This window comes from Glandiceps talaboti, chromosome 11 (assembly GCF_964340395.1).
Source record: "Glandiceps talaboti chromosome 11, keGlaTala1.1, whole genome shotgun sequence".
NCBI lineage: Eukaryota > Metazoa > Hemichordata > Enteropneusta > Spengelidae > Glandiceps > Glandiceps talaboti.
Genome location: NC_135559.1, coordinates 7,006,129 through 7,150,307, shown reverse-complemented (window position 1 = coordinate 7,150,307; position 144,179 = coordinate 7,006,129). Strand labels below are relative to the sequence as shown.

Here is a 144,179-nt window from a genome sequence, read left to right as displayed (position 1 = left end):
TGAAATCTAGGCTGTCGAAACTACTCGCAAACTGATCAAGAAAACATGATTACATACAAGTAATTTAATCGCCTGCTCAGGTCTGCAGTGTATCCGTGTAAGATTACTGTGCAGTTGTAGGCATATTCACTATTTGTAAGAGGTTGTACCATGTGCATTACCCGTGTAAAGTCCTATGCTCGAAGCGGAGTATTATAGCAAGTAAATAAAATAAACCTTGTTTACCGTCAGCATACACTTTCACCTCACATACATGTAAATAGGCTGCTTTGTCAGCTTCATTCTTTAACGAGACGTATCTGCCAGTGATTGGAATAATACAATCTCGCTCTATAACCGTGTTATTATAGTCACGCCAGTTAATCTGCTGTCCACATTGGGCATTGCTTGTGAAATCTTCCACTTCATAGCCAACTCGCACTATCACCCCATCTAGTCGGGAACCTGAATTTGTTCGTATAAGGGATAGGAAAATAGCATAAAAGTAAGGTCGTTGCTGTATACTGAATTACCTGTAGTTGGGGGCTTCATTCTCGACAAAAGTCAGACTGTACGATGCATGTATATATTAATAATCACTAAACAGGTAAAATCAAAGCTTAGAAGATAGCTAGATAATGTGAGACAAATGTGAATAAATATTTCATTACTGTGATGGTACCGATCTAAGACTGCCTATTATTGAGTTTTAGCAGAGAAAACATATAAATACAAGATACTTACGACAACAATCACCACGATTGATTATTACTATCTTAAGAACATGGTAAATCGTCAGGAGATCCACGCGCCACCAAGCACCCTTCTCATGTGCACTATGGATGCAGCTTAGACCTTGTTCTAAGTTAGTATTTTCATTACCGTCAACAGCTCTGGATGCAACATATGTGTAGTATGTACTACTCATAGTTGCAGGCTTTCCTCTTGCAACATTTTGCAAGTCGTCACTAATAACTAGAACATAAATGAAATACATGTATGTGTTTTGATAACATAATGCATTTGGAAAAGGACTGAAACTGCAGTTAGTATACTGTAACCTGATTTGACCTGAATGACTGTGCCATCGGACAGAGCACCACTAACTGTTTCATTTTACATGAACCTGGTTAACGTGATGAGTATGGCTTAGCGTTGTTTATATCAATTAGGCTAAGTACCCTGTACGAATCTCGCCAAAATGCTTACCTGTACTATCGATTACCCTTAATACATGTTTTCCAATTTTCGTTTGAATTTAGTTTGCTGCTTTGGGAAAATGGTCATGACACAGAGACAGGTAGAGACTGACAAATATACAGACACTCTGACAGCATACCCCATGTGGTACCATGGGGAGGGGAGGCTTTAAAAAGGCATGTAGAAGGATGAAAATTGTATATAGATGCAAAGAGTCATGTTTTGTGATACGACAGAAAAACATGAAGAGACATATTCTTATAATTATTCAAATCACGTGCGACAGACTCGCACATGAATGTCACTTGTTTATATATTACGAGTTGGTAACGTCATGCTGTATAGAATTGACAACGAACGTTGTACAAAATAAACATTTTAAATTTTAAGATATCGTTAAACACGTATTGATTACCTCCACCGTTTACTTCAACTTCGCAAAGGTGAAGAAAGTCAGTTTTGTTTACTAACTGCACAGAGATGTAACGACCGGTGGTATAGCATGAAAACCCTGTTGTTGTTCTGTTAATAAAATCTACTGCTGTTAGTTGATGTCCACACACTGGATTTTCATCGATGGTCTCGTTAGTTCCTACACGGACGATAGCACCTAATAGACGATCACCTAAATAGGGAAGGAAAAACAGCAGCTTCAGCAGAAATAATTTATGCCTTTTTTGGTATTTGTCCCTCTCTGTTACAGTATTTGTATCCATGATCATATTTTGTCATTGCCTAATGTTTCTTTCAACGGTGTTTGAATCAGTTAACAAATTCTGATATCATTTTTGACTCATATTAAAAAATTGTCTTCATTGAAATTTGAAAGAGAAGAGTTGCTTTTCTTGAACAAATTAACAGAAAAGATTACGATTTCGAATTCCGAGGTATATACATGCACGACGTTATGTGACAGACAGATACATGGAAAATGATAAATTGTGCAGTCATGAACACATGCAAATGTATAAACAAAATGAATTGTTTGCTACGCACCGCAACAATCTGCTCGGTTAGTTATAACTACCGACATGATTTCATATTCGTCACCGAGGTCAACCTTCCACCAAGGTTCATATTCTAATTCAGTATGTGTGCAGCTACGATCAGCGTAGTCTGTACTTTTGTCACCGTCAATAGCTCTAATTGCACTGCCATCACCATGGTGACTGCTTTGGGTAGCCTGCTTGCCTATTGCTAAGTTCCGTGATAACGAGTCTATAGGTAAACATGAAATTAAGATGGGAATTATTTTACATTTCACTACGTTCTATAACGTGCAATATGTTTATCGACATAATACAGGGACAAAATTCGATAACAATATGGCAAGTTCTTGAACTGTGATGTATTTCAGTGTTGTAACTTTTATATTGCGAATAACCCAAAGCTGTTAGATAGCTGCTGACATGTTATCGCCTCTTCGCGTTTCATTCTTTTTTCGCCAAGTAGATTGCTCAATCAGCTTCGAGAGCATATCATACACAACATGAAAGAAGACGTGTATGATAGTACATTATGTATTTACGCTACAGACCGTTTCACCAGAAGGATCATCAGGCGTGAACTTAGGTCTAAGCTTCATTTAAATGTTATACATAATTTTGTCACCTTGGCTTCACATAATTTACTGATGTGCAACTTCAAGTTTTGTATGAACTGTTCTTAAAATTTCTAACTGGTGCTTAAATTATTAACAAACTAAGAATAGGGTGAACCGTTTAGTACACAATAGATGTTAACAAATTAAGACGTAGCTTACTACTGACGTAGTCTACAGTACATAGGTGTGTTTTCATTGACGGCTGTGTGTACACAAACTTGTATGTAAACAAGGTTACGAATTATTGAGTAAGAACTTGTTACCTTGTCGGCTTTTGCTGATTAACTCAGGTCTGCTGTTTAAGGTGGATGATTTATCGGCGGTTGTAATAAAATATATTTCCAAGAGACATAAGGTTGACATCGTTTGGTAACATTTGAGTATGAAGAGGCCTGCTTGAGAACTGACCATTGTATATCGTAATTGGTTTTGCTGTCTTTTAGCTGCCAAATGTATTTACTGAGCGCAGTGCCTTTCTTCCTGTGATCAAGTTTAAATGAAGACTTGTGGTTGTTCCACCTGCTTTTGAATTCTGTGTCACTAACATCTGTGTATGATTTGCGGTCATGGTTAGTGGTGACTATTGCTTTGTAATGTTATTTAAGAGGCATTTTCCTGTGACGGGACATTCCTTTTGTTTCCTGCAGTTACAGGTATTTTGCTGTGTTTGCTGAACTTTAGAAAGTATAGCTTTGTTGTGACCGTTAATTATTTTACACATGCTATCCATGCAGCTATAGCTCACTTTAATAGTATTGCGGTCGAAGATTTTATGAAGTACACTGGATGTGAAACACGGTCTTTTGTCTTGTGTCTGTCCAGCCCATGCAGCCTGCAGAGCCATGAGGAAACACAAAAATAACCCTCCCTACGTACTTCAGCGAAGACAACAGCAAAGCCAATCATGAACAAGCAAATGAGAACTGTCCCACATTCACACTTGCTCTAGAAGTTCTAAATAAAAAGAACAGTAACTGTCATAAATAGTAGATTGAGTGAGACGTTTGTTGAGAATTTAAACAAATCGCGACTTTGGACAATTTTAGACAAACTGTCCTGACCTGACTAGAAACACTTCTTTCTTTTTTGGCCTTATATGGATGGTACACTGTTAGGTCACAAACCATTGAGTACGCGATGGATTGTAACTTTCATTATTGGCAAAGACAACAGTATAATAAGTCATTTATCATTATTAGACTAATAAATACCCATTACCAATTGCAGTGCAACGACACAGATGAGTCCCAGTGTCAGTAAGAGATGATTAATGCAAAAGGGTTGTTTATATATATACTTAGTAAATGGTCATCTATGCTAATAACCTTAACGTTCTTTCGGAGATATAAAACAATTTTGCTAATTTCCCCTGGGTAAGGGAATAAATCAAATGCCCTCATCATATAATCATAATAATACCAGGTTCAGGTAAGTTTATGATGATAATTAATATAACTTATTAAACATCTATTGTGTACTAAACGGTTCACCCTATTCTTAGTTTTTAAATAATTTAAGCACTTAGAAATTTTAAGAACTGTTCATGCAAAACTTGAAGTTGCACATCAATAAATTGTGTGAAGCCAAGGTGACAAAATTATGTATAACCTTTAAATGAAGCTTAGACCTAAAAATAATTGTTTGGTTCCAGTTACCCAACCCCACCTAGTTTTTCACTGCCCTAAACAGTTTTTACTCGTTTTCGAGAAGAAATAATAAAATCGCTAAAATTGTGAAGTCTCACGAGAAATAGCGGATGCGGAAACTGCCATCAACTTAAAAAGATAACATAAAATTGTTCTTCCAATCTGTAATGGCTGTATATCTGATGGAAAGAAAACAATAACACAATAACATAGAGACCATGTGGAAAAGAATTATAAAATTGAGAGTAATCGGAACTACAATTTTGTTTAGACCTTTAGACCTTAGATGTAAACTAATAAATATAACATTGGTCTGAAAATTAACGCTTTCTTTTCTAAACTTACCGACAGCCATAACTTCGACCTCGCACAACCGCATGTCTTCTTCTTTGTCAAGGACTTGGATACTAACATATCTTCCAGCTATCGGTGCATTAGTACATTGTATGATGAATGATTCAGCCTGTGTCCTGTGTTCTTCGACACCCTCGGCACATGGTGGATTATCGCTAATATACACAAACTTCATACCTACACGAATGTCAGACCCGCTAAGACGAGCTACAAAATAATTGGTTACAATAAGCTTTGGATAGCTCCTGGAGTTATAATATATATATATATATATATATATATATATATATATATCTGATGATCGCAATATGCGTGAAACTCCGAGTTACACCCAAGAAAGAGTTCCAGTACTACCAAAACTATATATATATATATATATATATATATATATATATATATATATATATATATATATATATATATATATATATATATATATATATATATATATATATTTATATATATATATATTAAGTGATTCACTTACAATTATAAACTGTTCGTCGCCAAAATGATATATTCTTCCTGCTAATATATCCTTTAGATTGAGGATAAGCCATAGCTTAACACGATCGTAATAGCTAGATTTCAAGGACTGAAATAGCATTTAAATTCTTCCTAATATACTAACATATTCTTAGTTTATTCTACAACACCTGCAATAAATCCCTTTCATCTATTTAAGGCAACCTTGTACACACCACTTTGTCACCCTTGTCCCTATATATCTGTATTCTTCAGCAATGTGTAACTGGCTTAGTTGCAGTTGTTCCAAAAGATATGCGGTCATTGTAAATGGTGGTGTCCCCAGCTAGTAGCCATCATTATTGACTTAGTTAAGTAAAAAGGTTATATATTAAAAAGTTTAACTTGTAACCTTGATAAAATTGCTTAAACACATAAACGGGGAGGCAAGTGAATTAAATGTCTGTCTGGAGGTTAGTTAGTTAGTTAGTCAGTCAGTTAGTTAGTTAGTTAGTTAGTTAGTTAGTTAGTTAGTTAGTTAGACTTAATAGTTTGTTTTTCTATGTATGTACCGTATGTACGTACGTATGTACGTACGTATGTATGTATGTATGTATGTATGTATGTATGTATGTATGTATGTATGTATGTGGGTAGGTATGTAGGTATGTCTGCTTGCTTGCTTGCGTGTTTGTTTGTTTGTTTGTTTGTTTGTTTGTAATACTTACGATAATAAGTTGGTTTGTGTGTTATGATGACAGCATAAACCAGGTATACTTTTCCGAGATCACACATCCATTTAGGATCTGACACTTTCGGTGTATGGGCACAAGTTCCTGGGTCTAAATCTACAGCATTTGATGCAGCACCCGAAGCACTCACATGGCCTGATTGAATTGCAGATTTCCATTTAGCAACATTAGTCAGTCTTGGTTCTGTTAAAAGAGTGTTGTCAATCAAGTACATAATATAATTGATATATTTGTGGTCTCGCATTTTGCAAGATGTCGGGGAACAGTTGAAATCTGGATAACAAGTACTTCAAGAAAAAGGTCATCATATCAGAGTGCGAAGACCATTAGTAATATAAATTTGTAATACACAAGTAATTATCTTCGCATGTACGTGAAAGCGTAGCAAATAATGGGAGGTTTCTTGTACTCACATCATATGGCAATGACTCATTTTCGCAGAGTGATTAACTACATTAGACAATTTCAATTACAGTGCTTCTATTCCTATAAATAATCGGTGATGTGAAATTCCATTTAATAGGGTATCTAATAGAAGCTATTTCAGGAAAAGTACAAATGTTACGGTCGGAAGGGGTTTGTTTGCAGCCCCCTCCCAACTGAAGGGCTCACAAAAGATATGAGAACCCTTAAATGACTTCAAACACGTTCGTAGCCCAGGCCCCCCCCCCCCCAAAAAAAAAGAATGAAAGACGAGAGTAGAAAGAAGAGTAAAAGAATATTTGAATATGGTCTTCAATACCTCAGTTAGATCAAGTTTACATTCGGTACAAGTTATTTGAACACATTCTCTTGCCTATCGCCTGTATGATTATTTAATATATAGTAACTAAATGAAGTCGAAAATATTGAAGCGAAGTTGAACGAAATTGTGTATATTTACAAGGTAAACAATTGCTCCTGTGGTTAAATATGATTCAAAGGGTCACAAATCAAGGGCAAAATATTACAAGACCCGCTTTCAGAACTTCGGCATTTTCAACCCCCCTCCTTGCACCCCAAAATTTGTTCGTACAACCAACATATTTTTAGCCCCTCACCCTGGCCCTCCACCCATTCTGCTTGTTGTCATAGAAATAAACATAGCTTCCAAATACTGTGACGAAGTCTGGGGATTTTAAGCTTTTAATCTGGTCCTTGAGGCGTATTCAACTTTGACCTACCACATGAACTTTCGTCGCTTCCATCTCTACAATCGTATATACCATCGCATACTTTAACACTCTTGAGGCATTCAGACGATATAACACATCGAAACTCGTTCTCTGAACATTCTGTTGGTAATAAAATATTGTATCATCCTTCAAAATCTACTTTATCTATTCGTGTGATAATTGATTTTGAAAAAAACAAACATTTCTTTGCAAAAATGTTTACGTATTGCTCTTTACTTGTTCAGTACTTATTCCAAAGTATTATGAACAAAGTTCGCTTTACTAATCAGAATGTAAATCAGCAAATATCGTAAATGCACGTGATTTCGTGTATTGAATGATCGCGCGCTCATTTGCATATACAGTGACAACTATTGCCCGCGCGCAACAGTGGAAGTAACCACTGTTTATAAATGCAACTGTTTGTTCACGTGAATTCGTCTATATTGAATGATCCAGAGTTCATTTATACAATGATGTTTTTGGTATTGCAAGCGCGCATTAGTGGAAGCAATCACTAGTACATATGTAACAATTACCACATTCGTCTTCATCTTCACCGCCATAACAATCTGACATCCTATCACATAGCAGGTGACCATTAATACAAATACCAAGTTCACTGCCAGACTCGCATCGGAATTGGTCATGACCACATCCAGCTGTGTAATAAAGAGGATATAATAGTTATAGAAGGGGTGAGGCATGTTATTGACAAGACTATACCATACAGTAATGAATATGAAAATCAATATAATACTGTTCACTTGATAAAAAAATATTACAGCAATGATAAAGCAGCAGCTATTCTCCATCGGGTAAATTATTGTTTCATTTATAATTATCTATTGCTTTGAACAATTCCATAAGAAAAAGGTCAGCGTAATAACCGTTTACTGGTATGACGGAATCTAGTCAATTGAAAATAATTCTAAGAAAACCAGCGCTGTTGCTATCCCAAGCGATACAAACTAACACCATATAAACACCCTGTCCATAACATTACCTATACCGTTTCTACGAATATATACTGTTAGGCTCGTCCAGCTATTGCTATGACAACTTTAACTAAGACTGGTACTACTTGAAAGTATAATTATTAAGTCACTTACGATAATGACAATCCTGTTCATCACTCATATCACCACAATGGTTGACTCCATCACAGACAAGATACGATTTGATGCAGTGTATATCATTACCACAGACGAAATCTCCCGCTAAACATGGAACTGAAATTCAGAAGAAATAAAAACAAGGAACTTAGTCTGACGTTTTCGTCAACTTGCGCATATACCAAACAGGAACAGTTCTGTTATACTTCGTTGTCTAGAATATGTGGGTACAGTGTTAAATCTTGGTACACCGTGAATGGTAAATTAGCAATAGGTGTAAATGCGAATGGGGTTGTTACCAAATGTTTAACTAGTATCCCTCCGTTATATTAGTCATTCATCCACGTTTGTCTTGTCACACTTCATGATATACAATATAGTTCGATGGAGTAATATTACTTTACCGTAATACGGAGATACAAGATTATTTTCGACGAGTAGTAATTCGCTATGCCTGGAATTCCTTATGGCAGACCGTCTGAATTTGTTGGTGTTACATACGGTAATCGATGGAAACTGAAGTTGTTTTTGGGACACCATGGCAACCTGAAAGATAATATGGGTCGAATTTCAGCATTCATCCTATGTGTTTTGTATTGTGAGTAGTTCTGGAACAAGTAGCTTACATAATCAATCCAAGAATTGAGGGTTTTTCAGCCATAAACAAAACATTTTGACTCATCGATGTGTACGCCCGCGTGTTGCCTCTATATGTATGTATGTATGTATGTATGTATGTATGTATGTATGTGTATGTGTGTGTGTGTGTGTGTGTTATGCAAGTTTATGTGCTTGCAAATTATATTGACATTGTAGGTTTATTTTTGACAGTTACTTACCTTGACATTGATGCCGAATTCCAAGTATTGTTGAAACAATAAACCAACTTGAGCCAGTAAAGCGACACACCCACAAATAACCAAAACGCACCATGCCAATCTTTCTGATGTTGTATGAGCGTCTACTATGTGAGCCAGTCCATGAGCAGTGGTAACATTTGCGAATTTTTTGAACAGACTACCAACTCCGATTTTTTCCCCAGAAGGCCTTTTTGTCCTTGGGGTATCTTCTTTTTCCTCATCTTTCGCATTCCAAGCGGTAACGCGATTAGACATAACTCGAGATATTCCCGTAGGATTGTAGAATAAGTAAGCTTTATGTGATAGAATTAGAAAGATAGATTACTCACAGAACTGCGAAGACCTGAATTGCATTAACATATTATTTGCATACATCCATATATGGTAAATAAATGATGTTGTTAAATTTACGATCAACATATCAGAACATATTTCTTCCTGTATTCATAATGAACATTAAAAATGGATGTAATTGATATGAATATTTTATACATCCAAATGAGAAAGGAAACGAAGTTAGATGAACCATGCCCATGAGGACAATATATAATTAAACCGATTAACAAATTATTTGCATCAATATCAACAAAATGTTCATATAGATAGAGTAGTTATCTTGAAAAATTGAATAGATTTCTTCCCACCATTTCATTCCAATTTTATACGGCGTTAAATATCTAAATGAGAAAATGAATACAATTTAAAATAGATTCATGCACCCCTGGATAATATGTAATTATTATCGTTCTCAAGCATTCCCTTGAGGGACTTTATTTTTAGAACTTATGACGGAGGTTGAAAGCTTTTTGGCCTTGACCGTTCAACAAAGGGTAATGTGATACATTTTCATGACTAAGAAGCGATCAGTGTACATTTTATAAGATGAATGTTTTAAAATTATTATTGAATTCTTAAAGCTGACCCGATAATAATTCGGGACAGACAATATTCATTTTCCTTTGTATTCAAAATATTGGTAGTGCAAGGATTAACTTATGTATTTACTTTACAGAAGTGTTTGTGTTTTTTGACGTCCTGTCGCGATCTCCAAGCAAGCTCATACCCATTCTATGTACAAACGACCACGTTGATTTCATTTATTTGTATATATGAGTTAAGAGTTCAGATGGGAGAACGTATTTCGTAAATTGATACAAATATCTGGTCAGAAACAAGGTTTTGTTTGAGCGACCATGTTAATACGTAGTTGACTCTCTCTCTCTCTCTCTCTCTCTATCTATCTATCTATCTATCTATCTATCTATCTATCTATCTATCTATCTATCTATCTATCTATCTATCTATCTATCTATCTGTCTGTCTGTCTGTCTGTCTGTCTGTCTGTCTGTCTGTCTGTCTATCTATCTATCTATATATATATCTATATATCTATCTATTTGTCTGTCTGTCTGTCTGTCTTATTGTGAGTGTCTGTCTTTCATTGTCACTATGTATTTATTTATTTATTTTTATTTATTTATTTATTTATTTATTTATTTATTTATTTATCGGATGACCAACGGAAGCTAGTCTCATTTATAGGCTCATTTGGTTCAGTGTTAGTGCAGGAGGAAATCGGAGTACTCGTGGAAAACCTGCGTTGTACGGTAGAGTCAAACTGAACGACACGTTACCTACTTACAGTGTGGTAAATTTAATCAAACCCAGCCAAAACTACGTTTTCAAATTGTGAGACCTCGAATCAGACACATCAATGTTCCTCTTATTGACCATTGATAATGTGTCACGGCTAATATTACGTCATTATAATTATATAAACGGTTGAGCTCAGAGTAATGAAAACTTTATTCATTTTAAGCATAATATTGACAGTCAAACAAACTTCACTTGGCAAAGGTCAAATCGACTATATCAACACAACACATGTGTGTAAATACAATTTAGTATCAGTACAATTTCCAATTTTGGCCTAAATTAGAAAATCCAGCATCAACCGTCCAACCGTCCATGCTAGTATATAAAGGATTGGTCAAGGTGATATTATATATACCGCAAGGTTTACGCTTGGACTGGACAAGGGCAAGTGTAGATGGATGTGACAGCCTCTTTGGAAAGAGACAATATGATTATATTATTCTTTCCATGCATGTACCTCCCTAAACACTGTCTGTGTCTGCGTATGTGTGTGTGTGTGTGTGTGTGTGTGTGTGTGTGCTTGTGAAATGCCTTGGTAAAATCTAATATTGCAAGGTCTGTCTGTATTTTTTTATGGAAAGTTGATATAATATCATGCATGGTGGTTACTAATTGACTTTCACATGAGTGGCCACTACGGAAACCGTGTTACAAGGGTGAGATAATTCATTGGAGCTCTAGATAATCTAGTATGTGTCGACAGATGATGTGTTCAAGTAATTTGCAACATACACATGTCAGCGAGATAGGTCTGTAATTACTTGCAATGTGTCTGTTTCCCTTTTTAAAGACAGGGGAGATGTTCGCATTTCTCCAATCCACTGGCAATGTCCCGGTATCAAGGCTGAACTGGAATATTTCAGTGATGGCTGGTGCTAATTCTGAAGCACAGGTTTTAAGAATGAAGTTTGGTATATTGTCTGGGCCAGATGCTTTGCCGATGTTTACATTTCTTAGTAGCTTCTCTACACCTTCTACACTATATTGATGTCAGTGATAGATGGGTAGTTTTGTGGCATAGTTGGCATTGGCTCGTCTGGGTTTTCCTTGGTGAAGACTGATTTAAACTGTTTATTTATTAAGTTGGCTTTTACTTTGATGTCCTAATGTAAAATCCCTCGTTCCTTGATGCCAGCTATCCCGATGTTATCCTTCCTTTTAGATTTGATGTACTTCCAAAAGCATCAACCTTATGTATAAAGATGAATTGTTGATGTAAGATAGCACTGTCTTTAAAAGCTGTGAAATGATTACCTTAAAGTCTGTGAACAGCATAAAAATTACATTGAAATACTCTCAGAGTAGAGAAACGCCTGTACCAATGACAAAACAATCAGTTGCGATGACCTCATACTGTGAGGATGTCATTTTTACCTCCCGTAAGGGTACGGGAGGTATTAAAATACAAATGTCTGTCTGCCTGTCTGTCTGTCTGTGTGTCTGTCTGTCTGTGTGTGTGTGTCTGTGTCATCATTTTCTAAAATTCGGCTGTCTCAATTGTAATGAAATTTGGAATATATAATCTTTAGGGTAATAGCTAGATCTGATTAGGTTTTGAGCCAGATCGGTTCATGTTTAATTAGAGAAATTTGCATATTAATGAAATCAAATAATTAAGCAATATCTTAAGACTCCATACTTCAATTTCAATAACAAATTAGTATATTCATCAAACATAAGAAAATACGTTTGTTCATGTACTTTAAACTGTTAAGACAATATGAATTAATATAATTACGCTATATTAATTTGAGTAAACTCGGAAGGCTGCCCTCAGCGGCCGGTCGCTGTCAATGGTTTTATGATATTGCGTCTAGTCTGTCGAGTATAAAGTTGGCGTCAGATTCAGATTCAGATTCAGCTAGCGTCATATTGAGCGTCATATTCAGCATCAGATGCTTAATATGACACTCAATATGACGCAATCTGAATCTGACGCCAACTTTAAACTCGTTCTAGTCTGCCCAAATTAGCGGGTCGAGCAGACCAAATCCGAAACGTTTGGTGAGTATACAAATACTATATAGATCTTCCCTTTGGCTCTAGTGTCTACATTTCAATTGAGTTATACCTTTACGAAGTTCAATTCCGTAAGAGAAAGCAATGAAGACAAATGCGTATGTATATATGGCAAGATGGCGTCCATGATTCGAACATGTCGACTGTATTATATTGTAGGCATCTGAATTGCAAAGTTGAGTGGGTTTTCAGCTAAATTACGCCTTACTTGTCAAATTTGAATATAACACATCGTATGCAAAACGTTTCACCACTTTCATGTGCCGTCTTGGAGAGTTTAGAAACTACGAAATATTATCATTACTTATACACGTCATTGGTTACTTATTAATAGAATTGATTACAAAAGGTCTCCATCAATAGCACGGCCATTCTGGTGAAGCATCTTCCTTCACGGCCGAAGCGATAAATAAATACACCACATCGCTGGACCCATGTCACCATTTCATCTCACTCAAACTGAAACCTTTTTTTTCAGCTTCGTTACCGGATCGAACACATTACGTGAACTTACAGTTCACTTCATGCTCTTCGAAGATTCATTTGAGGTTAACCATGGTTCACACGTATACATGGTTCAGAAATAAAAATTATCATGGTGTATACCAAGTTCATAGTTCTCCTCAGCAACACAAATTTGTTTATACCAGGGTTTTTTAGTTTAATTTTAATAATTGGTGGTTCCCTTATGGAAGGTGCTCAGTTTACATCTGGTACATTTTATGACATTTCTACCCTGTGTATAAAGAGTAGATACTGGCACATGATGGCGCTGTCTTATTAAGCTGGGTAATGATTGCTCAAAATAATCTAAATAGCCGAAACATTGCCTTTAAGAGTAGAAAAGACCTAGAGCTTCTATGAGGAGATCCCCTGGCAACCCCATGAGAGGTGGACACATCTCGGCCTCAAACCCCCATTTCCCCCCCCCCCCACCCTCTACCTTTCATTATAAAATTGATATAAAGCTGTTTTTGAATAGTTCAGCCAAATATTATAGAGAGTAGTTTCTCTAATGCATGATGGTACTGTAGGAATAGCCTAAAATTGGTTTTAACAATCCAAAAACCATCCAGACCCCGAATTCTAAGGTGAGACATCCCTCTCTCCCTCTCTCTCTCTCTCTCTCTCTGTCTGTCTGTCTGTCTCTCTCTCTCTCTCTCTCTCTCTCCCCCACACACACACAACACTGTTATTACCCTCCCATACTCAGATTGACATCAAGGCCATTAGCTTAATTGCCCCTTCATACATTTTTTCCACTCGTTCACTTTCGTGCAAATCATTCAATTACTTTATTAGTTTTATCTGCCCCAGTTTCAATATTATTTTGTTATCGATAAGAAACTAAACCATGCATGACTTCATCTTTCCAATTAAAATGACAATTCGAGACATAAAACATTTCAAAGGGCGATTTTTATTATTAATAACAATATTATACAAGTATACACATTAACTATTCATCTGCATAACAATCCGATGGCTTAAAATATTCATTAGATTCAAGTAGTAGTACCGGTTACTTCCACATTGTATGTATGTATGTATGTATGTATGTATGTATGTATGTATGTATGTATGTATGTATGTGCGTACGTACGTAACATACATACATACATACATACATACATACATACATACATACATACATACATACATACATACATACATACATACATACATACATACATACATACATGCATTGATGGATTATGTATGCATCGTGTCATGTCATGTACAGCCAACAAAATGCTGATTTCAACCATCGATTCTGTTCCCAATGTCATGGTGCCAATATCACTAAGTGATGTAATAAATTAAGTCAGGCGATTACACAGGCATAATGTGGCGTTGTTATTAGATCTTGGAGACACCTAAGAGATAAAACAGAAAAACATCAGTAAAGCGTCACAAAGTAAAGCGTTATACATGGAGATATAAACCTATAATATCATTTTATCAGGATATACATTGTAAATTACAGCTGTGTGTACGCGATGCGATCCCCAACTCCAATGTATCATATATTGCTATACACACAAAGACTGTAAATTACACGCCTGCTTAAGATGTTAAATTGCCACCCACTACAAATGTTGCAGTGTTATCAGCAAGTTAATATGACATTTTTCAATCTCATTGTGAAGTTATTGAAAAACATAGCTCCAATGACGTTGTAGCACAACTCTACACTTCTCTTCAAAATGTTTATCCACATACTGATCCATGCTAGGTATACACTGTGTGTTGATGTTCATTTTTTCTAGTTACCTATCCAGCCCTCGTGTTTACCTTTAAATTTACCATATAAATCGCCATATGGCTGTTGCTATTGGCCTGGTCTCGTTTCTAGGCATATTTGCATAAATGTGTTGAATGTTTTTTCACTTGTCTGTGATTCTGTTCTTTCACACACATACACATACGTACACACACACACACACACACACACACACACACACACACACCCACAGACAGACAGACAGACAGACAGACAGACAGACACACACACACACACATCCACACACAGACATTTCGTCATGGTTATAGTACTACTGAACCTAAGTTCAGTTGTGCTAAAATTAGAACATAGTTGCGCTCTTGCTATGTTCATTCTTCGATGTAAACCGTGAAATATCGTATAAAACCAATATTAGTTACAACATTAATCTGTTTGTGTATCCAGTCATGTATATGTATTTATGTCATCTTACCCGGCATACATCTTGTCTCCATCGTCCTTCATCATCACTCCAATAGTCACATCTGTGCTGAGCCATACCCACTGTAAAGTTGGTCTGAATACCTGCAGTGGTAAAATATTGCTCGTTATTTGTCAAATAGATTGATTTGCAAATTGAATAACTGGCTTAGGGGTGGTAGGTTGTTTAGTGAAATAATGTTTCAATATTCCTCCCTTTATTATGACTTAGCGATTGCTTCAAGAACATTAACATGAACATTAGCGCTAGAATATTTTAATTAATTCCTGTTTGCGTAGATATTTGAACAAAATAACAATTCTCTCCCTCTTTGTGACGTCACTTACCTGCAGGCAAGTCAAAATTGAATGTATAATTTCCAGTGTACCAAATTTCATGTTCTGGGACGAATACATCGAACGCTGTACCATTTATTGTGACGGCTGCCGTGTATATCCACTCACTGATGTTTCTATGTGGGTTCTCGTAGTACATTTTAACGGTTGTGTTTGCCAGAATGGGTGTTGGACCAACAATAGTTAGTTGCAGGGCAGCAAATAGTGTGGAAACCTGAAATATTGTATACTATAAGCAAACACTCTATTAAAGGAGAATGAAGACGAGGGTCAGATTTTATCTTAGTGGTATTTCTGTTGTGGTTAAGGATCGGGAAAAATAATTTTTACTTATCTGGCATAGCATGTCTTAATAATAGAGCTATAAAGATAGGCTAGCTGAGAATTAAATGTTCTCCTGTACACTCAGGTGAGGCAATAAAGTATGGGCCTTCACACCTCTTAAACCCTTGGCCATGATGAGACAAGAGCTATGAAATTCCCCATTTTGTTTGTGTCTCAGAATGTCTAGCCTCGATATACAGGTGAGCCCTTTCTTTGTAGGATTACGGCATAAACGGAGTTGCTTTGGTAGTTGCATTCATAGTTCATAACTTTAAATGACAAAAGTTAAATATTAGACCAGTAATTTTCACAATAATGAATTAGTCAGATACGTTGGCCAGACACGTTCTCACTCTAGGATCATAGAATACAGGTTGCATATGTTTTGTTCATATATATTATGCTATTCAGATATCTTTCCCAAATATTTGTAATCATTCAGACCAGGTAAATACAGGTGACACAGCAGGCTTTTTGTCAGTGCGAGTCTAAAGACAAGCGGTGACTAAACAATGAAATCACAAGTATTTTCTTGTTTAAGGAAGAAATACATTTGAAAATAATATCAATATAGCATCAAAAATATCATTTATGAAAGATGAGCAAAATGGTGGCAGCTTTGTATTCTTTTACTCATGAGCACCACAGATCTAGAAGCAATAACACTTTCATGATACATGTATATAGAACGACCAGGGTATACATTCTATACTGTTTTCAGATTGGTTTGTGTGAGGTGTACATTCATATAGGGACTTCATATGTACAGATGAATGATTAAATTGATATCTTGTCAACATTATAAATGTCATGATTGAGAATGAGATACCAACTGATAGTGTACTGTATCACAATATTTTGATATTTACCTGTCCACTCCAGGTGTAATTCTTCCAATCGTCAGAGACGGTAACCATCACATTTTCACCATGGTAACTTCTAGATGACTGTCTGCCTAACCAAACACCAATATCTTCCTTTGTGTCAGTTACTGTGAAGGCAAACCGCGAATCTGTCGTAAATTCCTTGTAATGTTTCAGGTTGTATGCATAACAGGGACTCAGTCCAAATGCTTACAAATTTTCTATGGCGTATCATGATAACATGTGGCTAAGCTAGCCCAAGAAAGAATAAGTTATAACTTAGTGATTTATAATCATGAAATGATCCGCCAGGAGCCAGTGTTGATGAAAATGCTTTTATTTCCTGGAGTGGCAATCTCATTTCATATGAAAACAAGTAACTGACCAACTTATCATTAGCCAACCTTTGACTATACAAATTATTCAATAGGCCCACGCAAAACTGCAAACATTTCATTTATAGTTTTAAAACACAGTGTATGAATGGTTACCAGTTATCTTAGTCCCATTGGTAAAGGTGAACGTCAAACCGAGTACGTCATAGATAAACTCCTGTCCTCTTCCACTGAATGGATTGCCAGTAATTCTGTAAGACTGCAATGTAAATCAATAACTGTTTTGTGTACGTCGACAGACAAAAATAGTTTATAATCATTTGCAATTTGGTTGCAGACAAGGAAAATAAAAGTGTTAAAATAGGAGTTAGATGACAAGTAGATTCAAACTCCTTACGTCCCAAGTACCTCTGGCTGAATAAACAAAACTATTCGGGAATAACATAACTATACCTCTGGAAGTATAGTTTATGAAAAATTAGGAATAATAATACTGGCAATATATAATGTTTTGTCTCATATATTCAGTACCACACAACCAATAACTTAGATGAGTGGCATAAAACGACCAGGGTATAAATCCGAAGATTTAGTTTGAACATGTTCGACTTGAAAATTGGCTTGCTTAATGTTATACAATGTGTCCACTATTTACTTTTTTTCTGTTTGAAAATATCCAAATTATTTGTGGTAATTACCTTCGCATATACAGAACTATTGGCTTCTAGCATTGGGAATAATGTCGCTGCAGATGGAACTGCAAAGCCGCTATTATGACCCAGGTCAACTGTCTTGTTTCCCACGCCTTCTACCGACCCGGACTCCATATGAAGCATTACACTTGAAGTGTTGATGAGTACAGGGTGGTTATCAGGTTCCATCTTGGTCAAAACAAAATCAGCTGTCTTGTCCAAAATATTCATGGTTTTCTCAGTTAAATCTCTGGCATTCACAGGACTCAGAGTGTCATTATCAGGTGATGACTTCATATTGGATAAGGTGCTCTCCATCACATTATCAATAACCGACACCAGAGCTGTGAAATATTACAACAAGTGTATTAACTTTTTTTTTACTTTTAACAAATGTTGTATTCAGGTTAAATTATTGCCATATATTTTAAAATAATTTAAACCATCTTTTTTTTTCTTTTTTTTTAAAAACGTTTTAGCATGTCTGAATATGTTAAAGTAAGATTTATTTTTCTAATTGTAATTAAAAAATCTTAACTATCATGCAAACAACTGTCAAGAGGTACATAATTTTAATACTGTTGACAAATCCTGCATGATGCAATTAAATATATAAACTACTGAGACTAAACATAGTCACAAGAAATGAATGTAGACATGGTTAGTTCCGATTAATAGGGGACGTGCAATCCAGACTGAGCATGCTCCGACTTTGGGATGATCTGTGGTTATCGTAACACCTAATCAGGAGCTACCGATACAATAAACCTCCCACAATGGTCAGGGTAACTATGAATTGATTATTTGTGGTTACAAACAATGTATCAACATTGTTTACAATACTAATTGATTAGTATTTATTATCACATTTCCCATGATGCAAAATTCAAAATGGCGGGTTTGCAAGTTCCCTATTAGGAAGGGGTAAAGAATTTCACTCTTTATGAAACCATGAATAATCTGAACCAATAATATGATTTCGTATTAAGGTAGGTGACTATTTTTAAATTATTCATTTCACTGTTTTATTTTAATTTCTCTATGTAACAGTTCCATGATAATATATTACTAGTATTTGCGATGGCACAAATGCACTATCGTAGGATGATAAAGCAATTAAATCTGTACTATTAAGCGACCTGACAAAACGAAATGTGATATGCATTTATTTAAACATATTTTATTATTGTTGTTAGAGAAAGACATATTTGCAAACTAAAATAGGAAGTTTCTGCTTAAGAAAATGTTTCCCTTCGACTCGCACCTTGAGCCATCTCTTTGCTTTCTTCCAAATTTACATCGAATCCGTGGAGATTCTCTGTGATATTGTACAAGTTATCCATTTTCTCAACCAGCTGAAAATGACAAAATAACATATTTAAGCATGATTATGTCTTCTACATGCTATATACATATTTCCTTTCATCCATTTCATATATATCATTGTTAATCGTTTACTTAACAAGATAACGTTACGGTGTATACACTTTTAACTTCCAATAAGGGGGGGGGGGGGTATTTTTCGGTGCCATTCCCTTCCCCCTTGCTAAATAAAAGAATAAATTACCTAGCCCCCTAAGATTTCTTAATTTTGGTGACTTCAAATACTTGTTCTATGCACACGAGACGTGTAGTAAAATATGTAGTATGAATGATGTCACTATGGAAACCATATCAGATTAAGATTGACTTCATACCTGTTCATCCGAGACAACGGTAGTAGAATTGTCTGGTACTAATGCAACCAGTTCTGAAATCAGTTCTCTCGTTGCATTTTGCTTCATTTCTGTTATGGATTGTAAAGTGACATATATTTTAATACAATTATAGCTATATATACAACAATATCGAGTAAAATAGGTCCTAACTCTATAGAGCTCACTGAATGTACATTTTATAATTCTAATATGTTGCAAACATAGATCCATACCATGTAATCACATGAATTTCTGAAAATAAATATCTTTATAAGCAGTACAAATAAATCTAAAATATTAAAATGTATTCCTTATTATGTGCTTTGACTGCTATTGGTCAACACGTCAAAGACCTATTCCTATCACAAACATCATAATTATACACATTAAACACTATATCGTCATCATCACTCTCTCTCTCTCTCTCTCTCTCTCTCTCTCTCTCTCTCTCTCTCTCTCTCTCTCTCTCTCTCTCTCTCTCTCTCTCTCTCTCTCTCTCTCTCTCTCTCTCTCTCCCTCCCTCTCTCTCCCCCTCCCCAATAAATGAATGTGTACGTATGTGTGTTTCAATATTCTTTATTATTTCTCCACTGCTTGTGGTCCCCCACCCCATCCTGTACTTCATAGAAAATCGGCTTCCATAACATATGGCCTAAGAAATAGTGATGCACCATTTGACTGATAAGTCGATGTTTGATGTTTGGGTAAATTGCATTTTGTTGTTTCTACTTACCAATGTCTATATGTTTAGGTACCATGACCTGAACTTCACATATGTTCAGTTGATCCTGTCGATCTACTAGTTGAACACTGACATAGCGACCACTGACAAGTCCATCGCATTGAAAAGTTAACGTTTCTTCATTGACTCTGTCTAATCCAACCATTTCGCCACAACGGGTATTTTCACCGATATTCTCACTGTTCCCCACCTTCACCTCGGCATTTAGTAGCCGTTCACCTGCAGACAGGATAACCCGGTGTTATATATATAATGCTATGAGAGGTATTGATATACATGTGTGTGTGTGTGTGTGTGTATTAATATAAATAGCTAAGGATATAGGTACTTGCAGTATCGGAGATATAAAATTCTATCCTTCATGTAAGAAATTTTGAACTATAATAATTTAGAAGTACATATCTATCCTTTCATGTGTAATTTTCCTGACACGCCGCTGTTGTAGAGAATGATATAAGTCTCGGCAGTATATTGTTTTGAAAGATTCCTTATACTAGAAGGCTGTTGGTGCTGATCTAAAAGTTAAACAGGAATACAGTTACTTAACTTACTACAGCAGTCCTGACGATTAGTTACAATGATCTCATATACAGCATACGACTTTCCTATGTCAACTTTCCACCAAGCATCTTGATCGTTTTGCGTATGGGAGCAGCTCTCTAACTCATAGTGACTTTGAGTATTATCATCATTCGATCTGCTTGCATGTGCTGTATAATGGGTGCTACTTTGAGAAGCGGTCCCCGCCAAAGCAACATTTATAAGGTCAAGATATTCTGTGTACGGAAATATAAACATATATGAACTGAAGAACGGATGCAAAAACTGAATACTAACTTTTTGGTTGGACTTGTTCTATTGCAGCACGGTGTCCTTTGGTTGATTACAACAGCCATGTTTATACGTGTATTAGTAGAAGTAGTATCCCGTTATCAGAAATAGAGACTTGTGTGGAATTAAGGTAACGAGAAGCGCTTGCAGTGTATCAAAACAAAGAAATAAGTATTCATGGGAAAAGGTACGGGTAGCTTCAAACTATTAATCATTCTATTTGGTAGAACTGCACATTACAGAATATATTTCATAATAAAATTAACAAACAACGAAACTAAACAACATTATTTAGAATATGTTACCATAATCCCAAGAAGAAGATAGCGTTACAACAGTAGATCAAGAATTGTTCACCACAATAAATGTTTGTTAACTTGACCCATGACCTTCAGCTCATGTGCCTAGCAAAGTGTTATACATGCACCACTATATCCTGAGTTCATTGCAATTCACCTCACGCGTGGTATCATTTCTCAAAAAAAATCTGCTTTAATAACAACAAACGTATTGGTCATAAGAATTCAAAATTTTGTTTTAGAGTTTACAAACTAAACATACCCACGTTATCTTAGTCGAGTTTCATCTTAGAACTTGACCCTTGGCATTAACATTGACTTGTATCTTCAAAGTATCTGTATGCAGTCACAATTATCACGGTTGCATTAATTTATCACTTTAAGTATTACTGCTTCTGTTTATCGAAATAGTGAACAAATATTCAAACATCTCTAGGTACTATATTCCATCTTTAATGTCGTTTTACTCGTAATTGATAATTTTTAGCTCCGCTGTCAGCGAAAGCTGAAAGCATAGCTTTAGGTATAGGTGGGTATAAAAGGTATAGAGTAGAGTGAATCATAGGTGTCCATCAACTTTTTATATTTTCAACATCTCCGAAAGTGAGTCAGAATTCTTCGATATTTGGTGTGCATGTTCCCGGGGGGGGGGCTATTCAGATTTGTTCATACCAAGTTGATCTGTGCCATTTTCAATTTTTTATGATTTTTTTTCAAAAAATGATATTTTCATCATCTCCTCAAATACGTCTTGTCAGATTGCTTTGATATCTGGTGTGTTGATGCGCAGGGGGTAGCTTACTCAGATTTGTTAATTTCAAGTCAGCACATCTTCTTTTCTATTTTTTATGATTTTTTTTATAATTTAAAGAAAAAATGAATATGTTAATGAGCATTATGGCCGACGCCATATTGGAAATCAGTCCACGAGACTTTAAGTAAACTGCCACTTTTCAAAAGACACTATTGACGTCAAACAAGCAATGTAATATGTGCTATAGTCATAATTCTACGCATTGTGCGCCCAAATGACAAGTGTTTGTTCAAAACAGGGTTGTAAACTTCAAATCCAAATTTTGCACCCCTTCTACATAATCAGCCAGTCCGCAACAATCCACATTTGCATACAATCTATCCTCATATGCTCCAGATAGCGACACTTCGAATGGCTGCTCACAGGCCTTATTTTTTGGTATTTTCAACTCGCCATAACTTTCACTAGAGTTCCCCATTTTAGATACTGAAAAAGCCTAAACCTCAACTGATATCTCTTCTTTCGTGCCAGCAAAATAAATTTTGGCATTACATTTAGGAATACCGATTTTCCGACAAATTCGGGACGTATACTTGAGGCCCTGAAATTTCGACCCAGTTTTTCGCTCATAGCATGGAAGTATAACCCTCGATTTTCCACAGCAACAACACGGGAGTTCTTGGCACTCACTAAAATCACACTTCAGACCCACTATAAAAGTTTGATGTTTTCAGATAAACTGTATCTTGTGATTACTTCTATATTGTCGTGCAATTTGGAGTGACAGTGAACCAGAATGAAGACAACTCACGTAAGGAAGGCATGCCTTGGCATGCGGTTGAAGTTATGCAAGAGCAGTCTCACTGCTGACTGTGAATCGACCAAACTTTGTTTATTGGCCGACAGTTTACATGTAAAGTTAAACGACATGAACGTGTCTTGCCATTTCCAAAATGCAAATATTTGGCAGGTAAAAATAATTAAAATAATTACAACTTTAATTTGGCTTCAGACTTTGCATTATGTTTTTCGTATCTTTCCCCGTTTTTCATGTAAATCGGAAAAGGTTCTCTCTGGTCATGCCAGTGGTTAGCCCTGCTTACATACGACAGGCGATGCACAAGTCTATATTGCTGACTTGACTCTAAACAAATAGTAGGGACAATTGTCAGATTCGAGTCCCGGATTACTCCGTATGCAAGCACGACTCGTCAGTGATCATACCGGGACTGCTTTGAGTACGAGCGAGGTAAGGCATGTTGAGGTAATTTGTTGAGAATTAGAAATATTGCGAAATGTCAAGTACAAGGTATACAATGTCATACAATGGAATGATGAAAAAAAATGGCCGAGTCTGCTGACAGGCGCCGGTCACAAGAAAATCCGTAAATTAAAATATCAGACGATGTTATGTCTACTACAATTAGTACAAGTTGAATGTTGTTGACTTGGTAAATTTGTTAGAAAATTGAAATTCGAATTGCCTCAAAATTAATGTAGATTCCTAGTTTATTTCATTCATCATTAAATTTTTCCAGGGTTAAAGCTGTAAGACACTGGAATTATTTATAGCCAACCTCAAAATCCTCTTTTTTTTCTTTTTCTTGTGTGCATTTCCCAGTCATTATTTTTCTGAGATATTGTGTAATTTTTCATAACAGTAGATTTTTTAAATAAAATGGTGACTATGGTATAAAAGTACAATACATTACCAACTTTCTGTGTAAAATGTGTTTTATAGTGAGACATCATATGAAACCACTAACCACTTTATTACATCGCTAAAACAAAACTGCATAGTGAAGAGCTGAAGAACTGAACCACTTGTACATGTTACCAAAATAAAAAATTAAATTAAAAACAACAGCGGAGCTATTCTGACCGATAGGTCGCTTGTTTTATTAGAATGCGTTCTTTTATTACATCAATATTTACTCATTAATGCAACTTATATGTCCTTGGGAAGAGCCCGGCGACGCGTGAAACTAGGCTAACATTAAAATCATCATAAGTACTCATTTACTGCTAATCTGACTTCAACAGAGACACTTTACTTCTTTCAAGAAAGTTTTTGTAAATGGAAATAGGCCAAAAAAGGAATTGCCTCTGGTCAGGAGAGTCTGTTTAAAATGGTGGGACGACGCGGATGTTTTTACTTTTTACGGCAGTTACTGTTCTTTCTATTTAACTACTTTAGAGCCTGTGTCCATATGGGGGCTGGTGTCATTTATTTGTTCATGATTGGCTATGCAGTTGTCTTCACTGAAGTAGGGGGGGGGGTTATTTTTGTGTTTCCCCACAAATCCGCAGACAGTGACTGCATGGGCTGGAAAAACATGACACAGAAGACCGATGCGAGGGTATTTAAGTGATGCACGCGCTGACCAGAAACAATTCTTTTTTTTGGCCATATACACCAAAACATTGATATTATAATAATTGATCAATTATTTCGATTGATATAAACCTACCTGAATCTGGAGGAATTGTCGGAGTGCATATAACAACTAATACACCAAAGAAAACGGAAAGAGTAAAATCGACACAAATAAGGAACTTCCAAGTTGTCAGGTCCATTGCTGATGTCTGAGTGACGCTTTCGTCGGTGAAACCGTAATTCTCTTGTGTAATTGTAGTGTTAATTATTTAATGTAGCAATTTAACCACAAAGCATACAGTCAGTCATGCAAGCACAACACTGTTAATTAGCTAATGGCTTCAATAGTAAATGTAGAAAAACAACTATCACCGTTGACATTGCTATGGAAACAATTCATGTAGGCTTGTTTGACTTATCCCCGACCCTTTAGTACTATAGAAATAATTGTATATACAATACACTGTTCGATGGATGTATGAAAAGCACCCGACTATATATTATTGAATATGTTGGTGATAACAAAGTTATTTGTATGACGGCAGTCATACAAAGGCTACAATCGATGCTACGCTGATGAGGGTCAATGATTTTTATACAAGGTCTTTGACCTTACACTATGTCTATGGCGTGACGTTTTTATACCTTTAAATGAATTCCTACGTATCATTATTTTCCACCCTATCCAAATCAACAGGCCAACATTCGAAAAAGCATACCCAAGGCAAGGGTGGCACGTCCCTATAACGTATGTTGTACTGACATCCATCCCCACCCCAAAAACTATAGCTAAACTATATAGTTAATGATAATGCAAACTGACTTTACATGATTATATAGACTGTATAGGAACTTCAAGTAAGAGATTGGACACAAATTACCTGGGGAGAGTCGGTGTCTTCAGAAGTGCAGTGCATGAAGGTGAATGATCCTTCACTTTCTAAGACCTTGAAAATATTACCGACCCTCCCCTTATCTGTCTTTGGAATATTTATGACCAAAAATTTCATTTGTTCAATATATATTGACCCCCCCCCCCCTAATTCTCGCTTTCTGCAATACAATTCTATGCATCGCTAAGGAGTCAAATGGAACGCAGTCTCGCGACCGCACTTGCATTTGTCGACACCTACACTTCTGGTCGGCTATGTCAATACACGTGAATGTTTCTTCCAAACAGTTTAATTTGTGACAAATAAGATAAACGCAAGTTTTAAGCTCATATAATTATGGAGGTGGGAAATTTAAATATTCTTTCCAGAGCAAAATTACAAGAGATGTCTAGAACTGAAAATGGGAAAGAAACATTCCTGTGTATTAGCATAGCCGACCGGAAGTGTAGTTGTCGACATTAGAACGCGTTGTCGCGCGACCTCGTTCCATTTGACTCCACAGTGATGTGTAGAATTGTATTGCAGGTAGCGAGAATAGCGGACCCCTCCACCTGCAATTTGTATCTGCTCCCTCATATTTGTCGGCCTTCGGTATGTTTTATTGCTAAAATATCATCGCCGCCAAAAACGATATCAGATTGATATACCCCACGTCGACGGGTGTTGTCTGGTGTAAGATTACGTCGACGTGGCCTCATTGCATTCTCGATCTATAACATCAAGATGGCTTGATATTAGTCATCATGATAATCAATATACATTTAGAATATTCCATCATTTTGTACTTTTAGAAGAATCGACACAACGGAAGCCAGTTTAAGCAAAACACTATTGCTTTATCCCTCGACATGATAAAGTAAACATTGATACAATGTATACAGTCTGGCGACGAACTGATAAGATTATCGGAGTTTACGCAAAGAAAATGTAGCAATGTTGGTAGTATTGTTGTTATACCAGACAATGACAAGTAGTCGAATTAGCAACAAAGAGATTAACTTCAAATTTGACCAAATTTATCTACAGTCGTACAGTGTGCAATTGAAATTTCAACAATATAACGTCAATGAATGAAGAGTAATTCAACTTCCACTCCTGCTATAATTACCAAACTACACAGTTTTGCTCAGGTCATAATATTATAAACAAGGGAATAAATCAACCGATTCGCCTGCGCAAATTTAAATACACTCGCAATTTGAAGCCACAGAATTCCAACCATGCAGAAATATTTGTATGCTCTTTATTATGTCTGTCTAATGTTGTATTGTCGTTTTTTTGTTTATTGTTATTTATATTTTTTTAAGTTTTGTTTTTCATAGAGCGGAAGACATTAATATGTCATTTTTGGTTTAATTATGTTTGAGTGTTTTGCACTATACGACAGGGGCATCCGAGGTTTCAGCTAATGAGATAGACACTGACTAATAAAATTGTTGTCCGAAGTGGTAGATTACACAAGTGGATGATAACAATGCCTTTGTTGTGTGAACCTAATTACCTTGTGATCAAGATCGTGCAACACTTGAAGTCCCCCAAAATATACACTGCGAGATCATGGAAGTTATAAGAAAAGCCACCCTACTGTGAGTACAATAATACCAATGTCTATCAATAACTTGTATCAATATTTCGCAACTGCCGTTTTAGTTTGTGTCCATCTCAATAAGCCGAAACCTCAATTGCCGCTGTAGTATGTTTTATCTTTAGTTGCTATTGGATCTGAGTCATCACACGTGCCGATTTTGTGATTTCATGTTGTTAAAATGTTGTGAGAAAATCTTGATATGAATGTTTTAATTAGATGTCGCAAGGTCGACACTATAAATCAGTCGTTAAAAGAAATATTTACTTTTATTTTTTTTTATATTAAAATATGGATTTAATGTTAGACTCCCGCGATGTATTAATTTGCTTCCCCTAAGCATGTGTAGCAAAACGTCAACCCTGTTGTGATTCACAGCATATGGATCAAATATAGTCCGGACTAGATCTTCAGACAAGGGAAAGGTTCTGCCAATGCTATGTTGTTTCTCGCTTACCTTAAATTTGGCTTTGTATTCATTTACTGACATCCAATTGTTTTTCACATTATATGGGGAATTGCAGACCGACCTTGTATATACGACATTACAAACTTACAACAGAAACTGGGTTGGTGTCTCACAGCGATGAGACAGTGTGATTTACATAAAGTTACATACATTTCAACTCCTGACTAACAACAACAACAACAACAACAACAACAACAACGGAGACAACACACTCAAAACAACAGCGGAAACCGACCTATCAGCCAACCACAATGGCGATAAACTAAATGTTTTGCTGCGACATGTTGATATAAGCTAAGCCAATGTTGTTTATTTGTACGGACAATAGGGTGGTGTTTCTAATAGCTTCCATAATCTTCCCATGTACATGTACATTTCTGGGGACTACCAATGTTTTGCACTATCTGTGATTGTATCCACACAATAAAGGCACTGCTATCATCCACACGTGTGATTTACCACATTGAAAAACAATGACATATAGTTTGTGTCTAGCTTTGTAAAATGACTGTTTCCACAGTAGTACCTTGATTTCTGTACGATGATTCGATGTGACAGCAATACGAAATTGAGTACAAGCCTTAGTATAGGGACTATGTTGGAGATGGCAGAATAGTGGCAACTAAATCTCTCAACATCAACAGAATAAAGAATGGAATGTGATACCGTTACAGATATTTGTATGTAGTAATCTGTAATAACAAGTCTATGACTGCTAAACCTGCGACAGAGACATTTCTTTCATCAAGTAACCGAACATGTATATTTGTATTCACTAAAGATTGGTCAATTACTTACAAAAATAGACACTGTATCTGTTGATTAGTGGTCAATGTTATCCATAGGTCACTTTTTACAAATCGGCTCTTCGGGGAGGGCCATATATATATATATATATATATATATATATATATATATATATATATATATATATATATATATATATATATATATATATATATATATATTGATACTCGGTGAGTATCAATCTGCTAAGACAGTGCTCTATACCGCAGTGGCAGAGCGTAATAGTTATATATATATATATATATATATATATATATATATATATATATATATATATATATATATATATATATATATATATATATATATATTATATGGCCATAGAGAGAGAGAGAGAAAGAGAGAGCACTGTCTGCGGTATAGAGCACTGTCTTAGCAGATTGATACTCACCGAGTTATATATATATATATATATATATATATATATATATATATATATATATATTATATATATATATATATATATATATATATATATATATATATATATATATATATATATATATATATATATATATATATATATATATATATATATATAGTAACTCCGAGTTTCACGCTCAATGCGTTCATCAGACAACTGATGTCTGATGAACGCATTGAGCGTGAAACTCGGAGTTACAACTAAGCACCTCAAGTTCCAGCCAACTTACTTTGATTATATATATATATATATATATATATATATATATATATATATATATATATATATATATATATATATATATATATATATATATATATAGTTTTGGTAGTACTGGAACTCTTTCTTGGGTGTAACTCGGAGTTTCACGCATATTGCGATCATCAGACACTATATATATGAATATATATACATATATATATGTATATATGTATATATATATAATATGTATATATGTTACATATATATATATATATATATATATATATATATATATATATATATATATATATATATATATATAATGGGATTAGGGGGAGGGTCACTTGTTACTTTGACGTATATTGCCTAACATTTCATTATTTCTGATTTTGTCATCCCATCCCTGCGATCGGTTCCAAATTTCATTGCTGCCATTCGGGCTAGGGTTACGGTTAGGTACCATGATATCTGCCTATATCAAATTGCTGCTGACAACAATGTAATGAATTGATAGTCAAATGTGGTGTGAGAAGAGGAGTGGTCTGTCTGGTGTAAAACAGGAGCAGTTGAGTGAGATACTAGCGATAATGACATCCACATAGCGGTAGTAGTGGGAAATTATCCAATGCCTTTAAAACTTTCAACATTGATGCCAGCGGTGGGATGAAGTCCTTGACATTGATTCTGGGACGCATATCCTTTTACATATCTGACAGCATTTAACTCATGTTTTGAATAGGAGGACGGTCATGTAAAGTTGAGGGAGGACTTTTTTAGCATGATGGAGTTAGGGGAGGGTCACATTTTACATAACAGTCTGAGGCTAATTTCCCCCTTGTAATTACTGAAGGCTCCCTTAACACCACTTCAATGGTTTCAGCAAAACATTTACAGGCAATTTTGTCTTATCTTGCAAATGCTAATAAATGATGTATCAAGATCAGTGAGACTGACCATCAGATTTCATGTTGAGATAGACCCCTAATACAAACACATCCCTTACACAGTGTCTGCTCTATGTTTTTTTTTACATTTGCATTTGTTTTGTTATCAATAACACAATATATTGCAGACACTGTGTAAGTGATGTTTGTTTGTTATCTTTATTATGTCTATTACAACGTGTGATCAGTCTCACCACAGACAAGGAACACAGACAAGTTCTTCCAGTGTCTATTGTCTCAATGATCTTGATACATCGTTGAAAAATCACGTAAAACTAAGACGAAATCTCCTGTACTACCTCCGACCTCTCATATAGATTATAAATACCATCACACTACTCTTCTGTAATTCCAGAGAAAAATCAGAACGTGAGAACTCAGAATGCTTTCTAGTCGACTAAAAGGTTAATATATTGGTATCACTTATTGCAAATTACGTTGATTATTTTTAAAGATGCATTGGTTACAAAAGGTTCAGCAGGTTAGCATGTGATCGTGCAACACAACATCCTAACTGTCTGTCAAGCAGACCAACGTAGTACGATATCAAATGTCACTTCCTTATAACGGGAGATTCTTATTTTGGTTATGTGGCTTTGCTATACGTGTCAAACCCATTAGTCATGTGAAGGCCATATCTCCCATTCGGTATCTGTGTGACCACACTGTGTACACGGATATATAGCATTGGAAACCTCGTTCGTCAGTCAGTCACGACTTGTGGTGAGCATCCTTCGAGGCTGGATTGCAGATTGTTTCGGTAAGTTTATAATTATTTATCAATTTGGTGATAAATAAATTACTTCTAACAACATATTTTAATATTAGCAATAAAGTTTGCTTTTGATAAAATCTAGAGAAGCGTAACTTTGACTTTGACTTTATATAAGTTCATTGTTCTAACTGTACGTTAATACTTATTGTATCAGATATCTCATCAAGCCACCCGCAACATTTTTTCTGAATATATGACTGATCAGTATTAACTCAATATACACAACATGCGTTATGTTAAATCTTTAACGTTTTGTTGCATACACAACGACGGATCGTTGATTCTTTTACTTATTTGAAATTTATTGGGACCCGGTTATTCATGATTGACAGGACCCACAATAATGTTGGCAAAATATTAACAGTTAGTCTTGATACTCAAACCACTTGAATAATCCTAGCCGTCAACCTGAACAGTCCTCAGGTCTTCTTTGGGGACTTTGTGAGGAAGACCTGATGACTCTGGTTGAAAGTTAGAATTTACCCAAGTATTTTGCTTCATTATAAAGTTTTTAATTTATTTGTAACTATCAATCTACACATATGAGTCTTAATTATAAGGATTAATCTTTGGGTCTTTATGGGATGTCTTTTTACGTTCCCGTATATTCCATAATTATGTATTTATAGCTCTTTTAGGAGATTTCTTCACTCCACTGGTAACATCTAAGGGTTTATTGCATTATTAGGGAACTATAAGAGTTAATTGAATATTGGCACAGTTGTTGAGGTACGTTTTGGGTTCTTGCATTCGTGTATAAATTATTTCTTTATCATCAGTTTATTAGTGATGGAAAATACAGACTGACTTTCAAAGATGTTTTCTCCTTATCACACCATCAAACTAACATAAATTCACCTACCAACACACTTGACCACAGCACACAGTTGGAAGCAATATAAATACACACTAAGCACACAATATCCAAGTTTTTACTGTTAAACAGATAGCTTGTAGAACTTTCTTAACTTTTCTTCTTGATTGCATCCTCCCGTGTGCTATGGTTAAGTGTATATGTAAGAGAACTATATATGTGATAGGGAGAAGACTTCTCGACACTTTCCAATCCATTTTCAATTGTCTACCACTGACAAAACGATATTCTGATCACAAATAATACTGATAGTGGTTGACACTGTCTTGTACAATATGTCTACACTTAAATACATCAACGATTTTTACATTTGCATCAATTACAATAAATGCATGAATATATTAAATTTTCCAGTATACCCGACCAGTAGCCATGAAAATTCTGCTTCTTGTTTGAACAAATTTGTGGTTGACATTTACAAAATAATGTAAAAAAGGTTATCGAGAAGAGATTGTGGTGCTAACACTTTAATGTCACAATTCAATATAACACAGCCAACTGTAAGATGTCAAATTATACCAGACTTTGTTTTTCATTTGTCTTTTAACATTGTGGTACAACCATTTGAGTGCCCCCCCCCCCCCATGGCCTTGAAACCCGCATCCCTCCCACCCCACGATGGAATCTGAAGTTGGTATAGTTGAGAGATTGAATCAGAGCTTGTGGAGTTCGATCACCCTGCCCATTAACGCGTACAGTCATATTGGAACCGAAAATGAACCCGTATGGTATACTTACGAGTGGGTATGTTATTAGTCACACTGTGAAACGAAAGCATTTTTCTATACTTTTGGTTTTGGAAAGGAATTACATGATTTTATTTCCTGGTTCTAGCCAGTCTTCGAATTTATGTTGGTAGAATAGCATGCAAGTAAAGTCAATTAATATGCATAGATTTCCCTCAAAATCTAACAAGTTCTAGCCATTAGTAGGGTTTATTTTGTTCGCATAACATGCAAATAAGGTTAATCAATATGCACCGATTTCCCTTTAACCAGTTCTAGCCAGTCCTAGAGTTTATCATGACTGAATAACACAAACATCATAACTTACTATGTATAGATTTCCCTCAAACCTAACCAGGTCTTGCCAGTCCTAGACTTTGTGATGATTGATTGACATGCAAATAAGGTCAATTAATATGCACAGATTTCATTCAAACTCTAACTAGCACTAGATATCCAGTGCTGATGCATGATGTCTATTTCCTTCACATAATACAACCATGGACATGTATATTCTGTTTTGTGAATATCTGCTGAATCCTATACTGAGACACTAAGTTACATGACGAGGGCCTTACCTCCACTGAATAATGAATGAGATACAATTTTCAACTTGGTGTTTATCAGCAATCAAGTGTAATGTATGTAATACAAAACCGTGAAGTGGCTTTGTAGAACTCAAAGTTTACGAAAATGTCGTTATTTCCTTCTTAAAGTCCACGGTTTCAATTCTAGGTTCTCGCATTATTGTCACCTTATCAGTTATGTAGGACCACCCCGTTGTTCTGAACTAATGTTTTTTTTTGCATAACTGTGCCTGACAACTGTTTTCACAATTAAATGTTAAGCCTTATTCGAGTAGGCCTATAAGTTTGAAAATGTGACGATGTCTGAGGATATACTTTCCGTGCTTGCGCGATGTAAAACATTACTCGTCCAGGAATGTAGTGCCACGTGCCACAGTGCAATTAGGTCGTACCAACGGTTAAATCTGGGACAATAACATAATATCATATGTACGATCTCGTATATCAAATAACTTAATCAATGTTTTTCTCGTTAAAAGACCCCTTTCCCGTCCTTGTCCTAATGAATTACGGAGATGAGGGACCGGTTTGAAATCTGTAGGTCGCAAGTTTGAGCCTCGCCGCAACCGCTTCTTTCTGTCAGAACGGGCAAGATTTGAATCACGGTTATGGCTCAGTCAACCATAGAACCATGTAGGTTGCAGTGTGCATGATTTAATCCTAACTGTGCGCTTACCGAGGTTACAATGGGTTGTATGCTCCTTAGAGAGCACTTCTAGTACCATTACCAACCCGAAGTACCGTAATAAGAATCGTAAATAGCCAAAGCAGTATAGGAAATCTTACAATGATATCAAAGTTACCACAAAGCAACTGTTGTAGAGTTGATTTGCTCGTTTCCCATGAAACGTACCATGTGGGTGGAGGGTCTATGCCATAATAGACCTTTATCTCGCCGTTATAGATTAGTTCACAGTTACATAATCTAAATAAAGAAACCCGTGGGCTTAAGCAAAAAAATCTGGTTTCCTACCAAGAATTATCACCAAAATCCTCTGATCAGAGTTAAAATCTCCCTGGTTACTGTTTACTAATCACATGTTGATAAAATTATCTATATGACCATTAATAGCCTCTGTCACGTGTTCTTAAAATTACTTACTTCATTTTCATTCATTTCCCCTACAAAAGATCATCTTTGATAAACCTATATATTACAATGGGAGCCAGTTCATTTGAAATGAAAGTCACCTGTTCGACCAACTGTATCTCTTAGTCTGTCTCAAGCTGTGCTAAAACTACCTACTAACAGCAAGCTTCTCTATTGATCACAGTGTAATTTTTCACTCCGCAATGTTTAATTGAAACAAATTGTTGATAAGACCATGATTAGCTAGTCACTACACATAAATATGGCACATATACACTCGCCCACTCCACTCAGACAGTAAACAAACAAACAAAACAAACAAACAACACCATTTGATGTTAAATTAGCAACTTGAACACAATACAACATTGTAATTTTGTTTATTACACCTGATTAAATACCCCAGTGTCCTTATCCTGAAGACTCAGCTTAAAACTAAAAGGTGAAATGTACACTAATTAAACATCAGGGAGTGAAAGATTACACTGTGATCAATGTAGAGAAAATTGCTGTTAGAAGGTAGTTTTAACACAGCTTCAGACAGGCTAAGAGATACAGCTGGTCATGGCATGACAAAGAATGGAGAACAGTTTCTATATTTTCAACTTGAGACAGGCTAAGAGATACAGTTGGTCGAGCATTGTTGTATCGAACTTTTTGTCAAACCAGCTTTAATGAGTAACGTCTACGTTTATTCACCAATGTCGTCTGGTAATGACCCATTTGATTGTTGTTAGACTTGATGATGGATCTATGACACGAGTGAAACATGTTTGGATTCTGCACCTGATACGTCTCCTTCAATTACAAACCAAACATTAGCAGATGTCATAAGCCCACATATAGATCACGAGTGCCGTTTTTCAATTCATCATTTTGACGTTGTATTAAGTTGAAAGTTAAGACCAAATAATGTTGTTTGGGTCCGGTAACCCGAATCAACCTAGGTTTTTACTGCCATCCTAAATTTGTTTTTAGATAATTCGAAAAAAAATATCGAAATATCGAGAGAAAAATTGCAAAGTTGCGCGAGAAATAGCGAGATTTCTGATGACGTCATTTGAATCAAAACAACATTGTGGAAAATAGTGAACCTCACGAGGTCTTCAGCGTATCGTCCAGAAAGTGTGATTACATCGATGAGAAGTCTCTGTTGACCTCTGTAAATATGAAGACAACATATGAACAGATCTTCGAAGATAAAAAAACTCCTACCTACCCACCCTGTTTTGAAATTGCCAATTGGGCGTTATCGGAACCACGCATTTTTTTTATTTTTTGACGTGAGGAGATTCATTTTTTGTAAACTATCGTGTTGAAGAGAATATCATGTGTATTTTGTTGATCTCTGACATAAATAACACAAATTTGACGACTTTCCTTTTTTTTAAATGAGATTGTTACATAAAATTGTTACTGTGACGTAAAATGTTTTGAGTTGATACTCAAATTAAATTAGTCAAGTAAATTCATTGAGAATGTTTGGGTTGTTTCTTATCAAAAAATTAAACAAAATCAGCCACCCGCATACTGATAAGAAAGACTTTCTAGATCTACTCACTACTTTGAGCGGAAACAAACACTTAATGAACTTAAAGACGTGCATTTCTACCCAAATGTTTCGTGGCAGGAAAGTGGCAAGTGGGGTCAAAATCGAAACAAATCGTCGTGAAAGATTAACTTTCCTCTTTACTGGTGATTACGAGGTTTGACAAAATCTATTTGTTATTCTTTGGGTTGGGTTGGTTGTGTTTGTTTGCTTTTGCTTAGAATATGAGGCTTTCAAAATACGCTGTACCCATCGTAAAGTGAAATGTAACATATCCCATATCCTCGTGGGAAACGACTTATGATAGTCTTTCAGTGGTATATAATCGTCTACTGAGATGACGTCAGGGAACTACTTAGAACTAATGCATTATTTGGTGTGAAAAACGGTTGTCCGGGAGAGAGCTCGAGGTACTGATGAGTTGGTTTCGAACAAAAAATGGTCGTAATTAAACCCCTGATACGAAAGTACAAGACAGTGTAAGAAGTGGACATTGAATCATGGGAATTTAAGGGTTGTTTTTAACCTAAGCGATGATTTTAAATTTCATCACGATTCTCTGTTTGCCATATGATTCCAAAAGAAATGGCGCCAACAAGACACAGTCCGATTATTATCGTATGTATGAATACGTCCATATTGTCGGTACATTGTCGTGTGTTTGTTGTTGTTGTTGTTGTTGTTGTTGTTGTTATTGTTGTTGTTGTTTTGGTTCTTAGAGTGATATCCTTTAAACTATCAAGCAAATACAAGTGAACAAAGGCAATCAAGCTCTCTTCCTACACCAGATTCATATTGCACTTAGACGATCCACGTATGAGACATTTAGTAGATTTGTTGTCGAACAGAAAGACGTCATTCCGAATGATGTACGTAGACTGAAACTAATCGATAAATCAATCAATAAGTTGGGGTTAAAATATGGATGAAATGATACTGGCGATGCGTTCTAAAAGTAAGAGTCGGCTAAGTTTGAAAAGAGTATAAGCATACTTACTTTTCTGTCAAATTTATGACAAAGATAAGGAATATGTTTGAACGTTGTATTGTAATATGTTTTTACTTGTTGAGTTCTCCAAAGTATGTTGGCATATAAGATGATTATACTAATGAGAGAATTCACGATGCGTACTTTGCATGCTCAGATGCAAAGGACTTTGGCATTATTATATACAAACGATGGTATCTAATATGGGTTGATTCAAGGGTCAAGGTAACATGACTAGATCTCGTTTAGGTGTGGTTACAAACAACGTGACATGTTGTTAACAGCATTAACTGATTCATTTGTATCCATTAGAATAATGTTCCAACATTTGACATAAACGAAAAGAGAGTTTAGTGCGATGAAAGTAGAGTTTCATCATTTTCTCTTATAGGAAACCGATATGACTTATTTGTTTATGCGATAAATATGTAATTGTACAACTAAGTCCAAAGTTAAGAGTTTTATGTCAGAATATCCCGATATGTTTCTTGAACTGCAAAACGAATCACACACAACTCAGAGTTACACTCATAAGGTACATGTAGAATCAAACTCATATTACGACCTTTACAACTATATTGAATAGAACTTGTGATCAGAGCATCGTTGTCGGTTATGGCAATTAAAACTGACTTTGAAGGTCACGAAAAACCTTCTCCCATATAGATTTGAATTACCTCACACTTGACCACAACACACGACAGGTTACAATTAGTATTAAAATAAAAAATTCTTCAAGCCAACCAACCGTACAGACTTGAATATCTAGTATGTAGTATATGTATTTGTATTAAATTTAAATTGTACAGTTCAGTAATAATTGTAATCTAAACCTTAATTAAGTGGCATTACAGTTGGTCCATGGGCCAGAGGGGGTCACCGTGCACCACCCCACCCCACCCCCCCACCCCCACACACACACACACAAACCTCCAACATAGGTATTTTTTTGTTCATTGGAGTCTACTGAATGAGAAACAAAATGTTAACAGTGAACATTTTGGGATGCACTACCTGTTTGGCCTCGATTTCAAATTACATATGCGTCACGGGATGGCGTTAAACACACTTGATTGTTGTTCTGTTATTCGCAAATGTTTACAACAATCTTCACAAATTAACACATGATTTCATTTTTCTTCCATGTTCTCACTTTACTGAATGACAATAGCTCTGTCTATTCCAACAGTTGAATATGAAGTTGCTTCATACGATCGTCCTGTATTGTCTATTTCAACAAGGTCAGTACAAGATTAATTATAATTCAGAACTTTTATATTTTAAACCTGCACTGGCTGCAATGGGACTATTTTATGAAACTGTTTTATTAGATATAATGACTAGTAATATCGTATACCATGAACAGTTACTGTATTGAATCACCTATGGGCAAACGCATTTCTGTAACTGAACTCATGATATGGTACAATAAATCCCATGAAATTGATTTTTCAGTCCGTACTCAAAAATGAGCCTCCCAATGAGAGCATATCTTCAATCAGTTAATGTATTACTTCTGGATACAATTAATCCCTTATTAACATGTGGGGTGTCTACTTAATAGTATTTTCTACAATATTCAGTGGATGTTTTATTAGTTGTCTAATCGTAAAAATCATTCTCCAGTTACAGCTACCCCTTTAATCATTAAATGGTTTACAGATATCCTAGGATTTATTGCACCTTAAGATATCTGTTTAGTCTCCATTGAAAACTTTTTTAAATGATTTGCATAGATCTATAGACCGACAAGCGGACGGACGGACAGACAGACAGACAGACAGACAGACAGACAGACAGACAGACAGACAGACAGGCTATAATTTGTGTTTCAACCTGGTTAGATTTTGAGCCAGATCTGTTATTGTTTAATTAAGGAAATTTGCATATCAATGAAATCAATATATATATATTCCTGGGGTCATTCTTTTTCAATTATTTTGCCTTTATAAATAATATGTCCCATGTAAACATACTTTTTTGTATCTTCAAGTGCAACTTATCTGACGCGAGCGAGGAGTACAGTAAATTGTTGAGACATTATTACTCTTTGACATACTTTCTCTCAATATAGCTAGTTTCCAATTACTGTCCGGAAATGGTTGGTCACCCCGCAATCGGTGTGGCGGTTCCTTTGATCTGTTTACTGGGGGTACCATTGAAATCAGTTCCCCTAACTATCCAGCCGATTACCCCAGACGGAGTGCCTGTAAATGGACAATTTATGCCTCGTCATCGTCGCGAATGCTCCAAATATCATGGGTAGATTTCTGCACCGAGACAGGTTTTGATTACATCTCCATTGGCAATGGTGACGCTATTGGTGAAAATACAATGATTGGGCGGCATTCTGGCTGCCAAATACCGCAGGATTTTACTTCGAATAGTGACAGTATATGGCTGGTGTTTGAGACAGACCATAGCAGTCACCATAGAGGTTTCCGTCTTATTGTGAACGATATCCTTGGTAAGATAAAAGTTCATTTAATTCTACGATTACTAAATCAATGTGGCATATCCAAATATACGGGGGCCCATAAGTGACACGGCAAACTTTGGTCACGTGAACGAAACTTGGTAAATACAAGTAATTATTTGTAATCACAAGGATACACAAGTTATCAAGATGTTCATGGGTGGTAACGTTTCGATATATATGGAAAAAGGACAGATGCAGTGCATACTGTGCGTGATGTAGTGATTACTTGTATTTATCAGGAGATTATTTACAATAACAAACCTTTTTACACATTTTATGGGGATGCAATTATTTAGTTATACATAGTGATTAGCTCTATGTTGTTTCATATCATTTTACCATGTGGAAAGACAAAATACCTTCACGTAACTTGAGTTGTTTCAATCGGCCATATTGGATTCTAAAATGGCTTAATTTATATTTCCATTTTTTACCTCAATTTTACATTTTTTTCAAAATATTCCTGTTTTCTTGGACAAAGTGACAAGATAAGTTAAAGAAATTTATTACGAAGCACATACTTAGCTAAACAAGTATAATGTGCATACCGATATGTGTTATTGTGTTCTAGCAACATGCCAGGTTCAACCATGCCATGGTAATGCAACATGTGTTGAAAACTTCTCCGGTGTTGCATGTATTTGTCCAAATGGATTCTACGGTTCTAGATGTGAATACGGTAAGTATATTTCACTTATCAAGTGCAGCTAACGAAGCTGTTCGTGTAAACAGCTGTTCGTACACGATTTTTCAGTGGGCAGGGATTTTTTTGTTCTGATCAGTGTGAGGGGGAAATGAGCCAGTATTTGAGTGGGGGGAAACTTATATTTAACTGACTGTGTGGGCAAGGGGAGAAGCTTAAGATAAAGCAAGCCAATGGTGATGGTAGGGGGGAGTATTTCAATATGGGTAAAGAGGAAAAGGATATTTTTGGAAGTGGGTATTTTTGGAAGTGGGTATGTTGCTCCAGCGAGGCATTATATGAAATGTTGCAATTGGAAAGCTTTCCCCTATGTAGTCAGAATCAAGATGACAATACTGCTGAGTGTTTATACTACATCATTTAGGTGTTTCTGAAAATAATTTGGATAACCGTTACCATGGTTATATGTAACTGAGTTCTTTTTCTGTCTCATTAAAACCTTTCCCTACCACTATAACAACGTGATTGCTAATTAACTAACCTTCCAAAACTGATTTGTGTATTACTTCGTCAAAGTGTAATAAGAACATTGACATAATTTATGTTTGCTTATGTTCCTATCTTTCCAGAAATTTGTGGAAAACAAACATGTCATGGTAAAGCAACATGTTTAAATTATTCAAGAGGTTTCATGTGTATTTGCCCATGGGGCTTCACAGGAGAACGATGTGGCACGGGTAAGCATGTTATTATATATAAGTGTAGTCTGTAGGGTGCGCCGTGACGGGGCGCCCTCATACAACAGTCAACCATTACACATCTTGATTGCTAGCTGATAGATGTGGCATGACACGTCACTTCACGTTATATATATATACAATGTATGTATGTATGTATGTATGTATGTATGTATGTATGTATGTATGTATGTATGTATGTATGTATGTATCATGTAGATAGGTAGGTAGCCGGATAGACATATATTTCTGGCGAAGACGTCCATCTCGGTCTAGACGTTTCGCTGAGGTGATATCACTGCATAACATCATTTCCAGCTACATTGGGTCATGTGACTGTTATGGATTTGACTGCGTCTGTGGCACCTGAGATAGGCCTGGGTGAATTGCCTTAGTAAGAAATACTTTTCTGATAAACAAAATGAAACTGTAAATACTACGCCTGTGTTGATTGGTCTCTTGCCAATCTGATGACTGCCCTCTATGTAATAACAATCTACATATCAACTCATTGACTTCAATTCCACTAGTTTCATGGAGTCATATGAGAATATATATATTTATGACGATTCAGATAATGGCACGTTGTTATCCTTAATTTTCATTTCACAGAAACTTGTCTTAATAATCCCTGTCACGAGGGTGCTACGTGTGATGACAGCTCTGAAGGTTTCTTTTGCCATTGTCCTCAAGATTACATCGGACATAGATGTGAAATATGTAAGTTTGTGTATTAATTTAATCTTTAGTGATTATGATGCTTACAAAGACGATGTATGCCTGACATACATACATACACATACATACATACATACATACATACATACATACATACATACATACATACATACATACATACATACATACATACATTTTTCATTACACCTAGTTCTCCTGAAATATGTCGTTTGCACAATGCCGAATCATCATTCAGTCGTAATGAAGTACTTAGCACTTGACAAGTGTTCCACTTTTGGGGACAATTCCTGCATGGGTTTATGGGATAACAACTTGCGATGACATCGCATAATTACCCTAACCGTTTTGTCTTTGCATTCGTCAAGACAAAGAGGTGGTGTTAAATGTAAAGTCCAGATGTTTTCCCACAAACCCTTGCAGGAAATATCCACAATGGCGCGCGAACACAAGTGAAATGTAGTAGGATTTCTTGACAAGATATCAAAGTTGGATAAGTTACCGAGGCTCGGTGTTAGGCAAGTTGATAGCAGTCTAGTAGTAATCTATACACCTGTACTAAGTAAAATTAGGCCTGACTGGACACTCCTGTAGGACTTTTAGTCTTGGTCACAATTCAAAATATTGGTATCATTTAAAAGGCCACAACAATTACTATTATTTTGTGGAGTGTGATACAAACAAAGAATCTCATTTTCCATCAAGAAATACTGATTTGAAATGAAACTACTTTTTTCTGGAACTCTTGCATAGGGAACGTTTGTGAGGATACTTTTAACATGGCGCAAGGGGGCAACATTACGATAACCTCTCCAAAATACCCGGGGGATTATCCAAACAGTCGATCGTGCCGCTGGATTATCTATGCATCGAAGAAATGGAGAAATATCCATGTGTCGTGGGATACCTTTTGCACCGAGGGGTATTTTGACTTCGTATCTATTGGCAACGGTGACGTCACTGGGAAAAACGTGTTGCTGGAGGAGTATTCCGGATGCGCTGGTCTGCCGAAGGATTTTTATTCTGAAAGTGATAGTTTATGGATGACGTTTACTTCTGATTTTAATATCGTGCAAAGTGGATTCCGTGTTGTTATGTCCGAAACTCTAGGTAAGATACGTAATAATGTATTCAAACAACTTGAAGTATTTCAACTTTCTAAATAAAGGCAAATATATGTACTTCTAGCTATAGCTTTCGAAAAAATTTCGTCGAATTGTACTTTCAAATATGCACCAAATTCTCTCGGTACAGTCTAGCTACAATATCGCTTGGCGTTTACCTTCTTCCATTTGCAAAGTTTTGGGAGATTTTAACTTGACTTTGATTTTCGGGGAAGATAATCCCAAAGGCGCAACCTGTAGACAATTGTTCACCTTATACTGAAATATTGGTTTTAATTATAGTTCGTGTGAATTGGTGACAATTTCGTGCGAATTTGTAATTATTTTGTTGTTAATTACAGAAACGTGTCAGGCTGACCCTTGTGATAACAATGCTACGTGTGCTGATAACTCTAGAGGTTTCTCTTGCATTTGTCCTGTCGGTTATTCAGGATTGAGATGTGAAACAGGTATTGATAAGTATTACTATAAGCAAGAATATTTCATTTCATTTTCATGACATACCACTAAGCCTCCTTCCTCTCTCTCTCTCTCTCTCTCTCTCTCTCTCTCTCTCTCTCTCTCTCTCTCTCTCTCTCTCTCTCTCTCTCTCTCTCTCTCTCTCTCTCTCTCTCTCTCTCTCTCTCTCTCTCTCTCTCTCTCTCTCTCTCTCTCTCTCTCTCTCTCTCTCTCTCTCTCTCTCTCTCCATAATTGTTCATAAATCGTGTTTGCTTACAGAAAATCACACAACTTTCAAGTACTTGCGATTTGTTTATGATTACAGAGGTATGTCAACCAAACTCCTGTCATGGTAATGCCACGTGTGTTGATCATGCTTCTGGATTTTACTGTGTATGTAAGTCTGGTTTCACAGGAATCCGATGTGAACGCGGTAAGTGTGATTTAAATTGTCTCTCCTGATTGGTCATGTAACACAGTTTAGTATGTCATACAGATATGAATTCGTTCTCATCATTGGTTATACAGTCAACAGGTCTGAATTGTCTCTTCTGATCGGTCATATATAAATGTGATACAAATGAAAACTGTGCGGTCTAACCATAAATTAACTTGACGGGTTTCCTAAAGTTTTGACAACATTTCTCCTCCTTTCAGAGCATCTTTAGGTCAGTAAATGAGAAATTTTGTGTCTTCCATAGAGCCTGTTCCTCCATGTAAGAGGACATATCATCTTGATGGTGATGGCAGTATGAATATCCTTTCTCCTAACTATCCAGACATCTATAGACTCTACGAACAATGTGAATGGATAATCCATGCTTCAGCACCTTCTCGAATCATATATTTATCATGGGAAGATATGTGTACCGAGGATGGGTATGACTTCGTCTCCCTTGGTAGCGGTGACGTCATCGGCGAAAACACGTTAATTGACCAGTATTCTGGATGCACGCCACCAGAAGATGTTTATTCTGAAAGCGATATCGTTTGGATGACGTTTACATCAGATTACAGCGAAAACGAGAGAGGTTTCAGTGTCATGTTGTTTGATACTAAAGGTAATAATACTTCCTCTTCTGCATCATCATTGTAAAGAACGCCACCAATGTTGAGAGCGTGGATATATATGCAATTATGCTAATTCAATTGCATAGATAGCTCCACAACAATTCTAGCCATTAACCACATACTTGAACTGTGTGTACCGTTGGGGCAGTCGTTTTTAAGTAAAGGATGACATAGACACAACATAAGTAATAACCGCTACCAAGCCCACCCCCACACATTTATAACTTGAATACTTCTTTATCAAGCAGATAATTAAAACTAAAAAGCACTTCATAGGTGTACGTAAATCGTTCATTTTTTAGAAAAAAAATGAAATTTCATTGCAAAAATGTTGTATAAAGACGATAGTGGTGATTATTCCCGTTAATTTCAGAAACCTGCCTTGCCCAACCTTGCAATGGAGATGCTACATGTATCGATGGGGATCTGAGCTTTACCTGTATATGTCCCATTGGGTTCTCTGGACGAAGATGTGAATTTGGTAAGATTTACTAGTACTCTGAATAATACATACCATACGTACGTACGTACAACACACACACACACACACACACACACACACACACACACACACACACACACACACATACATACATACATACATACATACATACATACATACATACATACATACATACATACATACATTTTTCATTACAGTCATATACTTACACGAGTCCAATTTCTTTTTTTATTCCAGTGACATGTGAAGCAAGTCCATGTTATGCATATGGAACTGCTACCTGTGTTGACAGCTCAACTGGATTCTCCTGCAATTGTTCAGATGGCTATTTTGGATCTGAATGTCAATATGGTAAGAATTCAAAAGTGTTTTGGAATACCCTACAATCATAGACCCTACACCAACTAGGTCTATGCTACAATGTAGTACTAGTACTGCCTCTTTATATATATATATATATATATATATATATATATATATATATATATATATATATATATATATATATATATATATATATATATATATATAACTCGGTGAGTATCAATCTGCTAAGACAGTGCTCTATACCGCAGTGGCAGTGCGTATTAATAGTTTTAAAAAATATATATATATATATATATATATATATATATATATATATATATATATATATATATATATATATATATATATATATATATATATATATATATATATATGTATATATATATATGCGCACTAATTACACCTACATTAATTTTCATTTCAGAAAATTGTCGACCAGACTCTTGTCAGAGTAATGCAACGTGTGTAGATGATTTGTACGGATTTCGATGTATTTGCCCACCTCGTTTCACTGGACTCAGATGCACAACTGGTAAGCATAAACTCGTCACTACACTTATTTTAATTTGGGGTTCAGATCATACATCGTAACAGTTCATTATGCATATCTGGTTTCCTTTTTATGGCCCGGGAAAGAAATACTGAATAATCGACAGAAACATAATTAACTTTAATAATTCGATTTAATAGTTATGATGAAAATGACGTAATTGCCCTTTCTTTCCTCAGTTTATCCGACTTTTAATATGTACATAACATGCTATGAGTGACAATCACCAAGATAACCCCCGCCGCCGTATTCTAGTTGTATATAATGCTTTGCATTGCGTTGCATTGATAAAATGTGAAATATAGTCTGCTGTTAACGTTAACCACACTCAGAATAAAATGCTAAAATTAATGCGGATTTCTTTATAGCCCTTTTCCACTCGGCGTTCAAATTGATTTACAATTATTACCCCTGGCACGGATCTATAGTGGCACAACATCCCTTTACTTCCTCAACTCCCTGGGGAGCATACACTCCATTGCAATCTCTATAAGCGCATGGGATTAAAGTATTCACATTGCAACCTCTATCCTACCAGGTCCCCAATTATACAGCTGGGTTGACTGGGGCACAACCATGGTTCAAATCTTGCCCAGGAACTTTAGCCATTCAGAAACACACATCAGTGATGAAGCGCGAACCAGATTCAAAGCCGGCCACTCTAACCATTCCAATATCATAACTCCACCAATGGATGACACGTATCAATATAACCTCATCACGTCTTCAAATTTGCATATGTTTTCTCAGTTGACAAATAGCAAATATTGTTTCATAATATAGCATAATTATTTTCACTGTAAAAACCAAAAACATGATTTAGTGTTTTATGCTAAATCTTAATTGAAAATAACTTCGATTTGTTAGACGAAAAAAAAAACGATTTTTGTAGATAATTTTGAATGAAAACATCGTTATGGTATCAGAGATAATGATTTGAGTTTCAGTCATTAACAAAAATATCATTTTAAAATTTGAGCAATGAGTCAACCTTAACACATTTCCCTGATGAATACCAATATAGAGCACACAGGCAAAACGTGCTTTTAATAAATACCACAGTCCTGTATATGATCACCTTTTTTCACAAAATTTTAGTTTACGTTATTTCTATACTCCATTCTTGCTATGCAGAATTATCTCCTCCATGTAATAAAACATATCATCTCGTTACCGGAGGCAATGTGACGATCACCTCTCCAAATTATCCTGACGTTTACCCGGATGAAGAAGAATGTTATTGGATATTTTACGCCTCATCTTCTTCGCGAATTCTATTTTTATCATGGGAAGAATTCTGTACAGAATCCGACTTTGATTTTGTATCTATTGGTAATGGAGAAGTTCTTGGACAAGATGTCTTGTATGATTCACTTACTGGATGCACCCTGCCACAGGACATTTACTCGCCTGGTGATATTTTATGGATGGAGTTTTCTACTGACTGGTCTGTTAACGCAGCAGGCTTCCATGTCTTCGTGTCTGATTTTATTGGTAAGGCCATGTCACCAAAACCAACACACTGCTCATATCATGTTACTGTACATTGGTTTTGCGTGATATACTGCCAATTTCATGATAGTGTTCATTGGTTCTGTTTGATATATGAATTGCTACATTGTACATTGAGGCTAACTCTCGAAAAAAACCAGAAATGGGTGTCGGGGGTGAGGGCGGGTAGCGCATTTACACAATAGATGTGTGACTTATTCGTCTCCTTTAATTTTTCCCCATAAAACGAACGAATTTTTTGAGAAAGTAGTTGTAGTAACTCTATTCATCATAAATACCCCTAGTCAGTTCAAAGGTCAAATTGTATAATGGAACCGGTCAGATTCATCGGCCTGGGAGGGGTCAGTGCATTGGTAAGGAATTAAATAGTATACTCTGTATGGCAGGATTATTTACCCGGGATGTGTTGGGCGGGGAGGGGGGGGTCATAAAATGAGTGATAGGGGTATATAATGTTTGGGTTTTTGTTGTATCGATGAATGAATCCAAGGACGAACCCCCTCTGAAGAAACAGAACGGTCCCTTAATATATGAATGATTTCTCATTAATTACAGAAAACTGTCAAACACATCCGTGTCAAGGAGATGCGACATGTATCGGTGATTCCTCAAGTTTTTCTTGTCTTTGTCCACTTGGTAGGTCAGGAGATCGATGTGAAATAGGTAAGCTTCTAACAACCCCCTCCCTTCTTTCCAAAAATGTGATGGGAGGGTATGTGGACTTGTATTTACAGCGAATATAATTAATCTTACATGAATTCGGCAATATGAAGTCAGCCATCGAGTCTATTACGCGTATACGACGAATGACACAAAATTGCATATTTATTTACATTTACATATACAGCTACATGTATATGAGGAGAACATAGTACAATTAATGTAGTCCTGAGTAAATTTTACACACTCAACTTATTATATGTGTATGTGTTTGCGCGTGAGTGCATGTATGCATGTATGTATGTATGTATGTATGTGTGTGTATGTATGTATGTATGTATGTATGTATGTATGTAAGTATGTGTGTATGTATGTATGTATGTATGTATGTATGTATGTATGTATGTATGTGTGTATGTATGTATGTATGTATGTATGTATGTATGTGTGTGTGCGTGCGTGCGTGCTTGTGTGTGTGTGTGTGTGTGTGTGTGTGTGTGTGTGTGTGTGTGTGTGTGTACATGTATATATATATTTCTGAAACCAAGGAAGGGTTTTGTTTGCATGATAGTACTCTTAGGGCGAAGTGTTGCCTAGTTAGACGATGATAAGATGATAAAAGGCAGACGTACACTTGAATATTAAGGTGATGGAAGGTGTAAAAACACATTAAATAAAAGTGAATAGGGTGAAAGGTCATGGCGTCACCCACCCAAATGAAGACAAGTTGATAGATATGCTCGGAGTTTTATTTATTGCATAATTCTCGGGCTGCACATTCGAGCTATTTCTCTTTGTAAAATCAAAGGCAACAAGAAATTGAGAAGCATGCGATCTCCTTGAAAACAACTCACTTAGATGGCGAACACCAAATTTCCTTTATTATTTCAAGGACCAGGGGCAACCCTAGTCTTTTATATGTGAAAGTTTGAAAATAACGTTAAGAACTTTGATTTCTTTATCCTGATGCCTTCTTGTGATATAAACCAAACGATGCAAAACTTGTATATAGGAGTACGAGTAGGAACACAGGTTTATTCTATAAGCTTACTACGTGCTATCAAAGCTGTTTATTCATTTATTTGATACAAAAATCTAAATGTTAGCGACCACTTTTATGTTACAATTAGATGACGGAGAAAATGTGTGTAAGTACTTTTCCACCTTAAAAGGGAACATCACTCCAGAAATTAACTTAAATTTATTTTTATAAACTTCTGGTTTATGGGGAGTCAATTCATGAATTAGCATCACTTGCTTTATGGATTGCTGGGAAACTTAGAGATGAAACTTGTTTCTATATTCATGATTGTTTTATACTTAGTAGTCATAAGTATTCATATTCTGCTATTACATACGCCTGCCTACTAACTCCCATGAGACATTGTCTGTGTCAATAGCAAGGACTTGAATGAGGACCAAGTTTCAATATTGTGTTTCTCGGTAATCATACATACTGTGTGTGATGGAAAAATCATGAAATCATTCTCCATACAGAATTTATACTTTCACAGAGTGCCTTTATTCCTTGGAGTGGTGCTCCCCGTTAATGTACCGATAAGTAGACATTACTTGCATGGACATTAGACGTTATGTATGTTACACATCTTAATAAAACTAATAAAAAGATATTTACTAAAATAAGAAGTATGGTTATACCAAATGAGAAAGGTTTGTGATGAAGGGGATTGTGTCACCTAATAAAACATATTCATGACATGTTATGGTACATGGGTTATTTTCACTAACAGGTTATATATATATATATATATATATATATATATATATATATATATATATATATATATATATATATATATATATATATATATATATATATATATATATATATATATATATATATATATATAATATATATATATATATATATAATCCTACTAGCAATTCTTATAACAATTATATCAGTGACATGGATACATCACTCGGTAAAAACTACTAATCATCACATAGAGATATTGTTTGCAAACTGGTTAATATTCTGACTGCATCTAAACTACAAAAGTGGACTTACTGGTACAGTATTGTTAGTCTGGAAAACACGTGGCACTGCATGAATTAAAAAAATAATATTCACAACGATCTTCTAATTCTGTACGTACGTAATTTCAGAAACTTGTCAAGCTGAGCCTTGCCATGGAAACGCAACATGTATTGATAATTCCCTCGGTTTCTCTTGCATTTGCCAACTTGGCTTTTTCGGAGTTAAATGTGAAAACGGTAAGACATAAAGGGATGATCCTCCAAAAGATGTATTTGGTATCTGCAATGGGTAGCGTATTGGAGCTCATTTGTGGTTTCAACAGTTTATGAATTTATACATGTAAATCAAACACAGTGTCGAGACAAAGATTTTGTGGTACACGTGATAATATCACCAGCGATTTTTCCTATAAACCAATACACGAAATACCAAAATATTATAGCCAAATACGCGTCAAGTGCAGTAGGGCTTCTTTATAAGATTTCAACGTTGAGTACGTTACCAAGGAACGGTGCTATTTTATATGGCCAAATTATGTAAGTTGATAGCAGTAATGAATACAAAAGTACTACGACAGAAATAAGCCTCACTAGGTGATCTTTACATCTCATTTTTTTGTTTTTCATACCGTGATTACTAGAGACACAGTTTACACACATGTTGTACATGATGGAGTTTCTCAAACAGACGTATTCTTGAACCGCATTTCTCCGACTTGGTTAATCGAAGTACAATGTCTGCATATTCGAAAATGAAATTACTGTTTCTAATTTTTCAGAGACTTGTCTAACCAATCCCTGTTATGGCAGTGCAACTTGTGTGGATGAGTTGTCTGGATTTTCTTGTTCATGTCCACCTGGTTTGTCTGGCTCTAAGTGTGAATTTGGTAAGCAATATACATTATGCCGGTTCAACGAAAAACAAAATAATGCATAGTTTTGCCCGTATGATGGCGCTGTTTGGAGGAAATGATAAAAATATAAGCCCATCTGTGATGCTCACAGTTTCGGCTAGTCTGTAAGGTACGCCGTGACAGGGTGCCCTCACACATCGGTTACCCCTGTGAGGGCGAAACGGCACGACGTATCTTAAAGTCTACATTTCGGCGATATTTGATTTAAAAAAATGACTTAGATTGAATTTGGATGTGGACAAAGTATTACTGTTTCAAACCAAAGAAACTGGTCCATTAGTTACAACAACAACCGATAGTTTCTAGTTAACATTTAAAGGTACGATTATAACTGTAAACCTGTCTTTCAATGTAGAGTTACCTCCACCCTGTACATTTACGCATTATCTGGATGCCGGCGACAATCTTACGATCACATCTCCGAATTATCCCAACTTTTACCCGAACGGAGAGGAATGTGAATGGATAATCTATGCATCATCACCTTCGCATGTCATTCACTTGTTGTGGTCTGACTTCTGTACCGAGCATGGATACGACTTTGTATCTGTTGGCAACGGTGACGTCATTGGCGAAGACATATTGATGGACTGGTATACCGGATGTATTGCAGTCCTTCCCTTTTACTCTGATAGTGGTAGTATTTGGATGACTTTTACTTCGGATTCATCAGAGGCAGAGAGAGGATTCATGGTCACCATGCAAGCTACTAAAGGTGAGGCAAATAGTATCATATGGGCAGACAGGCAGGCAGGCATGCAGACAGACAGACAGACAGACAGACAGACAGACAGACAGACAGGCGGGTAGGCAGGCAGGCAGGCAGACGTCGACAGACAGACCTAAGAGTTATCCAACAAAATTGGGAGCGACGTTTAGAAAGCTGTGTAAAAGTTACCTGTTTTCCCAATAGCTGTTATCAAGGTTCACGAAGCTGTTCTCAAGTTAGAAATGCCCATGTTAGCCACACAACTACTAACCGTCAACACTTTTGTGGAAATGCAGGTCTTCCATGTGAAAACACTCACTACCTTGGTATCGGTGGCAACATTGCGATCACATCCCCGAATTATCCAGACTCCTATGCGGACCGAAAAGACTGTACCTGGATCATCCATGCTTCGTCATCCACAAGTAACATTCACCTTATATGGGATGATTTCTGTACCGAGAATGTATATGATTACATAACTGTTGGAAATGGTGACGTCATAGGAGAACACGTGGTCATCAATCATCACTCTGGTTGCGACAAACCAACAAACCTCTCCTCCAATGGAAACAGTTTGTGGATAACATTTCATTCTGATCGTTCAATCAACGATAAAGGTTTCCGGGTTCTACTCCGTGATGTTACAGGTAATTATGAAAACTTAAAATTATGTCTTTCAGATCTCTGCAACAGTGACTTGATCTAATAATATTCAGAAAATTGAAAACCCCTATTTTAATATTCCTTGAAGGAGATGTTTCATTGACGGCATAGGTATTTACTACAGTTTCAATCAGTTTCAATATCACATACTATGATATAAATCCATTAGCCATTCATCAGACACACAGCAGTGATGAGGCGCGAACCAGATTCGAAGCCGGCCACCCTAAGTCTCTCTGGATCAAATACGTTAAAATTAACTAGAGGTCTATTTTACTATCTAAAATGTCCATCGAACACCGTGTTCACTCTTTAAAAAATGTCGGTGTCCTTGAAAACAAAATGAAGATTTCTTTACTAAAAGGACCGGGAACAAGCTTTCATATTTTGACACATTGTAATTACTGTGATTTACACAGAAATTGGCCACCTAGGCGCACTCTACCATACTAGTAAGCAGGAATCACGTGTAATATTTTCGAATGTCTTCAGTTCCACCATGCCATAATCGAAGACTTGTATATTGTCTATATACTGACATGTGAAACATTTCTTTACATCAAATACAGGTGACTAGAAGATGTCCTCGCCGCTCCTAGGTGGATTATAATGTAATAGGTAGTCCTGATATAATCTTCCACGTACAGTTCGTCTTCTCCTGTTTTGGTGGAACCACAGACGTCGTTACCAGTATCACCCGCCACAAAAGTCCGATGAACTCTAGCTGCGTCACGTTCATTTCGATTTATGATTGATTAATGTTTTAGGTAGTTTTCTTATTTTGTTTCACCTTGTTTATCCAATTAATTTTCTTTATGAACGTTTAACTTGGGGCCAATCATTCCAAGAATTCAAACTAAGTTTTTTTTTACAAGCCGTCAATTGCCGTTATATGATATAATCAAGTAATCATCACCTGTGTTCAAGTTTGAAGTCACCAATATTGTATTGACGGACTGAAGGACAGTAAATTATATTAGAAAAGGTCTCGCTCGGTGTATTTTAGAGATGAACCTCAAGTGCTCCTTCTATCGCTCCAATAATGTGAATTTACAATATACAACTTAGTATGTAACCCAGACGATAAAGATAGCCAAAAAAACTGTATGTAAGGCATAGCAAGGTTCTTCCTTATTAGTCTGAACGAATCCGATACAGGATGAATGTACAGTTAATATATACATTGTACTTTGTACGCATTCATTATAGAACTTTCACAAACAGAACAAACAACATAGTGCATGTGGGTGATTTGGGTTGGTTGGTTGGTTGACGGTTGGTTGGTTAGTTGGGAATTGGTCGGTCGGTCGGCCGAGCGATTGATTGATTGATTGATTGATTGATTGATTGATTGATTGATTGATTGATTGATTGATTGATTGATTGATTGATTGATTGATTGATTGATTGATTGATTGATTGATTGATTGATTGATTGATTGATTGATTGATTGATTGATTGATTGATTGATTGATTGATTGATTGATTGATTGATTGATTGATTGATTGATTGATTGATTGATTGATTGATTGATTGATTGATTGATTGATTGATTGATTGATTGATTGATTGATTGATTGATTGATTGATCGGTCGGTCGGTCGGTCGGTCGGTCGGTCGATTGGTTGGTTGGTTGGTTGGTTGGTTGGTTGGTTGATAGAGGCTAGCAGAAGATAGAAGCTAGCAGACAATCATTCCATCCGTCAGTTAACTCTTTATCCATAACGACGTTTCCGCCAACATTGTGTGAACAATTAATGTGCTTTTTTCTGTACCCTTTAATCAAATATTTGATTTTCGTGTATATTGTACTGACTTGGGTAATTAATTCTACCACTTAAATTGACTTATATACTTGTTTATTGGAATCATAGCACTGTAAATAAAAATAGACCATAATGTGATAAATCGCCAAAATGTGCAATGATGTCTTCACCTGTCTTGTTTTATTTGCTTAGTCACATGATGAATAACATATTAGTTACTGTCTGTCTGTCGGTCGGTCTGTCTATGTGTGTCTGTCTCTTCGTCTGCCTATCTGTGTCTTTGGGCGTCTGCGACTGTATCTGTCTGTGTCTACCTATGTATCTCTTTGCTCAACTGATGAAGAATGCGTCATGATTTAGGAAACTTTTGTGTTTAGATTTCAATTTGTTGAGAGCAAGGTTTAAGTTTTTGCCAATTATGCTCTGTTACTTGACTATAATAAAAAAAAATGCGTAGTATTTGTTAGATTGTTCGTGTTTTCTTTACATGCTCAAAATGTAATAACGTTGTGACTTGTATCAAAAAATTGCATTTAAGAAAAAACAGCATTTGTAGCAGAAATCGTGTGATGTTTTCCTCAAGCCATCTAGGCAATACATGTCCCGAACATGTGGCCATCGTGATCTTTGTAAACCCCCCCCCCCCAAAAAAAAAAAAAAAAAAAAAATCGACAGAATACGGATATGATCGTTTATTTCATTGTCAGACATTCGCATTCACCTTGACGGTGGGTAATGGGTACATATGTACCCTGGTAGACAAAAATTACAACCACAAACTCTACAACTTGAAAATTCAAAAACTTGTAGGGGTCAAAAGTCTACATTTTAGCCAGAAACAGGGGTCAAATGATACACTTTTACGTGACACGTGCATGCTTCACTCATCTGGCTAGTTCATTGGCTGCCCGGGGGCGGGGGAGGGGCGCCTTCTTCCGATAGAGATGACTGAAAACAACCCGTGCAAACAACCTTTTTCAAAATATGGGGTCAAAAGTTGTACGTGCATTCAAAGAGGTGGGTCAAACCTCAAATGCTTTAAAAATCAAGACTCAAAAGTCTACATGAGTCCGAATAAACCGCGATACATACGTATATACCCTTTCTATGGGAATACCCCCCCCCTCCCCATTTGAAAGCTGTGTAAAGGGTAAAATACTTCGCGTTTCATCCCCGGGGGTTTTATCCTGTTTTGGGCTCACTTTTGTTGTCATGTGGTCAACTAATTATCGCCCGCTTGTGATAATAAAACGAAAGTTTCGTATATAACTTATATCTGCCGTAGGTGGCAGTCTTCATCCGCGTTGACTTATTGAATTTGAACACATATGTCGATGATCCAGGAACGATATGATACAAGACAGTGTATGGTGGATGCGGTGGGTCTAGTTCCTGAAGACCTTGTTCCTCTTTACACTAATACAACTTTCTTTGATTCATGAACATTTATATAAAAAACAACGGTTGTCATTAAAAGAAAAAAAATAGACTCAGCTTTCCGAATTGAAAGCTAAGTAGATAATATATTGTACATATGATTCTGAAATACTAGTAACTCTCTCGTATTATATTTTCGTCGCGAAGGCATTCAGAAAAATCATACCGCTAGCAGCGAGCTAGCGAGCTGCTGCGACCGAGGACGAACTACAGGTGCTTGTAAGTCCCCAGACTGTCGCCCCCGCGATAATATTGACGAATGTGAAAGGGAGAGAAGAGCATACTGGCAGGTTTCTAAAACCTAGATGTTTTTCAGATTATTTTATATGCTATTGGCTAAATATGGCAATATTGTCAATAATTGATTGTCATTGTTAAACATGTCAAAGATTACAAGTGTCTGTGATAGAAACAAACGCCACCACAGCGCTAATATATACTGCGCCCTCTAACACAACCCGAAAGTGAGCATGGGAAACCCCGTTTACTGACACCCTATATAAAGGCAACTGGACCATCGTCATTTAGAGCGCTGGTAAAGCGCTGACCTTTCATAAAAGCTTCAGGAAGCAAGGAAGGCGAAGTGCATGTGTATGCGTGTAGTTCCTAACTTCCAGCAGCTGACATAAAGTCAGCTGGTTTTACCATATTCTACGTTTCCAGCTGACGTTATTGACCCAAATTTAGAGACAACACGTGAAGACGAGCAAAGATTTCCGCAAAAGAAAATCGTTCGGATATCAAGTCGGAAATACGTTTAGTCTCGTCAAACAAAGATGGCGTACCTCACCAATGATTCGAAGGCACCTCTGCGGGATGTGAAGAGAGTCCAGTTCAGCATACTCAGTCCAGATGAAATAGTACGTCATCGTAATTTATCATTGCTTTGAATGGTAACGTGCATGTGTGGCTCTGGCATAACGTCTGTCCGTATTAATATACTGTTCGCAAGCCGTATAGTAATACATGTAATCTGTTATTACCTCAATACATACGTTATACATACATACATGCATGATGTACATTTGGGATCAATTCCATGAGCTAAACAATACAAGAATACTAGTTAAGTATGTTGCAACAAAAAAGTCGAAATGATGCAAATAAGGGTTTGTTAGCTTTGTGCATGATGCCTAATTACACCAAAAATGATGATACAGCACATCTTGTCATTGTCTGCGCTATAAATTAATTTTCTCACCACGGACAAATAAAAACAAGCAAAACATGTGTGATGTACATGTGAGGAGGGCTTGAATCAGTTCAAATCATAGACGGGGTCTCATTCTTTGTTAATGGTGCCAATTACATCAAATTGCTTGAAATTTATCCAGAAATCAAGGTCCCTGTCATTTAGTTTCAAACTTTGATGCATGTACTTGTGTATCTACATGTACAGACTTACCCATCGACCCCAAGACTTTACCTTCTCGAGGTGAATTTTCATTAAATTGTGTCTAGTTTGAATTTTTGTAATGATCTACTGAATGTCACAGTTCAATGGACATTGCCAGATCCTTCCAGTGCTATGCATGTCAGATGCCAGAATGAAATCAAACTCAGGCACAGAACTTTGTTTATTATTAATTATTCCAGTATATTTTATCATATCATTTCAGCTAGTCATATCTCATTGACAAAAAAAAACAAGCAAATTGTACATAAGGCCTGACAATGTGTCAGATATTATTCTCATTACTAAAAATCTGAAAAGGGGAAAAAATGCTGATGAAACCAAATAAGAAGTAGAGTTTAAAGTTATGCAATGCCAGCAGTTTTAAGCATTTGAGAACACATTTTTGGCTGTCATGGCCTTTCGAGTAATGATAATGTATAGATATATTCAATAAAACATGGTCCAACAGTTTTTAAATAAATTTGACAAATTTTGTTCTAATGGGTGGGGGGGGGGGGGGGGTGGTGTTACTACATAAATGTGATGTATAAGACCCATGCTTACAAAACATAGGTAGCTTTAGAAATGAGAGTTTGTGTGTTCTAGATATTTACCAGGTAGTGCCAATCTCATAAAACAAAGGGATATGTATTAGGATAAAATGAGTTTCCTTATGAATCATCATAATATGCATTGGCATACCTGCATTTTCATTTGACACGCCGAATTTTGGTTTTCCCTGATTCATTACTATGAGATGACTCACAAGCAAAGCAAGTATAGTAGAAGTTTTTATTTTTTTACAGTGTGCATGTACATGGCTAAAATGTATCCAAATACCCCCCCCCCCCCTTAACCTGTCATCAGTTAGTGGAATATAATAGTTTAATTGATCGTGTGGACTTGCATCAAGTTGCATGTGTGGTTTCAAAAAGTCACCAATTACAGAAATTGTGAATTTTGATACATCATTTTTCTTCTTCTTTTAGAAACGCATGTCTGTGACAGAAGGTGGAATCAAATATTCTGAGACGCAGGAAGGCGGTCGTCCTAAGGTCGGTGGCCTGATGGACCCTCGGCAAGGTGTAATTGACAGAAATTCACGTTGCCAGACCTGTGCTGGAACACAGCATGAATGTCCTGGCCACTTTGGTCACATTGAACTTGCTAAACCTGTATTTCATCCTGGATTTATAGCCAAGAAGACTGTCAAGATACTGAGATGTGTCTGCTTTTATTGCTCCAAGTTACTTGTGGATTCAGTAAGTACTGTTGTTTTTCCAGGTTAAGTGAACTGAAAATGCAAAGAATAAGTTATCAGAAAGATAAATATCTGTGAATGAAATCTTTCTTTGTAGAGAAAATGGAACGTAAAGCTCTTTTCAACAGGTGTTTCACCCAATGAAGTTTTAACTTGTTTACATGATAAAAAGGCTGTAATATACCAGATTACATAAAATACAAGGTTTGCATTTAGCAGTGGTCTTAGATCCAGTGAGCACTGGATATTTATATAGAATCACCAAATTCAGTATTTTTAGTGACATTATTTCATAGTGTGAATGAATTGAGCTGGAGTAAAAAAAAGTATTAAGTTTGATTACTTCATGATCACAACTATGTGTACAGTATTCATTGATTATGTGTACATTAATTGGATTCATTAGATTCTATATTGCACAGAATTCTAGAAGCAGGAAATATGTAAACTAACAAACCTTAAATATATCTGTAGAAATAATACACGTGAAGGCAAATACTATAGAACCACAGATAAAATTATTGTAATGTTGATAATGATTGAGCGAGTAGTGATGATTATGTGAATTTTAAAAGTAGCTAGTTAAATATGTCAAGTGAGTGGTAATATCTTGGAACAAGACAGTAATGCTGCACAGGAATGCATATATATTGGATAAACCAACAAATGATTAATCAAATGATGGAAAAAGTAGCCAAGAAAGCATGCCATTACAAGGTAACATATTGTGTTTACAGGCTACGGGCCAATATCTACACCCCTGCTTACTAAAATATTGACCACCAACATCGTGCTATCGACCACTAAAATCTAAAGCAGTTTTCATCCTTTGTTTGGTATACCAATGATTTGCAATATATGTGGTTTTATTTTTTAGAATCATCCAAAAATCAAAGAAATATTAAACAAATCCAAAGGACAGCCAAGGAAGAGACTTGGTCACGTGTACGACTTATGTAAAACTAAAAAAGTGTGTGAAGGCGGTGAAGAAATGGACCACAAATTTGATGCTGAGCTTGCACAGCGAGATGATGAAACAGAAGAACCACCCAAAGCTAAGGTAAGACTAAAGTATTACTACGGAAAACATGCTATCAACTAACTGAGATTCTAAAGTTTGTGGCGAGCGTGTTTCCGTAAAGCTAGATTTAAACTAAAACTATTACTGTGGAAAATAGGCTAACGACTAACTGAGATTCTAAAGTTTGTGGCGAGCGTGTTTCCGTAAAGCTAGATTCAAACTAAAACTATGACTGTGGAAAACATGCTTCTTGACAAACTGATATTCGTAGCATGTTTCCATCAAGACCCTAACTAAAGTTATTTGTTTCATGTACATTGTTTGTAAGTTGTGACAAAACCTTCAGGGTATGAGTATTTGCTGGTTGAATAATGAAAATATTGGGGAATAACGAAATTATGCCTCCTCAAGAATAATTGAACATTGACTCATATTTGGAACATCGCTGAAACAATATTGTAGATGCGAGTTCTCCTGACAGAGAAACCCATGGTACAAATGCCCATATTTCTGTTCAAACATGTTATGTTGAACCAACACACTGCTGACAAGGGGATCTGATATCAACTGTTGAATACTGCTGTGTATAACAATTCAATGTGCTCCTGTGCCTGCGTCAAACTGGCAGCCTCACTTTAGTAGTCTTGATTCAGTAAATCTTCAGAACATGTCATACTTTCAAAATCTACTGTATACAACAGTATTGTAGCTAATGTGAATCATGTTGTGTACAGTTTCACCATATAATTTTAGTGTACATTGGTGCAAGTAAACTGGGATCTCCTCAAGACATTACAGAGTAGGGAACTCCACTGTACACCTTCTGGAAGACAATACAGGGGTGAACAAATCACTTTGTGAATTGGTGGTCCCGGACCAGTGCCTTAAAAAATCCAGTGGTCCTGCTGAAAGAATTAGTGGTCCCAGGTCCCACTAATGTGAAATATTAAATCGTACCTATGAATCTGTATATTCAGGCGACTTTTTAACATAGTTATTAACAGTAAGGTACTGGTCTAACGGATCAGACAAATTAAAATTTGTGTTGTCTGCCCAAAAAAATCGCTAGTCCCGGACCCAGGACCAGTGGATTTGTTCACCCCTGCAATAGGAATGGATTTCCCTAACAATATATTCTTTAAAGTTATGCAATGCGTGACTAGTCAAATTTTAAATAAAAATAGTGATTTAATATTTCCTTAACAGTGTATTCTATAAATGAAGCAAAATTTTGCTTCATGATCCAAATTTCCTGTGAAGGACACTGGCTTGATATTACACTGTTTTTTTTTTATTCCACAGGGACATGGAGGTTGTGGTCGATATCAACCTGGTATTAGAAGAAACGGATTAGAACTATCTGCTGAATGGAAACATGTGAATGAGGACTCTCAGGAAAAGAAGATTGCGCTGTCTGCCGAACGTGTCATAGAGATCTTTAAACGGATTTCAGATGAAGAATGCAACATACTTGGCATGGATCCAAGGTTTGCCCGACCTGATTGGATGATTGTTACAGTGTTGCCAGTTCCGCCATTGGCTGTCAGACCAGCGGTGGTCATGTTTGGAACTGCACGTAATCAGGTGTGTGTCATGTTATTTAGCATTCTTCATGAACCGAAAAAAGTTACGATTAAAAATTTCAAACTGGTCTTATGATGACATCATTTTTAAGATGATTCGTCGTGATTTGTAATTTGTCACTCTAATTTTTTACTGAAGACCAGATAGTAATTGTTTTGAAATTGTTATTTGGAGCTAAAACTGAAGTCGAGAATGATTACATATTTAGTTTAGGTGTCAGTTGTACTTCCTGGAACATCAAATCAGTAAATACATCCCAAAAATGTGTTAATTGAAAACAGAAGTGTTTGTCCAAAAAAGTCAATTGCAGTACATCCGTATAAATGTAAAGGAAGTGAAACCTTTGCTTATACAACTCGCAAAAAAAAACTGATGCTTTTTGCTTGAATGAAGTGAGCTAAGAGAAGACTTCACACAAAGACAAATTAGGTGAAAACAGCAAGATAACCAGTGTGCCTCTAATGATAGCTAAATTTTGTTGTTGTGAGTCAAAATGAGATTTCTTGTGACTCACCACATAGTAAGAGATAGGGGACACCAAATTTTTGTGTGTCACTAGAAATTGTGTTCGTCAGTGGCACGTCACATTGGATTAGAGGGCACACTGATTAGACAACTGATACAAAAATAACAGTAGGTGTCTATGATGTTGGTTGACACAATGCTTTATCATGTGTAGTATTCTGATCTGTTGGGATCTGGGATCCCATGGTATTTATCCTTCAAAATGAGAAGTTACTGACACTAAGTGCATTTTAGGTCTTTGAATGAATTTTGTCTCATTCTCGATCATCATGAGTAAACAAATGTATCGATTTTATTTTCGGGTTGTATTGTAAGATTTGTGTATGTAAAAGATTCAAATTAAGTTATGTTTGAAAAATGAGACTTTCTGAAAACTGTTTCAGTTATTATCAAATGTTATGATCCACAGGATGACATCACACACAAATTGGCAGACATTGTCAAAGCCAATAATCAACTACGAAAAAATGAACAGAATGGTGCTGCAGCTCACATTATTGCTGAGGATACTCGGATGTTACAGTTCCACGTGGCCACACTGTCTGACAATGAGTTGCCAGGATTGCCAAGGGTGAGTATAAACATGGAAACAGAAAATACTATCACAAAACCGTCTTAACGTGTAAGCATAAGTGTGGCAGCAGCAGTGTCAGGGTTCTCCACAATTTAGAAAAATACAGGGGCGCCCTAATTTGCATATTTATTTGCATATCATTAGCATATTTCCAGATCATAATATTAGGAAGTGAAAAAAGTTTCCAAAATCAAAAACTCCTATTTTATTCATTCAGCAAACTAAAATGTACTGAAATGTATTGTAATCACCAATTTCCAAACCTTTCACATAATTCACAATGTAAAAATTTCAGGAAGGAGGTTGACAGTTACACAAACGATGTTATAGTAATGTTGGCAAGCATGTTTTACACACAGGAGTGACAACACATGGCATTGTTGATGTACATGTATGCACCTCTAGGCTAGCTATCACTTAGTTTTGAGTTGTTGGTTTCACCTTGTAAATGTGCATGTCATTCATAAAAATTAATTGAAAACAATTCATTTTCCTTTATTTCTCTAAAATTTGATATCCTTTTAATTTTCATGAATGGAAAATGATTTTTCATCCAAATTTGCCGGAAATACGTACATTTTTAATGTGACGAATTTGGGCTAAGAATAACCGAATACGTTCAGTGCAAATGTACAGTAACAAACATGGCTGCCACTTCGGAGCTACCTCGTGGTACTACGATCGCGATTCACATCCAAACGTGATCATTTAGGACATAAATTTTACCATGGAACCGTACCGGAGTAGTTATTTCTAAAGAACATGTATAAATTTTAGGATTTTGTTCGTATTTATCGATACAATACGAAAATTGCCGTGACATCGTACATCGTATGCGTACTGTATTACGTATACGGGAAGGCTTGGAAATTACCGGCTTGATATACCCGGCCATAGAAACTACCAACGTACCGTCTTCTACTTTACGACGGTACTACATTTACTGTTTTTGTTTCGGCTACCATTGTTATAATCAAGGCGATAAATAAGTTCATAAATGATGATAGACGCAGTGTCGCTGTTTACTTCCTTCATTAACGGCATTGAATAGAATCTCTTGAAGACGTTCACACCAAAACAAAGGGGCGCTGAACGCAAACAGAGGGGCGGTCCATGAAAACAGAGGGGCGGTGCGCCCCTCAAAAACCCCTCGTGGAGAACACTGAGTGTGGCATGTACTTGGTCAAGTACTGTCACAGAACCCCTTCAATGTGTACGTGCCAGTGTGACATACTCTCTCAAAATATTTGAACAGAATGCCATGACGTGTATGTATAATTGTAGCGTACACACTTAAAATACTTCAATAAAGTCCCTTGACATGTGAATGCAAGTGCAGCGGTGTAGTTAGGTACTTGCTCAAGTGCATGCTTTAATATCTGTGGCTGTATGCATGATTGAAGCAAGTGAAAGTGCAGCAGAAAATTGTGCAAACTCAGGTGCAATACTTTTAGACCATCACATATAATATATCATGTCCGATTTTGATATACACTATACTTTAAAATGCGTTGCTTTATACTCGTAACTGAATAATATCATCTTTGTAGGACAATATACTATTACAATAAGAACCAATCTGTTATGTAGATATTCTGGTCTAGTGATGACAAATCACTTTTGACATGATTTACTGTGATTAATTCAATATATATCACTCTAATTTTTTACTGAAGACCAGATCAAAACTCTTATCTAGGTACATTCAACTTGTTAAATTTCAAACGACGTGAACGCTAACTGAGAGATACACATGTTTTCAGGCGATGCAAAAGTCTGGCAGGCCACTAAAATCTATAAAGATGAGACTCAAAGGAAAAGAAGGAAGAATTCGAGGAAACCTTATGGGAAAACGTGTGGATTTTTCAGCCCGTGCTGTCATCACACCAGATCCTAACTTATCCATCGATCAAGTTGGTGTACCTCGTACTATTGCACAGAACTTGACGTTTCCAGAGCTAGTGACACCATTCAACATAGATAGGTAAGTGGCATGATGAAACAACAAAACCTAGTGGGTTGTTAGAAATTTATTACAGCGAAAAATGGGCATTCGCAAAAGCCTGTGCGTAACGTGTGTGATCAAAACTGATAATTTGAAATTGTTGTTTTACTTGCTAGATAAAAACACTTCTATGACTGAACACAACAGGGTTGTAATTTAGGGGAGTTCCAATACTTGAATTAATGTAAATAAAATTTCAACCCTACACCGACATTTGTGTATATAATGACATTTCTTCGCCTCCTCCCCTCTCTCCCCCTTTCCATTAATCACACAGAAATGAAGTATGGGGAGGAACTGTCTTGCCAAATCAGCCATGGATAGTTAATTTTGATGTTAGATTTAACATTTGGCCTTGCAGTGTCGTTATATAAATTTGATAGTGTATATAAATCATTCTAATGGAACGTATCTTTAATGTCATAGAATGCATGAATTGGTGAGACGTGGTCAAAACCAATACCCAGGTGCCAAGTATATTATACGTGATAATGGAGACAGAATTGATCTACGCTATCATCCCAAAGCAAGTGATTTACATTTACAGTGTGGTTACAAGGTGAGTTTATGATGTAGATTTTAACAAGTTTGGGCATTGAGCTACCCTGATGGTAAGGTAGGACTGGTGGTGTAGGCAGGCATTAGCCCTTCTAGTTACTAATACATGCTTGTGACGTGTTAGTGCCAGCCAAGTGTTAGCATTGAGCTAGCCTGGTGCTTGCCCTACCAGGTGCATACTATCAGCACATACCATATCGTATTGGTAGTGAGGCGTTAGTTCCAGCTTCGTGTTTGCACTTAGAGAACCTGGTGTTAATGAAGGGGTGGGACAGGCAGTCACGCTTCCAGTTTGCAGTGTATGCCATATGGGTGTTATACCAGCCAAGTGTTAGCACTGAGGAAGGTGTTGGAATTCATTGGAATATGTAGGAAAAGGTGTTGTAAATTTTGTTGTCCACATGGAATTGTGAAGTGTTGTTATATGTAACATTATTGTCAAATACATTTACATGTCTTCTCTATACTTACAGGTGGAGAGACACATCAGAGACAATGACTTTGTTGTCTTTAACAGACAGCCTACATTACATAAAATGTCTATGATGGGGCATCGTATTAAAATCCTACCATGGTCAACATTTCGACTCAATCTCAGGTATGTTTTCATTTACACTCAAAAGATATCTTCGATAGTGTTTATGTTGTAATATAAACATCATATGAAATAGTAACTGTTGGCGAGTTTATTTTGCAGTTTGACCACACCATACGTAAATTTTCTGTGCAACATTTAACTCTTTCGCATGTTAATTTTGTAGTGTGACCACGCCATACAATGCTGATTTTGATGGTGATGAGATGAATCTGCATGTACCGCAGTCACTAGAAACCAAGGCTGAGATTGGTGAAATCATGATGGTACCTCGACAGATTGTTACACCACAGTCCAACAAACCAGTCATGGGTATCGTACAGGATTCCTTGGCTGCTGTCAGAAAGTTCACAAAGAGAGATGTCTTTCTGGAAAAGGTGTGCATTGTGTTTTATATCATGTTGTTCAGTAAAATGTCTTCTACTTTGATTAGTCAATTCTATATTTTGAAGATTCTTGTCAGCGTTCAAAGTTTTATGACAAATCACATGCCTATATTTTGATTGATTGTTAAATGGGAATATTCATGAATGTTTGGACAAGTTGTCAAACAACCATTGATGTTGTGATTGTTTGTTAACAACAATCCACTGATGTGATTGGTTATGTAATAGCAAGTCACTGTTGTGATTGGTTGGTAATGAAAAGCCACTGTTGCGATTGGTTGTTAAGAAAAATCTCTCTGTTGTGATTGGTTCTTGACCAACTTGTCAATTTCAATGTTTTTTTTCAGCATGATGTGATGAATTTACTGATGTGGCTGCCGTCATGGGATGGTAAAATGCCACAACCAGCTATTCTAAAACCCAAACCATTGTGGACTGGTAAACAGATGATGTCGTTGATTGTACCTGGTAATGTCAACTTGATCCGTACACACAGTACACATCCAGATGAAGAGGACTCCGGTCCTTACAAATGGATATCACCTGGAGATACAAAGGTATCGTCTCTTTTCCTCAGTCTCTGTTGTAGTTTATGTAGCATCTTTTATGGAAGGCAGTAATATCTTGAATTCACAAATCACTAATAGCAACACATACAGCAATATTTTGCGATAGATAGCCAGTAGTTGATTATCCATCGTTGTAGCACAGTTACATGAAAAGACCAGCTGATATCTGTTGTCTATTTCTTATTAGGTGCTCATTGAAAATGGAGAAGTTGTGATGGGAATTCTGTGTAAGAAGACGCTAGGTACGTCCAGTGGATCGCTTGGTCACGTCGTCTTCTTAGAGATGGGACACGAGATAGCCAAAGAGTTCTATGGTAACATCCAGACTGTGGTCAATAATTATCTACTTATAGAAGGTCACACCATAGGTATTGGTGACTGTATTGCTGATGCACAGACTTATGACGATATCCAGAATACTATCCGTAAAGCCAAACAAGACGTGATAGAAGTCATTGAAAAGGCGCATAATGACGAGTTAGAACCAACACCTGGTAATACCTTGAGACAGACCTTTGAAAACCAGGCAAGTAAAATTTAGGAATTTTTCCAAATTTTCTCTACCCTGTTCAATTGAGACAGCGTTTACCTCTAGAGGTGTTTGATGTATCACAATCATATTAAAAGTCAGTGAAAAGTACAAATTCAGTTTTGTAGACACATAACACTGTTCAATAACTACAGCTTAACTTCAGTCTTGTCGTCGATTGCTCTTAGGTGAATCGTATCCTGAACGACGCCCGTGACAAAACTGGTGGCTCAGCGCAGAAGAGTTTATCTGAATTCAATAACTTCAAAGCTATGGTGGTAGCTGGATCCAAAGGATCAAAAATTAACATATCTCAGGTAGGGTTCAATGACTGTCTATTTTTTGTCTTTGATTGTCATGTTTTAGTTTTATGGGAATGGGTATCTTACATGAATAGTGATGGTCAGATGGTTTAGAGTGAGACGACCTTGGAATCTGCAAGATTCAAGCCTTGTTGCTACCATCTGCAAGATTCAAGCCTTGTCGCTACCATTTGTTTCTAAACAGCTAAGTCCTTGGACAAGTTTGAACCACGATTGCATCACAGTCAACCCAGCTGTATAATTGGGGACCTGGTAGTGTAACATTATGTTTTCTTTGTATTTCTGTATCATTTAGGGATACTTTTCTGTCTGATCTATACATTATTGCTTGTATGGGAAAGCAAAATGTTGGAAATATCAGTTCATAGAGTTGCTGTTAACATTGATGTACGCTTCTTTTTAATCCGTAGGTCATCGCTTGTGTGGGACAACAAAACGTTGAAGGTAAACGTATTCCATTCGGTTTCCGTCATCGTACATTGCCACATTTCATCAAAGATGATTATGGTCCCGAGAGTAGAGGCTTTGTAGAGAACTCCTACCTTGCTGGTTTGACGCCAACTGAGTTCTTCTTTCACGCCATGGGTGGACGTGAAGGTCTTATTGATACAGCTGTCAAGACTGCTGAAACAGGTGAGTTTATTTCAGGGTAGTATTCGCTGTGAGTGACTCCACTTAGGTCTGAGCCGGCAGAGAGCTTAGGATCCCTGTCTTGATAATATGAAAATCGTATTTCATCAAACATCTGTTACGATGTCAAGATGCTATGAAAAAAGAGGTATTGGGGTTCATAGCCAAATCTCAACGCCCTGAATTGTGTCTCTTAAATTTGAACCCGATGTACTTGACAAGTCCCAACATAGATATCAACTTGTTTCAACTAACTATGGTGAGACTAACATGTGTTTTATTCACAAATGAAATACAGCTTGGATAATAAAGGCTTTAGTTTACTAAGGTTCCTCTGCTGTGGGAATCTAATCACCCTGTGATCAAGATAGTGTAAACATCAAAATCTCAACAAAAAAAGTGCTCTGTAAGTTCATGGAACTCTTGTCAACTCTGTGTCCAGGTTATATCCAGCGTCGTTTGATCAAAGCCATGGAGAGTGTAATGGTGCGATACGACGGAACTGTACGAAATAGCAACGACGCACTGATCCAGCTTAGATACGGTGAAGATGGTCTGGACGGCGCTCATGTAGAACATCAGTCTATGCCATCAATGAAACCATCTCACAAGGCCTTTGAATCCAAATTTAGATTTGATTATACCAGCGAAAGGTATGTATATTCTTTCACTACACCTCAGATTGAAGTGGACTGTCTTATCAGTTTACTATTTTTATGGACAGACACACAAAAATTGTCGACGAGATTACATCAAAATTAAAAGCGAGATCGTCGATCTACTTATTGTATCTGCACTTGTGAATGATGACAGTTGTAATGTTAAATTGTATCACTCCCAAGCAACTAATTAGTTCCAGAGCGTCCTCTACAGGGCGTTCTCGAACTGTAGAAGTCTCTCAAATTCTTGGTTTCTATACTATCTTGGCTACATTCTATAGAGCCTCCCCCACATGGGGTAAAATGTCATTACCCAGAATGCACTGCGGTCATGATGACCCACTTGTTGCATTATATATTAGATATACATTCCATTTCCATATACTGCTGAGATTTCATGACTTTCTTTGTAATGAATAAAACATTAATTAAGTGGACTTCTGTATTCATTATAGGGTGCTAAGACGATTCCTGGCCGAAGAAGTTGTCAAAGACATCATGGGAAGTGCACATGTCCAAGCAGCACTGGAAGAAGAGTTTGAAAAACTCAGAGAAGACAGAGAAACGTTGAGAAGTATTACTCCAACTGGAGAGAGCAAGGTACATCTGATCATGTCAAAATACTAACTTTAAAAAAAAAAAAATTTTACAGAGAAGGACACATGGCGGAAATCAGTGCAGTAGTAATGTGTGTAATATGTTAGGTTTTGTCAACACGTCTTAAGAAATGTTCATAATTTCACAAAATAAATATTTTAGAAGAGTCAAACAGGAAATGACATAGTTACTGAACAGAATGTATATGTAAAGTGTCCTGTGTTATATTTTCATTTGAATAGTCAACAACAAATATGGGGGGGGGGGGGGGGGGGGGGGGGCATGGACCAACTTGGACGCTATACAGCCCTGGTCATTGAACTGTGCAGATCAGGTTATTTCACATGATGTTATTACAATTAATATTAATAATGTCGTTTATCAACCCTTTCAGGTTGTGTTACCATGCAATCTACAAAGACTAATCTGGAATGCCCAGAAGATCTTCCATATTAATATCAGGAAACCTACAGAACTCCATCCACTGAAAGTCATTGAAGGTATGTTTGTTTTTATATCGGAAGTGATCATTGCTGTCCAACTCTTGAACATGTACAGTACAGTGTGTTTTATAGTTAATTAAAGTTGAACCTGACAATGGGTTTCATTTTGTTGTGAATATTTATAGTAGATTTTCAGGAAAACCAGGAAAAAAAACAGGATATGGAATGAGTCCTAGATTAAAGTCAATTTGTTAATACTGCAAAGAAATCAGTGTGTGTGCTCAGACTATTACCTAGTCTGTCAATTATTTCTACAGAGTGTTTAGCTCATACAACTCTTACCTCTGTAGTTGTGGCTCAAACCAACCAAAAACTGGCTCGGTTTGACTTAAAATAAGTAGACATGTATGTAGTAAGTATGATGCTCAGATTGACCTTACTAAACTACACAGGTTTTCCTGGGTTCTCCGGTTTCCTACTGCTTTTCTAGGACAGCAGGCCACAGTTCCATGGCAACCAAGTTTCCAAATTGATTTGAATGAATAGAGATGATTATGTTTGTATTTCCAATTAGTACAAATATTTCATTAGCTACGATGTTGAAAAATGGTATTTGTATTTTTGTAGGTATTCGTGAATTGAGTAAGAAATTGGTGATTGTAAAAGGCGAGGATTCCATCAGCAGACAGGCCCAAGCCAATGCTACTATTTTGATGAATGTGCTAGTCAGATCTACACTGTGTTCAAAGAGATCTATAGAAGAATTCAAATTGTCTGCTGAAGCCTTTGACTGGATCCTAGGAGAAATTGAAACTCGGTTCCAACAGGCTCAGGTTAGAACCAGTGCTAATTCTGCGTTACATTGTTGCAAATTAGGTTTGGTATACTTTGCATCAGGTTTTGGAATTGTAAGTTTTGATGACAAGGAGTTCAAATGTGACATACTCAAAGTATTTTAAGAGTGCTTCCAGTGTTCTTAAGGACCAAATATCATTGAGCATAGCAGTTGAAAATACAGCATTATGTTATAGCAGTATATTGATGGCGCAAATTGAGAGATCTGATTGGTCTAGACATCGAACTAGCGCGACTAAAATGAGCGATAATGTACAGTTGGCACGCATTCAAATTTTGATGTTCATTGTTCGTCTACAAACGTTGTAGTCTGTGCAGGGATGGGGGTGCAAATGAAACCAGAAAATATTGCGTCTTTATCTTGTTTCCGATATTTTCAATATACTGGGATAATATAATAGTGGTAAACTACCCCTGGGAATGGTATACCACTAGGTTTTGACCAGTGAACTCAATAGGGAGTGCATATATTTCGTTCACTGGTCAAAACCTCTTGGTATACCATTCCCAGGGGGTGGTTTATTGCTTAACTAAACACTGCAAGCTTGTGTGTAAATTCCCCAAGTGTCAAAACTGGTACTCAAATGTCATAGGGTCTTTTATTATTTCATAGGTTTATCACAACAGTAAATTTCCGATAGAAGACAACTGTTTAATCTAATATGGGATTTTGAATAACATTTGTATTATGTTGTGTTACTAGGCCCAACCAAGTGAAATGTGTGGGTCCCCTGGCTGCCCAGACTCACTGTCAGTAACATTGTATCAATCTGTTTTCCTAGGCCCAACCTGGTGAAATGTGTGGGCCCCTGGCTGCCCAGTCTCTTGGTGAGCCAGCCACTCAGATGACATTGAATACTTTCCATTATGCTGGTGTATCAGCTAAGAACGTCACCCTTGGTGTACCACGACTTAAAGAAATTATCAACGTGTCTAAGAAGCCAAAGACTCCATCATTGACTGTGTTCCTGACAGGACAGTCTGCCAGAGATGCAGAAAAGGCAAAGGTTAGTTAACGTACTATACAGTTCGGAGGGAAAGTCTTTAAACTTTGGCTGTTTTTGATCGAGAAAGCTCCAAAATCAAAAAGAAGAAAAATCAAGTGTCCTTATGAGAATTTTGTTTTAGAATTCAAAATGGCCACCAAATAGTGTTTATGCTATGTCACAGTTTTAGTATGGTCGGTATTTATAAAACAGTATATTGTGTTTGCAAATTTATATCAGAAATCCCAAGCATTTTCGCATGCAGTTTATCAAAAGATGGATGTTGAAAAGTTGAGTTTTATACATACATTGGCATGACTAACCAAGCATTTCCATGTGTAGTTGATGACACATTGGTGTTGTTACATGTGTCTAACCAACAAATTAACGCTTTTGTGTTCATACAGGATGTTCTGTGTAGATTGGAGCATACTACACTCCGTAAAGTGACTGCCAATACTGCCATTTACTACGACCCTGACCCCCAGAACACTGTAATCACAGAGGACCAGGACTGGGTCAATGTGTACTACGAAATGCCCGACTTTGACCCTACACGTATCTCACCATGGCTTCTACGTATTGAACTTGACCGTAAACGTATGACAGACAAGAAACTATCCATGGAACAGATCGCAGAGAAAATCAATGCTGGATTTGGAGATGATCTCAATTGTATATTTAATGATGATAATGCCGAGAAACTGGTTCTACGTATTAGAATCATGAACAGTGATGAAAACAAATTCCAAGATGTAAGTTTACTTGTTCACTCTGCTAACTATCCTTTTGAGCGACAAACTAGTAAAACTACTAGTATCAGTATAGCGTTCAACTCAGGAATGGAAATGTCCGTGAATGAAGTGAAATGAGGAAAGAATCCATGCAAAAAGTGAGATAAGTTCTAGACAACAAGATCACTAAAAAGAACAGAGTGTGCCTCTGATGTAGATTCTAGTCACACTCTCTTATCACGTTGTTTATATATATTTCATGTGCATTATATAGTACTACATACTTACCCACACTTGTAATTGACTGAACTCAAACCAGGTATTCAGACATAACTCTGGTAAATAATCCAGTAGATATGACTTAAGCTGATGTGATTACAAATGGATTTGATGGTTGCAATATGTTCAGCTGAACAACCCGGGTATAAATCGTGTATTTTAAATTTGATCATTCAAACACATACAACTTGGCTTGGACACGGTGTAATGTGATGTGTTGACATATCTTTACAGGAAGAAGAACAGGTGGATAAGATGGATGACGATGTATTCCTACGATGTATTGAAGCCAACATGTTGACAGATATGACTTTACAAGGCATTGAACAGATAGGAAAGGTAAAACTTGTTCTTTGTATGATCCAATATAATGATAAATATTAGCGACCTAAGGGGCCTTGTCACTGAGTCAAAGACGAGTTGTGACAACACCTCTTTCACATTGTCAATCAACTTTTTGTAAGAATTTGCAAAATGCCACCACTCCTTGTTACCAAACAGTGATTTGGTATGTATTTGGTGTGTGTGTGTGTGTGTGTGTGTTTATCTTAGCCGAATTCCTCACTTACAGACTGCCACTTCTGTTGCCAATCGTGGTGAAGTTTTCACTTTTAGTGTATTATGATCTTCATCCTAGGTATACATGCATCTGCCAAAGGAAGAAAACAAGAAACGTATCACAATCACAGACCAAGGAGAATTCAAAGCCTTACAGGAATGGATTCTGGAAACTGACGGTACAGCGTTAATGAAAGTCCTCAGTGAAAGAGATGTAGATCCTGTCAGGACAACATCTAATGACATCTGTGAAATCTTCCAGGTTAGTCTATTACAGTTGAATACGCCATTTCTGGCTACCTCATCCACTTTTTGAAAGATATGTTATTGCAAGACGCCACAGAGGAAAAATTGGCATTAATTAGCATGGTAATACATGAAGTAACCAAAAATGTTCATCAGCTTGGTAGATCAAATGATTTTTACAGGTTATAACACAAGAACAGTTCAAAGTCTTCAGAACTGGGCTATCGATCTGTCATGGTCGACAATCCTCATCAGAAATTTCATAGTTACAGCTGACCAACCTATGTATGTCAATCCATGGAGTAGTCAACATAATGTGGTTAAAACAATTTCAGTTCCTGAAAATAACTTGATCTGAACTTCTAGCTTCTACCTCTAATGGCTCTATTCTTGTCAACACCTATTAAGCAACTAGGCAAGGGTGTTAACAACAAAATACACCCATGTAGATCTATACATTCTGTAATACAATGTAATAATGTTGGAAGTTCCACGATGAATAAAATTAAAAAAACTTACAGGGATTTTTTTTTTTGAATGGTTGAGAATGCAGCCACCTGGTGCTGCTGTTACCAGGGTTACCAAATCATTGCACTTTAGACTGTCTTTGAAGTATCGTTTCTGATATTTGTATCTTGTTACTGCTTGACAGGTATTGGGTATTGAAGCTGTCAGAAAGTCGGTGGAGAAAGAAATGAACCACGTCATCTCCTTTGATGGTTCCTATGTCAACTACAGACATCTTGCATTGCTGTGTGACATCATGACAGCCAAAGGTCATCTCATGGCTATCACAAGACATGGTATCAACAGACAAGATGTTGGCGCCCTCATGAGGTGCTCCTTTGAAGAAACGGTAAGGAAATAGCTTCTCTATGAAACCTTGAAGAAACAGTAAAAAAAAAAATTACCCCACTTTAAAACCTAACTGACCATCCTCAAGATATCTGGGATATTTAAAGGATCACAGTGTGTAACTTTATGAATTTTTGATGGTTACTTTTGATACACTTGAGAACATCACTTTGTCACGTCACATCACATCTCGGCTATGTATATGTCTGTTATTTCGCCCTATATCCACGCATAAAAATTGTGTTTACATGTGATTACTTGTACTAACTCAGTTTGTTGAAATATCAAACCACTTCCTGTACATTCCATAACATACTTTGTGCACATTTATGTGGGGGGGGGGGGGGGGGTGTTTTTGGCATTCAATGAGTTACAATCATTGACTTGGTTTATTTTGTTTACAATTTTTTTTCAAGTTGATAAACCTAGAAAAGTTGTTTTATTTAAAATCCAAAACAAAATACGTATTTGTGATACATATTGCTAATTTATGATGTGTATGGTGTATTCTGCTTGTATAAGTAGCAGGGTGATGATATTATTTTCATTGTTCTATTACTAGGTGGATATTCTGATGGATGCTGCTTCACATGCAGAGGTTGACCATATGAAAGGTGTGAGTGAAAATATCATGCTGGGTCAACTTGCCAAGTTAGGTACAGGTTCATTTGATTTACTGCTGGATGCAGAGAGGTGTAAACATGGTATGGAGATACCAAGCAATATAGGTAAGTGTACTTGGTGGGCGTGATCTACTTTGTTCACATTGTTTTTCAAGTTGATAAACGTAGTAAAGTTGTTTTATTAATTAAAATTCAAAAACAAGTACATATTTCTGATACATACTGCTAATTTATGATGTGTGTGGTGTATTCAGTTTGTGTAAGTAGCAGGGTGGTGATATTTTGTGGGTCAGAAATACATCACATTACACATCCTAACCATATTGTACAGTACAGTACAGTACAGTATAATACAATACAGTACAGTACAGCAAAGCACAGTACAGTACAGTACAGTATAATACAATACAGTACAGTAAAGCACAGTACAGTACAGTACAGTACAGTATAATACAGTACAGCAAAGCACAGTAGAGTACAGTACAATTTACAGTACAGTACAATACAGTATAGCACAGTACAATGTACAGTACAGCACAGTACAGTATAGCAAAGTACAGTACAGTACAGTACAGTACAGTACAGTACAGTACAGTACAGTAGGCATGATCATGTGGCATTACATTACTGTACAGTTCTTTGTCAAAAACATTTGTTAGTCCAAGGAATAGATTTATATGACATACATGTAAGATGACAGGTCACAAGGCTTCAACAGATCACATTACATAGCTCTGCAGTGCATTAGTTGAGAACAATCCACATTACAAGTGAAAAATTTATATAGCATCATATTGACATAACATTTCTCATAATTATAGCAATCGTCAACACAAGTAAAATGTTATCACTTGTATATGTAACCAATGTATTGTGTTACAGGGGGGCCTGCTGATGGTGGTATGTATTTTGGTCCAGTGGGTACACCACAACCTGGTATGTCACCGCAGATGACACCATGGAGTTCAGGAGCTACACCGTTACATCCAGCATGGTCGCCAGGCTTAGGTGAGTTGTCTTACACACTTCTGTACCTCAACAACACAATTCCGATCTCGAAAATCTTCTCATTTATAGACTTAAATTTTACTCAACATCTTAGCAATTTGGGTTAATTAGATATTTTTTTCTTCATTCAAACAAGGAATATATGAGTGACCTAAGGGGCCTTGTCACACAAGGAAAATATAAGTGATCTAAGGGGCCTTGTCACTGAGTGAAAGACAAGAAGTGAAAATCCATAGGTTACAAGTAATTTTTGGGCAAGAAGAAAAACTTTGGGAATAATATCATTGTAACTCCACAAGTACATGTATACTCTGAAAATTGGGGAAGAGTAATGGCTACTTTCAATGGTTTGGTTCCTATTTTGAGCACATCAAAACAAATGATGTAGACACATGTTGTTGTCATTTAAACGACCAGGGTCTAAATTCCCTATTTTCTGTTTAAACTTTTCAACGTAGCTTGCGTGTGGTACACTACACATCACATCAGTCTAGGAAATGAACGTTAACCCACATTATATTTTGTTGTTTTACAGGCAGTGGAATGACACCTGGTGCTGCTGGCTTCAGTCCCTCTGCACAGTCTGATGTCAGTGGTTTCAGTCCTGGCTACAGTCCTGCCTGGTCTCCACAACCTGGTTCACCAAGTTCTCCTGGACCAGTCAGTCCTTACATGCCATCCCCAAGTGGTGGTATGTCTCCTAGTTATGCACCAACTTCTCCAGCCTATGAACCAGGCTCACCATCCATCACCCCACAGAGTCCCAGCTACAGTCCTACATCGCCATCATATTCTCCAACCAGTCCTGGGTACTCACCAACCAGTCCTAAGTATTCACCTACCAGTCCCAGCTACTCACCAACCAGTCCCAGCTACTCTCCAACCAGTCCCAGCTACAGTCCGACATCACCATCATACAGTCCAACTAGTCCCAGCTACTCACCAACCAGTCCCAGTTACTCTCCTACGTCACCTAGCTACAGTCCGACATCACCAAGCTACTCACCAACCAGCCCATCATATAGTCCAACCTCACCAAGTTACTCGCCAACATCACCAAGTTACAGTCCCACCAGTCCATCTTACAGCCCTACAAGTCCTAGCTATTCACCAAGCTCACCACAGTACACACCAACATCACCAAACTATTCACCAACCAGTCCAAGCTACTCACCTACCAGCCCTAGCTACAGTCCATCGTCTCCTAGTTACTCTCCAACATCTCCCAGCTACTCTCCAACATCACCAAGTTACAGTCCAAGTTCTCCCAAATACTCGCCACAGTCACCTAGCTACAGCCCAACTTCACCTAGCTATTCCCCATCCAGTCCCAAATATTCACCAACCAGTCCCTCGTACAGCCCAACCTCACCCAGTTACAGCCCAAGTTCACCACAGTATACACCCACATCTCCCAAATACAGCCCAACAAGTCCAACGTACTCTCCAACAAGTCCTAGCTACTCACCTGCGAGTCCCAAATATTCGCCTTCAAGTCCTAAATACTCGCCCACAAGTCCTACTTACTCACCGACATCACCAAAGTATAGCCCCACATCACCCACGTATTCTCCAGCTAGTCCCAAGTACAGCCCAACATCACCCACATACTCGCCCACAAGTCCGAAAGGATCTACATATTCACCAACCACACCTGGATATTCACCGACATCACCCACATACAGCCCAACAAGTCCTGGTATGGATGACGATAGCGACGAAAATTAGATGCTGTACAAAGAACATTAACTGCTACATAAATCTTTATTTTAGTTTTTGTGTATCACAATATTGAGATTTTTGTTTATGTTTACCCATAGACAGATTTTTCTATGGTGTACCAAAATTTTGAGATTTGTTTACCAACATTTTGTGATTTTGCTGTACATTTTTATCAAAATATTGATTGTGTCCTTACATCACAATGCTGTACATGTAGCACTTTTCAGTAGCTATACATTGCATCTCCTGTTTTTTTTATTTACATTAATATAATGACTTCAAGTACGTTTCGTTTTGCTTGAGTATCACTTAATTTTAGGAGGTACAGTTTTACTGCCAATACAGTTATTGTTGAAGTTGACTACAGCGTTGTGCAATACAGCCATATGCAAAAAAAAAAAAAACATTCTCTGATTGTTAACATTTCAGATATAGATTTCAAGTATTGAACTTGGTCAATCTTTGCTTATAGCTCAGACTTACTAGGCTTGTATGTAACACAAACAGCAAACAGAAGTTACAACAAGAGTTGGACCTGCCTATTTGCTCGAGAGAATTTTATATAACTAAAAGTGTAGGACAAATGGTAGCAGTCAATGCAGTGGCTTCGGTTCGCATAAAGTGTTCAGTGCTTTCTATCCAAACAGGCAAATGCAGCCAACCAATGAGATTGTGCTGTTTGTCTTGATACAGCCAATCAGTGACAATAGGCTGCCTGTGTAGGGTAGACTCAGCCAATCAGAGACTATATGTAAGGTCATCTATCCAAACACAAGCAATCATCAGTGACATTGTACTGTCTGTGTAGACTAGACAGCCAATCAGGGACAATGTGTAGTCTATCCAAACAACCAATCAGTATCATTGTACTGTTCAGTGACAGCCAATCAATGACATTGTTCTGTGTACTGTGTACAATTCCCTATACACAGTGTATTTGCGAAAGTATACACATGCAAGTTTTAGGTGATTTAACAGTTGGTAACATTTCTACTGACACTTTTGTACATAGTGGTTGAAATCTATCCATGGTTTTGTAATTCTATTAAGTGTGCTTTGTCACCATATCTTATGTATAGAAAACTTACTATTTTTGAGAACGGGGATAAATGACATACATTAACTGTGACTGTGAGTTGGGGGGGGGGGGGGGTTAACCACTGATACAGTGGGAGTTTGGGTAACTGGTGATAGTCTTTGCATTACTAGAGTAGTTTACATTATATTGAAATTTTCAGACAACAATTTCAATAAATGGTAAAAGATGTATTATCTAAAAGACGCAATATTGCATTGTGATAATTGATTTTATGTCATAAAACTCATTATATTACAGAAGGAATTTTTTCCTTAATTATCTTTTAAACAAAGCAAAAAAGAGTAAAATAAAAGAAAAAACAAAACTTTGTTGACAGATATTCCTTGTCGATATTGATACTTTACTATTTTCTTTGTTTCATTCAATATCAAATGTCAGTTGATAAACAAATTGATTTATACAACTCGGTGACTTTTGAGTATTTAGTGTTTTTTTGAAATGTGATTAAAGTGTCCACAACATGTCTGTGGTTCAAGTGTCCACTACTTGTCTGTGGTTCAAGTGTCCACTACTAGTTAGCAGTTCAAATGTCCACTACTTGTCTGTGGTTCAAGTGTCCACTACTTGTTAGCAGTTCAAATGTCCACTACTTGTCTGTGGTTCAAGTGTCCACTACTTGTTAGCAGTTCAAATGTTCACAACTTGTCTGTGGTTCAAGTGTCCACTACTTGTCTGTGGTTCAAGTGTCCACTACTTGTTAGCAGTTCAAATGTTCACTACTTGTCTGTGGTTCGAGTGTCCACTACTAGTCAGGTATATTTCGTAGCTATCAGCCCCCTTGGGTAGATGGCAGCATCACTGTTGAAAGTTACCACTTACCTAATTTGTTTAAACTTTACACTGTAATCTCTGTACTTGGAAATCAGTATGCGAAAAAAACAAACTATTTATTACTGTCGATTCATTATGAAAGAGATCCAGACTGTTCCAAATACATAACAGTCTTCACATTTCGATTTAGCATCCCATGAATCTCTTAATTTCGTTTTGTGTTACCATAGCTACAGTTACCATGTTTACTGATTCATGTTTAAGCATGTAAGGGACAAGTCGGAAACCGTAGGGTGAAGTTTAATATGAGGAAATCTTGGAGTTTTTTCAGTGTTTAAACTAGTTATTTGAACAGATAAACCAGCCAAGTATTTATCAAGTCAACCCTCCAAGTAACCACGTCTGGGTGGCCGCTTTAAGCCTTTGTTCTGCATTTGTTTTTATGAATTTCTGTTTTTGTATGACTTTGTGAACTTTGCACGGCGAGGTTTCATTTCACTCCAGTGATATGTATTTTTCATGCAGAAAGAATTTTATAATTGTGCAAGTAATGACAACTTATGGGGATGGGGGCACCTGAAGATCACTGTGTCAAGCTTTCATGTGTGACAACAATGTTTGCATTGGTCGGATGTCGCAACTGTCATTTCATCAACATAGCTTACTTATATACTGTTAACATCCGTCGCCCAGATGTAACTTATCTACTTCATTTTTTTGTTGCCGTTACAGAGTGGGTTGGGTACACAACATATATATTTAGTCCAGTGTTCTTTCACGTCCCTGACAGTTGTCATGGATTCAAAGGGGAACACCACTGCAGGAAATAAGGCATGATTTTTGCTATAATTTGAAGGTAATGAAACACTTGGGAGTCATCAGTATATTTATATACTATTACAAATACATGTCTGTTGACTCTCCATATGCCATGTCCATGGCCAGGACGTCCACTGAACAATGAATGTAGAACAAGTTTTAACTTGGTGTATCCAGGCAATGTATGTGCTGTAAAAACCCATGAAGTGACTCTCTGTAACCCTAAGTTTGCAAAAAATGTCCTCTTTCCCAGCAGTGGTATTTCCTTACATGTGATTTGATTTAATATGATTGCCATGGTAACATCCATCCATGGCAAGTAAGGGAGAAAAGCCTTAAAGGCCTATATAATCCCTGTAGTGTTCCAGTACTGGTCCAAGACAATTTTAAAGTCTTTAACAGTTTCTGCTCCAATAACATGTTCTGGTAAATTGTTCCAGTGGAGTACAACACGTTGAGAAAAGAAGTATTTCCGGATATTCAATCTGACAGTTGGTTTAAAAATCTTGAGTGAGTGTCCTCTTGTCCTGTTTGTTGGATGGTAGGTGAATAAAACGCTTTGATCAATTTTGTCAAATCCTTTCAGAAAACGAAAGACTTGTATCAAATCTCCTCGCAACCGTCTTTGTTCTAATGTTGTTAAACTGAGTGCTTCTAGCCTTTCAACGTAAGTGAGATGTAGACACTTAATTATTAGTCTATTTGTGTAACAACTTCTGGTAAGAACAGAATACTGTGCTGTCAGAAAATATGGAACTGAATGTAATTATATAACAGACAAATAGACTAATAATTAAGTGTCTACTCTGATATCTTGTGGTGCATATTATCACCATCATTTTTGATTGTATAAAAAGGAGAAAGTTATGATGAAAATAAATAAAAAGAGAGATTTTCATACATTGTTGCGTGATGATGGTTTTGTTCCTCTCCTTATATCAATAATATGAGTGCAAGTATGGTGTGTTCGGGGTATTTGCACGAGTGTTCACTGTGGTTGTACAGTCGCACTTTCACAAGCATAGCTGTACTTTCCTTCCCCCTTCCCTCCCTTCCTCCCTTCCATCTTGAAGTCTTGGTGTTGATTTGATTGACAATCTCAGGGTGAAAACAACCTCTTGTACGTGCCGACACTGTCCAAGAGGCATATTTCGTTGCTTCAGTACTTACTAGTAAAGTTACAATAGCCGTAGAAGTACAATCGCTCTCCGGTTGTTTGGAACATATTTGCAAAAAAAAGTTCCTGTTATCATTGGTAACAGCGTTTAGCGCATGCGTCCGCTACTAAACAAGAAACAGTCGAAATCTCGCGTGAACTGTAGCCTAGACGAATTGTTATTTTCAACGTAAAGAAGCTAACTGGGAGCACACCTCTGGAGCACACCTAACCAAATATCCATATTGTGGAATGATCACATATGAACAAACAAGTTTCATTGAATACTTTGTTTCGTGAACAAATTTCTGGTTTGGAAATTCGCTGTGCAAAAAATGAGAGTTTACTTTTCGGGGGGGGGGGGGGGCGTTACTAAATGTTGCTGGGGCATGGCTGTTAGCCAACCAGTGTTGTTGTTGATAGACAATTTACATGTAACTCATGTCTGTGAATAATTATAACCTACAGATAAATTGTTACATTTTTTTAAATATCAAATTTACATTTCAATATATGATGTGTGTGTGGTGTGTGCGTGTCTGTGTCTGTGTCAGTGTTTGTGTGGGGGTGCATGAGTATCTGTAATTTTATTTGCATGATTTATTTATTGAATTATCCAGGAACGCCAGGTTTTTTTTTTTCAAAATCATTTTAGATAGTGAACATTCTACGCCTCTAGCTCTACCATCGATAGTCAAGAGACAAACAAACAGCGAACATTTTCATTGATTTAGAATAACTCGCCCCAAGAAATGGTTAAACAGATATATTTACTTGATATAATAATAACATGATTAACTGCTAGATACAATAACGACTTGTAGGTGACTGTGCGTCGTATGGAAATAAGGAATACAAATCACCGTATGCCATTTTATCAGTGACTTGTTGGTAGCTGTGTACCAAACAATCAAACAAACAGTTGTGTGTTCGCTGTGACGTCAAATTTAGAATCGTTGTGATTCGGGCTGACGAGAACAGACTTCTAAATAAACTGACGTACTGAATATAGTTCTATCAAATGAGCTGATAAGTTTGAAAACATATATTAGATAATATTATATTATAGAACCAAAGACGGTTTGGTTAATATAACGAAAATTGCTCTGGAATCGTTTAAAAAAAATATGAGAGAAAACCACTTTCGCTGACGTGTCCATAAGGATAATAATGGCGCTGTATGTAGTACGTCAAGGTTATGGGGATTGCTTCCATTTGTGTATGTAAGGGACGATCGTACAATGTCACACAGTTTCAATAACTGCAAACTCCAGTCGTGTTTCTTTCTTTGTTTGTTTGTTTGTTGTGCGATTTGTTTGGTGTGGGTTTTTTGGGGGGGTGGGTGCTGTCGTCATTGCAATTGCTGAACTTCATTTTCGCACTTCTAACCAAATTTCGATCATTTCACGCCTTCAATGATAACAGCTCCAGTATTTACTACTGACATGTTAAAAAGTTGGTAAATATTTACTTCTAATGTGACATACAGAGCTGGATTTCCGGTTGTATATTTATAATTTATGTTTATCATCATCTCAGTAAACAGGTTCATAAGGTTGGGAATTCATGTTTACCAGCATGTTTTTACATAGCATCGATCGTTGTGGTGTGACCGCATCAAGGTTTATATCACAATAAAGGTGTGATGTCGCACTTGTGAATGTTCGTTAGGGGGGAAGGCGGGAGGGCTGTTGTCCTAAACGAACGATGTTCGCTTATTCGGCTTATGCGACATTGTGCGATCTGTCCCTAAGGGTGTCCGTTTTATTTTTAAGTTATCATATCCAAACGTATATATCCTGTAGCTCTTTGATTATAGACAAATTGATAAAATATCGACACCCTCTATTATCCATATACAAAAACAAAATATAACGCAACTGATAGTGATGACAAGATTGCAACATCACAAATGAGTATATGGGTGAAAATTATGATTTCTGAATTAAAATAAAATAAATTAAAATAAATTGAAAAAAAAATTCAATAGGGTTACCTTATTTGGTCAACAAGTTAGTCACGATCATTTTATCCCTTTAGGCTGACGTGTACAAGGATAATGGCGCTGTCCATGTAGTAAAATATCACGCCTAGTGTAATTGGGCAAAACATGTGTCAACATCTCCGGCTCCCCCTCCCTTGCAAATAAAATTTACGAAATAACGCACTTAAAATTGACTTGTATTGTCTCACGAGATGTGAGAAAGCGACTGTCACAGTAGTTAATGATAATTTAGTTTGGGTAGTTTCGATCGATTATTTTCGCTCTACCACCACCGCGACGTATGTATCGCCTTCCTCCGTCGTGTTGACACCAAAAACCACAACAACAAAACAAAAAGAAACAGGCACAGTGAAAAAAAAATTAACGAAAAATTTGTGAATTGTTACAATTTGATATAATGATAACATCTTGACAAGTCAACTTTTCATTTCATATGCTTACAGTGCCGTTTTATTTTGATTTCTGAATTTATACTCAGACAGGTAGTTGGAGCTTTGTTTTCGTATTTTTTGGTTTTATTTTCGATTTAGGCAGGATTTCCATTTTTGTATACTTGCTCGAGCATGTATAGTAATCAATATCCCACACATTTAGAAAAAAAGCACTGAAATAGAACCGTTACGGTATCGATCTCTTTCATATATATTAAACTGATTACACACGGACATCAAGCCAGTGTAGTGTATACAGTACTGTGCAGAGGGGTGATTTAGCTAATCAGAACGATTTGATCGCAACGGTTTCATTTCAAGGATTGGTGTAATTTTCGAATTCAATAAACCAAAATAACAAAAATGTAAGTTACTTGGGTGTTATTCATAATTTGTCGGGTCTCACCTTCGTTTAGTAAGCAGGTCTTCGATTCAGATGTCAAAGTTCACTGGAGAGACACGTTGCATTTACTGGCAAAACAGTTCAGTTACGGTAGATATCTGAAATAATAACCCAGAATGGATCCGTGGAATTCCTTCATAAGATACTTTTTAGACAATGAATGATTATGATTATGGAGATAAGATATATTGTGCAAAAAAAGTCAATGTAACACCAAACTTGCAAATACTGCAAATATGTATTATCAATTTATAGTCACTTTGGATGCAACTTGAAGGGCGCGTGTGTGTGGGTGGGGGAGGGGGGGTACCGTTATTTCTGTCTGTCTGTCCGTCCGTCCGTCCGTCCGTCTGTCTGTCTGTCTGTCTGTCTGTCTGTCTGTCTGTCTGTCTGTCTGTCTGTCTGTATGTATGTATGTATGTATGTATGTATGTATGTATGTATGTATGTATGTATGTATGTATGTATGTACGTACGTATGTATCATGTGTGTTTATATATATACCTACGTATGTACATGTGAGCCGGGTAGCTCGCAGACAATTTTGTTCTAGAAAATGGTTCACTGTGTGACGTTCAGATCTAAATGAACGAATTTCGCCATCTAGAAGTCTAGAAATAGTAACGTTCCTTACAAAAGTGAATTCGAAAACAGAATTTAACAAATATGTTGGTGGGGTCTATTAATACATGAAGCGTGTTTATCACCTTGTAACGTTATAGGGAAGAAGTACATTGTAATGCTAACAAATGGTGGCAGTTAGGTCTGAGATCTTGTGTTTTCGACGATAATATAGGGAACTAGGAGTGAGTGTATTTTGAAACTTCTGTAACCATGGAGTTGATATGGTTTGTGGAATGGAGAGGGAGGGGGGGTATTTTTTAATGTTTTGGTTCACTAAAATTCTCTTTGGCAGTCCAAAAACAGGCAATGCAGTCCTTTCCCAACTTTTAGTACTTTGATGACGTCACTTCTGTTGAGTCAATCCCGATACGTAGTGCCTTATGTCTACGTGTTCTTCATAGGGGATTTCTGTCACGTGATTCCTGTCTTTTGCTTTCCATCTGTTTTGTATGAATAGGGATTAAAAATGCCTCCTTTGTGCTTCTATGATAACATTTTGTATTTTATAATAGTCGATATTTTGTCACCTACCTTACACTGTTTTTATGTAGTTTTTATTCTGTTCAGTATATTCCTTTGTTTTAGCTATAGGAAAGCGATATTATCATCATAATGTGTACAATTAATATGTGGAATTATACTCATGCAAATATCAATAAGCTTATTAACTTCATTGAGTGACAGGTGAATTGAACATGCTCAGTAAACCACATTAGATCTTAAGATTATAACCATGGCAACAAAGCTTCCGGGGGGTAACAGTAAAATATCATGTACAACCAGATGTTTTTTGCAACGAGTCCTTATTTGATTGGCTGTGCTTTCATCTCATGTAATAAGCCTGAAATAGCAATTTTGCTACAGAATGTGCAAACCAATAACCATTTATGTACACAATGAAAAAGTAAACATCTTCGAGAATAGCTCTATACTGACCCAGATATGTGGTAAAGGGCGAACTCCAATGACATGGTAATATTTTTAGTATAATCATCAGTAAAATTATCTCAACTGAAATTATTAGTTGTCCTCAATCAAAACATTGTAAAACTGTATCAAAACATCAAAGGATTAGAGATATTTAATCTTGATTTGTATTCAATGATACAACAAATCAATAGGAGTGCACCCCCTGACCTTTCAATACTTAGATATAGCTCCCCATTCTGTTGGAAATTCATCAAAGCGAGTTTCATCGACGACGCATCACCTGAAGAAGTGTCTCATAGAACCATAACGGTAAGTTAAATTCAAAATACCTCTCATATCTCACCATGCTTTGGTCTTCGCATACTCAGCACGTTCAAATTTTGTGTTCTGTGTGATGGCAAGATTTTAAATTGAAGTTAAATTCACAACTGCCTCTACATATCTCACCACGCTTTGGTCTTCGCATAGTTAGCATGTTCACATTCTGTGTTCTGTATGACGGCAAGATTTTAAATTGAGCATCATTCAAAGTAGATGCAAGGATGTGAACATTAAGAAATTAAGAGATCTACTGATTACGTCGTTCATAGATCCTCTTCCAAGCTATGATTCGTATGCATACTGAAAGTACCGACACATTTGCTTTCAATATGTTATCGCCATATTGGTGTAAAAACTTTATATATTCATCAAATCTATGTCCATAAAATGCTGAAATTAGAAAGGAAAAAAAAAACTTCCTTCCGATCACGTGATTGTTAGTAAATTAAAATGACACGTTGCATAAACAGGAAGTTTTAAAACTCTGCTCCACAATTTGCTTTACTGACGATTTACACCCTGTCGTTGTTTGTGTTTTAAGTGAACGTAAGTATTCTTGCTGTGGTGTCATTATTTTGTTCTTTTACAGAACAAAAATGGATCTGAAGTTGGCTGTTATTTTCCTGTGTGGGATTTCCTATGCTACTGCAGTAAGTATGGATAATTTATATATAGGTTTCTTGGATCTTATTCAATCATTCTTTCCTTATCATATCATAATTATTATATCATATCATATCATATCATATCATATCATATCATATCATATCATATCATACCATGCCATGCCATAACCATGCCATACCCTACCTTACCCTACTCTACCCTACCCTACCCTACCCTACCATACCTTACCATACCCTACCCTACCCTCCCATACCACAAACCATACCATACCATACCATACCATACCATGTCATATCATACCATACCATGCCATGCCATACCACACCACACCACACCACACCATACCACACCCCCAACACACCACACCCCTACCCTACCCTATCCTATCCATCATATCCATTTTTTACTATGTCTATGTAAAATATATAGGAAAATCATAACATCATTGAATTTCTTGTCCACACACAAAAAAAAATGTTCAACAAAAACCGTTCAGAAAACATCAGAATGTCTGCATATCCTGCCCAGTAAACAAAACGTCCCTCTAACAAAAACCGTTCAGAAAACAACACAGTGTTTCTATTAACTTGTCCTCCTTGAATGTTAGTCAACATTTATTTCACTATCACTCTGTAGGGTATTTCTGAAAAGCATCTATAAAAATCCATGAGACGCATACCCTGCCCAATAAACAAAAAAAAGTCGTCTATCAAACTCCAATTAGAAAACAATGCAGTATTGCTTTCTAACTTGACTCGATATTATTTATGATTGTGTAAAGAAAACAGGCACGTATATACGATCGACTAACTTATTATATATAGGAATATGGTATAAGCATTCTAAACTGACGTGTTAGTGATTGAACATATGGAAAACATGCTTAGAAAATGTTCAAATTCCCTAATCCGTAATTTCTTTTATAAATTTCCAATCCTGACCTATTGGAGCTAACCTAGAAAAAATAGCATAATTCCTAGTAAATGCAATAACTTTAAACCAAAAATTAGTTCAAAATTTAATCGGTAGACATTTTTCTGAAAATCCGTTTAAATTTGAATTAATCAATGTTTGTTTTTCGGCGATGCTTGCTATGATAAGTGCATAATATGCATGGCATAGATCTTTCTTTGGGTCACAGTGTCACTTTTAATTAAGTTTTGAAATATACAATTTTATGTTGATTTAACCGGATGTTCATTGTCTCTCCCTCTCTCCACGCGATTCAGGAACTTGCAGGTAAGACTTGTACAATATGACATCTATCGTATAAGTTGAAATTGAAACTTACATGTATGTATGTATGTATGTATGTATGTATGTATGTATGTATGTATGTATGTATGTATGTATGCATGCATGCAGGTAGGGAGGTAGGTAGGTAGGTAGGTAGGTAGGTAAGTAGGTAGGTAGGTATGTAAGTAAGTAGGTAGGTAGGTATATTTGTGTGCTTGCGTGTGCGTGTGAGTGTGTGTGTGCGTGTGTGTGTGTGTGTGTGTGTGTGTGTGTGTGTGTGTGTGTGTGTGCGTGTGCGTGTGTGCGTGTGTGTGTGTCCTTGAGATCTCATTACGGGTTTCAAAATGATCTTCATTATACTTGTAAACCTATGCAGGAACTTGTAGTCTTAACCTTGGCAATGGTGACTGTGTTGTATACGGATTCTTCTGTGAGCAAGATGCATTAGCTGATCGCAAATACTACAACGCTGCTGAAGACTTTTGTGCAGATCAAGGCGGTCGTCTTGCTGTATTGGACTCCAAGCTCAAAGATGACGCGGTACGAAACTACATTATTGACCATGACCTGGACGGACCCCCCTGTATAAAGAAAAAGGGATTCTGGTTTGGTTTAAGCGATCGAGGATCAGGCAGTGAAGGCGCGTTTAAATGGGCTGGAGGTGAAGTATATGGGGCATACACGAATTGGGCTGGACGTAATCCAAATAATAATACCAAACGTAATTCTAAAGGACAAGATTGTGTTCAACTATGGTACGTGCTCCTACAATATCTTCATTTTCAATTATATTAATCTAAAAAGTACTGTCATTAACACTATGTGGACGTATGGACAGTGAACTATTTGTCATCGTCAAATTCAGTTTATACCTTTGTCATACTTCAGGACATGTCGACAGACCGTTTCCTCTTCGCGTAGAAAAAAAAATCTCACCTCTTCCATCATGATATAGTAGCACCGGACCTTCTCTGATGTCGGGTCAATATGTATAGATTTGAATATCAAATCATTTCATTTGTATTTGAATATCGCATAAAACGACTGAGATTATTTTTAATTCTTTAAATCTATTTAATGTAGGATGGTTCTCTGGAATCAATTTTAAAAATGTCAAATCTCTTTATAAAACGTTGCCATGTGAAAACTTTTTTTTGTTGTCCTTATCTTAGGGTGGCCCATTTTGTTCACAGGGGAGTCAACAATCTTTTATGTTCAGCTATACGTTATTATTCATAGTATATGGGTTACATATTGTATCGAAATTGGCTGAATTTTGAAATACTTTTCACCTGTATTTTCAAAGTGTGTATGCCTGTATGGTTAATGGTTAACTTCAATTTTTTGTCATCGTAATCGAAAATGAATTCGAATTTTTTTTATACTAACTAAAAGTAATTAGAGCTTTATTTCCGCACTGCATGCTACGTTCAGAATGTGTAAAGATATTCTGTACTTAAAAAGCTTGTTACAGGTAGAATTTATTTCCCAAAATCCGGAATCCGGAATCATAGTGGCGAATATGATCATTACGCTCACACTAATTACATGCGAAACGAATCCCATATGCGATATGGCACCGATGCTCGATGACGTCATTATTAATCCTTTAGGTAACGTAAGGGGCGAAATCAATAGTGCAATATAGGATAAAAACTAAATTGTTTCAGTTTGGTGTGGGAGTTGAATCATTTTAGTTCTAATCCAACAAAAATAATTTTAACGGAACCTGTTCTGTACCCTAAATACAATTTTATTTTATAAATATCAAGTCGAGATAAAAGTATTGTCGCTGTAGTCGATACATGACACTAAATACATGTTGGGAACGAAGACTTTGTATTCACTACATCCTAATATAAATTGATTGTCATATACAATTATCAATTTAGTTAAAAGGGGTACCCGTGGAGTGGGGTGTGACACTTAACTGAAAGAATTTAGGTGTTTTTTTTTACTTCGATCTGGCCCCTAACGTATAATAAATTGTGGCGATAACACGCCCCGGTAGTTTCTTGTTGTTGTTGTTGTTGTTGTTGTTGTTGTTGTTGTTGTTGTTGTTGCGCTGCTGCTGCAGCTGATGTTGTCCCCAACGTTATTTATTCACCACAAACAACAGTCTGAAAATACTACAAAACGAAACATATCGTTGACATTTTTTCTAAAATCACAAACGAATACATATTACATTTATTCATCAACCCTATGTGTAAAGAATAGTTTAATTTCTGACACTTGATGATGCTGTCTGGAAGTTATTGCCTGAAATAGCCTAAAAGTTGGCTTTAAGAGTAAAAATCTCCAGAGCTTCTAAGGGGACCCCCCCCCCCACAAGAGGTGGACATATCCTAGTCTAAAGCCCTTGTCCCTACCTCTTACTGTCAAGATGCTATTAAACTTTTCTTTTAATATTTCAACCCTATGTAGTTGTTTTTTACATGTTGGTGCTGTCTTGTAAAGCTTGGAAATTATTGTCTGAAAGGGTCTGAATAGCCCAAAATTGGTAAAACATCTCCAGGGCTTCTAGGGGGATCCCCTAGGACCCCATCCCATGATAATTGTACATATTCCCATCTCAAGCTTCCCCCTACCTTTTTCAAGATGTATGCTATTAAACTATCATAAAAATTTCAACTATGTGTAGTTGCTAATTACATGTTGTGCTCTCTTATAAAGCTTTGAAATTATTACCCAAAAGGGTCTGAATAGCCTAAAAATTGACTTCAATTGCGCTTCTAGGGGTCTCCCCTTGGGACACCATGAAAGGTCTACATATTCTCGTCTCAAACTTTCCCCCTGCCTTTTACAGACAAGATGCTATTAAATTCCTTTTCAATATATAAACCCTGTGTAGTCGCTAATTTAGTATGATGCTATCCTATAAAGTATTTAGTTAAGCAGTCCACTCTGAGTCACAATGAAATACCTGTCATGTAAATATGAAATATCAGGGGGAGGGGTCACTATATTTTAGAATTAAGTGATGGGGGGGGGGGGGGCAGCCTGTTTTCGATTTTAAAGAATGGGGGGGGGGGGGGTCAGTGACTTTTCGTCGGCCCGGTGGAAAAATTAACCGACCACCCCATCCCGACCCCCCCCCCCCCCCAGGCCGCAGAAACTGACAGGTCCCTTAGTAAGATTGTTGTCTAGCTCGGCAATGCTTTCTTTCAGGGTTCATAATTTTCGTCGCATGCTGTAGATGGTGAATCAATCATCATGTGCCACATTTTCCATCACGTGACCATACTTTGGGAACCTTCAATATTTACAGGGGAGGGCCAGAGGAAATCATACATGGTCTGTTAAGTGAAACTGTCCCCCCCCCCCCATTCTTCATTTGTAAAAAGTGACCTCCCCTTTGTCCCATTTTGTAAAACATGACCTTCCCCATGACAATTGCATATACTGATCGGTAATCAATCAGATACCGTCCATTCATCAATGCACATACAGTATTCTGTACATGACCCTGTGTTGTTCATGTTGATAGTTTTTTGGAACTGGTTTTGGAACTGTATATCTTTAACACGAGAAAGCAATCACTGATTATTGTTTATGACAGTATGAGATTCATATTATATTGCAGAAATAATTTATATTTATTGTTCAATTTAATATTTATTTGTTTATTGTTTATACAGAGTTTAATTTTGGGAGAATGCCAATGTGTGGTACAGATTTGAAAGGCTATATAATTATGTATTTCTTCAACAAAAGAGTGATAAACTTAACACCGGTTACTGTAACTGTTAACTATATGTAGATATTTTAACAACAACATTCACGGACAGTGTGAGATGGTACACTCAATAAAATGCATCGTTTTATTAAACAATTTTCTTACATAAATATATGTTGTTGTAATTTGGCATGTAAAATACTCGTAAAAATAAATGTTGAGTGCTCATGTCACTTTTAAATCTCAAAACACACAAAACAAATTGGCAATCATTAAATCTTCAATTTGGTCACAAACCTACGGATTGTAAAATGTGACCCTCTCCCGAACATTTTAATGCAAAACATGACCATCCACAATTAGAACAGGTTCGTAAAATGTGACACCCCCCCCCCCCCGATTCCTCCAGCCCTCGCCCTATAAAGACTGAAGGCTCCCTTACGATGTAGTTAAATAAACTCTGAGTTACTTTTGTTTTAGTGAATACCTAATCCTAATGACTAAGACAATTGTTCTTATTCATGCATAGGTTTAGAAAGAATAAATTTTGGGGTCAATGGGATGACGATTACTGCAACTATCGACCCAAAGGGTTCGTTTGTGAAATCCCTGGTAAGTATTTGCTGTAATGTAACAGTTTTTTTGTAACAGTCGCATCAAGTTTTCCTGGCAATTTTATTTTGCAATCTTTCAATATTTAAATATGTTACATTTACTACCAAACAATAGAGACTATAGCTTTTAAATTAGGCGACAAACGTCTCACACAAGATTTTTTTTTGTTATATACAAATTGCACAAACGACATAAAAGTATACATTATGTAGATAGCGCATGGCCATATATACAAGTACAAAGATGCATTTTATCTCACTGTGAACACAATTCCCAGCTCATCAGCGACGAGCAAAGTTCAACGCAAAGCTGTTTATTTATATTCACAGTGATGCAACATGTAACATTTTATGTAGGGCCTCTATAACGGTGTGTAATTCATAACAAAAACGTGTACGTAGTTTGAGACATTGTGTCGTCTAATTGGAAATGTACAGTCACTCTGGTTTGGTAGTAGCACACATGAATCAGGTTGATCATTGCCATTTTGATATTTGTTTGTGATTCGAATTGTGCAAAAGTCATTCTAAGTATTTCCTCATTGTTTGACAAAAATGTGACAAAAATGTGACAAAAATGTGACGTTTAAATCCTGACTCAAATGATGAGACCAACAGTGATTCAATCAATCAATCAATCAATCAATCAATCAATCAATCAATCAATCAATCAATCAATCAATCAATCAATCAATCAATCAATCAATCAATCAATCAATCAATCAATCAAGCAATCAATCAATCAATCAATCAATCAATCAATCAATCAATCAATCAATCAATCAATCAATCAATCAATCAATCAATCAATCAATCAACCAACCAACCAACCAACCAACCAACCAACCAACCAACCAATCAACCAACCACTCAATCAATCAATCAATGAATCAATCAATGTTGCTGTTATATTTGTCTCGGGGTTAAAACTGTCAGTACCATAATATTTGGATTGGGTTTTTCTTTATCTAGTAAGGCACGTCCTTCTATTATTCTACACATGTAAGCACATAAAAATGACATTCCCTTGCCATTTACGCCATGACAACGTCATGAAAATGCTCGTTTACGTCATTTGTTCTGTGGTACTCGTAACACAATGAGTGCAAGTATTCACAGTCGTCTATTCTTTCTCTCGTTTCTTTTCCTTTCTCAAATTCGTGCAGGTAAAGATATATTATTTTCCAACATCTCTTTTCATTCAGTTGGAAAAATTATCCGTGTGACATATGTGACAAAGGGTTTTGCCATCGCGGGCTGGCTTTAAGTACTACTTATCTGTTATATGACTCCAAATAACAAAGTTCCAGCACAATACATCACTTATTTTCTTTGGCTGTGCGAAGAATTAGAAAAGTATTGGCGGAATGATGTAAAATAACCAACTAATACTTGCCTGGATATTGCAGTGAGAGATTGAATGTAACACCAACTTCTGTAAAACTTAATCTGCTCCTAGCTACACTTGGTCCATTGTTCAATATGTTATCGTCTTGGGATTTTTTTTTTCATATTCTTAAAACTCTAAAAATGATGGATCGTAACTTGACCGCAAATTGCTCTAAGGGAATCTCATGTTTGCTTTACATTCACCATTCTCTTGAAAAAAATATACCAAATGATTGATCTGAATCACCAACTCATATGTTTATTCTATTTTATCTTCAGTGCCTGGTTGCGACTATGCTGACGAGGGTTGCAACGCCGAAGACCATCCATCATGCGTGTAAAACGCCGGCGGAGGAAGCCGCTGAGGCACGAAGTAATGACTTTGTATTTCCGATCATTACGTCATCCAGTCTTCGGTATTACTCGGTATATTCCGGGTTTCTATTTTCCTCTTTAGAACTGATTGTGTAATTAGATGGTATTCACCGTAATAAATAATGCATCAAAAAGACATACGTATGTTGTGTGTTATGATTTATTTTCTAGAAACAGATTCGTGGGTCTGACCACAGGGGACACGGGATTACGTTATTATTTACACCAAATAAGCAACGAAACAACATATAGAAAAATCTATCAAAACGTATGTATGTATGTATGTATGCATGTATGTATGTATGTATGTATGTATGTATGTATGTATGTATGTATGTATGTATGTATGTATGTATGTATGTGTGTGTGTGTGTCAGACTGTCTGTCTGTCTGTCTGTCTGTCTGTCTGTCTGTCTGTCTGTCTGTCTGTCTGTCCGTCGGTCTGTCTGTCTGTGTTTAGAGGAGACACATCATTTGGTACTTGTATATACCTTGATTCAAATGTGAATATGTGTAAAGTTTGACATGCTAGAGATTAAGGATTTACTCAGCACGATGTGTTGACGTGTTCATTCTATTAGAGACACATAGACACCGACTGATTAGCGCTTGACCATATGGGAACAAATGTTCCTTCAGTTTGTTGTAAAAAAAATACCCGAAGCATGCAATGGTTCACCATGGATACAACGACGATACATTTATCACATGTATATTTAATAAATAGTTTGCCTGAGGTTACCATATGCTCATGGATTTATTCCACCGGAATCCACAATTTGAAATCTCTACAACAATAGAAATATGAATAATAGAATAAATGTGCAAATGATACATTAAATACTACTCTGGCAATCGAAGTCTCGGTTTACTAAGATAGACAAAAACTAAAACAGTTATTGTGATATGTTCATATAAGCTAGCCTATTGAATAGACGTTAACTATATATAGCACTCACAGTAGGGTGGTATTTCTGATGACTTCCATGATCTCATGATGGATTTCATTTGTTAAGTTTGGAAGACAGAAAACTCCAAATTGTCTCTTCACTTGGTGGATTGCTAGCATCGTTTACAATGTTACTGATATAAGGATGAAGAAACTGATAACAACTGATAAAACATTGAAGTCCCCTGCCTGAATTGATTTACTAATTGAAAATAACCTTGCACGGGGAACTATGCCTTCAGTTATAGTGATCATCGAGGTCCAGTCAATACCAGACCTGTCCTGACCTGACCTGACCTGGCTGGCCTGGCCTGTACCTGGCCTATACCTGCATTTTGTACTGACCGATGAAGACCATAACATTTTGGGATTCAACCCAAATTTTCTAAGTATTCAAATTCCTCAGGAATGACCAAACGCAGTGCCACTAAATTTACAACTGTTGACTCATTGCTACATTTAAGACTGTATTATCACAGTCGGACATTTTGGTAGCAAACACAGAAGGGAAGTCACAAACCCACTTGCTGGTTTAGCACATAGGGGCGTTTAACATTTCATAGATTGTTGTTTTCCAGGTCTACAGATTAAATATAACAACCTTTTGACTACCTATAAGGAGAAAAGAGTATAGAGATTGATACATTTGTAGCAGCAGGATTCGTACGATATTTTCTTAAGAAAACGGCAATCTAAGCAATAATACGTGCCCCTGTGGTTTAGCACAACCATGATGCAGTACACTTCCAATATATACACTACATTGCTCACAGGGTGATTAGATTCACCACAAACAAGTAAGAAACTGTGGTTTCACACAACACAGACATTGCTAACACCCACTTGCAATATAAAACATCGAGTAACAATAGTTCTAGTTTGTGTCTATCTCAAACCGAGACCTCGACTGCCAGAGTAGTATTTCTTAAAGTCGTTCCTACTTTTGCACATCAAAGCGTGAGAAGACAATATTTTGCAATGGTCAAAATTGTTTGCAGCAGACATACATGCATGACACGGAAACAGACAGACCGACCGACAGACAGACAGACAGACAGACAGACAGACAGACAGACAGACAGACAGACAGACAGACAGACAGACAGACAGACAGACAGACAGACAGACAGACAGACAGACAGACAGACAGACAGACAGACAGACAGACAGACAGACAGAGACAAACGGACGGACGGACGGACGGACGGACGGACAGACAGACAGACAGACAGACAGACAGACAGACAGACAGACAGACAGACAGACAGACAGACAGACAGACAGACAGACCCCTTCCTAAAACAATGTACCACAAAAATAATAGTTTACATGAAAATACTAATACTGAAATACTGAAACTCTCTCTCTCTCTCTCTCTCTCTCTCTCTCTCTCTCTCTCTCTCTCTCTCTCTCTCTCTCTCTCTCTCTCTCTCTCTCTCTCTCTCTCTCTCTCTCTCTCTCTCTCTCCAGGTTGTCTTCCTGTTTTTAGTTACAGCCGCGTCTTTCACCTCAAATTTACGGAAAGAGAAACCAAGCTGACAATAGACCATATAGTATATACTGAGAAAAGAAAGATACCACAGGGCCGTACGTAGCCTGACCGAATTGCCGGGGGGGGGGGCAGAACTTTGTCTTGATGGAATCATGCATTCAAAATTTAGAAATGTGCTAATTTACATAAATTTGCATGTAATCTACATAATATCTATTTTAAAATACGCAATTAAATATCATATTAGGGCCAGAAAAAAATACTGGTCAACGGGTAACCTAACCCATCACATTGGGTAGGTAGGTGGATTTCATTTTTTCACAATGCTTGACAAGGATAAAACAAACCATATATAATGATATCAATATATTTCAGGTTGAGTTTAGATAGAACTTATTCAGTCATCTTGATACTATCTTATGCAATTTGTCTGCATAGCTACAGTTAGGAAATGTACACAATTTACGTTAAACAAGTGGTATAGTTCCTCTCACCCTCTCTTCTAAAAAAATGTTAAGCCTCGCCAAATGAAATTCGAGCATTATTTTAGCCACCCCTTCTGTCACCTACACTACAGTGGAGATATAAAATCATATGGTACAATGATGCATAAAAATATCAGTGATAGCCAACTACAATAATACTCCGAACGAGATTACTTTACACAGGATGTGGATTTCACATGCATAAGGAGATGTCTCTAATTAGCTCTAACCTATACAGGGAGGTACTTAGCCAGACACCTTCCATTTTGTTTCGGGAGAGAAAAAAATTATCACCTTGATTGCTACTGATGGGAAGAAGACAACTCCAAAGGTAAAAACAAATTGAAAATAAGACAGTGTAGGAGGCCATTTAGAGGCATAAAATATCAAACCATAGACATAATTTAAAGTTTTACAATGCTTTAATATGGTAATAAAATACCAGAATTGAAACAATTATGCTATGCATTACATATTATCTGGAAGTGTATTTTGTTGTGGCAAAGCTGAAAGATATTTTGCGGATGTGCACATGGTAAATAAAATCTCCTGAAGTTTAATTTGGTTCAAAAAAATCCGAATAAAGAGCAAAACATTTCAAGACTTTCAGACTTTTGATGGTCCAATGACTGCTCGGCCCACTCCAATGGTCGTAAGCTTTTGTTTAATTCTTTTTAGTGCACATTGGATATGCAACAGCTTAATTTATTCTCAATTCCTGCTTGTATGCATCATCAGAGCCAAGTAAACCACTGTATAAGATATCGATATCATATAATTTGGAATAGACTCAAATGTACTATTCAGAAAATATAAAGAAATATCCTTAATTTTGAAAAAAAATGCGACGCCCGCATGAGAATATATTGCCCATCACAAGAAAAAAAATATGGGTAGGTTGAACAGCTTTTTCCTTTTTTCTGGCCTAATGTCGTATCCTTCAAAGTAGTTGCCGAAAAGATGTCACATTCAAAGTAAAAAAAATGGATGGTGCTTTCTCAAATAAGTAACACAACAAAATAATCATTTTCTTTACCCAACTCCCACACTTTTATGGCCTCGTTTATGTCTGAACCCAGATGAACTCAGTGAATTCTCCTTGTCATTATCATTATAACGGAAATTGAAGTTTTGATTGTGATGTCGAAGGTACAGCTCTGTTTACAAATTCAGGGCCATTCTTTCCATAGCAAATTGTCGCTTCAAAATGAATTGCGGAATAACGCTAGTGTCAGTGTGCAGTGAGATAATTATATAAAACAACATTTTAACCAAATACAACGTCGAACACAATTATTGAAAGTGGATCTTCAAAGAGTGGATCTTTAACTGCGTACCTAGTTTAATAGTTTTCAGGGCCACCAAAAAGAGATCTGCCGTTTTATTAGTATGAAATGTGTTAATATAAGGAACAAAATGTAAATGAGATCGAGCGCATCTTCGGAGTCACTGCATGCAGCATAGCAGGCGAGCTCTCGTTGAACGACTTTTTCCGTCTTTTCTTTTGAGTTTCAATCGCTGACATTATAATGGCGACTTGCTATCTTCAAATGAAGGAGTCTTTCAAGACTACTATTACTCGCGGAAAATGCACAGTAAATGTGCACACTTCTTTTGTACTTTCCCGCACAAAGAATTTTTAACTTGCTGCAAAAAGTTACAATTTTTAACTGGACACATTTTTATTCAAAGCTAAGCTAAGAAATATAAGATACATATTAGCGAGGAGTCAGTGTACAGTCACTTTAGTGAACCATCAATATCGCGCATGCTAGGAATCGTCACGAAAATAACGTTAATAACATCGCTATGTATTCAAAAAGTAGCTTTTTTACTCTCTTTTTTCCAAAATCTCAGGGAGGGGGGCAGCTGCCCCTCTTGCCACCCCCCCCCCCCCCTCCGTAGGCTACCGTACTGTACCATGAGTTGCGAAAAATCACTTATATTAGGACTATATGCATTCCACGCAAGCAGGTATCCAGTTCAGGCTTGGCATAGTCAGAGAACACACATGACCTTTGACCTTCTTGACCCATAATGCATTGCGTTAGTCGGGTAGCCATCTTATTGCTACATGCCAAAATAGACAAAATCCTGTTACGGTAGTCTATTTTTTCTACTCTTGTAGCATTTAGGGCCGTTTTCGGGCCACATCCGGCTGTTGCATGCCTCTGACAAGTACTGAAAAGAGCCCGTTGGTGAAAACGGACCTTGAGCCGAACCATAAGAAACGCAGACCGGACGAAAATAATCATCATCTCCAGAACGCCAAGAGATTTCGCGACGATTCACCAAATGAAAGCACCCCCATGGCTGACTCTACACAAAGAAGACCCAACTTTTCAGCATTAAGTCCAACAAATAACGGCTTTACTAGCAGGGCGTCACCTCTTGCCAACAGTAAACCGGGATCTACCAAAAAGTTGGTGATCAAAAACTTCAGAGGTGAGCAACATTGTGTTGTGTTCTGAAATGTAGTTTGTTTTGTTTCGTCGTACAGTTATAATATGTGCAGGGCAATCACTCTCACCCTACGTCCATGGTATTAACTATTTATTACATAACAACTGCTAAAATTCGATTTTAACCATGACCTTTGCAACACTTGAATTACGTCATGATAAATTTAGTAGCCGTGTTGATCGAGCTATGTAGAGTACTGGACATTATCTTTGTTGAAAGGAGATTTCGTCCCATTACAGTACTTACAAACTTGTTCTGATCATGATGACATCATCATCATGGGTCCAGTGAACTGGCCCATGAAGTTGATGGTTTTCTTATATGGTATTCGTTTAAACAAATGAGAAACAAATTCAGGGTGTGTCTTTATCTTTGGAACTATAGGTGCAAAGAAGGTAACGTTATGTAAATTAGCATGTGACTTGTACCCAGTATATAGGTAACACCACACTGGGGCAAACGTGTAGAACAGTGGACTGGCTACAAATGGCACCACATGTTTTATTCAAACTAGGGAGTTTGGGTTAAAGTTGACTTCGGGATATGAATTTAGTTAGACCCTCTTAACTACTAGTCTTATACAATTATATGGTTTGTACATGTATACTCCCCAGGGAGATGAGGAAGTACAAGAGGGCATATACATGGATGGTTGCTATAGGGTCTGTGCCAGGGGTATGCTATAGGGTCTGAGCCAGGGGTATTAATTGAGCAGCTCATTGTGTAGTCTAGTTCCTCATGGACCATATTCCGTACTACGTTAACTTCACACTTATACCGTCTAGTCAAGCCCATGACTCAAGACGTTAATTGTGTTTCAACCCCATGGTGGATGAATCATGAACGGCACATATCAGTAGTAATCCATCACTAATTGACAGGCTGTCATCATCCCTCATTAATATTCATTTCATACAGCTGTTTTGGCTATGTCAAATGTCCAACCAGGACTCCACCTCCAGTCTGTTTTTAAACGTAATCATGTGGGGGACATGACGACGTCATCATGTTTATATGAATGCTATAGGTGGGAGCACAGAATTCTGTGCGAGAGTCACGAGCTTGACTAGACGGTATAAGTGTGAAGTTAACGTAGTACGGAATACGGTCCGTCAGGAACTAGACTACACTTTGTGCAGTTTTGGGAAATTTAAAATAAAAAACTATCAAATTATTTGTACTATTGTGGTATTATTATGCACTGAATGGGTTACTATCGTCTCACCTGTAGTGAAACCAGAGTTACCAGAGAACTACCAAGAAACAACATGGCAGAAACTGAAAGAAGCAGTGCAAGCCATTCACAACCATACTTCTATCAAGTACAGTCTAGAGGAGTTATACCAGGCAGTGGAAAACATGTGTTCACATAAAATGTCAGCATCTCTCTACGACAAATTAAAACTGGTTTGCGAAGAGCATGTCAAGTCTCAAATTTCACAGTTCACTGGATATCCTTTGATTTTTTAATTGCACTTTATTTCCTTTACAGCATTTTTTTAAAATGTGGTTTAATGGGCAATGCAGCTCCAGGAAATAGAGACATTTTCATAAACTGTGGATCTGGAGATGTATTTCATGATTTTACATCACCTATGATTACTTATGATGTCTGAGAAACATCAAGTTCACTGTTGATCTTGAGTATTTACATGTATGGGGTATCTCTGTTCTGGGTTATTGCATCATGGGAGTCAGCAGAAATAATGTATTCACTGGTTGAACACTGAATATTCATGAATACAAAAATGCTATACATTTCAGTGTAAAACAGCTGTCATGAATATTCAGGGTTCATCCATTTAACACATTATTTCTGCTGACTCCCATGATGCAGTAGCCCATAGCAAAGATACAATGGCACATGATCAACTTGAAGTTTCTCTGAAATCGCAAATAATTGTAGGTGATATGAAATCATGATACGACTCTCCAGAATCCATAGTTTATGAAAATGTCTCTATTTCCTGGAGTGGCAGTCAGCTTTAAACAACTGAATCTAATGGATTTTCTTGTCTATGAGCTAAGTTTTTATTACACTTAGTGAATACACAAGGTCTCCTTTCCCTTCATTCCTTGCTCTACCAGAGGGAATATTTGTTTGTAGGCAAAAAAAAAATACAAGTTAAGCAAAACAGAATTAAAAGGCCCAGCATGAATAAGGATCAACATATCTCTTTGCATGCAAATTAATCGATATACTGTGAGAAAATCTTGGGATATCACTCGATCTGATTAAAATCTTATATAGTGAACAGAGTGCAATTTCTTTACTTACCTCTGTTTCCTACATATGTTGTTGTTTGTTCTTTTATTGTTTCGTGAGTGAGTGCCTTGTTCCTGCTTCTGGCACAACACTACAGGAGATATCATTGGTACGTGTAGCCAATTACAATCCGTCTTACAATATAACATTCGACAATCAAAATTGACACAAAGAGAACCACCAAGCAATAACAATATTATCATTTGTGCTCTGCACTCAAGCTCTTCTTAAACAGTGCATTCTGAGGTTCTGTATCTGTACGTTTAAGCGTATTACACATTCTCATTGGTTGAGTAAATCCACTTAACATGCGGAATTTGAACGGGATCTCCAATGGTACTGTGTCAGATGTAGAAACAAGGTGCTCACTGACAAAATAAAGAACAAATGACAATATATGTAAGAAACAGAGCCAAGTTCACTAGCAGTACATCAGATTATAATCAGGTTGTTGGAATGTCACTGGACCAGTTGTAGCATGTTGAAAGCACTGTATGTGTATAATGAATAAATGATCCATAGCTCGAAATATATTTTAGTGACAGTTTTAACAACTTATTACTTCCAACCTTTACAGTGTTCATAAGATTGACCTTAACCTCAGAGCACAGAATTGACAGATAGTGTGTCATATCTTAAAGCATTAAATAACTGTTGGCAAGATCACTGTAGACAAATGGTAAGAACCCTGTATTCTGACAATAACAAATATAGATAATGTCGTAAACCATATAGTTCTAACCCAAATCTTTCGAAGAGACTGAGATCCTCTTCATTGGTGGGTCTTAATATTATTTATAGTCGGAACCTCAGTGTGTCCTTTTGAAATGTTTGGGTTAGAACTGTATGGTTCACGGTATTATTTATAGACAGAACCTCAGTGTAAAGTTATACACATATATGCACATATATATGCACACACACACACACACACACACATATATATATATAACTATGATTTGTTATATGGTAATATGATGGAAGTTGGTAAATTGACATATTTTGGTTATTTAGCATGTTGATGGAAATGAAATGAAGGAGAAAGTCTATACTGTTCAGATATCATCAGCTGTACTTCAGAGCCATTGGCACATTTTTGGGCCTGATAGTATAACAATGGATGATCAACTATTAGAATCTAACACAGACAGTTCCCCAGGTATTTTAGCAGGGTTCTCCAACACACAATTATAGTACAGTATACGTGAAATTTAGTCTAGGTGCTGTCTGCGGCATCATATCTTCACCTTGTCTAGCTCAATGAGAAATCATGCACCAAAAGTCATTTATGCAAATGAGTAAACCTCCAACTGTTAAAATGATGTAAACAGTGTATAAGTAGCATCCTAAGCTGACAAATGTACCATATTTGGACATAAATATACCATATTTGGACATAAATATACCATATTTGGACATCACATAACTATCCCCAATAAACACTAACTTATCATTGAGCAGAATTCTGTGATTGATGACACGATGTCTATAATGACTGTGGGGGTGGCGTCAGTTGAATTTGAAATTCATCTCAGTTAAAGAGAGATCTTGAGATTTGATGCCATGGATAGCATCTAGACTGTAAAACTTTCCAGTCATATTTCACCATCTCTTTTACTTGGGTTCCTAACAAAGATGCTAGTCCATGGTTTTACAGAACACCAACATAGGACATGTGTTGTGATTTTCATCTACAGCTTTTGTCTAGGAGAAATGTTATTAACCGCAAGATACAATTTTTTTTCCTACAGATAATGATTCGTAGTATATTTCTTTTCTTGGACCGTACCTATGTATTACAAAATTCTCTCATCTCTTCACTGTGGTAAGTATAATAGTGGTTTTATGGATAATTACTAATAAGGGTTCATGGCATTGGTTAGTATCTCATGTGATATCTGACATGACCTGAAATTTTTTCTGTGTTATCATATTTCTTGTGGTTCTCAGTGGCTGAATGGTTAGCTTGTATGCCTCTTACCTCTGCAGTCTGGGTTCTGACCAGACCAGCACCGACTGGGTTTGATTTCAAAAGTTAACCCGATCTGTATGTTAGATGGGTGATGGTCAGTTTGTCTCTACTGTCTTTCCCTGGGTACTTCAGTTTCCTCCTACTTCAACAATACCACGGTACTGTTTTGTGGAGTCATGATGGGTGAATGGTTAGCGTGACCGGCTTGGAATACACAGGTTGCAGGTTCGAGCCCTGTCGCTGCCTGCTGTTTGTTTCTGAGTGGCTAAAGTCCTTGGGCAAGATTTGAACCATGACTGTGCCTCAGTCAACCCAGTTGTATAATTGGGGACCTGGTAGGATGTAGGTTGCAATGTGAAGGCTTTAATCCTATGCGCTGAAATGGCTGCAATGGATTGTATGCTCCTCAGGGAGTTTCAAAGCCAATCTGACATGCCACTGACATACTGTAGTCTCTTGTGACCAACCAAAATTTAGTGTTGATCTAACTCTTACTGTGTGGGTGACTCACAAGGAAATCAGGAAATGAATATTTAATTTTTATCTAAACCATATTCATGTCTGCTAAGCCCCATCAGGCAATGCTGTAACATTGAAAGAATAGAGGTGAAAAAAGTGTTTTGACGTTTCTTGTCAGCCGTGTGAAAATTATGTGATGTGATGTCATAAAATGACTCTCCAGAACCCAAAGTTTGTGAAAATTCCTTTATTTCGGGGAGTGGTGTTCCCTTAAGGCTAACACCGTGTGCTTTGTCTATTTTCAGGGATATGGGACTAGAATTATACCGTCAACACATCATAAGTAATAGAACTGTGGAAACCAGGACAGTGGATGGATTATTAATTCTGATAGAAAGAGAGAGAAATGGAGAAGTCGTTGACCATAGTTTATTAAAAAGTTTACTTAGAATGCTATCTGATTTACAGGTAAGAGACTTACATTACAGTTATCGTACCTTTTCATTGTGAAATGTTTGGCCTTTTTTTTTGCACTTTCGAAAACTGCTTTCTGCTTTTTTTTGCTGTGAAACATCCTTCTCAAGTTGTTTATGTGGAAAGGGTAGAGAAATACGCATTCGGCTGCAAGTCCAAAATCATCGACCTGATAAATGAAAGTGATGTCTGTTGGCATTGATCGTCTATGTTTACATTTGTACACTGAGATAGGGAGTCTTAGTGTGTTTAGACTCATATTTCCATAGTATGGGGTTATCTGTTGTATGCTTAAGATGTTAACATAAACAGTGAAGACTCCCTAGCTTGATGGTGTAATGGAAAGTGACATATACCGGTACTAGTATTCACTGGACATCAGCCATTTCCTTTATTGTTCAGATATGTTTGGAAATATCAATTTCGTTGTATTTCAGTGAGTATACTGAACTGGTAAACATGATCAACATCAATGTCAGACTTTACATGGATAACAAAAACCCATAAATATTTGAGAATGATGATGAGGCAGTATAATTTTAAAGTGACCACTTCTTGCAGTGCTTCTGCTCAAAGTACGGTGACAGAGAACACTGTCTGCACTCATACAATTACCCCTGGTTTTACCATGCACGAGCCAAGTTGAACAAAAAATATGGCATATATACTCTGGTCGTTCTATGTCACGACAACGCGCATCTATGTCACTGGTTCTGCTGTGTTCAAAATATGAGTCAAAACGTTCAAAATTGCCATTACTTTCCCCAATTTTTCTTTAATATTACTGGCTCTGATATAATTATGTGATAATAATTTTCTTCATTCGGCTGGAAAATACTCGTGGCCAAAGGGTTATCACTACTCGTCTAGTGACTCATAGTGACAATGGCCCCTTAGGTCACTCATATTTTCCTTGGCTAAATGAAGAAAACTATTGGGGAATAACGTCAAAGTGTTATGATACTTATTGACTCACATTTGATTGGTTCTTTTACAATTATCTAATAATTCCCATCTGAGTCATCACTCTTTATGTTTTCATTTGTAGATTTACGAAGAATCCTTTGAATGTAAATTTCTTGATGCAACTGATAAACTGTATGCAGCAGAAGGGCAACGATTGATGCAGGAACGAGATGTAAGTGAAACCATTTCGCCATTGCGTATAAACTGAGAAGCAAAACTGTATAGAGTATATCCTACAGTAGCCAAACATAACTTGAACAGAGGGGAAAATTATTTTGAATTCAGTTGTATCATTATCTATTATAACTTGAATGTTTTTAGTTCAGGCGGTCCAAATGTCTCCAAAAAAAATAGAAAAACATACAGAATAGAATAACTATTTTAACAACATCTACTTTGTACCACATATACATGGTAATTGCTATAATGTTTTTCAAAAACTTCAAAGAAAATATGCATCCAAATTCGAGTCAACATAGAAAGGTATTGTTACTCTTGACAGTGTCTGCTAAACAGTGTGTCCTCTAATGACAGTCAAATTTTGTTGTCATGAGTCAAAATAATAAAAACTGGCATTTCTTGCAATTCAACACATAGTAAGAAATAGGGGAACACCAAATTTTGGTTTGTCACTAGAAATTGTTTGCGTCAGTGGCATGACAAATTGGTTTAGAGGGAACTCTGCTGCTACTTGTGTAGATCTTTTGGTGAAGCAATGTAAACTTTAAAATATTCCTGATACTGACTATCTCTTAGTCTTGTAACATAGACACTCGAACAAGTCAACTGTAATGATTCACCCAACATTTCCTGTTTCCCCAATCTATTAAAAAGTTACACCTATCTGGACTGTGTTTTTAATACACAAACAATGTCTAACATACAGAAACAGTCACACCAAAAAACAATGGTTTGCCATCAACTTCTAAATAGACATTTACATTTTTGGTATTGATAAAATAAGTAAGATATGAAAAGTTAGAGTGTTGAATAGCACTCCTAGTGGCCAAAGTGTGAAAATCTTTTGTTTTTCCAATAACTGAAATATGATATATTTTAGGTACCAGAATATCTTGCACACTGTGACCGTAGACTTGAGGAGGAAGCTCAGCGGGTTCTGCACTATCTAGATCATTCTACCAGGAAATCACTTGTTACATGTGTTGAACAACAGTTACTGGAAGTCCATATTAATAGTATCATACAGAAAGGTAAGTTACACTTCTCCTTATTTCAGTGTTTTCGCTAAGGTTTGGGTACACCAGTAACAGTAAGGAGAAATATCGCTAAGGTTTGGGTACACCGGTAACAGTAAGGGGAAATGTCGCTAAGGTTTGGGTACACCGGTAACAGTAAGGGGAAATATCGCTAAGGTTTGGGTACACCGGTAACAGTAAGGGGAAATGTCGCTAAGGTTTGGGTACACCGGTAACAGTAAGGAGAAATATCGCTAAGGTTTGGGTACACCGGTAACAGTAAGGGGAAATGTCGCTAAGGTTTGGGTACACCGGTAACAGTAAGGGGAAATATCGCTAAGGTTTGGGTACACCGGTAACAGTAAGGGGGAATGTCGCTAAGGTTTGGGTACACCGGTAACAGTAAGGGGGAATGTCGCTAAGGTTTGGGTACACCGGTAACAGTAAGGGGAAATGTCGCTAAGGTTTTGGTACACTGGTAACAGTAAGGGGAAATATTGCTAAGGTTTGGGTACACCGTACCGGTAACAGTAAATGGAAATGTCACTAAGGTTTGGGTACACCGGTAACAGTAAGGGGAAATGTCGCTAAGGTTTGGGTACACCGATAACAGTAAGGGGGAATGTCGCTAAGGTTTGGGTACACCGGTAACAGTAAGGGGAAATGTCGCTAAGGTTTGGGTACACCGGTAACAGTAAGGGGAAATGTCGCTAAGGTTTGGGTACACCGTACCGGTAACAGTAAAGGGAAATGTCACTAAGGTTTGGGTACACCGGTAACAGTAAGGGGAAATATCGCTAAGGTTTGGGTACACCGGTAACAGTAAGGGGGAATGTCGCTAAGGTTTGGGTACACCGGTAACAGTAAGGGGAAATGTCGCTAAGGTTTTGGTACACTGGTAACAGTAAGGGGAAATATTGCTAAGGTTTGGGTACACCGTACCGGTAACAGTAAATGGAAATGTCACTAAGGTTTGGGTACACCGGTAACAGTAAGGGGAAATGTCGCTAAGGTTTGGGTACACCGGTAACAGTAAGGGGAAATGTCGCTAAGGTTTGGGTACACCGTACCGGTAACAGTAAAGGGAAATGTCACTAAGGTTTGGGTACACCGGTAACAGTAAGGGGAAATATTGCTAAATTTTGGGTACACCAGTAACAGTAAGGGGAAATGTCACTAAGGTTTGGGTACACCGGTAACAGTAAGGGGAAATATCGCTAAGGTTTGGGTACACCAGTAACAGTAAGGGGAAATGTCACTAAGGTTTGGGTACACTGGTAACAGTAAGGGGAAATGTCGCTAAGGTTTGGGTACACTGGTAACAGTAAGGGGAAATATTGCTAAATTTTGGGTACACCAGTAACAGTAAGGGGAAATGTCGCTAAGGTTTGGGTACACCGGTAACAGTAAGGGGAAATGTCGCTAAGGTTTGGGTACACCGGTAACAGTAAAGGGAAATGTCACTAAGGTTTGGGTACACTGGTAACAGTAAAGGGAAATGTCGCTAAGGTTTGGGTACACTGGTAACAGTAAGGGGAAATGTCGCTAAGGTTTGGGTACACCAGTAACAGTAAGGGGAAATGTCGCTAAGGTTTGGGTACACCGGTAACAGTAAAGGGAAATGTCACTAAGGTTTGGGTACACCGGTAACAGTAAGGGGTAATACAGTAAAACTGACATAGTTTCCAATACATTGGATCATGTATTTGATGAGAAACCTCAGTGAAATGACTGAGGAGCTTAGGTAGATTTTACCTGCTCACTACCCTTTAACAAAAACACTATTTCCTGTGCTGTAGTTGTACATATGTTTCTCATTTAATAGCACCTTGCAAATGATGGGTTGTGTCTTCCCATGAACAGTTCATTCGAAATTTAAAAAATGAGGTTCAGTGTGCCGTCACTTGTACCGACGACATCACCACACTGTTTAGTGTAACTACACCAATGTCAATTGATAGATTGTGAACACATTGCGATAATAGTTTATTTTAGGGCTGTGGTACCTTGTCAATAGTCCATTCTATGTGAAATGCTTGCTTTCCTTCGAATTGTGAAAAAATAGACATTCTTCCAAAAAACAGCAGATTTTGTGAAATTAAAGTGGCCATGTTAATGACAATTTGGTATTTATTTATGTAAGCCATTACATTGCAAAAAGCTAAAAATGTGTTAAAAGTTTGTTATTGTAAGTATAATAACAAACATTTTACACATTTATTAATCTTCTTGCAATTTTTTCAGTTACAAACACAGACTTGGTCTATGTTGTTTCACATTTATTTTTCAAGTAGGAAGCCATGATAAAGTTGTTTCATAAATTAAAAATCCAAAATAAATACCCAATCTTTATCCAAATGACCACTTTAAACCATAATGTGTTATCTGTATATTTTGTATTAGGACTTGATGTATTGATTGATGAAAACAGGACAAAAGACCTCGGTTTGATGTATAATTTATTTCAAAGAACGAAGTCTGGACTTCAAGAACTCTGTATCAATTATGGAACCTATATCAAGGTATGTATTTTGTTGCATACTGAATATCTACGTACATATATGCAATCTTAATTCTGTCAGATTGGAACATATTGAATACTAGTATATGCTAGGTAGGTAAAGCTCATATTGCCCTGAGAGCAAAAATAGTAGTATGTAAAAATGTGTGATTTTGCACTTGGTTTTCGATCTGTGCTGGTAAACATTATTCGCACATCCCGAGAGGACTTTCCTAAAATGATCATAGAGGCCATCAACATCAGATGCCACAATCCCAAGATCAACAGAGATGGGGGTATTGAACTACCACATATCTATAATCAGTTGATAATACCGCCACCTAGAGGGCAGCTGAAACTATTGTCATTCTGATGAAGGTCATTGACCAGGACAGATCCAGGGTATTATTCTTATAAAGGTCGTTGACCAGGACAGATCCAGGGCAGGGGTCGAAATAATGAAAACATTTCGCTTGTCCACTGGGCAAGTAGAAAACAAAAAGTACTTGCCCAAATCAAAAAGTGCTTGCCCATTCCAAATAGTGGGGTATTTTTGTGTGGCTTACAAATGCACTGTTGTGATTGATTGGGCTTTCTTTTGTTTATTATCAAAAAATGTCACTTTGAAAGTTTCTGTGGGTACTGAAAAGTTCTCTCCACAATAAACAGGTGTCCTAAATAATATTAATTTTCATGGCCTAATCAATATTCTTACTATAGCATAGCATACAATTTTTTGTTCACTTGTAAAAAGTAGTTGTTTAAATAATGTTTTCAGCACTTTCATAAGCTATCAATATAAAAATTAACATTTACTTCAACACTGATGTAAAATCTTTCTAAGTATTTCCTTTTCCATGATGTCAATATATTTTCTTTCCTTCCCCATCCACACCAACTATTTTTCTCCCAGTATGATTTGTTTATATTTTCCTAGTAGTATTTTCAAATACAATGACTGTTGTAAAATTTGCAGTTGATTCAAACACTCAAAACCTGAAAAATCATGCTGTAATTTACTATTGATGAACAATATTCAATGAGTCACTGTCATTCCAGGTATGTTTTCTTGATAGAGTAAACAAAGTACGTCAAGGACAGCTGGTCCAGATTGTTTTGAAAAGTGATCAGTCAAGAAAGATGTCTTCTCAATTTTGCTGCAATGTTATAATTTTCCAGACTTGTTGGCACCATGGTTATACAATGTATCCAAAACCTTATCAGACATGTGCAGTGTCTGATAAGTACAGCATGAACACAGGCAAAAACATATCCCTGATCAATAATCATAAGAAATTCTCCTTGCCCCTTGGGACAAGTACTTTTCAAAACAACTTGCCCAAGCCTTGAAATCATGGCAAGTAAAAGGCCATTATTTCGACCCCTGCAGGGTATTATTCTTTTAAAGGTCGTTGACCAGGACAGATCAAGGGTATTATTCTTATAAAGGTCTTTGACCAGGACAAATCCAAAACCCAATGCTAAATTGAACTGCTTTAATTGTAAACTTTGTTATACTACATTCTGACCACTGTGACCTGGTTTGAATGTGAATATGGATGTATATGTGAAAATAAAAGATGAGGACGCAGTGGTATAATGAACATCCTCAAGTCATCATCACTATGGGAGTACAGGTATTAGTAAGAAATGCAACTCCTTTGCTAATGCATATCATTGTATTTCCTTCACTAACTTATCTACCATGTCGATGAACATTTTTTAGCAACTTGATGTTCACAGAACCAAACCTTGTTGTTGCTTCTTCTTTTTTTTTTGGACAGAAAACGGGTACAACAATTGTGATCAACCCAGAAAAGGATAAAACCATGGTTCAAGAGTTGTTAGATTTCAAAGATAAAATTGACAACATCGTCTACAACTGTTTCTGTAAGAATGATAAATTTATACATACCATGAAAGAATCATTTGAAAGCTTTATCAACAAAAGAGTAAACAAACCAGCTGAACTTGTAGGTAAGTACCGTAAAAATAATTTTGTGTTTTCCTTATATTACTTATTACAGGGTCAAGCTGAACTTCCTGTAACTGGGACATTTTTTTCATCAAGCAGCTGACAATATATTCACTAAAAATTGTCAATTGCTTGTAAAAAAAAAAAGACGTATATGTTAATTAGTGGTCAATATTTGGTGGTGTAGTAACTTGAGCAAAAGTTTTAGTTTTGAATCTGTCGCCATGTTAAAACTGCACTAGTTTCTTACTGTAGTATCGTTTTTCGATCAGACAACCACAATCTATTTAATGAAAATTGTTCTAATGCCATACCAATAATTACACATTGTACATGTTACTCAGTGGTCGATCTTATCCATGAATACTGCGATATCATGCTGAAATCATGACCGCTGTTGAAAGCGCTGATTTTTGGGTGCAGACCCCTTCCCCCCCCCCCCCCCCCCCCCCCAAAAAAAAAAAAAAAAAAAATCAATTTAATTTGTTTTATTGTACCATATCATGTGTACAGCTATAAAAACGATGTTCACCGACAGGTTATTCATTACTATTCAGGGTGTATGATATTATGAGTAAGTTTTTTTATCAAAAAAAAAATGTTCCAGTTACAGCTAGTGAAACTTTCACTTTGTTTCTTTACATAAACCCAGTCAGACTCATCACTGCCTTTAGTACACTTGTATTGATTAAAGTATCACCTTGGCAACTTACTCAACTGTGAAATCTTGTAAAGAAGCCCTACTGCATTTGATATGTGTTCAGTCATTTGTTGGTATTTCCTGCAAGGGTTTATGGGAAAACCTCTGGTGATGACATCATTCTGCAAGGATTTATGGGAAAACCTCTGGTGATGACATCACTTTTACCATAATCTCTTTGTCTTGTCATGCTGTATTCAGTGGATATTTTTTAAGATTGTGTTCGGATGTTAATATGACTTGAAAATTTTACTATTGTTATGTTTCCGTTTTCGTCTTTGCAGCTAAATATGTAGATAACATTATGAGGGCAGGAAATAAAGAAGCAACAGAGGAAGAATTAGAAAGGATATTAGATAAAGTTATGGTCATATTCCGGTTTATCCATGGTAAGTTTTGATCTTATTCTGGTTTGTCCATGGTAAGTTTTGATCTTATTCTGGTTTGTCCATGGTAAGTTTTGATCTTATTCTGGTTTGTCATTGGTAAGTTTTGATCACATTCCGGTTTATCCGTGGTAAGTTTTGATCACATTCCAGTTTATCCGTGGTAAGTTTTGATCTTATTACAGATTATCTGTGGTAAGTTTTGATCACATTCCGGTTTATCCATGGTAAGTTTTGATCTTATTCTGGTTTGTCCGTGGTAAGTTTTGATCATATTCCAGTTTATCCATGGTAAGTTTTGATCACATTCCAGTTTATCCATGGTAAGTTTTGATCTTATTCCGGTTTATCCATGGTAAGTTTTGATCATATTCTGGTTATCCATGGTAAGTTTTTATCGTATTCCGATTTGTCCGTGGTAAGTTTTATGATCGTCTTCCTGCTTAAACATGGTAAGTTTCTGTCATCTTTTGGTTCAGCCATAGTATAGGCCATTCCAGGCTGCAAACAGGAAATATAGAATACTGCACTCTCGCTCAAATGGGGAGCATCATCACCTCATAGTACTGTTTCTTGATAGCTTTGTCCCTTGGTATTCTATAGAAGTGTAAATCAGGGATGTTTTTCATAGTGTTCAGACATCAAGAAAGCAACAGTGCTCTATTATTAACTTAGTAACCTGTATCGTGTATACCCCCAAGGTACACACACACAGACAGGAAGTAGAGCGCCACCATGGCAAATTTTGGAAAGGTGTATTGGAATGGAGTTTATACATCTTAGCTTGCACATGGTATGAGGAGAGGTTACTTGAACTGGAAACTAACACATCAACTAATTTACAAAGATACGTATCACAATGACAAATTAAGAAATTGACATTTCTATGAAATGTACCTGATTTATGTGTGTGTATACTTTGAAATGTGAAATGGTGACACTTACAGAATATTAAAACATCTCTAAATTCAAATCCATCTGTGTTAATAAACCATAGTATCAAATTAAATTTTTGTCCCAAACACAAACTTGAAAATTTTACCTGAAATTTTCGACTGCACACTTCAATCTTTGTCAACAGATTGACCAACCATTCAGCACATGTGAAGAATACAAAATATTTACAAACAAATTTTGAAAGGAATAGATGTAGGGTCATTTGCAAAATATACATGTAATTTGATGCCTAATTTGTGTACACAATGTTTTGTTTTTTTTGTAGGCAAAGATGTGTTTGAGGCGTTCTATAAGAAAGATTTGGCTAAGAGACTACTGGTTGGAAAGAGTGCGTCTGTGGATGCTGAGAAATCAATGTTATCAAAACTAAAACAAGGTGAGTTGAGAAAACCTGGAAGCCAAACAAGAGTATCGTAAAATGTAAGGTAAATAGCTCAGCATGCTAGAACCTTTGAAATTTTTTAATTTCGCTTTTGTCCTTACCAATGGACTTCTTCACCTGTCTGACGTTCTGGGTTGTCACGTGATACATTATTAGAATCATGTGACATGAGATTGACATGAAATCCCACATGTGAAAGTTGAAAATGACGCTGTCCCCAGTTTAGATCAGGTTTTGACACCCTTAGATATATTACCACCTTCAAACTTTGTTCAAACCAATGTAGGCCCTTGTCAAACTCTCTGAACAGAACAGTATGGATTCAAGGTTATACTGTAGAACAGGACAGTATGGATTCAAGGTGATACTGTAGAACAGGACAGCATAGATTCCAGGCTATACTGTAGAACATGACAGCGTGGATTCCAGGCTATACTGTAGAACAGGACAGCATGGATTCCAGGCTATACTGTAGAACTGGACAGCATGGATTCCAGACTATACTGTAGAACAGGACAGTATGGATTCCAGGCTATACTGTAGAATAGGACAGTATAGATTCCAGGCTATACTGTAGAACAGGACAGTATGGATTCCAGGCTATACTGTAGAACAGGACAGTATGGATTCCAGGCTATACTGTAGAACATGGCAGCAGCATAGATTCCAGGCTATACTGTAGAACATGGCAGCAGCATAGATTCCAGGCTATACTGTAGAACATGGCAGCAGCATAGATTCCAGGCTATACTGTAGAACAAGACAGCAGGCTATACTGACCTGATCATATTTTTCTTTCTTTCCTGTTTAGAATGTGGAGGTGGGTTTACCAGCAAGCTAGAAGGGATGTTTAAAGACATGGAACTTTCTAAAGACATCATGGTAGCATTTAAACAGGTGAGTGTACTCTAAGTTTTGTCCCATATCTGTACCCCATATTGTACTGAGTAGCGTGTGAACTGTTAGGTCCACAGCATAATAGCTAAAATTACAGAATGATACTGTGTTCACAATATTTAGCACCAAATTGACAATGCATTTGTGTTTATTTTATGTATTATTGTTATGTATTTTGCAGTTCATGCAGAACCAAAAAGTGCCTGGTAACATAGAGCTAACAGTGAATATTCTCACCATGGGTTATTGGCCAACATATTCACCTATGGAGGTTCACCTACCCGATGAGGTATGTAATATTTAGTATATTCCCCTATCAAGGTTTGCTTACCTCATGAGGTATGTAATATTTAGTATATTAACCTTTGGAGGTTCACCTGCATGTTGAGATATGTGCCACAAGTCTTTCTTGCTCTTTATTTCCTTGAGAGTACATGGGTCAAAATGTTCCATTTTCAATATTGCATACCCTTGACAGGGTTATGTTGCCTCAAACACCAACACACAGACACACGGGCGCCAATGTTTTGACGTCTGCATTTGATGTCTGCATGGTTGCACATCAGATCATTTCATTTTGACAAAATGTTGCAAGAAACTGTATTCATTCAATCTTGCTGTGGCTTGCATAGTTTCGTATTAACTTCTGCATAGTTGTATCAAACATAGAAGGTGTGCAGTATTTTGAAATTCACTGTATCAACTATTACAACATCTAAGGTTCACCTTGTTCACCTTGTCCAGCTGCTGCTGGGTCACACAAGTTAGTCCTGTTGGTTATAGAATGTAATATCTCAGTCATACTAATAGATAATTTGTTATCATCCCTTCCTTAATAGATGATCCAGTACCAAGAAATCTTCAAAAACTTCTACCTAAGTAAACATAGTGGTCGTAAATTACAGTGGCAACCAAATCTAGGACACTGTGTATTGAAGGCTAGTTTTAAAGCTGTAAGTCAAATGAAATCTTTAACATATTTCTGGTAATCAAGGCTTCGTTTCACTATTAAAGATAGGCACAAACTAATATAATATTGTTCAATGTGGTAGATTACACAAGTGGATGATAGTGGTTCCTCTGTTGTGAAAATCTAATCATCCTGTGATTAATAGTATAAACATTGGAAGTCCTGAAACATTACACTGCAAATTTATGAAACTAGCTTTCAGAGAGCTACCCTACTGAGATTAATTAGACCGACGTCCATTCAGAATCTTCTCACTATTGTATCAACATGTTGTGACAATGGTTTTAGTTTGTGTCTATCTTAGTAAACAGAAGCCTCGATTACCAAAATAATATCTTGTAGTATAGACAAACCTGAATATTACAATGTCAATCAAATCTAGAACACTCTGTATTGAAGACTAGTTTGGCCCAGACCAGCCCGATGTCACACGAGGATTGCACAAACACTTCACCAGTATATGTTAGCAACTGGATGGGTTAATACCAGCACCAGTCCTATGTGAACACAAAGCCAGCTCAGTGCTAACATTTGGCTGGCACTAACGACTCACCACCAGTATGTGTTAGCAACTGGAAGGGTTAATGCCTACAGCAGTGGGATGCTGATTCTAGGCTAGCCTCGTGTTAAAATTAGGACGACACTAGCCAAACAATTTGGAAAGAGATTCTCAACCTCTTACTTGTATGTGTGGTCACCATTGCAATAAGATGAGAGTTGTGCCCGTTGACTAATACCTTGACTGATTTCATTACAGGGTAAGAAGGAACTACAAGTGTCACTTTTCCAAGCTTTGGTATTAGTTATGTTTAACGATGGAGATGAGTTTACTCTGGAAGATATAGCACAGGCTAGTGGTATTGGTAAGTAACGTCACTACATTGTTAAAATGATTGAATAGACTGTGTGATGTGTAGTAAAAGCTACTGTTCTTCCAACTACAAAGTTGATACACCAGATAAGAGACTTGGACTTGACATAAAAAAAAAGTAATGAGTTTGAAAAGTAAACAAGTCGGTTTGTGTTTGGTTAGATTACTTTATTTTGAATGTGTCGGCCACACACAGGTTACCTTCTTCAGGGAATAGAACTGGAGCATTCAATGAATGCTTGTGTCTTGGATGGTGGCTAAGTGCTAGTGTAGTGACTGGGCATATATCTGTTGAACTGTTGACCATTATAATTATGTTATGTTTGTGTTTATTCCTTCAGAGGATGGTGAACTCAGAAGAACGATGCAGTCACTAGCGTGTGGTAAAGCTAGAGTTATATCTAAAATTCCAAAGGTAAATCTAATGTAGTTAGAACCATCAATAGGCCATTACAGACTGCAACAGGAAATTGAAAATATAGCGCCCTCGCTCAAATTGGGGGAATCATCGCCACATGTACATACATATGTACATACACACACATATACATTCATCCATCTATCCATGCACGCGCCCACACACACACGCACGCACACACGCACACACACACACACACACACACACACACACACACACACACACACACACACACACACACACACATACATACATACATACATACATACATACATACATACAATGATTGAATGGTGTACATTGCCAAGACAACTGTGTATCACTGGTTTAGTTCATTTTTCCTCAAGTTTGTATGACTAATAAAATACGTTTTTTTCTTGACAGAGTAAAGATGTTGAAGATGGTGACATATTTACATTTAGTGATGACTTCAAACATAAGTTATTCAGAATAAAAATCAACCAAATTCAAATGAAGGAAACAGTAAGTATTGAAATTGTCAAAGGAACATATAATGTTACACAGTACGATGGTCATCACAGTTTTGTCTCATTCTTTCTCTTGACTTCTTGACTTCCTCTCATTCGCTCACTTGTCCAGTCAGTCACTGACATAGATGTGTGTAGTACCTGTTTAGATACATTCAATAGTGAAGATGATTCCCTTATATGTATGTCCTGCTATTACAAATGCATGACTGTTTTTCTACCATGAGACAATGCTAGTCCATGATAAGGACCTACACTGAACAAAGAAGAAGGAGCAACTTTGGAATTGAAAAAATCTGACTGAATGAATGAGAGAGAGAGAGAGAGAGAGAGAGAGAGAGAGAGAGAGAGAGAGAGAGAGAGAGAGAGAGAGAGAGAGAGAGAGAGAGAGAGAGAGAGAGAGAGAGAGAGAGAGAGAGAGAGAGAGGGAGGGAGGGAGGGAGGGAGGGAGGGAGGGAGGGAGGGAGGGAGGGAGGGAGGGAGGGAGGGAGGGAGGGAGGGAGGGAGGGAGGGAGGGAGGGAGGGAGGGAGGGAGGGAGAGAGAGAGAGAGAGAGAGAGAGAGAGAGAGAGAGAGAGAGAGAGAGAGAGAGAGAGAGAGAGAGAGAGAGAGAGAGAGAGAGAGAGAGAGAGAGAGAGAAGAGAGAGAGAGAAGAGAGAGAGAAGAGCAGAGCGTGTGCGTTATGAAAAACTGTTGATTTGATGTGAGATATAATGATGTACATGTAACTTTTACAGCCTGAAGAACAGAGTAATACACAGGAGAGAGTGTTTCAAGACAGGCAGTATCAAATTGATGCTGCTATTGTGCGTATTATGAAGATGAGGAAAACTCTCAGTCATACATTATTAGTGTCTGAACTCTATGATCAGCTCAAGTTTCCAGTCAAGGTAATATACCAATTATCTGTGTTTGTGTCTGTTAGTGTAGGTCAGTTCAGTTAGAGCTATTACAATGCTTAGAATGAATAATAAAGTAAACATTGTATCTAGACTATCAAATTAGCAATAGTCCAGGGCACATAGACTACAAAACACTATATCGAGACTACCAAATTAGCAGTAGTCCAGGGTACATAGACTACTAAACATTGCATCTAGACTATCAAATTAGCAGTAGTCCAGGGTACATAGATTACTAAACATTGTAACTAGACAACTGAATTAGCAGTAGTCCAGGGTACATAGACTACTAAACATTGTATCTAGACTACCAAATTAGCAGTAGTCCAGGGTACATAGACTACTAAACATTGTATCTAGACTACCAAATTAGCTGTAGTCCAGGGTACATAGATTACTAAACATTGTAACTAGACTACCAAATTAGCAGTAGTCCAGGGTACATAGACTACTAAACATTGTATCTAGACTACCAAATTAGCTGTAGTCTAGGACACATAGACTACAAAACATTGTATCTAGATTACCAAATTAGCAGTAGTCCAGGACACATAGACTACTAAGCATTGTATCTAGACTACCAAATTAGCAGTAGTCCTGGACACATAGACTACTAAACATTGTATCTAGACTATCAAATTAGCAGTAGTCCAGGCCACATAGACTACTAAACATTGTATCTAGACTACCAAATTAGCAGTAGTCCATGACACATAGACTACAAAACACTATATCGAGACTACCAAATTAGCAGTAGTCCAAGGCACATAGACTACTAAACACTATATCTAGACTACCAAATTAGTAACAGTAGTAAATGTTCATGAATCTGTCATGACCAAAATTGTTATCAGGTGTACATGTATACACGTAACTCTGCATTATGACTGTCACCTCAACCATGCCATGATATTAACAGTTGGTCGACTCTACGTTGAGAGACACTATGGCATTCCATGATGGTCAATCGAGCAGTGCTAACTATTTTAACCAACGAATTGTATCCACGCACACTTAAAAAATCCAAAATGTTCAGTGTATTGCACGTTATTGAAATTGAAATGTAACTTACTATTACCGCAGTGCCTGGCACCTAGCCCATGGTACAGTCCAGCTCACAACGACATTACCTGATCGCAAAACATTGCTTATAGAAGTCGTAGACCTTAGGAGAAACAAATGTACTGAATGATGGTGTAAAAAATTTTAATTTACCTGTACCTTATCTTATCAGAGTCATTTTCAGCAGAATTCTTGGTACCAGCAGTAGAATTCTATCCCACAGGCATGTCATAAAAATAACAACTATGCAATTTCTTGATCGACATTTTAACTTCTGCTCCGTACACTACACATGCATTACTATAGGTGCACTCGAAAATAAATCAACCTTCTTGTTCTATTTTGATCCTCTAGCATGAAGTGAAATGCTAGTGCAAGTACTGAAAATTGCTTATGAATGATGGTGTCGAATTTACTTGCAATTTTGTTGCAACTTTGTTAGCGATGTCATTATCAAATACAAAGTGTCTTCTTCCATGTTGTGCATAGCAAATGCCAGACAAGTAATCTGAAATATTTGTCTTTTGTGTTTACAGCCAGCTGACTTGAAGAAACGCATAGAGAGTTTAATAGACAGAGATTACATGGAGAGGGATAAAGACAATTCTAATCAGTATCATTATGTAGCATAGAGCATTGAACAGTCTCATTTGTACATGGTGTAGTAGCTTATAGAATGGAACAGTCCTGTTGTAGACACTGTAGCAGTACACAGAATGGAACAGTCCCATTTGTACACACTAGCAAGTTACAGATGGAGCAGCCTCATTTGTACACATTGTAGCAGTTTACAGAATGAAACAGCCTCATTTGTGGACACTAGCAGTTTACAGAATGAAACAGCCTCATTTATGGACACTAGCAGTTTACAAAATGGAACAGCCTCATTTGTACACACTGTAGCAGTTTACAGAATGGAACAGCCTCATTTGTTCACATTGTAGCAGTTTACAGAATGGAGCCCTGTCATTTGTACTCTAGCAGTTTACAGAATGGATCAGTCTCATTTGTACACTGTAGCAGTTTACAGAATGGAAGTCTCATTTATACACACTGTAGCAGTTTACAGAATGGAGCAGCCTCAATTGTACACATTGTAGCAGTTTACAGAGTGAAACAGTCTCATTTGTACACATGGTGACAGTTTACAGAATGGAATAGCCTCGTTAATAGTACACACTGTAGCAGTATACAGAATGGAACAGCCTCATTTGTACACATTCTAATGGCATCACATTTGTACACGTTGCAGTAGCTTACAATATGGAATGATCCAATTTGTAGACACTGCAGTGGCTTGCAGGATGGAGCAGTTTCATATGTACACACTGCAGTAGCTTACAGAATAGAACAGTCTCATTTTTTCACACTCTAGCAGCACTTCAAATAGAAGAGTCCCACTTGTACAGACTGCAGTAGATTGGACAAATGTCATATTGTACACCAAGCATAGAGGATGGAGCAAACCTTATATGTGTGCAAACCAACCCCAACCATGGTAATACTGTCTTTGTTGGCTTGTTGGATCAGATGTTTACATGGGTGTCATTTATTTCTTTGTCAGAGGTTCATTACATGTCTATTTGGTGTATGTTGTATACATGGAGGGTACTGAATGATATGTATTCATCATGGTTACAAGCTACGACGGATACAGCTAAAATACCATAATCCCACCATTTCAGACCCTTACATATTATATGTTTGTACTAAAAACATTGCTATAGTAACCAGATGATTATAGAAGAGCTGTGATTTTAGGCAATATATTTTAGTTTTTCCCACAACCTCACTCTGACCTCAGCTATATCAAAAGGCATAAGACAATGTGCTACAATGGCTAGAATAAAAGTATTTCGTAACAATAAATGTTGTGACAACGTCAGGGGTCAAAAGACATGTGATAGTGATGACAGGGGTCAACATATATTTGATTGCAGTGTCAGAGGTCAGGAGATATTATGTCACTGTCAGAGGTCAGGGGATATTTTGTCACTGTATCAGAGGTCGGGTGATATTTTGTTACTATGTCAGAGGTCAGAAGATACCATGTTGCATGCGAAAGTTATGCAAACCATATTTTTACATTATTTTGAGAGACGGCCTTGACAAATTGAAAAAACTAGAGGTGGCAACAGCCATGAGAAATGTGACATTACATAATTTTTAATCCTCAAACTTATTTATAGCAGATATTTATAGGATTATGATTGAAGTATCTCCTACGTGTGTGTTTTTTAGATGCAAATTTTTGTTTTGAAAAACAGGAGTTTTTGAGATTTTTTGAGATATAAAGACTAAAGTCCTCACCCATGGAGTTAAGTGAGTTGTGTAGACTTTGTTAACATTATTGCTGATTCAAAACACTATTATCATCATAGCCAGGAAGTCGTAGAATACATGTTATCATGTTCAGGGAATACACCAGGCATATACAGTGTTACAAATGATATGGGTCAAAGTTCATACCCTGGGGATATTTCGACAAATTATACAGGTCAAAGTTCATACACCAGGGATATTTTGACAAAAATTTTACAGGTCAAAGTTCATACATTGGGGATATTTTGACAAATTATACAGGTCAAAGTTCATACACCAGGGATATTTTGACAAAAATATTACAGGTCAAAGTTCATACACCAGGGATATTTTGACAAAAATTATACAGGTCAAAGTTCATACACCGGGGATATTTTGACAAAAATTATACAGGTCAAAGTTCATACACTGGGTTTACATATTTCCGCTAATTATATAGGTCAAAGTTTGTATGGTCTTAATTCTGTTAAATACTATGATGAAAACAAGGTCTGGTTCAAAATTCAATTCCTCACAGAGGATTCTCATGGGTGTAGTGCAAACTGCTGATGTATGCAGACAGTCCCCCCCCCCCCCCCCCATCACGATGAACAGTCCTCTGGGGTATTGAAATATGAAAGTGATGAAATATGAAAAGTTTAATGTCATAAATTGTTATTTGATACAGACTTTGTTTTATCTTCACACTCTTGTGTTTTCGTTGAGTCTTTGATAAAATGACACATGGTGCCAAAGTTGGACTGTTTCTTAGTGTTTTTACAAATTCATTGTGATAAGACTGTAGACTTTGAATGATGTTGCGACAGACTTGTATGCTTTTTTCTTTTCTTTTTTTGGCAAATATTGAAAATGTGGCTGATGGGTCAGGGTGATGGTTTACTAATGATAAATGAGGTGATGAAATTATTTGATGTATTCAACATGTATGTTTGTACAGATTGTAAGGACACAAGACTTGCTGGGTTATCACTTGTAGTGATTCCAATATATAACTATCACAGGGCTGATATGTTGCCATTCAGGTGATACAGTGCCATAACTAGACTGATATGTAGCCATAGCTGGGTTGATATGGTGCCATAACTAGGCTGATAATACAGTGATATGTCACCATAGCTGGGTTGATATGTTGCCATAGCAAGGCTGATATGTAGCCATTGTTGGGTTGATATGTAGCCATTGCTTGGTTGATATGTTGCCATAGCTAGGGTGATATATAGCTATTGTTGGGTCGATACGTAGCATTGCTTGGCTGATATGTAGCCATAGGCAGGTGATATAAAATACATATATGCATAAGTGAAAATCAATGTCACCTACAAGAGACGTCAGCCAACAAGATGAAATAGCCAAGTGTGATATTTAATAGAGACAAAATGTACACTTTGAAAGCATATGACTGCTGTAGATGATCTACTTTTGGCCCCAGAAATTCCTGTGTTTTGTGTCACTTTGTATGAAACAGGGTAATATCTGATGATGGACATCGGCCCTTCCTCTCTCGTATTGTCATTTCTTGGATATCCACATTTCTGTGTGTAGTAGCTCATCATTTGATGCAAAATTTCTAGCTGCTTTCAACACATTATTCATGAAATACCAAGAGTGACATTTGACTGTTAGTTTGTTTGTTTGCATATGTGGGTCAGATGGTAGTCCATCCAACCTGGACAATTTGTGATTATTGAATAGGAGTTTGTACATGTGTTTCATTCACCATGTCAATATTTAAAACATCAGACATTCTACATGTACATATGCACTCCTCAATGCAAGCCGTTTTTTTTTTTTCTTCACAAGAGGAGTTTATATGTTAAACATGTCAGGGCAGTTATTAACATTTAAGGACATTACTGTACTATGCATTTAGCCTTCATTTTCATATTTAGAGTAAATATTTTCATTTGCTTCAAATCTTACTTATCTATCCCTCCGATACTGATACACCAAAAAAAAATTATCCCAACAAAAAAAAAATCGCATTTGTTGCAGTGGGTGTTCTGTACATAGCTCTTTTAAGCAACCTAAGGAGACGACAAAACAACTTCTTTGGCAATAGTATTAATACGTAATATTATCAATAAATGCTATCCATACGTCTCTGTTGTGGGTTTAAAGACACATTGTCAGTGAAGACATTTTAACAGAAAACACTTCAATATCTTATTTTGATAGGATGAATATCGCTCATGGCACCAAAACAAATTCTTTAGAAATCTGAGCCAATGCAAATCTGATAGGCTATTTAGTTACTAAGACTTTGCTACTGTTTATGTCATTTTTATTTTATGATGGATGTGTGGATAAGATTGAGTGCGTAGTCATGGTGATAGAGTATATATAAACATGTACTTACTCTACATTACAATATTATGTTAGTTTCACTTTTTTCTGTAAGTGTGTTGGCTGTGGTTTTCCTCCCTCATTGCAAACCCATTTTATTTTTTAAGTGGGAGGCCATGACCATAATTTTGCTGTATGTAGAGTACACTGATTTCAACTAGTGATAGACAATTATTCCAATTTTGCCTGTATATTTGTGCTCTCCCCTAAATAAACTTCACTGTCTATTCAATACTTAATGTTGACCAATGGATTTATTTTACTTCAACCTAGAATGCACCTCACAAGTAGATTCTTGAAAGTGGCCATATGGATGAGGGTTGGGTTATTATTTTGGATTTGTAATTTACAAAACAATTTTATCATGGCTTCCTAACTGAAAAATCAATGTAAAACAACAATCGTGAAAGTAATAACATAATGATAGACATTGTTGAAGTAAACCTCCGTTGATCCAATGTATGGACCTGGTCCATTCAATAGAATTTCTCCTAGCTAATTTGGTACAATTTGCTATTTCATGAAGAAAAGGGTTTTTCTCAGCAGCAGTTAAATAATTATTTGAACATGGGTTTAGGCTCCACCTCTTCCCAAACACTGCGCATCTCGAGTACATTAGGGGTGGACCATTTGATATCCTGGGGGGGGGGGGGGCTTGGAAGATTTCGGGGGGGGGGAGATGCCAAATGGATTTGCTTGAAAAAAAATCCGGATATGAGTGGGTGATGAAAAAAAAAAGATGGACCACTGCTGCTAGAAAAAAAAATGTCTTGGCAGGGAAATGATGCACAGGTTTGAGTATGCTGTTCAACCTGCCCGTACCTCTCCAACCAGGACACTTGTCAAATCATGACAAACAGTTTCAAACACATGTCAGGGACTAGTCAGTTTCGTTAGCCTGTGGTACATATATATATATTTGTTCTTGTCTCTGTTTCTTTAATGAATGGTTTAAATATTACTTCATGTAAGGGTTCAAACATAACTATACATAAAATTATACATATAATACATGTATTAACTAGCTACCACATTAGTTACAGAACATGCCATGCAAGTATTTGGCTGTTTCACAATCAGTGCTTCACTTATCTTGCACTTTGGGGCAAAAGTGAACTTGAAGGTTTTGTAATGGTAACCTTCATACTATTGGATAGTTTATAAAAGAATTTAATCTAAATTGTTCTAGTCTCTTCAGTATGAATTTGTCAAAAGGGATGATATACTTCCTATTTCAGACACTACATGTATCGACACCACAACTCAAATTCAAGTTTCTATTGTACACTAGGTATGACCTCCTAAAGTGCTCTAACACATCAGTAACTTTACTATACATGCAATATCAATGCCCCTATACCAATGTTACAGGCCCACTTTTATAGCATGGAAAACTTATTTAAAAAGTTACATTTACTTCAGCTTTTCGATGCTTGGTAATATATATCTCAGAGGCTATGAATAACCTAAAAATTGCCTAAATAGAAACAAAAAACTGCAGATCTGGCGGGGGGGGGGGGGCTTGGACCCATCACCCCAGAGGCCACTCATTCGTTAAACCAACAATAAGATTCACCAAAATTGGTAAAACAACTTGAAAAGCTTCTAGGGGACACCCCTTAGAACCCCCCTCCCCATAAAAGGTAGACGTGTTCCAGTTTCAAATCAAAGTTCTTTCCTCCACCTCTTACTGTCAAGATGCTATAAAACTATATTTCAAAAATGTTTCAACCTTATGTAGTTGCTTTTTACATGTTAGAGCTGTCTTGTAAAGCTTGAAAATTATTATCTGAAAGTGTCTGTGAATAGCCTAAACATTGCCTTTAGAGGTAAAAACCTCCAGGGCTTCTAGGGGGAGACCCACTAGAACCCCCCCCCCCCCACCCCCATTCACACACACTCACACAAGAGGTGGACATATCCCAGTCTCAAAGCTCTTCCCTCCACAGCTTACTGTCAGATGCTATGAAACTTAAATCACGGGGGTCAGTGACTTTTTGTTGGCCCAATGGAAAAAAACACTGACACCCCCCCACCCCATCCCCCCAAGCTGGAGAAACTGACCGGTCTATCTGAATGGCTGAGCTCACCAATCAAGTTTCCGATTTGTATTTTCAGTGTGTCATCATACCATGGCATAAAAACTGTCAATGATGTTTATATTATTTGAACATGTATTGAAATATGTATTTTTCTAAATAAAATCTGTGTGATAGAACAGCATCTTTTTACTCTCTGTATTACCCTGTGCAAAAACCAAACAGAAAATTGTGGCAACAAATGTAGGTGTTCATCATTGACATAAAAAAAACCCGGATATCTCAAAGAAGCAAAGAAAAAAAAGTTGCCAGCATAGGCGAAGGAGAAAAAAAAAAAATTCTCAAGCAAGCAGGTGCAGGGGTAGGTAACAAATATTAGTCTAGAGCACGATCGATATAGTGACAAGTACAAATATAAAAGTTGCGGGAAAATTCTACATAGTACCTGGTACAAGTCGTTTAGTTACAAGTAAAGTCTATATTGCGACGAGGTGGGGAAAAAATAATGACTCTCCACCAATCTTCCAACCAACCCCCCCCCCAGGATATCGAATGGTCTACCCCTTATGGCATGTGATTGAGTATAAAATCAATAATAGCATTAAAAATCGAGATAGCGTCTCCTCAACACTATGAAATTAACACTAGTCCTCCACTATATAATGTTCTTTTGAAATGTAGTGCGATTTTTTTTGTATGCAAATTCTGGTGATGGCGTCATCATTTATACATCGAATATTGCAAGTTTTGTAACGATCAAAATTTCATAGACAACGACTCCAACAATCGCCGACTTGAGATGTTATTCATTATTTCCATTTATCATGTTATAATATCTAGGTAGGGAGACATGGCTAAATCAATCTGTTTTTAGTAAACATAAATGTTAAAATTACGAGGTTTATCTAAGTATCTATAAAATAGACATATTTGTTGATACATCGAAAAGGATCAAAACAACCTATCCATTCCCCCATGATTATTTAAGTACTGAATGTTACTAAATACTTGGCAGAAAAAAATAGCCGAGAATATTCGATCTTATCCGCGAAAATTAATTTCAAATGCAAAAATCAGCAATTTTGAAAGTTTGTTGACCCCAGTTCTTGCTTAGTTAAGAATAATGTCTCTAAAAACACACTGAAGTTTACATTAAATTGTAGTTTACTACTTTATTTAAGTTCCCTGGCCAAATAAATCGGCTGTAACTGTGATCTGATGATCAAATTTTCAGCGTTTTTGAACATTTTAAGTTATTATTTGAATATATGAATTATTCATGAGTCGACACCATCTTCAATAAATCAACGTTGCGTCACAGGCCCTAAATGTACTCAAGCATGGTTAAAGCCCCGGCTTTCAATTCCCGGGTGGCTACTCCGTCCTACAAACATCGCCTTATCTACTATCAGTAAATCGAATGCCTAGCGTATATATATCAATTTCAAGTTTTACTGTCAAAATATACCAAAGACAAGGTGAAGCATTATCATTATTTTCAATTTTCCACTGCACAAGATCGGGAGTGTTCGTGACCATAGCTAGGTTACCGGTGGTTGTGGAGGCAACTAGATCACAGGGTGCCCAGGCTCATTTAGTTCTGTTTACAAATATAAACAAAACAAAATAAACATACAAGTAAACAAACAAACAAACAGAATAAACTGACAAATGAGTAGATACATACATGAGTAAACGACAACGAACAACCAAACACTGCCCCCCCCCCCCGAAATGGTCACATATGGAAATAACCCCCAAGGGTTGAGACTGATCAAGTACTATGCGTACGATTATAATTTTCATATCCTGAAAAAAATGTATCTACTCATGTGTCGTGTCGGATAGTTAGTTTGTTTGTGTTTGTGTTTGTGTTTGTTTGTTTGTTTGTTTGTTTGTCTGTCTGTTTGTTTATTTGTTTGGTTGTTTAATTGTTTATTTGTTTGTTTTTACTTGTTTGTGTTTTGTTTGTTTATATTTGTAAACAAAACTAACTGAGCCTGAGCGCCCTGTGACTCGATGTGCTCATAACTTGGTTTCAAGCAAAGAAGACGGCTAGAATTGACGTCAATGACAAATTTACTTTTTGTAAACATGTACATGTATATGGCACACTATCATGATTTTCAGCTATCATGTTTATTTTGGAGATAATGCATCATTAGGATTAGTTCGTGTGTGTGTGTGTGTGTGTGTGTGTGTGTGTGTGTGTGTACTACATGTTGATTGACAGTTCCGTAGCGTTATCAACGGCAAAGTCGGCGTAGCTTTTCTGGCGTCTGACCGAAAGTAATGTCGAGAAATGTACCTCAGATTTCCACTCTTATTGAAAACGAATGCTGTAATTACATACGCCATATATTGATAATGACTTGGTCACAGTACGGTGTGTGTCAATGGTCAGAACACGTGCAGAACTGCAGTTTAGCAGGAGCTGTCGCTAGGTTGTTACCACTTCCCTATTTACTTAGCAAAATGACCACAAAGGGCCTATAGTCACGCCACTGTGGTAAATTAAATAACAAAGCAGAGTGAGGATGTCCGTGTGTATGTCCTGGTTTCTTGTTGTTTTTATCTTTGTTCTACTTGACAAGATCCGTCTCATAAAACAACATGAATCATGCAGCAAAAATTCCGTCTAGAAATGTAGAAATTTGGTTTATCAAACTTTATGTACCTTGAACAGCTACAACATATAAACCTACTGAAGGGTTTTTAATGTATCATTAGCTGGATCAGAAACGAATTACACCATTGTGTGGGTGTTTTTATTATTTGTTTGATTAACAATTACTCAGTTACAAACTTGAAGCATGTCATATTTAGAAAGAGATTGTAGAGAGAAGGACTAGACTTAGTTTTCGGGTATTTCCGGTCCCACCTAGACCACGGGATTATATGACGTCATAAGGGGTACTGGTTAGCACGTAGCCTATGACGAGCGTAGTCAACAGGTGAATAAAACTCAACAGCGTTGTGAAAAAATACATTGCTGGTTGTTGTAATAGACATCAGTAAACAAAAACTACCTTGTACATGTCTTATCAACCAACATGATTTACCGATATTTACTCACACTTTCTGACTAATTACCAGTGTCACACTCGCATGTGTTAAACCATCCATGTTTCATTTACTCTTAAAGTTGAAGCTTTCCAGGATCTACCTTTTGCTATTTTACTATAATATTCAACATTCAATCTAATGGGATTGATTGCACGATTGTTAATAACTTCCTCTGCACAGTGGATAATAAGCGGATCAAGGTCCTCGTTAAATTTGTTGATAAATAATTGTGGCTTTTCAATTATCCAAGGTAGGTCTTTCCAGGATAACATACAAATTCCCCGAACAGAAAGGCCTTCACATGGCTTCTTAGGACTCGCCCATCGTTTGTATCTCGAGAAGAAAATAGGGGATCCATTAGGTGGTGTCGGGTCTCTTTTTTCTTCGGTTGTTGTTAACGTATTATTAATAACCTCGTATCGGTGGTTTATTCTCTCAACTGGCACCCCTTCATTAGACAAAATATCATTTCGTCCTTGCAGTTGTTGCAAGATTTGCACGATTTCAAGATTTGTCTTCAATGGAAACTCTTGCCCAGACAAATTTATCAAATATTTCCATTCCATGTGTCTCGCCAGTAGATCTTTCTGACAGTACCTTTCTGCTTGTACTACGCCTATGCTTCCCCAAGCAACTGAGGTAAGACTTGAAGCTACGAACACGTTATTGAAACAACTAGAGATTGCCTTCATAGCTGTATGAAGTTCAGGAGGGGACTTTTTATCGACGTGAATACAGTAGACGTTATGAGGGCGATATATGGTTCTCAGTAATTGTTCCACCTGATGTGCTGATTTGTACATAAGTATAAGAAAGGCAAGTGGGAATTGAAGTTCCTCGTAAGTAACAGGCTTACCAAGATATCCTCTACTGTAAGCGAAGCTGTTGCAGTCACTAGTCAAATTTATAAATGACTCATCTGGAAGGATATTGTTTTTCAGCAGGGTTACTTTCTCCTCTACGCGATCCGTTGATATATTTCTTCCTCGAATCAAATGGGAACATTTAAAACTTCCGAAGTCAGTATCTATGTACGGCTCAGATGAAATGTCTTCTCGGGCGACAGTGATGTTATCTGCTGGGTCGATTGATCGTGAATTTATAACTCTGGTCAAAATATTTGACTCACTAATCTCTGCACTACCTCTGTGTATTTTCTTTAGCATAATAAAACCGGCAATGGTGATACATAGCACAATTGATATCTTCACAACCGTGCCCCTCTTCATATTCGTGCATTACTTCATATATTCGTTGGTCCTGTTGGAAATGACAGATAAAAATATAGAAGAGGTCCTATTACTTCTTGTAAAATGGCAGTCTTAATAAATGTTTTGCATTACTGTAAATATATTCAATAAATTTACAATATCGTGGAATAATAACTTGATTATTGTTATTCTATGGGGGCCTGATTTTTGAGTGCGGACCCAAAATCTATTGATAGGACATATTGCGCCATACATGTATAACGTTATAATTTTGAAAGCTTTCATCCAAGATTTGGAGCAGTCACAGCGTGATGAACACCCGCCAAAATGACGCGATGTGCATAGTTTATGTAAACCTGACCAGACTGCCACCCAAATCATATAGACCATCCACCAACATGGAGGGTATATTATGGCCAAATACACTGTAAATTTACCCGTGATAAATTTACCTACGTGACGTCAGAGAATGTAAGTCAACACAACTGGACAACATGTGGTCTGAGTACATATTGCAGTGCTAATGGCATAGCAAAACCATGAAAACTAGTCGACTTTGGTAACAAAAGAATAAAGAGTATTACGTCATAGTGTAAATGAAAGTCCCGCTATCTGATAGATAGGTTCAACAAATGCAATGGAAACCAGTTTACACAGAACACACTGAGTTGTGAGAACGACAATAACGCTATACACGTTTCTATTGATGTGTGGTTTGTATCCTTGTCAAAGCATAATAAGAATCGTCTATTTCTAGCTACAGGCTCTGTAAACCCCCCCCCCCCCCCACACCCTTAGATAGTCAGGCAGGATTATCTGGATACTAACAAAATGCAATTTATTTTCCGTATTCATCCCGATCGGGGAAAAGTGGTACTCTACCATTGGTTTATCAAGACCGGGATAAACGGACCATTTTTATACGTCTATAAAAGCTGGCATAGCTTTTTCCACATGTTCCATGTAATAATTATGTGCACCGGGGCATTCAAAAAGTCATTTTCCGAGGAATACACAATTTTCTTCCGATCGGGATAATTATCCCGATCATTCTGACTCAGTGACAGTAATAAATGAAATAACGGCAAACTCGCAAAAAGAAAAGAAAAAGTTGATTAGGGCCTAAGCTTAGAAGTGCATAGAAACCACTTGATTTCACATGTGTGTCTAGATCTAGTTCAGGTTTTCCATTGTTTTCCAAATGGGTGCTGCAGGTGACATTGTTGACGTTGTCAATCATCAAACAGACCTATGACCCTCCACCCAGTCATTGGTCTATAAACTTGGCTCTGTTTCGCTCCCCCTTAATTTATCCATGGAGAGGCATGTCTTAAACAATTGCAGTAAATTTGACTTCACCACCCGATCTAGTCTGTCGTCCGTGCCTTTTTTTTAAGCTACGTTTCATCTAAGTCGTCGCCTCGCTCCGTAGCATTGGATACTAATGCGTACTGATAGGAACTGTGTTAATCACACAATAGATCGACGGTCACAGGTACGTTTATCAAGGTTTAGCGCACAGGCATTTGTTTCCCGAGTTATGTCTCAGAATATTTATATCAGAATACAATGAAATGTCGATAATATCGTTAATATTGACGTATTTAGCCATCTATATATGAAAGGGGTAAAATCACACTTGTTTCTGTGATCGCGCAGGTTCACAGGGTCCTACTAATTACTGCCCGGGACTGCCCGGGACTGCCCGGGAGATACAAGAAGTGCCCGGGAGCAAACTGGTGGCCAAATGGCACTCAAAAGTCGATATTTATGTGCATTGGCCCACTTGGAATGTATATTGACCAAAATTTAGTGGATTCAAGCCCCCGATTGCTGCTTTTCCAGTCATAAATTTTCTGGCGTGTTACAGACATTGCATGGCTACAGCATATATTACTGCCCGGGACACATCTGGCCTGCCCGGGCCAAATTTAGACATCTAATCGATATCAAAAGTTGATTCGTAAATAAACCAGAATGTTACGAACCCTGTCTAACCTAAATTATGATCATTCAAGTCTTCTTTTATCGTTTTCAGGCTAAAAACCGTTCGTTCACCTCGATCTCTGTAAAGTCTATCTGCGCCATCTTGTTTCCTGGAATATACCATTCTGTAGAAGGGGTGCTTAGCCTTAGTAACGGCCTTAAAATTGCCCACGTAACCATGACGCCCGTGTGAGAGAAATTTACACGGAAATTCTTGTTGTCACGCGATAACATATCATACATGTGACTGAATGTATCAATATACTAATAAATTAAATTAAATCATATCATATCAATGTTGTTGAAGACGATATGTATTCAAGACACAATACTTGCTCTTGTAGGGTTTCTCTCACACAGGATAACCAGGCGTGCCAGTGGCAGAGAGATAGTGCAATTTGTGTCAATACAAGTAGGCCGACACGTAGGCCTGTATGTTCTGCATCTTTAATAATAACAGTTAACTGTGATACCAGTAAAATTGTCTTCACACATTTTCCTACATTCAGTCAAATCATACGTTATTTTCTCCTTTGACCATGCATGTTAATATTCAGATTTATTACAGGTTTATCTACTCTAGCTCTCTCCTCAAGGACGCTGACCTCTACAGTTATTTTCATTTGGAAATTTCAAAACAAAATGGTTATCCTCATCGAACTTTTACCAAGCAAGATTACCCCCCCTCCCCATATTTCCATATCCATAGATTCACCCTTAGTCATGTTCACTAACTGGCGTTAACGTTGTTTCCTTAGATTAGGGGGTACATATATCGACAGCCTGGAGAAAGTCGAGCCACTTTAACACAATTAATAAGCAAGACATATACAGCATTGATACTGACAAAGACATAGCTTCAAAATTGTTCAATTTAAAAAACTAAAAAAGTTATTTTTAAGGCCCAAGAATTGCCATTGCCGTCACCCATACCAACCGGCGCAAAGTAGTGGTATTCCTAAGGTAGGAACATATATCGAGTGCCCGGGGAAAATTGCACCTCAATAACATTATTAAAATTATATACATATACAGTACGGATAATTACAAGGTAATAGCTCCAACATAGTATAATTTCAAGAAGTAAAAACTGACATTTTGCGCTCAACAATTGACGTTGCCGTCGCCCATACCAACCGGCGCTAAGTAATGGCGTTCCCTATGATAGGGGAGGGGGACATATATCGAGTGCCCGGGGAAAATCGCGGAATGGTAATACATTTAAAAGTATATAAATATATAGTATAGATACTTACAAGGGCATAGCTACAAAATTGTATAATTTCAAGAAGTAAAAACAGTCATTTTGGGCAGACCAATTACCATTGCCGTCAACCATGCCAACCGGCGCTAAGTAATGGCGTTCCCTATGATAGGGGAGGGGGACATGTATCGAGTGCCCGGGGAAAATCGCGGAATGGTAATATATTTAAAAGTATATAAATATATAGTATAGATACTTACAAGGGCATAGCTACAAAATTGTATAATTTCAAGAAGTAAAAACAGTCATTTTGGGCAGACCAATTACCGTTGCCGTCACCCATGCCAACCGGCGCTAAGTAATGGCGTTCCCTATGATAGGGGAGGGGGACATATATCGAGTGCCCGGGGAAAATCGCGGAATGGTAATATATTTAAAAGTATATAAATATATAGTATAGATACTTAGAAGGGCCTAGCTACAAAATTGTATAATTTCAAGAAAGCAAAACTGACATTTTGCGCCCAACAATTGACGTTGCCTTCACTCATACCAACCGGCGCGAAGTAATGGCGTTCCCTATGATAGGGGAGGGGGACATATATCGAGTGCCCGGGGAAAATCGCGGAATGGTAATACATTTAAAAGTATATAAATATATAGTATAGATACTTACAAGGGTATAGCTACAAAATTGTTTTATTTCATGAAAATAAAACTCACATTTTGCGCTCAACAATTGACGTTGTCGTCACCCATAACAACCGGCGCTTAGCAATGGCGTTGCTAAGATGGAGGCCGGGACATATATCGAGTGCCCGGGGAAAATCGCGGAAGGGCAATACATTTAAAAGTATATAAATATATAGTATAGATACTTAGAAGGGCCTAGCTACAAAATTGTATAATTTCAAGAAAGCAAAACTGACATTTTGCGCCCAACAATTGACGTTGCCTTCACTCATACCAACCGGCGCTAAGTAATGGCGTTCCCTATGATAGGGGAGGGGGACATATATCGAGTGCCCGGGAAAATCGCTGAATGGTAATACATTTAAAAGTATATAAATATATAGTATAGATACTTACAAGGGCATAGCTACAAAATTGTATAATTTCAAGAAGTAAAAACAGTCATTTTGGGCAGAACAATTACCGTTGCCGTCACCCATGCCAACCGGCGCTAAGTAATGGCGTTCCCTAAGATAGGGGAGGGGGACATGTATCGAGTGCCCGGGGAAAATCGCGGAATGGTAATATATTTAAAAGTATATAAATATATAGTATAGATACTTAGAAGGGCCTAGCTACAAAATTGTATAATTTCAAGAAAGCAAAACTGACATTTTGGGCCCGACAATTGACGTTGCCTTCACTCATACCAACCGGCGCTAAGTAATGGCGTTCCCTATGATAGGGGAGGGGGACAGATATCGAGTGCCCGGGGAAAATCGCGGAATGGTAATATATTTAAAAGTATATAAATATATAGTATAGATACTTAGAAGGGCCTAGCTACAAAATTGTATAATTTCAAGAAAGCAAAACTGACATTTTGCGCCCAACAATTGACGTTGCCTTCACTCATACCAACCGGCGCGAAGTAATGGCGTTCCCTATGATAGGGGAGGGGGACATATATCGAGTGCCCGGGGAAAATCGCGGAATGGTAATACATTTAAAAGTATATAAATATATAGTATAGATACTTACAAGGGTATAGCTACAAAATTGTTTTATTTCATGAAAATAAAACTCACATTTTGCGCTCAACAATTGACGTTGTCGTCACCCATAACAACCGGCGCTTAGCAATGGCGTTGCTAAGACGGAGGCCGGGACATATATCGAGTGCCCGGGGAAAATCGCGGAAGGGCAATACATTTAAAAGTATATAAATATATAGTATAGATACTTAGAAGGGCCTAGCTACAAAATTGTATAATTTCAAGAAAGCAAAACTGACATTTTGGGCCCGACAATTGACGTTGCCTTCACTCATACCAACCGGCGCTAAGTAATGGCGTTCCCTATGATAGGGGAGGGGGACAGATATCGAGTGCCCGGGGAAAATCGCGGAATGGTAATATATTTAAAAGTATATAAGTATATAGTATAGATACTTAGAAGGGCCTAGCTACAAACTTGTATAATTTCAAGAAAACAAAACTGACATTTCGGGCCCGACAATTGCCGTTGTCGTCACCCATAACAACCGGCGCTTAGCAATGGCGTTCCCTTAGATATGGGAGGGGGACATATATCGAGTGCCCGGGGAAAATCGCGGAATGGTACTACTATTAAAACTATATAAATATACAGTATGGATACTTAGAAGGGCATAGCTACAAAAATTGTAATATAACTCTGTTTTTTTCTGAATGTGAAAACAGAGCCAGACAATCTTTAAACTATGTGTTTACCAATGTCAACTTTTATCACAATGACTATCCAAGTTTACATACATACATACATACATACATACATACATACATACATACATACATACATACATACATACATACATAGACTGACAGATACGTACACAGCACAAACTGTCTCACCAACTATCCACCTATCCACAAATACATTATAATTATAACACCTAGTGCAATGTATGCAACTAGGATTTCTTTATTGAATATTGACATAAAGTGCATTGAATTCATGGTTCGGGTATCTCTTTTTGGAGGATGTAAATGTTGGCCCTGAAAAGGGCCGTTTGGTTTGTGTACCTAAAGGTACGATTGATAACATTCCACTGAAGTTAACATAGGAAGCTTGTCTGCAAAAACTCCCAAATGTTCTTCATCTACACCAATCAACTCATCATCCAGTCTGTCTCCAAGCCTGTCTAAAGTCTATCAATACCTGCAGAAGCATATTCAAAGTACAAAGTAGTCCAAAAACAATTAAAAAACAAAAAACAAATCAAAAGCAAACAGGATAACCTTGATTCAGTTGGTAGCATGAAATTTACACTTAACTATACATTGTATAGAATAACCAACATACATCACCGTTCTTTGTGTCAGTAAGCAAAAATAGTTGGTAAACAAATTTTGGTGTTATATAAGATCTCTCATCATTATTATACAGTTGTTGTTAATCCTATTGTTAATTATCTCAAAACATAATAGATGCACCTGTAATAGAAAAAAGAGTTGACATGTATTAATGTACATATTGGAAGGGATGAAGTGTATAAATGTATGTATGTATGTATGTGTTTATCTGTGTGTGTGTGTGTGTCTTTGTGTATGTACAAATGTATTTGAGTATTTATGTCTTTATGTATGTACAAATGTATGTATGTATGTATGTATGTATGTATGCATGTATGCATGTATGTATGTATGTATGTATGTATGTATGTATGTATTTATTTATTTGTGTGTATGTGTATGTATGTATGTATGTGTGTATTTATGTATGTATGTATGTATGTATGTATGTATGTATGTATGTAGTGTATGCGTGTATGTATGTATGTATATATGTGTGTATGCGTGTATGTATGTATGTATGTATGTGTGTGTGTATGTATGTATGTGAATATGTGTGTGATGAATAGAAATATATACAGTAAATATATACAATATGTTATAAAAATATACTATAATATAATATAATATAATATGAATATATAGATTTGAAATAAATATATACAATGTTATAATAATATAATATATAATATAATATAAATATATAGATTTGAAATAGATATATAAACAATAATTATATATAATGTAGATATAATATAAATAAAACTATATAGCACCATTTTATATACAGAAGTCACAGAGCCATGATAGATCTTTTCATTTCAACATGCCTACAGTCAGTGGTCACATTATTGTATAGTAGTTGTCCTTGCACGTTTTATCCTCTTTCTCTGTCCTGGTTTTTTGGCTGTCTTTGGTGTCTTTGGTACTGTTAGCTTTCCATCTGTTGAGGTCACTGTTTTCTCCTTTGTTGGAATACCCTTCAAAAATTTCTGGTAGAGTCTTTCTTTTTCTTCCGCTGTCTTCTGCGTCCAATGTACTTGTTTAACTTTAAATTTTGCCATCCATGGTGCCAGTTCATAGTTCCCCATGCCATACAACGCCCGTCTCATGTCTGCCTGCTGAAGTTTGACAATTCGGTACAATTTATCGATCAAATCTGACATCTTGAGGGATTTCCAATTAGTTGATAATTTAATGATGTTGTTCATACTTTCACACGAATTATTTTTCCAGTCTATTGGAATCCACTTGTTTGTTTGTGTTGGTCGCAGTACAAATGTCCTAAGTTTATCTACAATTTTGTGGAAATATGGTATAAAGCCAGGTAGTGATGCCGTGTACTTTTCAGTAAGCTCCATAACCATCAATTCAAAGTCTTCCTCATTGCTAGATGATGCCAGTCCTGTCTTTCCGAAAAGATCATTTATTACTACTTTTTGCTGCTTTTCATTGGCACCCACTTTCTTTGATAAACACCTACGCGCATTGTCCTGTAAATGTCTAGAACAGAGTACTTGAACAGATGACGGAAAACATTGTTTTACTGCCTTAGTGAGTGCTGCCTCCTCATCTGACCCTACTACAATCTGCGTACCACCAACATTTTCTGATAATTGACTTTGTAAATGTGATAGAAACCTGTGATATGTTGTATACAAACCATCCCAATGTAAATATATTGCCCCTAACATTACAGGTGAACACTGTGTACTTTTCCTGAGTAAATTATTGTTGTGGTAAACCAATGTGGTTGCATAGCATGGTCCTAAGTTGAATGTTCGGTCAATGCCAAGAACACTTGGATGTTGTGCTGCTGTATTACAAAACTGCTGAATATCTCTTAAATGTTCCTTTAGGTACAGTATGACTGATGCTGGCTTCCCCTTTGTCTGTACTACTTCTTGTATGAATGGGTGGTCATGAATTTGAGAGAGTACAGTCTGTATGTCATCTGCTAAATTTTTTCTGTGTTGTCCTGGAGCTCTACTTGTCGCCTGGTGCTTTGCATTTTGAACCTGCTTTAAATCTCTGGGTGCACATGCTGAGTCATCTAATGTCATCTCTTCATACACTTCGCGTGGTGTTTTAGTTTTGACTAGTTCATCAATTCTTTTCTTGGTTTTCGACGATGTTCTTACATATTCCCCCTGCGTTTTCTTTGCATTACCATGAGGAACAGAGTCAACTGGATACTTACCAATATATTCAACTACAGCTAAATCTTTTATTTTCTTTATACTGTCTGGACAAATGGCTACAGTTGAAACTCTTTTTCTGTATGATGGATCGCGTTTAAGTGATATGTAATACCGTTTGTGATATTTTGCTATCAATAATATGTGATTAAGTAGTTCATTCCCCCTTTGAGGTAGGACACCTAAAATTACATTTCTACATGACAATTCTATTTTCTGTTTTAACTTTTGCTGAAAAAAAGATGGTAAACGCTGTCCAAAATTGCTTTGTTTCTTTACAATCCCAAAATAAATTTTCAATGGTCTCTTCTAAATTACAGTGTTGACAAAGTGAATTATCTTTAATTTTGTTATTCATCAAAAATACATTGGTTGCTAAAATTCTGTGAAGTATTTTAAACTGAAATACTCTCATTTTCTTTTTCAACACAGACACCATTTGGAAAACAATGGAAAACCTGAACTAGACACACATGTGAAATCAAGTGGTTTCTATGCATTTCTAAGCTTAGGCCCTAATCAACTTTTTCTTTTCTTTTTGCGAGTTTGCCGTTATTTCATTTATTACTGTCACTTAGTCAGAATGATCGGGATAATTATCCCGATCGGAAGAAAATTGTGTATTCCTCGGAAAATGACTTTTTGAATGCTCTGGTGCACATAATTATATACATGGAACATGTGGAAAAAGCTATGCATGCTTTTATAGACGTACAAAAATGGTCCGTTTATCCCGGTCTTGATAAACCAATGGTAGAGTACCACTTTTCCCCGATCGGGATGAATACGGAAAATAAATTGCATTTCATTATCCAGATAATCCTGCCTGACTATCTAAGGGAGGGGAAGTGGGGGGGGGGGGGGGTTACAGAGCCTGTAGCTAGAAATAGACGATTCTTATTATGCTTTGACAAGGATACAAACCACACATCAATAGAAACGTGTACAGCGTTATTGTCGTTCTTACAACTCAGTGTTTTCTGTGTAAACTGGTTTCCATTGCATTTGTTGAACCTATCTATCAGATAGCGGGACTTTCATTTACACTATGACGTAATACTCTTTATTCTTTTGTTACCAAAGTCGACTAGTTTTCATGGTTTTGCTATGCCATTAGCACTGCAATATGTACTCAGACCACATGTTGTCCAGTTGTGTTGACTTACATTCTCTGGCGTCACGTGGGTAAATTTATCACGGGTAAATTTACAGTGTATTTGGCCATAATATACCCTCCATGTTGGTGGATGGTCTATATGATTTGGGTGGCAGTCTGGTCAGGTTTACATAAACTATGCACATCGCGTCATTTTGGCGGGTGTTCACCATAGTACCACCTACCTTGGATAATTGAAATGCCACAATTATTTATCAACAAATTTAACGAGGACCTTGATCCGCTTATTATCCACTGTGCAGGGGAAGTTATTAACAATCGTGCAATGAATCCCATTAGATGGAATGTTGAATATTATAGTAAAATAGCAAAAGGTAGATCCTGGAATGCTTCAACTTTAAGAGTAAATGAAACATGGATGGTTTAACACATGCGAGTGTGGTTTTAAGGAAAAATCTTGTCAGACTTATTCCTGTCTTTAGTACACTTGTATTGATTACTGCTGTTAACTTAAAGGAAAAGTCCAGCCAGACTTATTTCTGTCTTTAGTACATTTGTATTGATTACTGCTATCAACTTAAAGGAAAAGTCCAGTCAGGCTTATTTCTGTCTCTAGTGCGCTTGTATTGATTACTGCTATCGGCTCACATACACTGGTTTTGTATTATGGCATTATAATCTCAATTACTTTATCAAAACGGAGACAAAAGTCAATCACTCCATAATAAATGCAGGAAATGTTATGCCATTTTACTGTTATCACTCTTTAAAAGTCAAGTTTGCGTGTTTTAGCAACAGTTTCTTCCCACATGCAGTCACTTTTGTGACAAATCTTTCACGTTTTAACTTTAATTGTCATTTGTCTCGCATGTTACTATCAGTAAAGGAAGGTTAATTATTGGGCTGTGTCTGTCTGTCTACCTGTCTGTTTGTTTGTCTGTCTGTCTGTCTGTCTGTCTGTCTGTCTGTCTGTATGTATGTATGTATGTATGTATGTATGTATGTATGTATGTATGTGTGTATGTATGTATGTATGTATGTATGTATGTATGTATAATAATAAATTCTTATCAGCGCATTACGCAACAGCCTCAATGCGCTTTACAATACTGAGAAAAAAAAAAGAAAAAAAAAAGCACAAACTTGATTTGCATAGAATCAAAACCAAAACCAAAAACTTGACGTTCACTATTGATTACTATAAAAGACAACTTGAAATTCACTAAAAAACAAAACTTATTGATTACTGCATATAAAAGTATAGTATGTTCTAAAAGTTTGTAAACAAGTATGTCTTTAGTTGGGACTTGAATGTTTCGATCGATACCGCTCTCATTAATGTGAATTGGGAGAGAGTTCCATAACTTAGGACCGGCAACAGAGAAGGCGCGATCTCCGTACGTGGTAGTTGCAACACGTGGAATGGCAAGTGTAAGATGAGTACTAGAACGTAGGGCACGTGTTGGCTTGTGTATGGGTATTAGTTCAATGATGTAGGATGGTGACAGTTTGTTGACAGCCTTGTAGGTGACGAGCAAGATTTTGTATGCAATACGTTGACGTACAGGTAACCAATGAAGATTATGTAATACTGGTGAGACATGATCATATTTGCGTAGTTTGGCAACAAGTCTAGCAGCTGTGTTCTGCACACGTTGAAGTTTGTTGATCTCTTTGTCTGGTAATCCATAGAGGATGGAATTGCAATAGCCTAGAGGTATGTATGTATGTATGTATGTATGTATGTATGTATGTCTGTCTGTCTGTCTGTCTGTGTATATATGTATGTATGTATGTATGTATGTATGTATGTCTGTCTGTGTGTGTGTGTGTATGTATGTATGTATGTATGTATGTATGTATGTATGTATTTATGTTTGTGTCTGTTATCGTTTAAAAGTCATCGTCTAAATTGTAATTGTCTCATGCATATGTGGTCATACACAATTTTTATAGTTTTTGGTTCTGGTTCGTGTCAATAAATGATGATTTTTTTTGCATCTTGTTCTGTCTGTTTTACTATCAGCGAGCAAAGTCATTCATTTATTTAGATTTATTTAGCAATAAAGTAGCCCAATTTAAGGGATAATTTCAATGACTGTCTGTCTATCTCTCCGTTTGACTGGCTGACTGGCTAACTCTCTATATCCGTCTGTGAACACGATATCTGAAAAAAAATAAGACATCAATTCTTGCTGCTACATATCTTTCTAATGCTAATTGTACGAATAGCTAGGTTTTGGTAACCATCATATTAATATTATTTGCATGAATTACAGACTGTCTACAAAATGCTAATTTCAAATTCCATATATAACTTTAATAGTAATGTACAACATTCTCGCAAACTAGAGCTCTTATTTCTTCCGCTGCACTTCGAAATACAGATCTGGACGGCACGTTTCGACGGTGCCGTAAAAGAGGCCGTGGTTTGCGACGATGATGTCCAACAACAAATTACCTTGTCTGTGGCGTGACGTAATCTGATAGGGCTGTTGGTACGACATGAGAACAATACAGTATTAGGGTGACCTTTTTTTTTTTTCTCATCTCCAGTGGAATAGTCAGGCGGGGCGGGCGGGCGAAATAAAAAAAAGGGGGGGGGGGGCAAGAAAAAAAATCTGTATTTTTTCAGTTCTATTCTCTGTCCTTTCTGTCCTGTCAGTCTCTCTGCAACTTCCTCTCTCTTCTCTTTATTGGATCCTTGTTACAGGTCTCTTTCCTTCATTTTAGCAAGGTTGACAAGTCCGTAGAACAACTTTGTAAGAAGATAATTACTTATCATCCATGGGTGTATATCTGTAGCCATGAACTATTGTGTGATTTTACCAGGAGTACTAATACATTCGCCCTATTAATCAAAGTGGCATTGGCATCGCTAACAATTTTTTCAAGTTATCCAATTTGAACTTCAGTATGTAACTTTTTTAAACACTAACGTCATTGTCATCAGTGTGCTAGATGAATTTTCATTTATATAAATCATTACTTCTATGAAACATTTTTCTTCAGTGTGAACTTGTCAAAATAATCCACCAGATAACATGTAAACATTTCTAGAACTTAGAACTCCTTTGGGATTTACTGTTTAAAAGTAATTAAAAGTAATAATTTAAACATCGGAACGTCTTCCAAGGTCATGCATGTCATGGGTCATGAAACGCATTACCATTACAGAGTCGGTCATTTCCCCGATGATACAACTGATTTAAAGCTAAAAACTGGTCAAGAAATTTTTTTCTAGGAATGCAGTATGACTTTTACCAATTTTAAACATAATTTTGAAAATGATGGAAATATTCTGAACTATTATTACATTGCAGCAAAATGTACCGCGCGAGGACATTAATTTCGAGCCTTTTCCCTCATCAAACCTCAACGACTTCAGTCATGAAAGATACATGCTGCTCCGACGTAACAAAGTGGGGTGGGTGGTGGGGGGGGGGGGTAGTGTTCTGCCAAGGTTTCCAACAAGTGGGGACAAAGGCCCTTGGTTGCAAAAAGTGGTGTCATTTGACAGGGAGTGGGGTCAAATATTATTGTGTATGAAATATTCATATAGATTATCTCAGACCACTATAGAGATACTGTGGTCTGAGATATTCCATTACGTATAGACCATTACCTAACTACATAAAAAATTCCATTCATAATAACAGTTCCCAGTAAGCTATTTATTGAAAATTGTGCACTACACATTACACCTTAGAAAAAGAAGGCAATTAAGATTATGTAATTTTAAGTCATTTCAACACAGTATATTATATATTGTTTAGAAAGATTGGACAGCCAGGTAGTCATAATTTTTAATCTGAATATCAATGAATAGCGGTGCTAAAATTTATAATTCCCTTTTTTCAGACAAGGACAAAGAACAACTTCAAAATAAGTCACAGTGAACATATGAATGAATAAAAACTTAGAGAAATCCTAAACTTGTAAACACTTGTTTCATTTTTAAAACTGTTAGTACACTGCTGTTTATAATTCCCTCTTCAAATTCTTGACGAGGTTAAGAAAAACCAACATTTTGAAGAAAAAAATCCCTGACTTTAAAAAGTACCAAATGTGAACGAAAAACTTACACATAATACCGTCAAACAAACTTTAAAATAATTTATTTTGTATTAGTTACCGTTACTGGCTGTGTATGATGATTTGGTCCTGCTATATCAAATGACAGCATTAGTTACATACCGTAAACTTGATACGGAAAGCTGACATTAGGTGTCCTTGAAACTCAGAACTTGAATCTTTAACTAAAACTATCAACAACGACAAAGTTGGGATGCTTTGTAAATAGATGAGATGACTATATGCGATATGACTACATGAGGTGCTAGGTGACTACATGCGATATGACTACATGAGATGACTACATGCGATATGACTACATGAGGTGACTACATGAGGTGACTACATGCGATGTGACTACATGAGGTGACTACATGCGATATGACTACATGAGGTGACTACATGCGATATGACTACATGAGGTGACTACATGTGATGTGACTACATGAGATGACTACATGCGACATGATTACATGAGATGACTACATGCGATATGACTACATGAGATGACTACATGCAATACTGCGATGCGAGATGATGACATGATATGCGGCGATTTTGTAATGACGTTATGCCATTCGTAGATTATCCAATATGCATAAGGGGTAGACCATTCGATATCCTGGGGGGCTTGGAAGATTGGTGGAGAGTCATTATTTTTTTCCCCACCTGCTTGCCTGAGAATTATTTTTTTCTCCTTCGCCTATGCTGGCAACTTTTTTTCTTTGCTTCTTTGAGATATCCGGATTTTTTTTACGTCAGTGTTGAACACCTACATTTGTTGCCACAATTTTCTGTTTGGTTTTGGCACATGGTAATACAGAGCTCGAGAGTAAATAGATACTGTTCTATCACACACAGATTATATTTAGAAAACTACATATTTCATACATGTTTGATTTTCAATTAAATAAACATCGTTGACAGTTTTTATGCCATGGTATGGTGACACACTGAAAATACAAATCGGAAACTTGATTGGTGAGCTCAAACATTCAGATAGACCGGTCAGTTTCTCCAGCTTTGGGGATGGGGGGGGGGGTGTCAGTGTTTTTTTCCATTGAGCCGACAAAAAGTCACTGACCCCCTGAATAAAGTTTCATAGCATCTGACAGTAAGCTGTGGAGGGAAGAGTTTTGAGACTGGGGTATGTCCACCTCTTGTGTGAGTGTGTGTGAATGGGGGGGGGGGGGTTCTAGTGGGTCTCCCCCTAGAAGCCCTGGAGGATTTTTACTTCTAAAGGCAATGTGTAGGCTATTCACAGACACTTTCGGACAATAATTTGCAAGCTTTACAAGACAGCTCTAACATGTAAAAAGCAACTACATAAGGTTGAAACATATTTGAAATAAAGTTCCATAGCATCTTGACAGTAAGAGGTGGAGGAAAGAACTTTGATTTGAGGCTTGGACATGTCTACCTCTTATGGGGGGGGGGTCCTAGGGGTTGTCCCCTAGAAGCTTATCAAGGTTTTTTTACCAATTTTGGTGAATCTTATT

The 144,179-nt window shown here is 36.9% G+C and overlaps 6 protein-coding genes across 6 annotated transcripts; 4 read left to right on the top strand and 2 right to left on the bottom strand.

Moving 5' to 3' along the window:
- Window positions 1–14,536: 14,536 nt before the first annotated feature.
- Window positions 14,537–24,978, bottom strand: LOC144442799 (uncharacterized). Its single transcript, XM_078132173.1, has 11 exons — window positions 24,873–24,978; window positions 21,069–21,293; window positions 20,509–20,736; window positions 19,776–19,864; window positions 19,343–19,433; window positions 18,085–18,422; window positions 17,543–17,645; window positions 17,058–17,179; window positions 15,856–16,078; window positions 15,521–15,612; window positions 14,537–14,680 (listed from the first exon to the last, which is right to left on the bottom strand). Exons 1-11 carry the CDS (start codon window positions 24,976–24,978, stop codon window positions 14,624–14,626), a joined length of 1,674 nt encoding a protein of 557 aa, XP_077988299.1. The 3' UTR covers window positions 14,537–14,623.
- Window positions 24,979–38,025: 13,047 nt separating this feature from the next.
- On the top strand, window positions 38,026–52,985 carry LOC144442733 (CUB and sushi domain-containing protein 1-like). The gene is made up of 18 exons (XM_078132105.1): window positions 38,026–38,032; window positions 38,764–39,156; window positions 39,740–39,847; window positions 40,441–40,548; window positions 41,161–41,268; window positions 41,998–42,354; window positions 42,710–42,817; window positions 43,133–43,240; window positions 43,509–43,868; window positions 44,252–44,359; window positions 44,579–44,692; window positions 45,093–45,200; window positions 46,353–46,712; window positions 47,286–47,393; window positions 50,171–50,278; window positions 50,661–51,020; window positions 51,311–51,664; window positions 52,250–52,985. Exons 1-18 carry the CDS (start codon window positions 38,026–38,028, stop codon window positions 52,255–52,257), a joined length of 3,285 nt encoding a protein of 1,094 aa, XP_077988231.1. The 3' UTR covers window positions 52,258–52,985.
- A 2,442-nt stretch (window positions 52,986–55,427) lies between these two features.
- Window positions 55,428–77,563, top strand: LOC144442853 (DNA-directed RNA polymerase II subunit RPB1-like). Its single transcript, XM_078132244.1, has 25 exons — window positions 55,428–55,745; window positions 57,271–57,543; window positions 58,420–58,602; window positions 59,866–60,147; window positions 61,082–61,243; window positions 63,010–63,230; window positions 63,678–63,810; window positions 64,283–64,407; window positions 64,571–64,781; window positions 65,138–65,347; window positions 65,547–65,885; window positions 66,077–66,205; window positions 66,622–66,844; window positions 67,284–67,494; window positions 67,956–68,100; window positions 68,492–68,597; window positions 69,168–69,373; window positions 70,178–70,402; window positions 70,789–71,136; window positions 71,629–71,733; window positions 72,032–72,214; window positions 72,851–73,054; window positions 73,616–73,781; window positions 74,559–74,684; window positions 75,220–77,563. The coding sequence occupies exons 1-25, from the start codon at window positions 55,662–55,664 to the stop codon at window positions 76,410–76,412; spliced, it is 5,793 nt and encodes a 1,930-aa protein (XP_077988370.1). The 5' UTR covers window positions 55,428–55,661; the 3' UTR covers window positions 76,413–77,563.
- Window positions 77,564–84,816: 7,253 nt separating this feature from the next.
- LOC144442732 (salivary C-type lectin 1-like) lies at window positions 84,817–92,920 on the top strand. Its single transcript, XM_078132104.1, has 5 exons — window positions 84,817–84,954; window positions 85,556–85,616; window positions 87,206–87,584; window positions 91,038–91,120; window positions 92,791–92,920. The coding sequence occupies exons 1-5, from the start codon at window positions 84,817–84,819 to the stop codon at window positions 92,850–92,852; spliced, it is 723 nt and encodes a 240-aa protein (XP_077988230.1). The 3' UTR covers window positions 92,853–92,920.
- A 4,959-nt stretch (window positions 92,921–97,879) lies between these two features.
- Window positions 97,880–122,980, top strand: LOC144442197 (cullin-4A-like). The gene is made up of 19 exons (XM_078131478.1): window positions 97,880–98,257; window positions 99,507–99,726; window positions 101,151–101,220; window positions 102,293–102,366; window positions 103,278–103,440; window positions 104,495–104,584; window positions 105,473–105,623; window positions 108,012–108,130; window positions 109,893–110,085; window positions 111,068–111,172; window positions 112,392–112,502; window positions 113,320–113,405; window positions 113,587–113,694; window positions 114,245–114,358; window positions 115,133–115,238; window positions 115,588–115,661; window positions 116,049–116,147; window positions 116,889–117,041; window positions 118,652–122,980. Exons 1-19 carry the CDS (start codon window positions 97,978–97,980, stop codon window positions 118,745–118,747), a joined length of 2,412 nt encoding a protein of 803 aa, XP_077987604.1. The 5' UTR covers window positions 97,880–97,977; the 3' UTR covers window positions 118,748–122,980.
- Window positions 122,981–127,932: 4,952 nt separating this feature from the next.
- Window positions 127,933–129,114, bottom strand: LOC144442731 (beta-1,3-galactosyl-O-glycosyl-glycoprotein beta-1,6-N-acetylglucosaminyltransferase-like). The gene has a single exon (XM_078132103.1). The coding sequence runs from the start codon at window positions 129,112–129,114 to the stop codon at window positions 127,933–127,935; it is 1,182 nt and encodes a 393-aa protein (XP_077988229.1).
- Between the last annotated feature and the right edge of the window lie 15,065 nt (window positions 129,115–144,179).

Bases quoted from the DNA above. Each gene is read 5' to 3' on its own strand.
- LOC144442732 (XM_078132104.1), top strand. From the start codon at position 84,817: ATGATACAACAAATCAATAGGAGTGCACCCCCTGACCTTTCAATACTT. The intron at 85,617-87,205 runs GTAAGTATGGAT...AAACCTATGCAG, and splicing joins GGATTTCCTATGCTACTGCA to GAACTTGTAGTCTTAACCTT. The intron at 87,585-91,037 runs GTACGTGCTCCT...ATTCATGCATAG, and splicing joins CAAGATTGTGTTCAACTATG to GTTTAGAAAGAATAAATTTT.
- LOC144442733 (XM_078132105.1), top strand. The intron at 42,355-42,709 runs GTAAGATACGTA...TGTTAATTACAG, and splicing joins TGTTATGTCCGAAACTCTAG to AAACGTGTCAGGCTGACCCT. The intron at 44,693-45,092 runs GTAAGAATTCAA...TTTTCATTTCAG, and splicing joins TGGATCTGAATGTCAATATG to AAAATTGTCGACCAGACTCT.
- LOC144442799 (XM_078132173.1), bottom strand. From the start codon at position 24,978: ATGGACCTGACAACTTGGAAGTTCCTTATTTGTGTCGATTTTACTCTT. The intron at 19,434-19,775 runs GTATGAAGTCAA...TGTCATTTTCAG, and splicing joins CCGTTGTCTCGGATGAACAG to CTGGTTGAGAAAATGGATAA. The intron at 16,079-17,057 runs GTAAATATCAAA...ACAATATTTCAG, and splicing joins ATTACACCTGGAGTGGACAG to GTTTCCACACTATTTGCTGC.
- LOC144442853 (XM_078132244.1), top strand. From the start codon at position 55,662: ATGGCGTACCTCACCAATGATTCGAAGGCACCTCTGCGGGATGTGAAG. The intron at 65,886-66,076 runs GCAAGTAAAATT...GATTGCTCTTAG, and splicing joins GACAGACCTTTGAAAACCAG to GTGAATCGTATCCTGAACGA. The intron at 66,206-66,621 runs GTAGGGTTCAAT...TTTAATCCGTAG, and splicing joins CAAAAATTAACATATCTCAG to GTCATCGCTTGTGTGGGACA.
- LOC144442197 (XM_078131478.1), top strand. From the start codon at position 97,978: ATGCCTCTGACAAGTACTGAAAAGAGCCCGTTGGTGAAAACGGACCTT. The intron at 115,662-116,048 runs GTAAATCTAATG...TTTTCTTGACAG, and splicing joins TTATATCTAAAATTCCAAAG to AGTAAAGATGTTGAAGATGG. The intron at 116,148-116,888 runs GTAAGTATTGAA...TAACTTTTACAG, and splicing joins AAATTCAAATGAAGGAAACA to CCTGAAGAACAGAGTAATAC.
- LOC144442731 (XM_078132103.1), bottom strand. From the start codon at position 129,114: ATGAAGAGGGGCACGGTTGTGAAGATATCAATTGTGCTATGTATCACC.